Source organism: Berghia stephanieae, chromosome 4 (genome assembly GCF_034508935.2).
Source record: "Berghia stephanieae isolate SIO BIC M18660-M18661 chromosome 4, UCSD_Bste_1.3, whole genome shotgun sequence".
Lineage (NCBI taxonomy): Eukaryota > Metazoa > Mollusca > Gastropoda > Nudibranchia > Aeolidiidae > Berghia > Berghia stephanieae.
The window spans coordinates 5,402,963-5,547,141 of record NC_088363.1 but is presented as its reverse complement, the minus strand read 5'-3'; the positions used below and the strand labels follow the sequence as shown (position 1 = coordinate 5,547,141).

The 144,179-nt window shown below is 35.5% G+C and overlaps 3 protein-coding genes and 1 long non-coding RNA gene across 7 annotated transcripts in view; 1 reads left to right on the top strand and 3 right to left on the bottom strand.

Moving 5' to 3' along the window:
* Positions 1-10,848: 10,848 nt before the first annotated feature.
* Positions 10,849-28,328, bottom strand: LOC144969941 (ubiquitin-conjugating enzyme E2-22 kDa-like). The gene is made up of 6 exons (XM_078909026.1): positions 28,167-28,328; positions 26,564-26,716; positions 25,590-25,672; positions 24,270-24,433; positions 21,094-21,158; positions 10,849-12,267 (listed from the first exon to the last, which is right to left on the bottom strand). The coding sequence occupies exons 1-6, from the start codon at positions 28,227-28,229 to the stop codon at positions 12,196-12,198; spliced, it is 600 nt and encodes a 199-aa protein (XP_078765152.1). The 5' UTR covers positions 28,230-28,328; the 3' UTR covers positions 10,849-12,195.
* A 13,652-nt stretch (positions 28,329-41,980) lies between these two features.
* Positions 41,981-123,326, top strand: LOC144969937 (ribose-phosphate pyrophosphokinase 1). 4 transcript variants are annotated; one of them, XM_078909021.1, is made up of 7 exons: positions 41,981-42,206; positions 45,158-45,341; positions 46,148-46,267; positions 48,966-49,090; positions 51,839-52,012; positions 53,925-54,084; positions 115,578-117,629. In XM_078909021.1, the coding sequence occupies exons 1-7, from the start codon at positions 42,031-42,033 to the stop codon at positions 115,668-115,670; spliced, it is 1,032 nt and encodes a 343-aa protein (XP_078765147.1). In that variant the 5' UTR covers positions 41,981-42,030; the 3' UTR covers positions 115,671-117,629. The 4 variants fall into 4 exon arrangements, with proteins under 4 accessions (XP_078765147.1, XP_078765146.1, XP_078765148.1 ...); XM_078909020.1 differs by lacking the exon at positions 115,578-117,629 and adding an exon at positions 118,891-123,326 and having other exon boundaries at positions 41,982-42,206; XM_078909022.1 differs by lacking the exon at positions 115,578-117,629 and adding an exon at positions 118,891-123,326 and having other exon boundaries at positions 41,984-42,206; positions 46,169-46,267.
* On the bottom strand, positions 83,561-92,094 carry LOC144969940 (uncharacterized). Its single transcript, XR_013644889.1, has 2 exons — positions 91,644-92,094; positions 83,561-88,103 (listed from the first exon to the last, which is right to left on the bottom strand). It is a non-coding gene; the product is annotated as an uncharacterized LOC144969940 (long non-coding RNA).
* A 10,409-nt stretch (positions 123,327-133,735) lies between the features above and the next one.
* The window catches only part of LOC144969936 (caspase-3-like), a 35,860-nt gene continuing 25,416 nt past the window's right edge, over positions 133,736-144,179 (bottom strand). Inside the window, exons 8-9 of the mRNA XM_078909019.1 lie at positions 144,151-144,179; positions 133,736-140,725 (exon numbers count right to left, since the gene is read on the bottom strand). The exon at positions 144,151-144,179 is cut by the window's right edge and continues 81 nt beyond it. Coding sequence (XP_078765145.1) covers positions 140,606-140,725; positions 144,151-144,179 — 149 coding nt within the window. The 3' untranslated portion in view covers positions 133,736-140,605. The remainder of the gene's footprint in view (positions 140,726-144,150) is intronic.

Below are 144,179 nucleotides of genomic sequence, written 5' to 3'. Positions count from 1 at the left end.
AACCCCCACTTTTAGAGCCATTGAGATGATAAACTACTCTAGCTATCTTCTGGATATTGGGGAAGCTGCACCAGTTTGTTCCACTACACATCAAATCTCTCAAAGCCAGAAAATTTGATTGAGGAAAATGTCATTTTTTATAGGAGGAAATTCCTCCTCTGACACAAAAATCGCGGATTTCCGCGGATCCGAGGAAAACCATCAGGACTGATGCATATAATATGTCCCAATAAAGTATAACACAGAGAAGGCCGAAACTGTGTTAAACTGGCCAATTCGGTAACAAACTAAAAATAACACAGAGAAGGCCGAAACTGTTTTTATACAATGTTCCATGTCGGCCCGTTCGGTGACAAATTAAAAAGCGTCGTATAGATAGTATGCAATTGGCTAAGAAGTTCACAACATTGCCATCCGGAAGTAAAACTGGCCAACACACAAAACTGTGTGTAACCTTGAAGGTTAAGAGTCTGGTCAACACAGTTTAGTGAGAAGTACTCATAAACGCGGATGGCAAAAAAAAAAAACAATAACAAAGACATGAGTGACGCCATCTTCGAACTATCTATATGTCGTAATATCATATCTCCATAAAAGAGTGTGATAATAATATAAGTAAGGTGTCCGTTGTAATTCTTGATTTCATTGGTCTGCTGAATTACTTCGCGATTATGTCCCTTAGGCCGTTTTGATAGCTGCATAGATGCGTTCAGAGCTGATTTATTCGTTCCTCAGTAATCCGACCGAACCAACGACAAGCTGAGCTTGAGCTCTTCGGTCTTGTGTCATGACGTAAAAGTCGGATGTCTTTTGCTGTTGTTCCAGGAGACTATTAGGTGAATGCGTTTATCACAGATCACCACAGATGTGGTGTTTCAATCATCCTGTTTTGTTGATAAAGGGGAAACCCGAAACGTTCATTTGATCTGTTTTTGTAATTAAATTGAAGCTTACATTCAACTTCACGTTATTATTTATTTCAATGTAACAAATGATCCATTTGTGCGGTTATGTGGTCTAGTGCTATGACACTCGCTTTCGGATCGGAAGGTGCTGGTTTCGAACCTCGCTCGAGTTGAGTCCTTGGAGAAGGCCCTTTACTCACATTCTCTCACTGTAATCAGGTGTAAAATGAGTACCTGGCCGTTAACAGCGAGGTCTCTGTCAGAAAAAAAATGTGTAATATCACCTGACAGCATGTTGGAAAACAGATACAGGGGCATAGAAGTAGAAGACACAGTAAGTACCTCCCTGTCCACTATGGGAGGTAAGGAACCCCATCCAGGGGAATACACTCAAATGTTTACAAACCAATATATATTTATAACAAAAATATGTTTTGTTTGTTTTTAAGGGTTTTACGGCGCTTGCAACACATTATTGTCATATCAGGGCCAGTAAAAAGGAAGAAAATGGGACAGTAAAAAGTTCTAGAATTACAATTAAAGCACCCAAGAAAAAGTAAGACATAGGGGAACTGGGAACAAATAGGGATCAGATGTAGATTCCAAGAGCATACCACCAATGCACCTAGTTTGAGATCACCTTTAAGTCTCATCCGGACACAAGCACAAAATCCAACAAAGAGGAATACACTCAAATGCCTACATTATACATTAAAATAACAATAATACATTACAGAGAGATGATTTACAAGGAAAAAATATCATCTCTCAAAACAATAACTATGCATTTGACTGTTTCCCTCCCATCTAGGACTCCGGCCAGGGCCAGAACAAAACCAAGTAATCTCATTCCAAGACAAAGACAGAAAGCAAGTTGGAAAACAGACATAAGGGGATAGAAGACACAGTATGTACCCCCCTGCCCACTATGGGAAGTCAGGATCCCCACCCAGTTGCAACACATTAAGGTCATATCAGCGCCAGTAAAAAGGAAGAAAATGGGATAGGAAAAAGTTCTAGAATTACAATGAAAGCACCCAATAAAAGTAAAAGGTAAGAGCAAGGGAATTGGTTCAAATAGGAAACAGATGTATATTCCAAGAGCACAATATCAAAGTACATTACTTAGTTTGAGATCACCTAAAAGTCTCATCCAAACACAAGCATAGGTCCCAACTAAGAGGGATACACTCAAATGTTTACAAATCATATATAATGTGTAAACAAAACAATACAGTGCATAACAATAACAGAGCTAGAGATGATTTACAAGACAAAAAATATAATTTCCCAAAACTCTTTAACTATACATTTGACTGTTTCCCTCCCATCTAAGGTATCCGACCAGGGCCAGGACAAAACCAAGTAATCTCATCCAAGACAAAGACAGAAAGCATGTTGGAAAACACAGTAAGTGCTTCCCTGCCCATTATCGGAGGTCAGGAACCCCATCCAGGCTTACTGTGTCTTCCATCCCCTTATATGTTTTCCAACATGCTTTGTCTTGTTTTTGTTTTTAAGGGTTTTACGGCGCTTGCAACACATTTAGGTTATATCAGCGCCAGTAGAGAGGAAGAAAATGGGATAGTGAAAAAATCTAGAATTACAATTAAAGCACCCAAGAAAAAGTAAGAAATAGAGTTGTTTTGTTTTTAAGGGTTTTACGGCGCTTGCAACACATTTAGGTTATATCAGCGCCAGTAAAAAGGAAGAAAATGGGACAGTAAAAAGTTCTAGAATTACAATTAAAGCATCCAAGAAAAAGTAAGACAAAGGGGAACTGGGAACAAATAGGGATCAGATGTAGATTCCAAGAGCATACCATCAATGTTCTTAGTTTGAGATCACCAATAAGTCTCATCCCGACACAAGCACGGCCCCACTAAGAGGAATACACTCAAATGCTTACAATATAAATTAGAACAAATATAATAATACATAACAGAGAGATGATTTACAAGGAAAAAAATATCATCTCCCAAAACAATAACTATGCATTCGACTGTTTCCCTCCCAGCCAGGACCCCGATCAAGGCCAGGACAAAACCAAGCAATCTCATTCCAAGACAAAGACAGAATGCAAGTTGGAAAACAGATATAGGGGGATAGAAGAGAGAATAAGTACCTCCCTGCCCACTATGGGAGGTAGGAACCCCACCCAGTAAGACATAGAGGTACTGGAAACAAATGGGGATCAGATGTAGATTCCAAGAGCACTCTATCAAAGTGCTTAGTTTGAGATCACTAAATGTCTCATCCAGAAACAAGCACTAAGAGGAATACACTCAAATGTTTTACAAATCATATATACTATAATGAAAACATAATACAGTGCATAACAGAGAGATAATTTACAAGGAAAAAAATATAATCTCCCAAAACTAACTATACATTTGACTGTTTCCCTCCCAGCCAGGGTATCCGACCAGGGCCAGAACAAAACCAAGTATTCTCATTCCAAGACAAAGACAGAAAGCATGTTGGAAAACAGACATAGGGGGATAGAAGACACAGTATGTACCTCCCTGCCCACTATGGGAGGTCGGAACCACACCTAGAGGGGGAACTGGAAACAAATGGGGATCAGATGTAGATTCCAAGAGCACTCTATCAAAGTGCTCAGTTTGAGATCACTAAAAGTCTCATCCAGACACAAGCACAGATCCCCACTAAGAGGAAGGCTAGCACTATTCAGTATCTGATACTGAATAGTGGTTTTGCACTATTCAGTATCTGATACTGAATAGTGCTTTTGTACTATTCAGTATCTGATACTGAATAGTGGTTTTGCACTATTCAGTATCTGACACTGAATAGTGGTTTTTGTACGGTGTTTTTTTTCTTCCGAAACCTGACAAAGTTATGGGAAGAGGACAGCTGTGGGAGTGAATCTGGGACTCAGAAAAGTGTACACCAGTGGGGAGTGAACCTGGGACTGGGTTTCGGCGGGTTTCGTAATAAAAAGCAATTACTTTTTACGAAACGCGACGACACCCGGCAATATCCGACAAAGTTATGGGAGGTAGGCAGCAGCGTGTGTGTGTGTGTGTAGGGGGGGGGGGGGGGGGAGGGGATGAACCTGAGATTCAGGGAAGTGTACACCAGTGAGGAGTGAACCTGGGACTCTGGGTTTTGTAAAAAAGCAATAAAAAATGTGGGGGGGGGGGATTACTTTTTTTTTACGATACCCGACAATATGCGGCAAAGCGTGGGGAGTGAACCTGAGACTCAGTGAAGTATACACCAGTGGGGAGTGAACCTGAGACTACGGTTTTCGGCGGGCTTCAGCTAGTTTCATATAAAAGCAATTACTTTTTTACGAAACCCGACTAATCCTGGCAATATCCGAGAAAGTTATGGGTAGAAGGCAAAAGTGGGGAGTGAACCTGAGATTCGTGGAAGTAAACACCAGTGAGGAGTGAACCTGGGACTGGGTTTCGGCGGGTTTTGTAAAAAAAAAGCAATTACTTTTTGTTTACAAAATGCGCCAAATCCCAACAAAATGGGGCAAAGTTATGGAAAGTAGGCAAATAATGGGGAGTGAACCTGAGACTAAGGGAAGTGTACACCAGTGGGGAGTGAACCTGAGACTCTGGTTTTCAGCGGGTTTCAGCGAGTTTCATATAAAAGCAATTACTCTTTTACGAAACCCGACGAAACCTGGCAATATCTGAGAAAGTTATGGGAAGTAGAGTGGGGAGTGAACCTGAGATTCATGGAAGTGTACACCAGTGGGGAGTGAACCTGAGACTCTGGTTTTCGGCGGGTTTCAACGAGTTTCACATAAGAGCAATTACTTTATTATGAGACCCGGCAATATCCGACAAAGTTGTGGGAAGTAGGCAACAGTGTGGAGTGAACCTGAGACTCAGGGAAGTGTACACCAGTGGGGAGTGAACCTGAAACTATGGTTTTTGGTGGATTTCAGCGAGTTTCACATAAAAGCAATTACTTTTTTTACGAAATCCGGCAATATCCGACAAAGTTGTGAGAAGTAGGCAACAGTGGGGAGTGAACCTGAGACTCAGGGAAGTGTACACCAGTGGGGAGTGAACCTGAGACTATGGTTTTCGGCAGGTTTCAGCGAGTTTCACATAAAAGCAATTACTTTTTTACGAAGCCCGGCAATATTCGACAGTTATGGGAAGTAGGCAACAGTGGGGAGTTAACTTGAGATTCAAGGAAGTGTACACCAGTAGGGAGTGAACCTGAGACTCTGGTTTTCGGCGGGTTTCAGCGAGTTTCATATAAAAGCAATTACTTTTTTTACGAAACCGACAAAACATGGCAATATCCGACAAACTTATTGAAGCAGGCAACAGTGGGGGGTGATCCTGAGATTCAGGGAAGTGTACACTTGTGGGGAGTGAACCTGGGACTCTGGATTTTGTAAAAAAAAGCAATACCAAGGGGGAGGGGGGATTACTTATTTACGAAACCCGCCAAAACCCGACAAAGTTATGGGAAGCAGGCAGCAGTGGGGAGTGAATCTGGGATTTGGACACTGATGAGGATTGAACCTGGGACTGCGAAAGGCTGATTCCAGTTTACAGTGAGCTCAGAATGTACTTTTATTTCGAAACCTACCGAAATTTTCAAAAGTTATGGGAAGTGGGCACCATTGGGCAATGAACCGGGACTCAGGGAAGTGCACACCGGTTGGGAGTGAACCTGGGACTGTGAGAAGAGGATATCAGTGGAAATGAACCTGGGACTAGGGAAGATGGATACCAGTGGGAAATGAAGCCGGACTATGGGAGATGGGTACCAGACGAGAATGAAGCAATTACTTTTTTACGAAATCCGCCAAAAAACCATAGACTTAGGTTTACTCCCCAATAGTGTACACTTCCCTGAATCTCCGGTTCACTCCCCCACTGTTGCCTACTTTCTTTCCATAACTTTGTCGGATATTGTCGGGTTTCGTAAAAAAGTAATTGCTTTTTTTTTTACGAAACCCAGCCCCAGGTTCACTCCCCAACGGTGTACACTTCCCTGAGTCCCAGGTTCACTCCCCACTGCTGCCTACTTCCATAACTTTGTCGGGTATCGGCGTGTTTTGGCAGGTTTCGTAAAAAAAGAAACACCCCTAACAATACCACGTGTATTCAGTAAATAGATGTCAATTGTAGTCTAATATTCAGTATCTATTTAAATGATTATTATTATTATTATTATTATTATTATTATTATTATTATTATTATTATTATTATTATTATTATTATTATTATTATTTATTATTATCACGTAAATTTTAATATAGTACGGCAATTAATTCACGGAAGTACATCGCTCAATTAAAAAATGCAGAAAGTCTGCCCACATATTTATAATGAATCCGTTTTGCCTTAGATGACAAAACAAACAAACAAACAAAAAACAAGAACAACAACAACAACAACAACAACAAATGAGACAAACAGAAAAAAAACAAGATTTTAAAAAATAATGAACAATAGAAGAGCACAATAATGAAAAACAACAACGAGATGATAACACATAAAAGATATTCATAATAAATCGATAACTGATTAAATTACTCCAACTACTTGATTAAAAAAAAATAATCATCATAATCATAATAGTGATGATGACGATTACAACAACAATAATAATAATAATAATAATAATAATAATAATAATAATAATAATAATAAATAATAATAATAATAATAATAAAAGTACAATAGTATAATATCAACATTAAAGTATATTACAAGCAAATAAAATTATAAAAACAAAAGTTTAAAAAATATCAATAGACAGAAGGAATTTAAAAAAATAATGGGAAAAAAAAAGTTACCCCTACCGGGATTTGAACTCTCGAACCTTAAAACTCAGAGTCAAACAGCTTATAGCCACCAAGCCATGGTGTCACTGAACTCTTAGTGACATTTAATCATGTCTATTTAGACATTTAAAAATGGATTTGAATGCCACTCTTATTTTGATATTTTGAACTATTTTAATTGCATAAAAGCAGAAATTTAAAAAAAATTACGATCAAAATATTTTTACAGCTTTGAATCGGGCTGTCAGTGCATGTGTTCAATCTGGAAGTAGGTCAGCAGTTCATTTCCATTCAACCGAGATTGTCGCACTTTTCACTCTCTCTATAAAAAAGAGTTCCTTATGGATACTGAATAGTGGCAAAGCACTATTCAGTATCTGATACTGAATAACCACTTCCTAAGAGGAATACACTCAAATGTTTTACAAATCATATATACAATAAAGAAAACATAATACAGTGCATAACAGAGAGATGATTTACAAGGGAAAAAATAGGAAGTAGGACAACACGACAACAAAAAAAAAGCAAAAAAAATAAATACATGTAAATAAACAAATTAAAAATTTTATAATTTCGTTTTCCTTATTTTATTATTTCATATTTATTTTTTGTTTCAAATCCTCTTGTAATTGTAAGAGTTGCATGGGGGAAAAGGCATAAGAAAGGGCTACACTGACACTTTCGAGAATAAGCTCATTGAAAAAAAACAAAAAAAAAACAAAGTCATAGGAACAAACCGTACACAATGCATCTTGAATTACTCAACATCGTTTTCAAATCAACTGCAGACCTGCCAACCTACCACTACCAACACTGGATCTGTTTGTTTTTGTTTTTAGGTGTTTTACGGCGCTTGAAACACATTTAGGTTATATCAGCGCCAGTAAAAAGGAAGAAAATGTTCTCTTTTTGTATATGAAATTGAAGCTTACATTCAATTTTAATTTATCATTTATTACTTCGAGCTTCGAACAGCAACATTTACATTAAATATATTAAAATCATAGAACATGAGATGAGACAAGCCATTCAGTCGGGGCATCCCGCCTAATCTTGGAGGGAGGTGGGACTGCCCAGTCTCAGTGCTGATGATGACAAAAAGTGAAAAAGTAGGAAAATGTTGAACGATTGCCTTTAAGTTTAAGCCCAATCTTTACTGCACTTAACCCCACTTTTAAAGCAATTGAGATGATAGACTATCATTGATACTCTAGCTAACTATTGGAGAGTGGGAACTGCACCTGTGTGTTCCACCACACATCAACTCTGTCATTGCTCGCACATTGTGTCAAAAAAATGTAATTTTTAAAAGGAGGAAATTCCTCCTCTGGACTCCAAAATCACGGATTTCCGCGGATCCGAGGAAAACCATCAGCACTGCTGTCTCATTACTGTGTTCCGGATTGCTATGATAGAAAGAAATACACAACCAAGCCATCAAAACAGCTGGCTGAGATATCACTTCTAGTTCAAGCTTCATTTCTTTTTTTTTTTTTTAATTCATATTCACGTAAGATATCTCAAATTGCGTGAAATTGCTTATTAATGCTAGGTAAAATACTCAAAACATCCACCAGCCATGTACCCCGTACCAACACGCAAAACGATGTGAAGTAACCTTGACCGTTTATCGTCTGATTGATATAAATTTAGAGAGGATGAATGATTAAAATGGAGGACTAAAAACAAAAACAAAAAGAGCTGCGACAAATATCTATTTTCGTACTATCTTATCTATAAATAGAAATATAAGCATAGCTCATACCTAATTGGATTCAGTAGTCTGATGTCACGCGCCCGGCAACGGCGGCCATCTTGGTTCTAAACAAAGAAAATCTTTCCTTTTTATTCTTCATGCTGGCGAGAACTTTTCATTCCCTTTTCATATGCCTTGTGATCAGAATGTGTAAAAGTCAAAACATGATCAAATTGATGGGTTTTTTTTCCTCTGGATACGCTTTTAAGCTCGCCGGAGAAATGTTTCATACGGCGTCCGCCATTGTTCCGATAGTTTAGAGCCAGTGTTACTAAGTTAACATACGTCATTAGGAAGGAAGTGACGGTACGACTATTTAATCCTATTGGCAAGCCTGATATTTTACATACAAAGGATGAAACAAAAACAAAAATTGAAAAAAAAAAAAATAAATAAATAAAAAAAAGCACACCAGACGTCAGCAGTAAAAGTATAGACTATAAAAAAGTCAGAATTTGAATATTATTATGATAACAAAAGTAGGTTGATATGACACATAACAAAAACAACCAAACAGGGGGGGGGGGGGGGAGTAGTGAGTAAAACAAGTGATAAATATTCAAGTCTTATTTTTTTCATTCTTCAATGTCTAAAACCGTCAGATGAATAATAATAATAATAATAATAATAATAATAATAATAATAATAATAATAATAATAATAATAATAATAATAATAATAATAATAATAATACAATACAATTTTATAACAAAGATTATGAAATTCGTATCCAGTCCAATTCATGGAACTAAAATACTTCTCATAATCATCAGCAACAAACAGAAAGCATTTAACTAAGGGAAGCAACTCTGGAGCTGATAATGACTCGAGACACGATAACATAATAGTGATTTTTTTCGCGGATCCACCACGTGACCTGGCTTTTATCAGAGGAAAATGTCTGAGAAAACCCCCAAATCCCGCGGAAGATAACCATGGCTGTAATATAACTCATACCATTTTCTAAATTTGCTAACATCAAGAATGGCCTTTTGTTGTTTTAGTTGTTATGGAGGGTTTTACGGCGCTTGCAACACATTTAGGTCATATCAGCGCCAGTATAAAGGAAGAAAATTGGATCGTAAAACCATTCTAGATGTACAATTAAAAGGACTTGAGGAAAACGTAAGACAACGGGGGAAAAGTATTCAAATAAGGAACAGGTGTAGATTCCAAGAGCACACCATCAGTGTACTTAGTTTGAGATCACCTAAAAGTCTCACCCAGACACCAGCGCAAGATCCCACTAAGAGGAATACGCTCAAATGTTTACAAATCATATGTTAAAAATAAAAAAATAACAGTACATAGAGAGATGATTTACAAGGAAAAAAATATCATCTCTCAAAACTATAGATTCAACTGTTTCCCTCCCAGCCAAGGACTCCAGCTAGGGTCAGGACAAAACTAAGTAATCTCATTCCAAGACTAAGACGGAAAGAAATTAGGAAAACAGATACAGGGGGATAAAAGACACAGCAAGTACATCCCCGCCAACTACGGGAGATTGGGAACCCCCACCCAGAAGCCGAAAATCTTGCAAACATGTGTATGCTACCTTATCGCATAACCTGCACGTAGAATAATAATAATAATCAAAGCTCGAGTCACAAAGCTAAGTGAAAAAGGAAAACGTCTAAGCAAAATTGCTAACATCATCATGGGGTTCCAATCAAAATTGCTAACATCATCATTGGGTTCCAATCAAAATTGCTAACATCATCATTGGGTTCCAATCAAAATTGCTAACATCATCATTGGGTTCCAATCAAAATTGCTAACATCATCATGGGGTTCCAATCAAAATTGCTAACATCATCATGGGGTTCCAATCAAAATTGCTAACATCATCATTGGGTTCCAATCAAAATTGCTAACATCATCATTGGGTTCCAGTCTAACAATTTTGCTTGTCTTTTTCTTTTTTTTTTTTAACCCCCAGTAAAACAACAGGAAGAGAGAAAACTACTTGGTAATCATTCTATCTCATGGTAATAATAATAATAATAATAATAATAATAATAATAATAATAATTATAACAAGAAGAAGAAGAAGAAGAAGAAGAAGAAGAAGAAGAAAGAAGAAGAAGAAGAAAGAAGAAGAAGAAGAAGAAGAAGAAGAAGAAGAAGAAGAAGAAGAAGAAGAAACACACAGTAGCAACAGAAACAGAAAAAGAAATGTATAAATTATGCCAATCAGTGCACATCATTCTCCCCCTCTCTCAATTTTGAACTACCATATTCGTTTCATTGGCCTCGTGTTGTGTTTATATACAAAATCAAGGTCAGCAAGCCATGAAAAGTCTGCCTGCTTATTTTTTTTATTTTTTTTAAGAAAGAAGGAAGAGAATAAAAAAAAAATTTTAAAAGATGTGCAACTCCACAGAATGGGTTAGGTAAGAAAATTGTGATTATTATTCAAGAACTGTATAGTACAATTGATCCAAACATGTCACACAGACACACACACACACACACACACACACACACACACACACACCCATACACTGAATGAACACACTGCACTCTCTCACTCACGAGACCAATATCTCAGAATTCATTAATTATCAACAACAAATTAGTCGTCTATAGTTTATCAACAACATTATCTCTTCATACGAGTCACAGGCGGGTGGACGAGAGAAACGGAAAATGCTTACGTCTGATAGGAGTAATTTTTGTTGAAGGGTTTTGATGTTCGTTTGGGTTTAATAGTTATAAAAAGAAATCTTCAATATGCTGGAGGGGAAAAATGAAGCTAAAAAAACGTATTAGATTGCCAAAAAAAAAGCTAAAAATGAATAAATGAAATCTTTATTAACATTGAAAAATTCAGCATTTGAAGCTGCTCCTCCAATGCGATTAGGTAATTCCACAAAACTACTCACAACCCCCCAACCCACTCCCTCTTGAAATAGACAGCAAAAATGACTGTCCTCATTGGCTATTGGGTGAAAAGGATAATTAGAGAAGAAACAAGCTGGATAAATCAACTGATCCCAACATAAAAATTCTGGCGAAGAAACGAGTACAGGCTGCTGCACCCCATAATGACACTGTTATGAATAAATTAAAATAAGCATCAATAATACAGTGGAATCCTGTTAGAGCCAACACTTCTGAACAAGAACGATTGGTTTGAATTTATCCATTACAAATGGAACAACTTATGTAAAGAACAGAAAACTTGGAACCAGTATTTTTAAAAGTAAATTATTGATGAAAAATTCATTGAATAACAAGTTATAAGAAGTTAATTCATAATAAAAGTAAGTCCCAAGTCCATTACTATTTTTTTCAAGACATCGTGTCAAAAATGAATATTCACAAAGTGAAAACAGATCCCCTAAAATCCAATGGAACCCAAAAGGGACACGAAAGGTGGGCCGTCCATAACAGACATGGAGGAACTCACTGGCAGATGAAATGAAAATGGCAGGCCTCACCTAGGAGGCTACCAAGAAGATGGCCAAGAGCAGAAGTAGATGGCGGACGCTCATAGAGGCCCTGTGTTCCACAAGGAGTTGAAGTGGATAAGGTCAAGTAAGTCAAAATCCAATGATAAGCTCACTCACTTCTTTCCACCCCCCCCCCCCCTCTCCTAACCTCCAAATAAATTTATTTCTTGATAAAAAAAATAGAAGAAGAAAACCTTCCGAAACAGCGTCCAATTTTTCTCGTCCACACACGCAACGACAACATAATGATAATTACAATACCATCCATAAAATCTATGACGTTAACTGATTAAATATTCGGCTGCCCTTGTCACATCCCAGTCTTTTGTGGACAGTGCAACTCGTGCGTCATTCTGGTAAATAAAAAAAAAAAGAAAGAAAAAAATACATAAACAGTCAGGCGAAGGGCAGCTAAAAATAAAATCTGTAAAGATTTGGGTGGAAAAAAATATAAATTTAAAGAGACAAAATATGGATCAACTCATTTGTGTTTTTTGTTGTTTTTTTAAGGGTTTTACGACGCTTGCAACACATTAGGGTCATATCAGTGCCAGTAAAAAGGAAGAAAATAGGATAGTAAAAAGTTCTAGAATTACAATTAAAGCACCCAATAAAAGGTAAGTCGAAGGGGAACTGGTTCAAATATGAAACATGTAGATTTCAAGGGCACACCATCAAAGTACTGAGTTTGAGATCACTAAAAGTCTCATCCAGATACAAGTACGGGCCCCTACTAAGAAAAATACACTCAAATGTTTACAAATTATAAATAATATGCAAACAAAACATAACACAGTGCATAACAGAGAGATGATTTACAAGACAAAAAATATCATCTCCCAAAACTCTAACTATACATTTAACTGTTTCCCTCTAATCCAGGGTCAGGACAAAACCGAGTAATCTCATTCCAAGACAAAGACAGAAAGCATGTCGGAAAACAGATACAGGGGGATAGAAGATGCAATAAATACCCCCCCCCCCCCTCCCTGCCGACTATGGGAGGTCAGGAACCCCATCCATTGTATCAACTCAACCCAAACTGAAATGTACAAAAATGAAAATAACAGCTTCAGAAAGAATGAAACACAAACCATGAAATGATTTGGGCTCGAAATCCTTCTTTAGCCAATAACTGAAAACACACATTATAACTTTGTTTGTTTTTAAGGGTTTTACGGCGCTTGCAACACATTTAGGTCATATCAGCGCCAGTAAAAAGGAAGAAAATGGGATAGTAAAAAGTTCTAGAATTACAATTAAAGCACCCAAGAGAAAGGAAGACAAAGGGGAACTGGGAACAAATAGGGATCAGATGCAGATTCCAAGAGCAAATCATCAATGTACTTAGTTTGAGATCACCTATAAGTCTCATCCGGACACAAGCACAAAATCCAACAAAGAGGAATACACTCAAATGCTTACATTATACATTAAAAATAACAAACATAATAATACATAACAGAGAGATGATTTACAAGGGAAAAAATATCATCTCCCAAAACAATAACTATGCCGACTGTTTCCCTCCCAGCTAGGACTCCGGCCAGGGCCAGGACAAAACCAAGTAATCTCATTCCAAGACAAAGACAGAAAGCAAGTTGGAAAACAGATATAGGGGACAGAAGACACAGCAAGTACCTCCCTGCCCACTATGGGAGGTCAGGAACCCCACCCAGACATTATAACTTTAAATACAGACAGATGGTAGAAGAGTACAACGTACGTCATTCCGGCAAACATTTTCACTTCTTATTTTCCCATAAAAAATTTTCTCCTCGATAATTCCAATAAGATTTTATTATAATTTGACGCAATGATGCAATTATTGCCACTTGAAGCTAGAAGAAACAAATAATAATAATAAAAGGAAATAGAAGCTGCATTCCAATTTACGAGGACACGACGACTTGGACATTTCGGGCTTCCTAGACATACAAAAACACACTTAGGATGAATGAGAGATGAGAGGGTGGCGATGTTAACAACGAACATCCACACGATCTGTCTTTATAAGTTAACTGCGACGCTTCTATTCCCTTTTGCTATCGCCATTTACACCTATAACTCAGGTTTTCAGTGTCTGATTGGATCACCCGACATAATACTCGATTAAGAACAAATCAAAGATTCCCTGAAAATATTGGACTGAAACCCTCAAGGCAGAAGATCGAAGGGAAAGCCGCAGCGAACATGGAGAAGAATTAAAGAAGCTGGTATACAGAGAGGTGATAAGACATGGAATGAGATTTTAAAAAAGGTTAGCTCAAGATAAAGAGAGATGGAAACTGTTTGTCTGTGGCCTAGGCCCTGACCCAGTATGAAAAAGGCAATGATAATGATGATCTACTTGAAGATAAACATCTATGATAACCCAGTTTCGACAGAAAACTACTTAAAAAGACTGACAAATTGTTTTAAAAAGCTTTTATCAAATTTATTTTCATAATTTTTTAAAATTTATTTTATGTTGCTGCCCCCTTTACCTAATTGTTTTTCTTCCCACTGTTAATGTATATTTTCATGTAAAGACCTTCAAGCATGAATGCTTGGAATTTGTGCGCTATACTAATGGTCCATTGTTATTTTTATTATTATTATTATTATTATTATTATTATTATTATTATTATTATTATTATTATTATTATTATTATTATTATTATTATTACTATAATTAATATTATTACTATTATTATCATTCTCATTACTATCATCATTTATAAAAAGAAAGAAAACATTGGAATGTGGTATTATATCCTCGAAGAGGAAGCTGCAAAATCTCAACCACTCTTCTTATCTCCAACTATTATCTTTTATCAACTGCTGAATATTATTATTATGTGAAACTGACACAGCAGATTTCTAACATAGAGTCTATGCTATCAAGTTGCTCGAAGTGATGGACTGTAAAATGTATTGATTTAAAATGAAAGCAAAGGCTTCCAAAAATATATATTTCAAAACACTGCGATAAAAAACTCAGAACATTTCAAAACTCAGCCCTCTACATTCTACTTGAACTCAATCTGAAATTTAGTAATGTATTTATGTCTTTAATGTATTTTGTTGTTGGCTGAAGAAGGGGTTTGAGCCCAAAACATTCCTTGTTAGGTATTTTGTTCTTTTTCTACAGCTGTTATATTCATTTTTGCACATTCCAGACTTGCCAAATTGAAAACTTCAAATTTAGTAATTTTAATGTCAATTTTTAGTAATTTGACAAGGAAATTCGTAATTTCTGAAAATGTGTATGAACAACTACAATATTATTATTATTATTATCATCATCATTATAGTAGTAGTAGTTGTTCTTCTTCTTCTCATCATCATTATTATTATTTTTATATTTATTATCATATATAAGTATTACTAAGAATTTAAAATTCGTAATTTTCCATAGAATTTCGTATTTGGCCATGAAATTTGTCTAAAATTCCTAAAATTACTAAAAAAATTCGTAAGAAGATTCAGCATGTATGACATTCATTAAGTGTAGGGCATTCTAGGGAAATGTTCCAACATGTCACGGTACTTTAGAGATACGACTGATAAAAGTCAAAAGTGGTCAGGGCCAACCCAATGCATGGGTGCAAGCAACTGGACCTCAAAAAGCCTGCAAGTCTACTTATGACCAGACATATAATCTGAAAAAGCCTACAAGATTCACGGACGCTGTGTTTTTGTCTGGGTCAACTTTCATTTCTTCTCTAATCAACTTCCAGTTCAAACTTAATAATATAACTATCACTTCCGGGTCACAGTAGCATCGTGATTCAAAAGTTTCGCTTAATCACATGGACGTACCCGACACGATTTTTGGGACCTAATGAAAAAAAAAAATTTTTTTTAAATCAATCAAATCCAAATCGCAAAAAGCCGGCGACGTTTTTTTCGGTAATCTAATCGGCCGGTAGGCCGGCTGTAGCCGGCACTCTTGCACCCATGCCAAAGGCAATTGGAATTACTGTCAACTAGGGAAACTTTGCCTCTTGAATTTTGGACCAATTCGAGTATATTTCGTTTTGTGGTCATTATTTCCTTTGATAAAAAGTTCAGTCATTTAACCAGGATAATAACTACAACAAAGCTGAGATGACTCAAAATGCTCCAAAGTTACAGAGGCAAAGTTACCCCTGTTGACGGTACCCACTAATGTGATATTTAGTTCGTCCGATCCTGCAATCTTTCACAAATTATAAAGCAAAAATTTGCTCTTAAAACATCAAAACATAATATTTTTCAAAGGAAATCAAAAAGTTATTAATTCAGCAGACTAGGAGCCCTTTTTGTTCTTAAAAAAACGAAAATTAAAAACCTTACTTTTCAACACATTGTCAAAACAAAAATTAAAAACCTTACTTTTCAACACATTGTCAAAACGAAAATTAAAAACCTTACTTTTCACACATTGTCAAAACAAAATTAAAAACCTTACTTTCAACACATTGTCAAAACAAAAATTAAAAACCTTACTTTTCAGCACATTGTCAAAACAAAAATTAAAAACCTTACTTTTCAGCACATTGTCAAAACAAAAATTAAAAACCTTACTTTTCAGCACATTGTCAAAACAAAAATTAAAAACCTTACTTTTCAGCACATTGTCAAAACAAAATTAAAAACCTTACTTTTCAGCACATTGTCAAAACAAAAATTAAAAACCTTACTTTTCACACATTGTCAAAACAAAAATTAAAAACCTTACTTTTCAACACATTGTCAAAACAAAAATTAAAAACCTTACTTTTCAACACATTGTCAAAACAAAAATTAAAAACCTTACTTTTCAACACATTGTCAAAACAAAATTAAAAACCTTACTTTTCAGCACATTGTCAAAACAAAAATTAAAAACCTTACTTTTCAGACACATTGTCAAAACAAAAATTAAAAACCTTACTTTTCAGCACATTGTCAAAACAAAAATTAAAAACCTTACTTTTCACACATTGTCAAACAAAAATTAAAAACCTTACTTTTCAACACATTGTCAAAACAAAAATAAAAACCTTTACTTTTCAACACATTGTCAAACAAAATTAAAAACCTTACTTTTCAACACATGTCAAACAAAATTAAAAACCTTACTTTTCAACACATTGTCAAAACAAAATTAAAAACCTTACTTTTCAACACATTGTCAAAACAAAAATTAAAAACCTTACTTTCAACACATTGTCAAAACAAAAATTAAAAACCTACTTTTCAACACATTGTCAAAACAAAATTAAAAACCTTACTTTCAACACATTGTCAAAACAAAAATTAAAAACCTTACTTTCAACACATTGTCAAAACAAAATTAAAAACCTTACTTTTCAACACATTGTCAAAACAAAAATTAAAAACCTTACTTTTCAACACATTGTCAAAACAAAAATTAAAAACCTTACTTTCAACACATTGTCAAAACAAAAATTAAAAACCCTTACTTTTCAACACATTGTCAAAACAAAAATTAAAAACCTTTACCTTTCAACACATTGTCAAAACAAAAATTAAAAACCTTACTTTCAACACATTGTCAAACAAAAATTAAAAACCTTACTTTTCACACATTGTCAAAACAAAAATTAAAAACCTTACTTTTCAACACATTGTCAAAACAAAATTAAAAACCTTACTTTTCAGCACATTGTCAAACAAAAATTAAAACCTTACTTTTCAACACATTGTCAAAACAAAATTAAAAACCTTACTTTTCACACATTGTCAAAACAAAAATTAAAAACCTTACTTTCAGCACATTGTCAAAACAAAAATTAAAAACCTTACTTTTCAGCACATTGTCAAAACAAAAATTAAAAACCTTACTTTTCAGCACATTGTCAAAACAAAAATTAAAAACCTTACTTTTCAACACATTGTCAAAACAAAAATTAAAAACCTTACTTTTCAGCACATTGTCAAAACAAAAATTAAAAACCTTACTTTTCAGCACATTGTCAAAACAAAAATTAAAAACCTTACTTTTCAACACATTGTCAAAACAAAATTAAAAACCTTACTTTTCACACATTGTCAAAACAAAAATTAAAAACCTTACTTTTCAACACATTGTCAAACAAAAATTAAAAACCTTACTTTTCAACACATTGTCAAAACAAAAATTAAAAACCTTACTTTTCAACATTGTCAAAACAAAAATTAAAAACCTTACTTTTCAACACATTGTCAAAACAAAATTAAAAACCTTACTTTTCAACACATTGTCAAAACAAAAATTAAAAACCTTACTTTTCAACACATTGTCAAAACAAAAATTAAAAACCTTACTTTTCAACACATTGTCAAACAAAAATTAAAAACCTTACTTTTCAACACATTGTCAAAACAAAATTAAAAACCTTACTTTTCAACACATTGTCAAAAAAAATTAAAAACCTTACTTTTCAACACATTGTCAAAACAAAAATTAAAAACCTTACTTTTCAACACATTGTCAAAAAAAAATTAAAAACCTTACTTTTCAACACATTGTCAAAACAAAAATTAAAAACCTTACTTTTCAACACATTGTCAAAACAAAAATTAAAAACCTTACTTTTCACACATTGTCAAAACAAAAATTAAAAACCTTACTTTTCAACACATTGTCAAAACAAAATTAAAAACCTTACTTTTCAACACATTGTCAAAACAAAATTAAAAACCTTACTTTTCAACACATTGTCAAAACAAAAATTAAAAACCTTACTTTTCAACACATTGTCAAAACAAAAATTAAAAACCTATTTTCAACAATTGTCAAACAAAAATTAAAACCTTATTTTCAACACATTGTCAAAACCAAAATTAAAAACCTACTTTTCACCATTGTCAAACAAAATTAAAACCTTACTTTTCACACATTGTCAAAACAAAATTAAAAACCTTACTTTTCACACATTGTCAAAACAAAAATTAAAAACCTTACTTTTCAACACATTGCAAAACAAAAATTAAAACCTTACTTTTCAACACATTGTCAAAACAAAAATTAAAAACCTTACTTTTTCAACACATTGTCAAAACAAAAATTAAAAACCTTACTTTTCAACACATTGTCAAAACAAAATTTAAAAACCTTACTTTTCAACACATTGTCAAACAAAATAAAAACCTACTTTCAACACATTGTCAAAACAAAAATTAAAAACTTACTTTTCAGCACATTTCAAAACAAAAATTAAAAACCTTATTTTCACACATTGTCAAAACAAAAATTAAAAACCTTACTTTTCACACATGTCAAACAAAATTAAAAACCTTACTTTTCAACACATTGTCAAAACAAAATTAAAACCTATTTTCACACATTGTCAAAACAAAAATTAAAAACCTTACTTTTCAAACATTGTCAAAACAAAAATTAAAAACCTTACTTTTCAACCATTGTCAAAACAAAAATTAAAAACCTACTTATCAGCACATTGTCAAAACAAAATTAAAAACCTTACTTTTCAACCTTGTCAAAACAAAATTAAAAACTATCAAACATTGTCAAAAAATTAAACCTTCTTTTCAACACATGTTCAAAACAAAAATTAAAAACTACTTTTCAAAAACAATTGTCAAAAAACAATTAAAAACTTACTTTTCAACCATGCAAAAAAAATTAAAACCTTACATTTCGCACATTGTCAAACAAAATTAAAAACCTTACTTTTCAACACTTGTCAAACCACAAATCAAACTTATTATCAAACTGTAACCTTTTCAACACATTGTCAAAACAAAATTAAAAACCTACTTTTCAACACATTGTCAAAAAAAATTTAAAAACTTACTTTTCAACAATTGTCAAACAAAAATTAAAAACTTACTTTTCAAAATTGTCAAAACAAAAAAAAAACCTTACTTTTCAACACATTGTCAAAACAAAATTAAAAAAACACCTTAACATTAACTACCCCCCCCCCCCCCCCCCCCCCCCCCCCCCCCAAAAAAAAAAAAAAAAAAAAAAAAAAAAAAAAAAAAAAAAAAAAAAAAAAAAAAAAAAAAAAAAAAAAAAAAAAAAAAAAAAAAAATTTAAAAACCTTACTTTTCAACACATTGTCAAAACAAAAATTAAAAACCTTACTTTCAACACATTGTCAAAACAAAATTAAAAACCTTACTTTTCAACACATTGTCAAAACAAAATTAAAAACCTTACTTTTCAACACATTGTCAAAACAAAAATTAAAAACCTTACTTTTCAACACATTGTCAAAACAAAAATTAAAAACCTTACTTTTCAACACATTGTCAAACAAAATTAAAAACCTTACTTTTCAACACATTGTCAAAACAAAAATTAAAAACCTTACTTTTCAACACATTGTCAAAACGAAAATTAAAAACCTTACTTTTCAAACATTGTCAAACAAAAATAAAAACCTTACTTTTCAACACATTGTCAAAACGAAATTAAAAACCTTACTTTTCAACACATTGTCAAAACAAAAATTAAAAACCTTACTTTTCAACACATTGTCAAAACAAAAATTAAAAACCTTACTTTTCAACACATTGTCAAAACGAAAATTAAAAACCTTACTTTTCAATACATTGTCAACTTCAAATGGCTGTAACTCGGCCAATTTCGAACATTGTTTTCATGAAATAACGACAAAATGTAGAATATTGTCTACTTTTTTACACCATACCAATGAATCAACCAAAAAATGGACAAGTTCAAGCTTTGCTTGGCGCTTAGTTAAGACCTAAGAAAGATTGGAATAACCCAGGCATAAACCGCAGTGCAGTGCCGCAAAGTGAGCCACAGCGAGGTGACTTGCTCAAGACCACACACAGCGCAGCTGCAGGTGATCAAACTCGGTACCTTTTGGCAGACTTGCCAAAAATAAAATTCATAAAATAGTAATTTGGGACAAAAAATAGTAATTTGGGACAAAAAATAGTAATTTGGAACAAAAAATAGTAATTTGATACCAAAAAAAACAAAAAATAGTAATTTGGGACAAAAAATAGTAATCAGTCCAAAAATAAAGAGAAAGTTGCCTTAACATGTTCCGAGTTGTTATTTTTATCTTTTTTTTTTTGTTGTTTTAACGAAATTTCGTAATTACGCAAGTAAAGTCGTAATCACGTAATGGCAGTCTCAATATCGTAAAATTACGATAAAATCGTAATGCTTGTCAAGTCTGTTTTGGGTACAAAGCAAAGTCCATATGCTACAAGAAAAGACACATACCTCACCAAACCCCATCTTTTTCACTTGGTCAACTTTATCTTCTAATTCTTTGTCAGCTTTGGGACCTATAAAATAAATTTTTTTGAAAACAAGAGAGAGAGAGAGAGAGAGAGAAAGCATTTCAGTAAAAACAAAAGGCATAATATGAAATGAAGTAATAAAGTAGGCAGTTTCTAAAGCAGTTAATAGACAAAGATAATTGCTTGTTCACAGTTAATCAGTTGGGGGGAAAAAACTGCTGTGTTGATTAAACAATCTTTATATGTTGAAAGAATGAGAACGTAATGAAACTGTAGGTTTGACACCAAAAGTACAGCAGGAATATCTTCTCAAAGAGGCCAAAAAGTGTGGACAAAGTTGGCACTCGACACCAAAAGTACAGCAGGAATATCTGCTCAAAAGGCCAAAAAGTGTGGACAAAGTTGTTACTTAGTCTACACTTATTTTGTTTCTTCGAGAAATGATACCTACTATTATTAATAAATTCCGTTTTTACATCCCTAAAGGGAAATGTTGCTTTTGGATTTATTCCAAGGGAAGACTGGAATAACCCAGGCATTAGCCGCAGTGCAGCGCTGCAAAGTGAGCTAAGGCTAGATGACTTGCTTGAGGCCACACAACGTGACAGGTAGTATAACTCAGTACCTTTCGGGCACGAAGCAAAGACTGTGCCATTGAGCCATGCTGTACCGAGCTGTGGTAGTCTATGTTTTGTTTTGTACAGTTTATTATCTGTCATTATTTAACCCAGATTATGATCAGGTCTGACACAGTATTTTTTTTACGGGAGGGGGTGGGGGTCCCACATCATTAGATTTTCAACCTCTTTTTGTTTCTATCAGTAACAACAAAAGATGTTGGACAGCTTGAGAAAATGGATGGGGACAGAAAGGAACAACAAATTGTTACATAAGACACAGCAAAGAGCCTTTATCCTTATTGCAGTAAAGTAAGGCACATCATGAATGAATGGACCTTATTTTTATCACACACTCTTTAAAATTGATTTGGTGACGTTCAGTTTTGTAACATCAACCTATGACAAAATAAAAATAAAAATTTTTTATCATTTCTTTTCTGAAATTTCAGGTTTAACAAATCCGAATAAGAAAAAAAGAAATATGGATTCAACCACTTTTCAGTCTTACCAAAGTCTATAGGTACACCAGGCTGTGCCAAAAGATTTATTTCATGGCAACCGACACATAGTGAGGTCAATATTCAATTCTATTTTTTTAAAATAGGAAATGATTTATTTTTCATTAATTTCTCCGAGTTGAATACTGAAAAAAATAATCCAAAAACCAATAGTCTGGCGTATCGAAAGAGAAGCAGAAACTGTTTCCTTTGTGGTCTTGTGGTATGACACTCGACGACGGATGTGTAGCTCCCAGGTTAGAGCCTCCAAAAGGCGCAAAGCTGAATCCCTGGAAAAGGCTTTTTACTCATATTCTCTCATTATTTGATACTCTGCGGCAAAATGAGCTGCTGACCATAAACTGCATTGTCTTTGTCGAAACAAAATTGTAATATCTTTGTACAGACGTAAATGTTTCTTCCTACGCGTTAAGCATTGCTGTTAACAGGCCCATCTGCTTGAAAATTTAAATATTCATAATTTTTATGAGATAAAAAGTGTAGTCACTATAGTTAACTTTAAATATCGACATTTTACCCTCATAAGGACTAATCAACACTTCAAAATCTTTAAAATTATGTAGTCTGGCATCAACTCTTTTTTTCAAAATTAATCTTTAGGGTCTATTTCAAGGGAAGACTGGGATAACCCAGTCATCCGTCGCAGTGCACCACCGCAAATTGAACTAGGGCGAGATGTATTGCTCGAGACGGGTATTCAAACTTTAGACCTGTAAATGAGCTCGATAAAAATTGACTGAGAGTACTGAACCTCACTGAAACTCTTAGTATCAGAAAAATCCAAAGAATCGAGATGAATAGTAAACAGCAAGCTCACTTGAGCAAAACAATGGCAGAAAACTAATTTACGTGGGAATTAATTAGGCTACTTACAATTGTTTCTTACAATTAGGTACCCAATCAGTGAAGAAACGATCAACCAGTTTGTATACAACGCGAGGCAATTGAGATGTGCTTGTAGCAATCATATAACTTTCAATTTGAAGGTGTCTTCATAACGCACTTCCGGCTTTCACATTAATCTTTTAGGTTCCACCAAGTAAATGTGGTCAATTTTGGCTTAGACGAAACAGTGAAATTTATCGCTCGGCAGCTCAGTTAAAATTGGCTACCATTGGGATCAATCCAGTTTTGGAAAGTGAAAAGATAATTCACGAAGGCTGTGTGAAAATACACTGGGATGTGTTCAGACACGGCAATTCTAAGAAGTGTCGCATAGCCTTGGAAATATATCCATCGTAAATATAAACGCCCCTTGAGCTATGCGTAGCGCTGTGGAACATTCCTAATTACTTCACGGTCATTTGACTATGATTCATGAATTCTTTCTTTCTTCATTTCCTTTTTAAAAATATTTGAATTTGACGAATTGACTGAGAATTTACAGGTCTAAAACTTAGTACTTTCCAGGTATGAAGCAAAGGCTGTAAAGGAGAGTCAAGCTGCTCCATAATAAAAAATGCTATTACTGCTATAAAACTGTACACCGGCCAACCTGTCCTAAATTTGGACAGGAACATCGAATCGTCAGGTGATGTGAAAAATAAATCAAACCGGCGCTCCGTCGAATGGCTATACCCAATAAATTATGTTATCGATACTCATAAATCTCTATTTAATCTTACTAATATTTCCTTTCATTTCACTATATATCCGATACTTTTTATGAAAGTTGCCCAGCATCCCTTAATGAGTATTATCTAGTACCACAATATTTGTAAAGGTTGCACTCACCAACTTGAAAAACCAGTTTAACATTAAAAAGTTATTTTTTTTAAATCAAGACATGATGGATGAAAAAAAAAAAAATCTGGGTTTTCCATATTACGGTGGGATGTTCGTTCAAAAAGGAAGAAAAAAATCAGAGTAAATCCGATTTTATCAGGGAACTTGGCCGGTATAATACTGGCAGTTACTCCTCACTCTGCATGATTATTTTTCATCATTCAATCCAGACAAAGTAATGAAAAAAAGAAATCATTCCATAGCTCTTGAAAATAATCTAAATCAGATCTCACCTCCAGCATAGGCTTTAGTCCAGTGTTGGGCCGTCCTTTGAAATATTTCATTATTCTCCTTGTATTGCTGGGCCACCACTGCATCCTGAGGATCATCGGGTTCTGGAGCGGCCAACAGTGCTTGCAGTGACAATAGCACTGTGCGGAGGGTCATAGCAGCAGCCCTAAGGAGTACAAGATAAATATTTATATGACAATAGCACTGTGCTGCAGCCTAAGGGGTACAAGATATATATTTATGTGACAATAGCACTGTGTATATTTATGTGGCAATAGCACTGTGCTGCAGCCCTACAAGATAAATATTCATGTGACATCGCGGCCTAAGTGCTTGCACTGACAATAGCACTGTGCAGAGGGCCATAGCTGCAGCTGTAAGGGGTACACGATAAATATTCATGTGGCAATAGCAATGTACTGCAGCCCTACAGGGTACAAGATAAATATTAATGTGACAATAGCACTGTGCAGAGGGCCATAGCTGCAGCCGTAAGGGGTACAAGATAAATATTAATGTGACAATAGCACTGTGCAGAGGCCTATAGCTGCAGCCGTAAGGGGTATGACAAGATATAAATACATTGGCGATCACCATAGCATCAATCCTTTCATCAAAATAATAGAAATATAAAACCATGAAATGCCGTTTTAACTCACAGATTAACGGGCCTTTGGAAAAATTACATGCATTGAATACTGCAATTTTAGGGGGTATTTTTTTTAAAGCACTGAAAATGTCAGACTCAAAATTATTCGATTATTTTGACCATGTTTGAACATATATATTTATAATTATAAGCAATTGGTTGAAATTAACATATACAGTCAAGAGAACTTGATTCATTGAAATGTACACGAATTTTGATTTTTCAAAGTATGTCTAAAAAAGTGTCTGATAAAATAATATTTGAGATTTTCAACAACAACAACAACAACAAAAAAGAAGCATTATGAGTTCCATTCCTCTTATGTATCCATGGATATTGAGTGTGTCAATGCTAGACATGTCAAAAATCGGGAAGCATTCTATCTGGTCCATTTTATGTTTAATGTCGTTATTTATGTGAACAATGATTTCTGTTCCAAACCAACCACAAAAAAAAAAAAAAAAAAAAAAATTCAAGTTAAGTACCATACTGCCATTTTTATATAGGTAGCAGTATGTGCTATTTGGTTAATATTACACATATTATGTTTTGAAAACAGTCGACCATAAAGTCAAAGAAGACTGTAACTCTTAACACTTATGTAATCAGAACTATTCGGTCTACTCTTTGAATGTAACTAAAATCTCAAGTAGAAAAACATAAGCCATCTTACCATTGATCTTTCAAGATGTCCAGACAAATCGCTCCAGTGACAGAACTTATATTCGGATGCCATAACTTTGTGACAAATTTTACCTGCACGAAAAATGGGGGAGGAAAGAAAAATATATAGAAGTCATCATAAATATTCACCCTTATCCATTTTATAATAACAACAAGCAGTCAAAGAAAAATCATATTCAAGCACCACATACAACATTCATACATTAACTGACAAAATATGCACATTGATTGGATTTACAAAAGAAGAAAAAAAACACACGACTCTAAAATGCAATAAAACATGAGTGCACAAATGCACCAAAAAAAACGTTTGTTCATGGACAAGACACATAATGCTGAAAGGGGGAAAAAAATCGCACACAAGCACCAAGTATAAAAAAATGATAAAGATCTGTGTAGAAAACAGAGCCACAAAAATAGAAGAGAAAAAAAAAAATCCCAGACTGATTGTTTTCGGATTTTTTTCTTACTCACTTTGTTTGGTACCGTTTCATACACATTTTTCAAGATCATTATATTCCGCCATAGCCTGCTCCCTAATTTGTCAAATTGACATTTTCAAAAAGAAAATAAGAATGTAACAGATAACCTTTACAGTGAATGACAGAATCAGTCGGATGGTGACAAAGTTTGAACCGAGATATTGCCGAGTTTAGTTAGAGGGTCAATTTTTATCAAAAATGATCTCTTGTCAATATATGATTAAATCAACCCTTTTTGTACATCTTCGGGAAACATCAAAGCTTTATTTCACTTCTAAATAATTTTTTGCAGCTAGTCAAGTTGAAAAAGTATGAAATTTGAGAAATGTTGCTGGATACCTTTCCCATACCTTGACCATAACTCCATGAAAAATCACCCGATTTACTTCAAATAAAGAAATGCTCTGGGGAGAAAATGCAAATCCAAAATTTTCACCTTCCAACTGATTATGACATGTATTGACACAATTGTCCTACTCACTAGGGGTGGATTAAATGGATATGTTTCTGGTATTTTTATTTCTAGTTTGAATTTCCCTCCTTCATAGGCGGTATCTGGGGGGCCTGCGATTTCGCCCCGTAACTCTGTGAAGGTGTCGTTGACCAGTTCAACCTTGATATTGCATGCTGCCACCTGGGGATACAAGACGTGAAGAAATCAATAACAATACACACAAAAAGTGGTTTACACTTCAGGTTTCCCCTTTACAACAAATATATAAAAACTGGGGTGCAAATAGATATTGAGAAATCTAATCTTTAAAAAATAAAGAGGGTTCTGGATCAAAATTGTTCAGTATAGCCCATATTAAATATTTTGCCAACAAACACAGAATTACTGGCAAATCCAACAATCATAAAAATAATTTTTACAGATTGATATAACGAGTAACTTGCAAATTTTTTTGACCAGGGTAATTTTTTCACACAGACTTTTATGTATTTTTTTAAATTCTAATAATTAGGGGGCTCAGCTGTACGGTTTTCGCTTCATACCCTAAAGATACCGGGTTCAATCACCCACCACTGTGCTGTGTGGCCTTGAGCAAGTCACCTCGCCCTGACAAAAATTTACTGAACTTTTACGCAAATACATAGACCGACCCATTTCTGGGTTCTGATCTCCAATAAAAAGACAGTGTGTACTGACTTTTTTAGGTTTAGTATGGGATTGGAAAATATTCTGAGGGTTTTTATAAAATACTGAATTCCATAAATATCAAATGATCAAATTAAATTTTATTTCAATTTCAAGTCCCATCCATCGGTATCAAATTGGGTTAAATTAAGATTCATGAAAGTGCCAGTTTTGTAATCAGTGTTGTCACTAGCTCTTTCATATAAAATTGGTTTAAGCGCAACAGTCAATTTTTTAAAAGTTTGTGACACTGCATTCTGACTGCAGTTTTACTTATCTCTATAACTAGGTCTATGATAATAATCTGCCCTGGCCACTGTGTAGTAAGTGTAAGAATTAAAAGTACAAATGCACGTAAAATAAAAGTAAAAGTAAAAGTCTCGACAATACTTTACTACTAACTCAAGTTACAATTACAGTTGAAGAGTAGTTTTCCAAAATTCCCTTACTCATATATCATAGGCCTCCTATCCTAATCCTGAGGAACATTTCCCCGTAGTAAAATTAAAAATTTCTCATTCGACCTATTATCATATCATCATATTTAAACTTCAAATTCACACAAATCTAAATCTAATGAAATTCTTGTGTCATTCAATGCTTCAATTAGATTTCAATTTATCTCATGGATGGAAAATCACAAAAAGTAGAAAATCGACTCCAGTTCCAGCCTTCAATTTCAATTTACAAATGGGAAGTGTAAGGTTCTTCTTTTTCCCATAAAATTTAGAACACATGAAAATTTCCCAAGCGACGTTATCTTCTTATAACAAAAATAAATAAAGTAAAAGTGACTGAATTTGGACACGCCAAGTGTAAGTCAGGTTCTAAACTTCTACGAAGAAGGGAACGAGTTGAGAAGAACAACGCACTCCGACTTCGATCGTTGACATTTCGTTGTCCTCTACTCACGATCATAAATTCCTTATCATATATGGATACTTACCTCGTCACTTTTGACAACTTCTCTAAACTCTCGTTTAATTCTCTGCACGGCTATATTAGCCATGGCTTTTTTATTTCTTTTATCACAACGAAACTAACGAAAAACAGTCTCCTCTCTGTTGAGCTTTCCGTAGTGATATTCTGAACCAACAAAATGAAAAGTTACTTCCGTTGCTTTATCGAATCATGCAGACGGTCACTGTCCGTATCTTTTTTGGTAGCTACCTACCCGACGTGAGGCGACACAGATAAGTGAGAGCTCCTAATCCCACTACTGGTCAGTGGTGAGAGGAGGGGGTAGGGGTTGGGGGGTGAGTTGGGGAGCGGAGAGGGGGGGGGGGGGGGGCATATGACTAGGGGGGGGGATATTATCATTTCTTTTACACGCGTTGTATTGGGGGGTTTATTTTGTTTTTTCATTGTTTCTTTTTTTTTAATTCGCTCCCTCGGGGTCCAACAGTTTAGTGATCTATGTATACCCACAGACTACCTGTGTTATCTATGGGTATATACCTAACCATACTTGACCCACCTTGTAAATTTTTAAGTTGGGAGGAATCGGACATTTTTTTTAAAACTTTTTTTTTTTTTTTTTGCGCGCGCGGGGGGGGGGGGGGGGGGGGGGGGTCTAATAGATATTAAGTGTTAGAGTGTAAGTAGATTTCAACATGTTCAAATTCTAGGGAACAAAACTATTTTCTTTAATGAAAACATTTATGTTACCAAAGAAGTAAAGTGTGTGTGTTTGTATGCATTGCTTTGCTATTTTTTATTTTCAATTTTTTTTTTTTAACGTAATTAATACTAATACGGTTTCAAGCCGCCGGGTCGTCTTATTTTATTCAAACCCAGGCCAGCTTATCTAATGACCCTTTTAATTAGTATCAATTGTATAGATAGTATGCGCTTGGCTAAGAGGCTCATAACATTGCCATCCGGAAGTATAACGGACCAACACACAAAACAATGTGTAAACCATGAACTATTATAAGTCTGGTTAATACAGCTTAGTGAGAAGTACTCATAAACGCGGATGGCAAAAAGCAATAACAAAGACATGAGTGACGTCAACTGCATACTATCTATTAGTTACGATTTAATTCCAATGTTTTAGATGTCGTTGGGACGTGGGGTGACATCTGTCAATCCACGCCCCCACAGATTCTATTATTCTTGTTATTTATTCATTATCATTCTTCTTCTTCTAGGTTCCATGCCTGGTCCAGGCTTCGGATACTGCATGAATTATCTCTCTCCATTCCTCCCTGTCTCTTGCTTTTTCAAACAGCTCTTGGATTGTTAGGTTGGTGAAGCCCTTCAGTTGGTCTATGAGTGTTTTTCTTTGTCTCCCCCGGGCGCGTTTACCAGGTATTTTTCCACAACTTGCCAGGTATTCATTCTTATCTTTCCTTACTATGTGTCCGAAAAAGGATAGTTGTCGATCCACTATTAAGGGCATTAGTTTCCTTTGTTGGTATGTTTGTTTTAGCACTTCTTCGTTCGTTTTGTAAGCGGTATACGATATTCTCTGCATCCTTCTCAAGCACCACATTTCAAAAGCTTCAATGTTCTTTTGTGTTTCTGCATTTGTAGTCCAGCTTTCGCATCCGTAGAACAAGATTGGCCACACGTAGCACTTCAAGACTCGGAATCTAATCCCGAACGACATCTGTTTGTTTTTCAAAATGTTTCCCAGGTCCATGAAGGCCTGTTTGGCTTGAGTTATTCTTGCTCGTATGTCTCGGTTACATCTTCCATCTGTTGTCACTATTGAACCTAGGTATTTAAAACTTTCTACGTTGGTAAGTTGCTCGCCGTGAATCGTTATATTGCAGGTGTTGTTGTTTTCGGGGTTTTTCTGTATTACCATGCATTCCGTTTTGGTGATATTCACTTCCATTCCCTTGGCTTCACTATCTACTACCACTTTGTCAACAATCTTTTGAAGTTGGATTTCTGATGTTGCAATGAGTACCGTATCGTCTGCGTATCTTAAATTATTTATGTTGTGACCTCCTACTTTTATTCCCTCCATATTATTTATGCCCCTCATGATTGTTTCTTGATATAGATTAAACAGATCTGGTGAGGCAACACACCCTTGGCGGACTCCTTTCTTAATAGGAATGGAATTTCCTGTAGAGTTTCCGATTTTAATAGATGCCTGCTGGGTGTAGTATAATGTTTGCATGAGTCTGAGGTCTTTCTCATCAGCGCCAATGGAGTGCAGTTGTTTTAGTATTTCTTCGTGGCGTACTCTATCAAAAGCTTTTTTGTAGTCGACAAAACAGAGGTATAGTGGGGTCTGAACCTGTATAGCTCTTTCACTTAAAACACGGAGGAGGTATATTGCGTTCCTTGTCCCTCTGTCAGGTTGGAATCCATATTGTTCTTCTGCGATTTCGGGGTTAATCTTATTCCTTAGCCTGTTGATAATTATATGCAACAGTATTTTGTTGATGTGACTTATTAAACTTATAGTTCTAAAATTTTCGCATCTGACTGCACCTGCTTTCTTTGGTATTGCTATGAAAATAGAGTTACAGAGATCTTCTGGAATTTTCCCAGTATTGTATATATTGTTGAATAATATATGAAGTTCATCAATTGCTAGATCTCCTAGGCTTTTTAATACCTCTACAGATATTTCATCAGGGCCTGTTGCTTTACCATCCTTCATTCGTTCCATGGCATGTTCAATTTCACTTTTGGTGATGTTTGGTCCGCTTAATGGTTCTTTGAATTTCAGTGGTGGTTCATTTCTATTTGGATCATTGTACAGTTCGCCTATGTATTCTACCCATCGGCTTTCTATATGTTGTTCTTCAAATAGCAGTTCCCCTTTTTTGTTTTGGATACAACTTCCTGCTGCTTTGCTTTTCCTTTTCCCTGATAGTTCTTTTATTCTTTGGTGAGCTTGTTGGGGGTTGGGTTTGTATTCTCTTTCGATTTCGCAGCATTTCCAGTCTAGATAGTTCTCGTGTGCCTCGATGCATTTGGATTTAATGTGGTTGTTCAATGTTTGGTATTCTGCAGACCCTCTGTTGCATTTTCGTCTTTCTTCAAATAGGTTTAGAATTTCATTTGTCATCCATTCCTTTTTGCTGTTTGTTTGAGCTATTGGTAAATGCTTTTCTGTAGTTGCTTTGACACACTTTTGGAATATTATCAAATTGTTTTTCACATTTTTCGTTATCAGGTTCACTTTGGCTTTGTATCATGAGTGCATTTTCAAATTCTTCTCTCATTTTTGTTTGTATGCCATTGTCTTTGCATAACCTGTAATCCCTCTTTATTCTACCAGCTGTTCTCTGAATAGCTTTAAACTTTATCCTTACTGTACAAACAACTGGGACATGGTCACTGTCTACATCGGCGCCTGGGTAGGTTTTGCAATTTAATATGCCATTTCTGAATCTTGATGATACTGCTATAAAGTCTATCTGGTTCCTTGCTCTGTCCCCTGGTGATTGCCATTATCTCTCAGTTGTTGTGTATACATACACACGTGCGTCTGCATACATAATAATATACGTACATATTACATGCAAATCTTTTTGTTAATTTTTTTTTTTTTTTTTTATTGGGTGGTCAAATCTGAGGGGACGGGGAAGGGGGGGGGGGGGGGTTAATGACGACATGGATAGCCGCGGGGTCATAATTGAGCTTTATATATATATAGCGCAATATCCACTAAATGTGCTCAAAGCGCTTTACAAGGGGTCCCTGGCCAACAGCAACACGTAACATTTAGAACGGAACATGACGCCTGTTAGGCGATATTACAAATTTTTGTTTGGACAAAGACAACGCTGTTAACGGCCAGGTACCCGTTTTACACCTGAGTACGGTGAGAGAATGTGAGTAAAGAGCCTTTTCCAAGGACTCAACTATGCGCCGAGCGCGAGGCTCGAACCCAGGACCTTCCGATCCGCAAGCGAGTGTCATACCACTAGACCACATAGCCGCACAAATGGGATTAGTCAGCAAAATTGAAAGTAATAAATAATTATGTGTGAATGCTATGCACCCACGTGCAAATCTTTTTGTTAATTTTTTTTTTTTTTATTTATTGGGTGGTCAAATCTGAGGGGACGGGAAGGGGGGGGGGGGAGGGTACTAGGTGGAAGTTTTGATGACGGCATGGATAGCCGCGGGGTCATAATGGGCGGATTCGTCAGCAAATTTGAAAGTAATAGATAATTATGTGTGAATTCTATGCACCCACGCGCTTTGGCTTTCTTTGTCATGAAAGCAGTGACATCTAGCATGTAAGTCATTCATTAATGAACTTGTATAAAGTCCCCCCCCCCCCACACACACCCTGTTTTCCTCAGGATTATGTCCGTCAGCCCGCCTTGGAGCAAATTTTGACCACACAAAGAAAACAAAGGGTTTTTTGGGGGGAGACTCTCAGAAGAGACACGTGCTTTCTTCAACTATCCATGGTTTTTTTATTTTCTTTTTTGTTTTTTGTTTTTTTTGTTTTGTTTTTTTTTTGTTGTTTTTTTTTTTTTTGTTTTTTTTTTTCTTGTTTTGATTTTTCTTTGGCGGAGGGGGGGGGGGGGGGGGGGGGGGTTGGTTTTTTGGGGTGTTTTTTTTTTTTTTTTTTTTTTTTTTTTTTTTTTTTTTGGATTGATTGATTTTGTTTTTTTTTTTGGAAGGGGGAATGAAGTGCTTTTTCGTTTGTTTGTTTGTTGGGTTTTGTTTTGTTATTTTTCTTTTTCTATTAATAAAAACATGTTTGTATTACGATTAATGTAAGAGCATTTTACAATAATAACAGATGTGTATTTATTTTCAATATTGATAATAACTAGTGACTTAAAATATAATGCTTAGATTAGTTTCAGAACATTTGTGGACATTGAAAGTCTCGCTAAATTGTACGTATTTCGTCAACCCAGCTTCTAAAGTCTTCCCCCGCCCTAAGGACGGTTTCGTAGCCACCTTCAAGTTTAGTGTCTGGACAGTGGAGGACGATGTGATCGCTCGTCTCTGGGGTTGCCTGACATTTCTGGCAGGTATCACTGTTTCCAGTGATCCAAACCGGCGTCCAGACAAGGTTCTTACTTCTCCTGGACCCACACCTCCAACTCAATGAAAACAAACAAATGAAAACAGGCAACATCAACAACAAATATTTTTAAAAAACAATCCTTGAAATTACAGGCATAATAACTTGAGCTTGTGCTTAAAAAAAGTTTTTTTTTAAATTGGAGCTTTTATATAGCGCGATAGATATCCACTAAACGTGCTATGTGGTCTAGTGGTATGACACTCGCTTTCGGATCGGAAGGTCCTGAGTTCGAGCCTCGTTCGGCGCATAGTTGAGTCCTTGGAAAAGATGTTTTACTCACATTCTCTCACCGTACTCAGGTGTAAAATGAGTACCTGACCGTTTAACAGAGTTGTCTTTGTCCGAAAAATTGTAATATCGCCTAACAGGCGGCATGTCCCGTCCTAAACATGTTAAATGTTGCTGTTGACCAGGGACCCCTTGTAAAGCGCTTTGAGCACATTTAGAGGATATTGCGCTATATAAAAGCTCAATATCAAAGCGCTTTACAAAGGGTCCCTGACCAACAGCAAAACATAATATGAAGAAAGAGACATGATGATGCCCGCCATGCAATAATTACTTTTTTTTTCTCGATGGAGACAATGAAAACACGCCCAGGTACTCATTATATAGCTTAATACGGTGAGAAAATGTGAGTAAATGAGTAAAACAAACAGACAAACAAACAGAAAAATAAAATGTGAGTATTTATATAGCGCAATATCCACTAACCCTGCTCAGAGCGCTTTATAAGTAAGGGGTCCCTTGTTCCTAAAACCAAAACTTAACACGGTCTCAATGTTATGTAGGACGAGACATATCGCCTGTTAGGCGATATTACATTTTATTTTTCGGACAGAGACAACGTTGTTAACGACCAGGTACTCATTTTATACATGGATACGATGAGAGAATGTGAGCAAAGAGCCATTTCCAAGGGCTCAACTATGCGCTGCTCAGAGTCGGACTCGAACCCTGGACCTCCCGATCCGAGGGCGAGTGTCATAATATAACTAGGCCACATAGCCGTAACCAAGGACCCAGCCTTTTCCACGGACTCAACCTTGCATCGCTCAGAACGAGACTCGAACTCGGGATCTGCACACCCGAAGGCGAGTTTTATTCCACTAGACTCCAAGCTGCACAATAATATAAATAATCCTTGGTCTTAAGAGTATTGGCAATTTTTATAATGGTCCTGAGTTCGAGCCTCGCTAGGCGCATAATTGACTCCTTGGAAAAGGCTCTTTACTCATATTCTCTCACCGTACTCCGGTGTAAAAATGAGTGCCTGGACATTAACAGCGTTATCTCTGACAAATAATAAAATTGTAATAATAGCGCCTAACAGGCGTTATGTCTTGTCTTACATGTTACGTGTTGCTGTTGGTCTTACTGCGCTATATAAAAGCTCGAGTTAACAAAAAAAAAGAACTTAAAGTTGAGCTTTTATATAGCGCAATATCCACTAAACGTGCTCAAAGCGCTTTACAGGGGGTCCCTGACCAACAGCAACACTTGACACGTAGGACAAGACATGACGCCTATTAGGCGATATTACTTTTTTTTTTTCCCTGACAGATACAACGCTGTTAACGAACAGATACTCAGTTTACACATGAGTACGGTGAGAGAATGTGAGTGAAGAGCCTTTTCCAAGACTCAACTATGCGCCGAGCGAGGCTCGAACTCAGGACCTTCCGATCCGAAAGCGAGTGTCATACCACAAGACCACTTAGCCGCACTTGATTCAAGAGTAATACTAGAAAGTCTAAACTGCCAGAAACTGTCGACTGTAAATAGTTATTACAAATACTCTTCAACAGTTTTAACGTCACTTCCTTCCTAATGACGCATGGTAACTTAGTAACACTGGCTCTAAACTATCGGAACAATGGCGGACGCCCTTATGAAATATTTCTCCGGCGAGCATAAAGGCGTATCCAGAGGGAAAAAAACATAAATTTGACCATGTTTTGACTTTTACACATTCTGATCACAAGGCATATGAAAAGTTCTAGCCAGCATGAAGAATAAAAAGCAATGATTTTCTTTGTTTAGAGCCAAGATGGCCGCCGTTGCCAGGCGGCGTGACATCAGCCTATTGAATCGTATTAATTAGCATTTTGACCAGAAAACTCGTCCTTCGAATATTACTGTATTAAAATGACTCTCATCTTAGCAAAAATCTCAAATCTGGGATATCCATTTTTGTGTGTTTTATTCATTGTTTTGTTGACAAAGGGAAAACCCAAAAAACGTCCACATCATCCGTCATTGTTCATCAAATCTAATCTTCCATTCTATTTAACTATAGTTATTTGTTTTGTGTATGGCGCTCGGGACTTGTCGGTCTCTAGCTTGAGCACCGTTATGACGTCGCAAAATTGAATCCTTGGAAAAGGCACTTTATTCTTTACTCATATTCTCTCATTGTATTCAGGTGTAAAATGAGTATCTGGTTGGGAACAACGTTGTCTCGGTTGAAAAAAAAAGAAAAAGAAAATGTCTCACTTGGTGTGCTCAGTGCGACGTGCTCTTACAGATAGTATGCGCTTGGCTAAGATGCTCATAACATTGCCATCCGGAAGTATAACGGACCAACACACAAAACTGTGTGTATCCATGAACGTTTATAGTCAGGTTAATACAGTTCAGTGAGCATTACTCATAAACGCGGATGGCAAAAAACAATAACAAAGACCTAAGTGACGTCATCTTCGAACTATCTATAGATAGTATGCAGATGACGTCACTCATGCCTTTGTTATTGTTTTTGCCATCCGCGTTTGTGAGTTGTTCTCACTAAACTGTATTAACCAGACTATAAAAGTTCATGGTTACACAGAGTTTGTGTGTTGGTCCGTTATACTTCCGGATGGCAATGTTGTGAACTCCTTGGCCAAGCGCATTCTATCTATAACGGACCAACACACAAAACTGTGTGTATCCATGAACGTTTATAGTCAGGTTAATACAGTTCAGTGAGCATTACTCATAAACGCGGATGGCAAAAAAACAATAACAAAGACCTGAGTGACGTCATCTTCGAACTATCTATATGTAAGTCTGATAACCCAATTCCTTATGGGGTCATTGTTGTAATGGAAATCTCAAAAAATGACGCAAAAATCATTGTCCGTTACAACAATGTTAAACTGGGCCCATAAATGTCAGACCTGCATATATGTACACTTTAGTGTGAATGTAGGCTTGATACCAGTTTGAAAGCACTTAGATGTGTTTTCCATTTTCATTTTTGTTTTTATCTATTTCTTATTTACATTTTGGTATATTAGTTTTGTTGGATTCTCTATTATTTTTTTTTTATTTTAGAGGAAAAGAGGTGTACAATTATTCACAAATTATTATTATTATTATTATTATTATTATTATTATTATTATTATTATTATTATTATTATTATTATTATTATTTATTATTATTATTATTATTATTATTATTATATTTATTATTATTATTATATGCATCATAATATTGTTCTTCTTATTCTTATTATCTATTATATTTATTATTATTATTATTATTATTATTATTATTATTATTATTATTATTATTATTATTATTATTATCATCATCACCATCATCATCATCATTTATTATTAATGCGTTGCTCCATGTGCTATTTTATGGTATGAAAAGAATACCAGAACACAGTACGACAAATCACATGAAAGTTTAAAAAAAAAAAATTAACGGATGTCGTTTATAGGTGTGCCATCGTTGCTTTATTATTATTATTATTATTTTTATAGTCTTCCCTTATCTATTATCTTCTCTTTTTTTTTAATTAGCTGATCATCAGTGATCGCATGTGTGTCGTCAGCTGAGATGTGACCTCAATTTCCCGCGACGATTTGCACCTTGCGAGGTTGGTGTGGGCACAATGATAAACGAATTCGATATTTCTCACGATATCTCTTGATTAGACATGGGTGTTAACCAATATCAGTATTCGGTACTTACTAAGATGTTAAGCTGTTGTTCAAAAGTACACCTGTTAAAATAACAATTTCCCCTAAATCGCTTAATTTATTGGTACTGAAAATATGTTATACCCCGCGTCTTTTAGCATATTTTCTTTATTTTTATCCCACATAGAACTAAATATCTTTAAAAACTGAACTGAAAGGGTAATGGTGTCGAGGTGCATATAATAGCATTTCATGCTCTTGATTTAATATTGCTGCAATGAACAATATTTTACGTTGATTAACAGCTTCCAAAAAAAAAAATTAAAAAAAAAAGAACAAAATACCAAACACTGAAGGTTTCGACTCAAAATCCTTCTTCAGCCAAAAACAAAATACAACAAAAGCATAAATACATTAAATGATACATGATTAATAATATTAATAAGCATAAATTTGCCATCTATCTTTAGTCTAAAAGCTCTATACAGAGGTATCCAGGTTGAGGATGAAGACAATGAATATCATAGTAATTCACACTTCCATCTGGGCCGTCTGTCTGCTTGTGATACACTCTATTACAGCATTGACAACCATCTTGACCTGCATCGGATGCTGTATCCAGGTATCTATTATTTTAAAACTAATGCATTTTTTTTTTCATTGTTTGTTGACACGGTTCACTGAAATTTTGCTGTCCAATTTTCATGTCATGTCGAAATCAAATAATCAGAATTAAAGAAAGGTTTTGTTTTTTAAAAGTTTGAGACAGTATTTCACCCCATTGAATGTACTAATTTATCTCAGCTCGTATGTTATAATTTAAACTAAATAAATGAGTAAAAAAATACATATATTATACGTCCGTCTGCGTGACATCGTCAGACGCTGTCGCCTAGGGATTCAATGAAGGAATTTAGATAATCCATCGAACAAATGTCTGATATTAACAGGAACTACCACTGTTGTCCAAAGTAATCAAATTGGCTGGATAATAATCTTGAACACACACACAAACACACACACGCGCGCGCGCGCGCGCACGCACACAAAAAGCAGAAGTGTCATGGAGAAGCTCCAATCCAGGACCTCCCGGGTCACAGTGCAATGCATTTAACCGCGACCACCGTATCCTTATCTATATTCTAACAGGCGTCATGTCCAGTCCTACATGTTAAATGTTTCTGTTGACCAGGGACCCCTTGTAAAGCGCTTTGAGCACGTTTAGTAGATATTGCTCTATATAAAAGCTCGTTTCTTTTAAAATGCAGACCTGCCAACTATTACGAGAATTTTTTAGAATTACGAAATTTTTGTTCCAATTTCACAACTTGATGAGCATCTCTAAGTCATGAAAACTTATTGAAAATAACCGTTGACGCCAGGCTACATAATTTTGAAGACTTTTGAAGTGTTATTTACTTTTTTGTGAATGTAGATTGTTGATCTATAAAGTTAACGAGAGTGACTACAATTTCTATCTTATCAAAACTACAAATTTTTAATATTTTATGGAGGCAGGTCTCAAGAAGGCAGAAAGGAATAAATAAATAAAATGATAATCCCTTTATTTATCCCATTGGGGAAATTTGTCTCTAGGGTCTATTTCAAGGGAAGACTGGAATAATCCAGGCGTCAGCCGCAGTGCAGCGCCGCAAACTGAGCTAGGGCGAGGTGATTTGCTCATGGCCACACAGCGCAGCGGCGGGTGATCGAACTCGGTACCTTTCGGGTACGAGCAAAGACCGTACTGCTGAGCCACGCTGCTCTTGGCACTGATGGCGATATGAGGTGACTTTATGGTGTTGAAGTTTGCCACGTGACTTCCTCTTCGACGCAATGCAATAACTAAATTAAATACTATCTTTTAAATATACACACACACAAGTTCGGACTAAAGGCCAGAGGTATGGCCTATCTCAATTTATCAAATTAATATATTATAAAGTGTTGCTATTGGTTCTTGGTTGTATATTTTTACATTTTTGTGCATTTGCATATATATATATATATATATATATATATATATATATATATTATAATATATATATATATATATATATATATATAATATATTATATATACATTGTCGCCATAGATTCTCAACTTTGTGTTTATACATTTTCATGCATGCCACGTCTGTAAACGAATTTCCATTTTTTTGTATGAATAAAGTATTATTATTATTATTATTATTATTATTATTATTATTATTATTATTATTATTATTATTATTATTATTATTATTATTATTATTATTATTATTATTATTATTATTATTATTATTATTATTATTATTTTATTATTATTATTATTATTATTTTATTATTTTATTATTATTATTATTATTATTATTTTATTATTATTATTATTATTATTATTATTATTATTATTATTATTATTATTATTATTATTATTATTATTATTATTATTATTATTATTATTATTATTATTATTTATTATTATTATTATTATTATTATTATTATTATTAAAAATTAATTAATTAAATTAATTATTATGGCTTAAAAAGAATTGCGCCCGTTAGACCTTTCCTAACAAGAGAAGTAACATGCAAACTAATAACATCTTTCTTACTATCTAAAATAGATTACTGTAACTCGTTAATCTCGAATGTAAGCAACGATAAAATATCACGCCTTCAAAGTATCCAGAATGCGGCTGCTAAATTGATTTTAAGAAAGAAGAGAACATCCTACTCGTTGCCACTTTTGTATGAGCTGCATTGGTTACCAGTTAAAGTGAGAATCGAATTCAAACTAGCAGTATTGTGCTATAAGTGCCTTAATGATCAAGCACCATTGTATATTACTGATTTTTTAGAAACTTATAAGCCAACGAGGAGTCTACGTTCTGCACTAGATTCTACAAAATTAATTGTTTCAAATAAATATAAATATAAATTTTACGGCGGTAGATCGTTCAGTCACGTCGGACCTTCCAACTGGAACTCTCTTCCTCAAAGAATAAGAGAAGCGACGTCCTTATCAATATTTAAATCAAAGTTAAAACACCATCTCTTTGTTAAAACACATCTTGATTAATGCATCTTTGTAATTTGACCCCAATATGAATGTTAATTTAGTTTATGTTATTATATCATTATTTTATATTATTTCCGTATTTGACATAGCATGTGGATGTATTATAACATATCTTGTATTAATGACTTTATGTTTAGTTATTACATTGTTGTAATATGATAATATTATGTTGATGTAGTATGTATAATGTTTCATTTGAATAATAATGTCACTATATTATTGTTTCGCGCATTGAGCATCACCCAGTGATGAAAATGCTCGTTATAAATGTCATGTATTATTATTATTATTATTATTATTATTATATATTATTATTATTATTATTATTATTATTATTATTATTATTATTATTATTATTATTATTATTATTATTATTATTATTATTATTATTATTATTAATATTATTATCGTTGTCGGCTCTGTGTGGATGGGAACGATGACAGTGACGAAATTTAAAACAATAAACGGAAATGACATAAACTAAGCTTTGTTTTGAAGCCATTTTCAATTTTACATCTACCTTCTTCTTGGCTTTCCTCAGCTCCGTTTGACCTCAAGGGCACCCTCCATACACTCTACATACATTACCCCATTCGTCTCAGGTGTGAATGAGTACTTGGCTACAGGCAGCGACGGATATTGTAAAAATTCAGTACAAAAAGAAAACCTATCAGGCGACTGGAACTGCATGAAATCGAGATATGGTTCCATGTGGTCTGCTGGAGAGATGAATGAAACATTGCCCAGTGAGTATTGTTAATCGGTGGAGATGAGCTATATAAATGTTCATGATTGTTTTTTGTTTTTTTCTAGGACCATTCGGTAGCATGCATATATTAGTTATTTGAGTAATTAAAATGCTACATGAAAACGACATTAGAAAAACAGGCTTCAAAATTATGAATTACGAAATCTTAAATCATTTCTCGTTCTACATCATACATGTTGTTGTTGGTCAGGGACTCCTTGTTAAGCGCTTTGAGCACATTAAGTGGATACCACGCAATTTAAAAGCTCAAGTTGTTTTTGTTTGTGAGCGTGTGTGTGTGTGTGTGTGTGTGTGTGTGTGAGTGTGTATTTTTTTTTAAGCTGAAAGGACTGATTTGCTTTTTAAATGGACTCACGCACAACATCATTCAAAATAGTATCTGCATTCAAATGTTCGAATTTTTTAAAATGTCAGGCAAAGAGCCTTAAAGATAAAGTGTTCTCGCGTTCCAGTGCTTTCTCCTTTGTTGTTGTATGAGTATTATCAAAAGTAGATCATACCGTTATGTGCGGCTATGTGGTCTTATGGTATGACACTCGCTTTCGGATCGAAATATCCTGGGTTTGAGCCTCACTCGGTGCATAGTTTAGTCCTTGGAAAAGACTCTTTACTCACATTCTATCACCGTACTCAGGTGTAAAATGAGTACCTGTCCGTCAACAGCGTTGTTGGAAAATTTGTAATATCGCCTAAAAGGCGTCATGCCCCGTTCTACATGTTACCTGTTACTGTTGGTCAGGGACCCTTTGTAAAGCGCTTTGAGCACATTTTGTGGATATTGCGCGATATAAAGCTCTAGTTAGATCATTCCGTTAAACCCAGCAATAAGTACGGATTGTTGATCATTAATAAACTGATCAATCGATGCCTGAGTCGAAACTCCCGATATCAGTTAGTGTCTATTTTAATCCTCTAAAACATCGAAAATCTGGAACCGATATTGATATCAATTTTTCGCTTTGCACAACCTGTAGCTAAGTATCTCGGTGCATGCAGCAAAATGAGCTAGCAAAGGGCGATAAGTATCAATTATAATACACATGTTTAACGCGACTCGTTTGCAAGGTTCAGGACCTTTGAGTGATTTTGGAAAAATGCCCAACATAAAAGTGTTTGCTGGTACTTCTCATCCTGATTTGGTTCAGAAAATTTGCGATAGGCTTGGAATTGAGCCGGGAAAAGTAGTTACGAAGAAATTCAGCAATGGAGAATGTTCGTAAGTAATACGCACGTGCATCCTTTGTTTGTTTACCAATCGACATCATGGTCGTTATTCTCCCTCACTCTGCTCTCATTCTGATCTCCCAATTCCCCACTCTCTACTAACTCTAACGCTGAAAATATCATTCTGAGTGAAGAAATTTGTTTCTTGTTTTGATGAATAGTTTAATTGGCCTTTTTTTGTTCTTTATGTTAAGATTCGTTTTGAAAGTTTTAAAATTGGATGAATTAGAGTGAATTTATTGATGTCTGATGACAGTGGTGAGTGAAAGTACGTTCCATCGTCAACAAACTCCTTGTATTTCACAAAGCACAAAACGGAAAACTTGTCATTTGAAACGGAACAACAACAAAACAGGAAACTCAGCATTTAATTTTGAAATCCCATCCCTCACACTCACTAACAAACCATCATCTTTACTCTTTCTTCCCCTCCACCATCCGACTTTGGAACTCCCTACGCTAATACTAATTCTAATAGTCTAATGGCTGTCATTATTCCCAGACGCCTGTCTGGGGATAATGAAAATTCGTTATCCTCAGACAGGTGTCTGGGGATAACAAATTTTTGTTATCCCCAGACACCTGCCGTCTGGGGATAGTTATCCCCAGACGCATGTAGCAAGTGGGCAGAAAGATTTTATGCAAAATGCCAAACTAGGCGTGAAAAATATCAAATATTCTGGCTCTGGAAAATATACTAGTGGTTGTGTCCCAAAACAGTTAATATATCAAGTGATATTTAACACAAGATGAAAGTAAATAGTGATCAAATGTCAAATCCAGCTCTTTTAAAAAAAATATTTTAAAGCAAATGGATCAATGAAATTTCTTTTGTTACTTTGATCTGAAAACGTCAAACTGGCAATTCGACTTTTTATTTTCAACCAGGAAGAAAGTTGTTAATCATCAAATCTGTTCATAGTCTACCAACCATTTAAATTTTCATTACCTACCTACCTGTTAACTTTATTGATCATCTCTTGTTTCTATAATTTGCTCATTCTGGCCACAATTTTGGGGACGACCGGGAATAATTTTTATTTCGCGGACGAATTCCTAGGCCATGGTGTTGTTCGCCCCAAAGCCCAAAACCGACACCTGTTATTTTCCTGTCTGCTTCGCATAAGACAATACAATTTAGTATCACACGTCCACAAAACTAGATCCAACAACATATTTTTATTCGAATCAGAGATGAAAATAACTACCAAAACAAGGAAGCAAAAAATGGTGGAAATATGTTTAGCTCATATATGAATTTAAGATATTCCGATAGCGGTGTGGATAGGCAGCTCAGTGGGTTAGGCCACCTTTCATTTTACTCCTTTTAGCTGCACAGATTCGAACCAGTCGCGACTGCCCCCCCCCACGCACATTTTTTTGTTTTTTTTTTTTACTTTTTCTTTCTTTCTTCCCAATTGATTTTCATTGTTTTCACTTTTGTTCCGAGTTCCGAGCAAGAGTTTTTTTAATCAGTTGAATTTTTTATTTCTCCGATAATATTATTTCATTATTTAATTTGCTCTAGATCTATTATTGTTTTTTTTTTGTTTTGGTCAAATGATAATAATAATAACAATAATAATACTAATAATAATAATAATTGTAATATTTGTTATTATTATTATTACTATTACCATCATAATCATTATTATATTATTATCAATAATATTATTATTTTTATTATTAATACTCTTATTATCATACTATTACTATATTATTTTTATTTATTATTATTATTATTATTATTTATTATTATTATTATTATTATTATTATTATTATTATTATTATTATTATTATTATTATTATTATTATCATTATTATTATTATTATTATTATTATTATTATTAACACTATTCCCTGCTCCGAGGGAAATCTCTCTTTTTCTTTTTTTTTATATTTTGACCTAAACCTAGAGTTTTTTGTTTGCTAAACCTTTATGTAAATGTTCAGTTTCTGAGCATGAATTTCTTAAATTGTTTTTATTTTTAAAACAATTATTGTTTTTTTTTTCTCCTCTATCTGACCATTTGGTCGCTCTCTGAATATTTCTGTTTGTTTGCTTTTTAATTATTATTTGAGATCGGAGTGGGGACGAATATATTTACTAGAAACTAGAAAAAAAAAAACAAGAGAGAGAGTTTAATAAAAAAAAAAAAAGAGGTGGGGGGAGGATGGATGGGACATTTATCCCTTTCAAGGTTCTGTAAAAAGAAGACGGAATTAAAAAAAAAAAAGATAAAAAAATAAAAGTGACGTTACCAGGATTCGAACCCACAATGTCGATTATGGTCAAACTTCCAGGGCAGACGACTAAACCATTCGGTCATGACACCCACTTTGAAGTCGACGCATATTGTGTATATGTAGTAACAACTGATTTTAATGTTGGTTAATTTTATGTTTTTATAGATATTTTATTAACTTTCCTTATTTCTATATGCATCTGGAAACATTCCATATTCTGGAATGTGGATAATTGTTTAAAAGAGCGGAGTTTCAAATATGCGTCTGGGGATAATGAAAATTCGTTATCCCCGTCTGGGGATAACGAATTTTTATTATCCCCAGACAGGTGTCTGGGGATAATCACAGCGTAGTCTAATACACTACACCAACCACTTGTAAACAAGCCCTTTTCGACTGATGATTTCCAAAAACCGCTCCCTGCTTCCCTCTAACTCTAAAACCCATGTTACTGAAAAGACGGCCATACAATATTCAGCTTCAGCCTGAAGCTTTGGCCTAATGGAAGAAGAAGATGTTTAAGTTTCTCAGTAAAAAAATCAAACGAAGTGGTTGGTCTTTCCAACTGTCTACTGCTCACAACCACAATCCTCTACATCCAAATGGCAATGCGACATTAAAATTTAAAAAAAAAATTTAATAAACACACTGTGCATTGTTTCAATGTTTCAATATTTTTTAAATTTCTAATCCAGAGTTGAAATTGGAGAGTCTGTCAGAGGGGAAGATGTCTTCATTGTCCAGAGTGGTTGCAAGGAGGTCAATGATATGTTGATGGAGTTACTTATTATGATAAACGCATGTAAAATTGCATCTGCCAGCCGCGTCACAGCTGTGATACCTTGCTTTCCTTATGCCAGACAGGACAAAAAAGACAAGGTGTGTATCTTTATACTATCAACTAGCCAGCAATGACTCCAGTTCATTAGTTTTAGATTTTTACTCTGTACTGTATTTAAAAACAAATAAAACCCCCAGACTTTTATAAATTATATATAGATATTAATATTATAGTACAGAACAATATCCGCCAAATGTGCCCAAAGTCAAAGTGCTGTAATAAGGGTCCCAAGCCAATAGCAACATACAACGTGTAAAAGACGGGACAGCTATATTATAATTTTTTTCTTGACTGAGCCAATGCTGTTACTGGAAAGGTACTCATTTTAATGTTAGCTTTCCAAGGAATCGACTTTGTGCTGCTAAAATTGGAACTCGAACCAGGCACCTACTGGTCTGAAGGTGAGTGTCAAACTCATACATCACAATAATACAAAGTCATGAATTGAGAATCAACCTCAACATCACATCCAGGGAAGTCAGAATTTAGTCTCAGTTTTGATCGATGGTCGTATAAAAAGTCGGTGGACCTAATTCTGAAATTTTGGACAAATTGCTGTAGGTAGATTTTATTCTCCTTTTTGTTTGGGATTCTCTCAAAGTTCTTTGACAGACCTAAAGAGGAAGATCATGATACTCAATTGATTATATTTCTTAGGGATTCAGGCAGTCTTGCATATCTCAAATTATGTCATCAAGACTGGTGACGATTTTCACAATTTTTTATGACTCTTTGCAAAATCATTTCTAGTGTAGTTCTTTGACTGTGTGAAGAACTGTACAAAAATGGTTTAGTTTCTAAATTATAATTTGTTTTTAATCTTTTTTTTTTTTTAAAAACAAAGTGTTCTTCTCTAAATTCTCAGAGTCGAGCTCCAATTTCTGCCAAACTTGTGGCCAACATGCTCTCAGTGGCCGGGGCCGATCACATCATCACCATGGACTTACATGCTTCACAAATACAGGTTTGTTACCAGTAAATTACAAACTGCCATGGTTGATTGTATTATTACAATGTGCATTCCAATTTGCACTCTCCTCGGGAGAAGGCTGTTTGATTATTTATTTTAGAGTCTACGGTCAACGATGAGATATGTAAATGTCCAGATCGGCCACTAATAATGGAGGTTGAGTCTGTTTGACAGATTTTGGGGGAAATCAAATTTGACAAGATTCAGGGGGTTTTTTCACCAAATCCGTTCTGAATTTAAAGTTAAATTATAGATTTTTTAAAAACAAAACAATTTAGATGTTTTAGCCTTCAATGATATCGCATTTTAAAGCGAGAATTTCTAAATAACAAGGGTGAAAATTATAAATTTTAGGATTTTAAAAATTTATATTTATCATTTTCACAGGATTTCCCCCATAGCCATAGTTATTAACTGTCAGTGGCTTGTATTGGGGAGCTGTGTGGCACAACATTATAGTTATAGTCTTTGCTGTGTAACTACGAAGTGTGGCCTTGAGGAGGTCACCTCACCCTAGCTAACTTTGTGGTGCCGCACTGTGTCGGATGCCTAGGTTATTCCAGTCTTCCCTTGGAATAGACCATAAGGACAAATTGCTCTCTTGTGGATGAATAAAGAGAATTTTAGTATTTTGTTTTTAATTGATGATTTATTGTCTAGTATAATCATTTGATTTGATTTTTCTTGAAATATGAAATGCTTGTGTTATAGTTATATATGTTGGCCACTTAGTCAAGTGAGGGTTTTTTAAAATTAATTAATGTATGAATTTATTTATTTTATTTTCGTCCATATTTTTTTTGTTTGCTTTGCTCTATTTATTAGTGTTATCTGTTTTGGTTAATTGTAAATTCTATCTATATTCATGTATGAATTATACAGGGCTGAGAATCTTCCGCCTAAAGGCGGATTTCCGCCTAAATGGTAGTTTATCTCCGCCCATCCCATCACATTTCCTCCTTTTTCAAATTTGCCTTGTCAAACATTTACCTCAAAACCACAAAATCACCATGTCATATGTCATATTTTGACACCTGTGCTCAGTCTCGTGAAATTTAGTGACGGTCCCGTTTTTATGACGTTGGGCCAGACAGTATGGCACCAGATGTCACAATTGACACAGAAGACCAGTAGTGTTCTTTGATTAGTTAGTTGATGGTTGGAAGGGAAGGGGAGGGACAAATGGGTCTGGATTTTTTTCCCCTGTTGTAGGTACCCATTGCCTTTTAAATCTCTCTGCTTTAAATTTGAGAGATTCTTGGGTTGTATTTATAAGCTGACTAACTACTAGGTTTCTTTGCTTGTGTTTAATCGATAGACCGAGAAATGTTCCTCCTTTTTGACAATTGCTATTATCATCACTGAATAAAAAAACACTCACCAAAACCACTACATCAACATCTCTACCACCACTACTATGACAATCACCACCACATCATCATCCCTACCACCACTACTACTACAAATAGCACCACATCATCCCTACCACCACTACTACTACAACTACCACCACATCATCAACCCTACTACCACTACTACAACCACCATCATATCATCATCCCCACCACCACTACTACTTCAACCACCACTACATCATCATCCCTACCACCACTACTACTACAACCACCAAACCATCATCCCTACAACCACTACTACTACAACCACCACAACATCATCCCTACCACCACTACTACTACAACCACCAAACCATCATCCCTACCACCACTACTACTACAACCACCACAACATCATCCCTACCACCACTACTACTACAACCACCAAACCATCATCCCTACCACCACTACTACTACAACCACCACAACATCATCCCTACCACCACCACTTACTACAACCACCACATCATCATTCCTACGACCACTACTACTACAACCACCAAACCATCATCCCTACTACCACTACTACTACAACCACCACAACATCATCCCTACCACCACTACTACTACAACCACAACAACATCATCCCCACCACCACTACTACTACAACCACCAAACCATCATCCCTACCACCACTACTACTACAACCACCACAACATCATCCCTACCACCACTACTACTACAACCACCACAACATCATCCCTACCACCACCACTACTACAACCACCACCAAACCATCATCCCTACCAACACTGCTACTACAACCACCACAACATCATCCCTACCACCACTACTACTACAACTACCACCACATCATCATTCCCACCACAGCTACTACAACCACCACCACACAATCATCCATACTACAACTACAATCACTACCATATCATCCCTACCACTGCTATTACTACAACCGCCACCACATCATTATCCCTACTACAACCACCAAATGTTGTAAGTACACTTTCAACTTTTGAAATTCCACCGAGTCATGTTAGAACTTGCTGCAAGACAAATTTTGGATCGCATCTCAGTAAATTTGAGTGAAATTCAAATTTATAGGTTATGGTCGCATGGATGGGTCATGATCTTCACGATGAAAAATTTCCTCCTTTTTTGTGACCAGTCATTCTCACCCCTGATTATATTGACAATTGCCTAAAAATAAACCTTTGAACAATGAAGATTTATTATTATTATTATTATTATTATTATTATTATTATTATTATTATTATTAAGTTTTGTCATTTATTTTCTCATCATTAATTCCATTGTTTTCATTTCACCTCAATCCAGGGATTCTTTGATATCCCAGTCGACAACTTGTATGCAGAGCCAGCTGTCTTGAAGTGGATCAAAGAAAACATTCAAGACTGGAGAAATTGCACGATTGTGTCGCCCGATGCAGGTGGAGCCAAAAGGTATAATAATAATAATATATCTTTATTGTCCTAAAAAAAGTGGCAATTTATCATTTGGTTACACATTTATAACAATACAATATTGACATAGACACACTCACACAGATGCACACCAGTAACATTGTAGTCATCGGAAAAAAAAATATTGATGGTTCTTTGTTGTTTTTTTTTACAAAAATCAAATACTGACAGTTCTATTATTTAATATGTGACATGTGTAAAGATTTAACAGTAAAAATATGCTTTTTGTTTGCGTGTTTCGTTTTTTTGGGTTTTTTTTACTTTGATTTTTTTTTTGTTTTTTTTTTTGATCTTGTGAAAAAAAATATAGTGTATTAGAAAAAAATAAAACTTTGCTAGTTTTACAAACTGTCAAGGCAAATATTTTTTTCACAGCTTTTTGACAGACACTGATGTCTAGTTATATTTGTGCGGCTAGGTGGTCTAGTGGTATGACTCTTACTTTTGGATCAGAAGGTCCTGGGTTCGAGCCTCGCTCTGCGCATAGTTGAGTCCTTGAAAAAGGCTTTTTACTTTCATTTTCTCACCGTATGGTAAAACGAGTACCTGGCCATTAACTGCGTTGTTTGTCTGAAAAAATTGTAATATCCGCCTAACAGTCATGTCTCATCCTACATGTTAAGTGTTGCTGTTGGTCAGGGATTCCTTGTAAAGCACTTTGAGCATGTTTAGTGGATATTGCGCTATATATAAAAGCTCAATTTTTTAAATTTATTTATTTTTCTGACTGTATTTAATGTATCATGGTGTCCAGCAAGATCGTAAAAAAGTCGTAAATTTGACCTCTTGGTCATGAAGGTAATAAATACTCGTAAATTTGCATCCATGGTCGTAAAAAAAGTTGTAAATTGAAGGTTCAATAAAGTTACGAATGCAAAAAAAATGACATTGCCACGACGGGTTTTCATCCAGGGGCTGCCATTTTGAGAATCCTAGGCACCTGTCAGACATACAGTCTGACCATTGTAATATCCTTTTGTGGTCATTTTGCCTCCACACTGTGTTGGGAGACTCCTCTGATAAATTCCTTGGGGTGCTCTGACCCCATGTCAAGTCACCACAAGATTAGACCATCATTAACATCAACATGGACAGCCTCTCTCCCACTCTCTCTCTCTCTCTCTCTCTCTCTCTCTCTCTCTCTCTCTCTCTCTCTCTCTCTCTCTCTCTCTCTCTCTCTCTCTCTTTCTCTTTCTCTCTCTCTTCTCTTTGTTTTTTACATGCTGTGACTCCATGTCAATACCACAACTATTACTCTACTACTATCTCTACTCTCACTACTATACTACTACTACTACTACTCTCACTACTCTACTACTACTACTACTACTACTCTACTCTATTACTCTACATACTTTACTACAACTACTCTTACTCTACACTAACTACTACTACTACTACTACTACTTACTACTACTACTACTACTATACTACTACTACTACTACTACTACTACTACTACTACTACTACTCTACTACTACTACTACTACTACTACTACTACTACAACTCTAATACTATACTATTACTACAACTACTATTACTACACTACTACACTACTACTACTACTATCTACTACTACTACTACTACTACTCTACTATCTATTTACTACTACTACTAACTACTATTACTATTATTACTACTACTACTACTACTACTACTACTACTACTACTACTACTATACTCTATTTACTATACTACATACTATACTATCTATTACTATTACTATATACTACAACTAATTACTACATACTACTACTACTCTACTACTACTACTACTACTACTACTACTACTATTACTATTACTACTACTACTACTATACTATACTACTACTACTACTACTACAAACTACTACCTACTATACTATCACTACTACTACTACTACTACTATTACTATTACTATCTCAACTACTACTACTACAAACTACTACTTACTACTACTACTACTACTATTACTACAACTACCTACTACTACTACTACTACTACTACTACTACTACTACTACTACTACTACTACTATATAGCGCAATATCCACTAAACGTGCTCAAATTGCTTTACAAGGGGTCCAACAGCAACACTTAACATGTAGGACGTGATACAATTTTTTTTTGGACAGAGACAACGCTGTTAACGACCATGTACTCGGTGAGAGAATGTGAGTAAAGAGCTTTTTCCAAGGACTCAACTATCCGCTGAGCGAGGGTCGAATCCTGGAGCTTCTGATCTGAAAGCGAGTGTCATATCACTAGACCACATCGCTGCACATAGGAAGGGGGAGGAGGGGGTGTGTTCAGGGAATTTAATTGACCTTTGCTTTTACCACAGTGGTTTTCAGGGAAATTGATTGAAATTGTGCGGCTATGTGGTCTAGTGGTATGACGCTGGCTTTCGGATCGGAAGGTCCTGGGTCCGAGCCTCGCTCGGCGCATAGTTGAGTCCTTGGAAAAGGCTCTTTACTCACATTCTCTCACCGTACTCGGGTGTAAAATTAGTACCTTGTCGCTAACAGCGTTGTCTCTGTCCTAAAAATTGTAATATCGCCTAACGGGCGCCATGTCCCGTCCTACATGTTAAATGTTGCTTTTGACCAGGGACCTCCTTGTAAAGCGCTTTGAGCACATTAAGTGGATATTGCGCTATATAAAAGTTCAATTTTTTATTTATTTATTTTTAAAAAATTGAAATTACCCCTGGTATAATATTTAATTTTACATATTTTAATACAGGGTAACAGCCATTGCTGACCGTCTGAACGTGGACTTTGCCCTCATTCACAAAGAGAGGAAAAAAGCCAATGAAGTGGCGTCTATGGTTTTGGTGGGAGATGTAAAGGAAAAGATAGCCATTCTGGTAGATGACATGGCCGACACGTGTGGCACCATTTGCCATGCTGCTGAGAAGTAAGTTTATATTCTATTCATTTGGACCACGCTTCAAAGTTCTCAAATTAAGAGATTAAGGAGCAGGCACCAGTGTAAGGTAAAGAACGGAAAGAGTGTGTATGAACGGGTGCCAGACAAAGCAAGAAAAAAAATCTGTCCCAAAATATTAGTCGATCTCGACTGGGGATCGAACCTCAGACCTTCTGATTACTTGTCAGACGTGCTACCGTTAATCATCATCATCATCATCATCATCATTATTATTATTATTATTATTATCATTATTATTATTATTATTATTATTATTATTATTATCATCATCATTATAAGGATTATTATTATTATTATTATTATTATTTTGACTGAAAATATTTCAAAATGGATAAATGCAGGCCAGCCGATTTGAAAATAAAAAAAAAATATAATAATTTTTAGGAGATAAAAATAGAAGTTGCTATATAGTTAACTGTATAGATCAACAATTTACCCCCACAATGCTTAAATAACACTTCAAAATCCTTAAAATAATATACACTGGACTGGCTTCAACTTTTATTTTCAATGAGTTTTAATCGTCTCGGAGATGCTCGTGGAGTTCTTTAATTGGAGACTAAATTTCTTAATTTTACTTATTTTTGGTAGTAAATAATAATGTGAAGTTGAATGTAAGCTTCAATTTAATTACAAAAACAGATCAAATGAACATTTTGGGTTTCCCCTTTATCAACAAAACAGGATGATTGAAACACCACATCTATTTTTTTTTTCCTCTACTGACAATGAAAATAGCATCTATCTTGTAAAAAAAACCCAGATTTTTAGTCATTTTCTACAGAGAGCTTGTCTTGGAACATGAATTAGCCTTTTACATTCTTTTTTAGGTAATTAAATAGCGTGACATGGAAATAGTAAATGACGTAACCAGGAATAAGTGACATCGAACAAACATATATTGTCTGTATAAGTAAAAAAAAAAATAGAACATATTTTCTTGCTTATGTAGATTGCTTGTAAAAATACAAACAAGAAAAAAGCATCACATTGGAAAAAGAATAGAATGAAAAATATCAGTTTAAATATTTTAGATTTGCAATTTTTTGCATTTTCTGAAAGAATATGCTTCCCAGAGCATTTAAAATTTTATTTGAAGTAAATCGAGTGATTTTTCAGGAAGTTATGGTCAGATGTATGGAAAAGGTATCCAGCAACTTTTCTCAAATTTCATACTTTTTCAGCTTGACTGTCTGTAAAAAATATTTAGAAATGAAATTAAGCTTTGATATTTCCCCGAAGATATACAAAAAGAGTTGATTTATTCTTTTATGATAAGAAATCATTTTTGATCAAGATTGACCTCCTAACTAAACTTATTAATAATTCGGTTCAAACTTTTTCACCATCCGACTGATTATATAATTCATGGTATCATATTTTGATTTTGCTATTTCGTTATGGTATGTAGAATCCGTCATAATGGATTTATATTGATGTTTCATAGGCAGATCACAAGACACATGATAATGGCATTGTAAGTGCTTTGCATTTTATCTATCACAGATCTGTGCGGCTATGTGGTCTAGTGGTATGACACTCGCTTTCGGATTCGAAGGTCCTGGGTTCGAGTCTCGCGCTCGGCGCATAATTGAGTCCTTGGAAAAGGCTCTTTACTCACATTCTCTCACCGTACTCAGGTGTAAAATGAGTACCTGACCGTTAACAGCATTGTCTTTGTCCGAATTATTGTAATATCGCCTAACAGGCATCGTGTCCGTCCTACATGTTAAATGTTGCTGTTGACCAGGGACCCCTTGTAAAGCGCTTTGAGCACATTTAGTGGATATTTCGCTATATACAGCTCAATTATCTTTCATATCTTGTTTCATTGAAATTGTTTTTCCACTAATTTATTCCTTTTGTTTTTCCTGTCCAGACTTTTAGAAGCAGGTGCTATCAAGGTCTATGCCATCTGTACTCACGGTATCTTCTCGGGACCTGCCGTTACCAGAATCAACAATTCCATGTTTGAGGCAGTCGTCGTCACCAACACAATACCCCAAGGACAGAAAATGAAAGAAGCCCCAAAGATACAGGTACCTGTTTCTTATTTGAACCAATTCCCCTTTGTCTTCCCTTTTCTTGGATGCTTTATTGTAATTCTAGAACTTTTTACTATCCCATTTTCTTCCTTTTTACTGGCGCTGATATGACCTTAATGTGTTGCAAGCGCCGTAAAACCCTTAAAAACAAACAAAACAAAGATACAGGTAAGAGGGTTTTCACCAAAATAATTTATTCAATGCTTTCACAGCTAAATCCTCATTTTAATTTTGAGTGCGGTGAAAGAATGTGAGTAAAGAGCCTTTTCCAGTGGCTTAATTATGTGTCGCCAATAGTGGGACTTGATCCCAGGACCTTCTGATCTGAAGGCGAGTGTCATATCACAAGACCACATAGGGCACTTAATTTAGTATTAAAAATTTAGAGTTTCGAAAAATGATGGGAAACCAACATTTCTTTTACACTAACTATGTTATGACACTTCAAAGATGAACTCGTTTGAATTTCCTTTTTATAAGTCGTGCTTTGAGCAATTGGATTTTTATGTATTAACAATGGAGATATAACTGGAAGCATAAATCTTTCTCAGGGATAGAAATAGATATAAAATACAAGATGCTCCCAGGGCATTATTTGTTAGAGTGAATGCCATAATCAGTCGGATGGTGAAAAGGTTTGAACTGAGATATTGCCCAGTTTAGTTAGGTCAGTTTTTATCAAAAATGAGTTCTTGTCATAAATGATTAAATCAACTGTTTTTGTACACCTTCGGGAAATATCAAAGCTTAATTTCACTTCTAAATATTTTTTTACAGCTAGTCAATTTAAAAAGTATGAATTTGAGATAAGTTGCTGGATACCTTTCCCATACATCTGGCCATAACTTCATTAAAAAATAACCTATTTACTTCAGATAAAGGTTAAAATGCTCTGGTGAGCATATTCTTTCAGAAAATGCAAGCAAATACAAATCCAAAATTTTCACCTTCCGACTGATTTTGTCATGCACTGTGACACATTTTCTTTATTGAAGGCTGCCTTTTGGTGTCAGTAACGCATTGTGCACGCAAGAGTGCGGCCATTATAAGAAAGGAAAGAATCAATTGATCACATTGACACAACTTGAGTTGCCACAAAACTGTCGTGACTTAAAGAGGAACTTATGGTCCTCATTTGCTCGTGCAAAATAAAAAAAGATGTTCGTTTAACGTCTTGTTGGAATATAACTCTATAGGGATGAATAGGACACAAACACTCTTAATCCTCAGTCTCGGGATTGAGACAGAATAAGACATTTTGTTTTGTTTTTGTTTTCTTTTCTTTTCTTTAATCTTGTTTTGTTTTTGTTTTTTTTAATTTAAAAAAAGAATGGTATGCACCTCTATTAGGTTCTTTTATTTATTCATCACACATTTTCAGCACAGTGCATTGCATTTTAAAATTGTCGTTGTTCCCGGCTTCTTTCTTTGCTGCCATAATTGTTTCCATTTCTATCAGTTAAATAACAATACATGGGTGCAAGAGTGCTGGCTACAGCCGGCCTGCGGGCCGATTGGATTACCGAAAAAAAACGTCGCCGGCTTTTTGCGATTTGGATTTGATTGATTTTTTAAAAAAATTTTGTGACAAACTATACAAATTACTCCATTACAACCTTTGGATTAAACATACAACAATTGTGGACTACTATTATGAAGACTAGATGCTTGAGAACAAGACTTCAAATGACGAGGTGAAGTCCGTGAATCTTGCAGGCTTTTTCAGATTATATGTCTGGTCATAAGTAGACTTGCAGGCTTTTTGAGGTCCAGTTGCTTGCACCCATGGTTAAATAAAAATATATACATTAAACTCTTCTTCTTCTTCTTCTTCTTCTTCTTCTTCTTCTTCTTCTTCTTCTTCTTCTTCTTCTTCTTCTTCTTCTTCTTCTTCTTCTTCTTCTTCTTCTTCGTTCCCGTTAAACTCTTCTAACCCTGAACTCTTCTCCTCTGAATGTTTTATTGTTTAACTCATAAAAAAAAAAAAAAAAACCCAAACAAATCTTACTCATAATGTAAATTGGTGTATGAGAGTAACAACAATCTCTGCTTTTAATCCAAGCATGTGAAAATGACGTGACGCAAGGGTGGCAAGTTTTATATTTATATATTTATGTATCTGTATGTCTATGCTTTATGATACAATTCCTTCGCTCAAATTTAACAATATTATTTAAACTGGCTTAATGGCAAAATCCGTATGCCTCCTTTTCCTTTTTGTTTGTGTGTTGAATTGTTTGTTGTCTCTAAAGCTTGTTTTAATTTGTACTGTTAAATTCAAGACTTTGAATTTTTGTTTCCTGTTTGATAATCTTTTTTTTAAAAATGCTGTCCAGGAAAAGACTTTTGTCATCACTTTTGTCAAATTTTGTGAAAGAAATGACAGCAGCCAGGGAAGCATTACTCCCTCCTTCCCCCCTGGCCTCTTTCTGGGCTGGTCTGGTTCCGTTGAGACCTCAGGGAAGTCTTGAGACTTAGAATTTAAAATGCAACATCTTGACCTGCCATTTCTACTGATGGAATCGGAAATTTGTACAAATTTGTGCAAAACACTTTGCCTTCTGTTATTTACTTTTGAGGTGCTGTGATGCATCAGACCTCTGGGTTACACACATCTTCTGTTGTAATGGACCTCAAAGACAAGACGAGGGGAATTTCCTCTGATTTTATTTTTTAACATTTTTGTTTACAATGTTTCTCACGACTGGTCAATGAAATGATAAGATGTAGAATATTGTATATATTTAAATTAATTATTTATATATGATTCCATATATTTATATGTATACATACATGCCAAATCTTACGAATTTTTCATAATTTTACTAATTTTAGACAAATTTCATGGCCAAATACGAAATTTTATGGAAAATTACGAATTTTTAATTCTTAATAATGCTTAAATGATAATAAAAATAATAATAATAATGATAAGAAGAATAACAACTACTACTACTACTACTACTACCTACTACTACTACACTACTACTACTACTACTACTACTACTACTACTACTACTACTACTACTACTACTACTACTACTACTACTACTACACTACTACTACATGGGTGGGGATCCTGACCTCCCATAGTGGGCAGGGAGGTACATGCTGTGTCTTCTATCCCCCCATACCCGTTTTCCAATTGTTTCCTGTCTTTGTCTTAGTATAAGATCACTTAGTTTTGTCCTGACCCTGGCCGGAGTCCTTGGCTGGGAGGGAAACAGTTGAATGTATAGTTATAGTTTTGGGAGATGATATTTTTTTCTTTGTAAATCATCTCTCTGTTATGCATTGTATTATGTTTAGTTTTCATATTATATTATATGATTTGTAAACATTTGAGTGTATTCCTCTTAGTTGTGACCTGTGCTTGTGTCTGGATGAGACTTTTAGGTGATCTCAAACTAAGTACCTACTTTGACGGTGTGCTCTTGGAATCTACATCTGATCCCTATTTGAACCAATTCCCCTTTGTCCTACTTTTTCTTGGGTGCTTTAATTGTAATTCTAGAACTTTTTACTATCCCATTTTCTTCCTTTTTACTGCCGCTGATATGACCTTAATGTGGTGCAAGCTCCGTAAAACCCTTAAAAACTAAAAATATACTATTATACTACTACTATACTACTACTACTACTACTACTAACTACTACTACTATACTATACTACTACTACTACTATATATAATGATAATAAAATTGTGGTTGTTCATACACAATTTCAAAAATTACGAATTTCCTTGTCAAATTACTAAAAATTGACATTAAAATTACTAAATTTGAAGTTTTCAATTTGGCATGTCTGATATGTATATATTTACGCTGTATTACGCAGTATATCTATATAAACCTTTCCCTTCCTATGCTAAATTAACCTCTTTTGTTCCAGGCGTGGCAAATATTTCATTTGCTGGCGGTTTTTCAAACCAAATCTTTCCGATGGTTCATTGTCATCGCATCGCATGCCCTTTTTTTGTAGTACCAGCTCTCTCTTTTTTTCGTAGTTCAGACTGACCCGTAGTCTGCCAAAACTTTTCCCAACTGCCTGGCACCCCTGCTGTCTGATTGGTTGTATAGGTGGGTATCATCATCATCATCTCATCATCATCATCATCATCATCATCTTTCCAGCATGTTGTCTAGCTTTTAACATAACATTACAGTGATGGGTGATTTGGAGAGAATAAATCTGCTAGTAGTGAATGGTTCTTCATTGCATTTTCTGGTACATTTTGTCTCGTCTCACAATTTTGAGAACGTCTCACAATTTTGGGAACGTCAGCGTCTGAGTGGAAAGTGGTGATTGCAAAACTGTAGCCCTGGGATTGTGACTTTGGGTAAAGCACTTAAACTCACACAACCATCCCTCTTGACACAAGTGCGAATGAGTAGGTACCTACCGAAAGGCCTGATGGGTGTTGTAAGAGCGCCAGATTAGAAATGGATGTCTAAAAGTGTAAGATATGAAATATAAAATTTGTTCATTTGGCCTATATGGCAAATTGAATTTAGCATTGGGAAGTGCATTGAGGATGGTGACACTACATGATATGTGGTCCTTTGGAGCCATGAGACTCATTGCTGAAATATCAAGCGTGCTAGCTGACCAATTTTAGCAAGGGAACTAACCAGTGATACAGATGTAATCTGTATGAAGATTTCATTTAAATTAAACCACGTTTTTTTGCTGTTTTATTGGGGGTTTTTTATTTAAAAAAAAAAATAAAAAAATTTAGTTCTATTTAAATTAGTATGAAAAAATTGTCTCCTGTCAAAAGATTGCCTTAAGATGATAGTGGATGATTGTGGGAAGTGCCTTAAGATGAAGTGGGTGATTGTGGAAGTCCCCTTAAGAGATATAGGATGGTTGTGGAAGTACCTTAAGATGATAGTGGTGATTTGGGAAGTGCCTTAAGATGATAGTGGGTGAATGTGGGAAGTTGCCTTAAGATGATAGTGGGTGAATGTGGGAAGTGCCATAAGATGATAGTGGGTGAATGTGGGAAGTGCCTTTTAAGATGATAGTGGGTGATTGTGGGAAGTGCCTTAAGATGATAGTGGATGATTGTGGGAAGTGCCTTAAGATGATAGTGGATGATTGTGGGAAGTGCCTTAAGATGATAGTGGGTGATTGGGGAAGTGCCATAAGATGATAGTGGGTGATTGTGGGAAGTGCCTTAAGAAGATAGTGGGTGAATGTGGGAAGTGCCTTAAGATGATAGTGGGTGAATGTGGGAAGTGCCTTAAGATGATAGTGGTGAATGTGGGAAAGTGCCTTAAGATGATAGTGGGTGAATGTGGGAAGTGCCTTAAGATGATAGTGGGTGAATGTGGGAAGTGCCTTAAGATATAGTGGATGATTGGGGGAAGTGCCTTAAGATATAGTGGGAAGTGCTTAAGATGATAGTGGATGATTGTGGGAAGTGCCTTAAGATGATAGTGGATGATTGTGGGGAAGTGCTAAGATGATAGTGGGTGATTGTGGGAAGTGCCTTAAGATGATAGTGGGTGATTGTGGGAAGTGCCTTAAGAAGATAGTGGGTGAATGTGGGAAGTGCCTTAAGATGATAGTGGGTGATTGTGGGAAGTGCCTTAAGAAGATAGTGGGTGAATGTGGGAAGTGCCTAAGATTGATAGTGGGTGAATGTGGGAAGTGCCTTAAGATGATAGTGGGTGGAATGTGGGAAGTGCCTTAAGATGATAGTGGGTGAAGTGGGAAGTGCCTTAAAGATGATAGTGGGTGAATGTGGGAAGTGCCTTAAGATGATAGTGGATGATTGTGGGAAGTGCCTTAAGATGATAGTGGATGATTGTGGGAAGTGCCTTAAGATGATAGTGGATGATTTGTGGGAAGTGCCTTAAGATGATAGTGGGTGATTGTGGGAAGTGCCTTAAGATGATAGTGGGTGATTGTGGGAAGTGCCTTAAGAAGATAGTGGGTGAATGTGGGAGTGCCTTAAGATGATAGTGGAATGATTGTGGGAAGTGCCTTAAGATGATAGTGGGTGAATGTGGGAAGTGCCTTAAGATGATAGTGGGTGAATGTGGGAAGTGCCTTAAGATGATAGTGGGTGAATGGGGGAAGTGCCTTAAGATGATAGTGGGTGATTGTGGGAAGTGCCTTAAGAAGATAGTGGGTGAATGTGGGAAGTGCCTTAAGATGATAGTGGGTGAATGTGGGAAGTGCCTTAAGTGATAGTGGGTGAATGTGGGAAGTGCCTTAAGATGATAGTGGATGATTGTGGGAAGTGCCTTAAGATGATAGTGGGAAGTGCCTTAAGATGATAGTGGATGATTGTGGGAAGTGCCTTAGAAGATAGTGGGTGAATGTGGGAAGTGCCTTAAGATGATAGTGGGTGATTGTGGGAAGTGCCTTAAGATGATAGTGGGTGATTGTGGGGAAGCGTTTTTTGTCAACGTATGTGTTGAAAGCCTCGCTGAGCACTTATGAAGAAGTTGAGTGCTATATATGTAAACTTAATATTTTTATTATAATACTGGGAATTCCCAGTACCGGTATCAGTAACTGAGAAAAACTGTCGTCACCGGGACTAGACTTCAATGACAGTTTACAGTCCTGGTATGTTATTGGACAATAGTTTAACTGAAATGATTGGTGAACCAGGTGTTCTCTCTAACAGACGATATGACCTGTTGGGCTTTACGTCCCTGCTTGTGAGTTGTAACATTTGTTGTTCGCCAGCTGGGTTTAGGCAGTGTTTTTATCCACACCCAAACCATCAGTATGGGATACAATGAATAAGATCATGCAAGCCTATGTGTAAAGTTTATTGCTTGATATCGATCTTTAGGTAGACAGTAAAATGATCATGTCTCTGGCTGTTTAAAAAAAAAACAACACCAAAAAGATGCAGAATAGAAGTATGAAGGCAACAACCACCATTTCATTCAATGAGGATTTTAACAAAACAAATTCACTGAAACTAGATGTCGACGCTGATTCATGTAGCCATTGTTTTGGAAATGATCACACTTTTTTTATTATTATTATTATTATTATTTTATTAGTAATATCACCATTATATTTTGCATTATTTATTTATATTTTTGTGTGTTGTTTTCTTACTTTTTTAATTCCATTTAATTTGTGTGTTTTTTGTGTTTTTTTTTTTTTTTGTTTTGTTTTTTTTTTTTCTTTTGGGGTTTGCATCGTCCCCTATCAGTCTTTCACTTTGAGACAAATTTAGGTTAATCCTTTCTAAAAAAATTTTTAAATACGCTTTATGTGTAGCTACGCCCCCGTTTTTGTTTATTTTTCTTTTTTTAAAAACAACTAAAACTACAATTTTCCCCCCCTCTCCTCCCTTTTTGTACTGACTCCCCCCTTTTTTTTTTTTTTTTTTTTTTCCCCCCGTTTAATTTTAAAGCAAATAGAAAATTAGGGGTAAAGCGGGGGGGGATTTCCGATGTTTCGTCGCGTTTTGCTTGGTAAAATTTGTGGAACCCAAAAAAAAGGGTGGGGGTCATTTTGGGAAAATTTTTGGCAAAAGTTGGTTTTTAATATTTTTAAGAAGTTTTTTTTTTTGGGGGGGGGGGGGGGGGGGGGGGGGGGTTTGGGGCTTTTTGGTGTTTTAAAATGATGCCCCAAAAACAATGTTTTTGGGGCATTGAATAAAAACCCCAAAGGGGAAAAATTAACATTTTTTGTTTTCCCCCTGGATTTACCAGCCAATTGGTTTTTTTCCCCCCAGCAGAGCCCTTGCTTGGGGTTTTTTGGAGACATGCTTTGGGGATTTTAAAAATCCCCAGTTTGAGCTCCTTGCCATTTTTGATCCTTTGGGAAAAAAATTTTTTTGTTTTTTTTTCAGGAACGCAGAAAAAAATTTTTTAAAAAAACCCAAAACCCTTTAGTTTTTTTTCAGTGAAATTATAAAAATTCAAAGCACTTGAAAAGGGTCCCGAAAACAGCAAACCTTAACACGCAAAAGAAAATGAGCTGTTAGCGTAATACAATTTGTTAAAAAAAAGAAAATGTGTTAAGGGGGCCAGGTACTAAAATTTTAACCCCAGTAGGGAAAATGTAGAAAGAGCCTTTTCCCCGGGTTCGGTCCCCCGGCACACATTGAGTCCTTGGGAAAAGGGTCTTTATCTCATTCTTCATTTTTCGGGCAACAAAAGCCTGGCCTTTTAATAATTTTTCTTGTCAAAATAAAATTTTAAAAATTTGCCAACGGGGCTTTCCGTTCTAATTTACCTTTTTTGTTGGTCAGGCCCCCCCAAAAACGTTTTAGCACATTTAGGGGGTATTCCTATAAGAAGTAAATTTCCCCTTTTTCCCCTTTTTGACTTCCAAAACCCTGGGGGGCGTTTTGTAAGTCTTCAATATCCTCACGCCTAAACCCGGTTCTCATTAAAAAAGGTATGGGGGTTGTGGAAAGTCCCCTTTCCCAAGGATGAACAGTTGAAATTAGCCCCTTTCATTTTTTTAAATTCATTTTTCCCGGGATTTGTGGCTTACAATTGCTTGCTCCCTATTTAAATTGGCGTTTTTTTGCAGTTTTTTTGCGCCCCGTCTAAATTGGGAACCACTGGGAATGCTCCATGAAAAACTTTGAAAAACCAATTTTTTCCCAATTTTTTCGTCATCCCCCAAAAAAAGGCCAAGGGGACAATTAAATTTTTGTTTTTTATTTTTTTAAAATTATTTTTTCAAATTTTACCTATTTTTAAACGGGTTTTTAAAAATTCCTTTTTTTTTTGGGAACCCTTAATATAAAAAAAAGTTTTTTTCTTTTCCAAAGGTTTGGTCATTTATTTGGAGGGATTCCTCGAAAAAAAAAAATTTGGGAATTATGGGGAGCTTTTCTCCATTTTTATTCTGGTTTGTTGGGTTTGTTTTGTGGAATGGGGGAAAATTTAAAAATTTTTTTTCCCCCCCAAAAATTTAAAAAAAAGAAAATATTTTGAAAATCCAGAAAAATTTTTCCCTTTTATTTTTTGTTTGTATAAAAAAAAAAAGGGTTTTTTTTTTTTTTTTTTGTTTTTTTTTTTAATTTTTTTATTTTTTTTTTTTTTTTTTTTAATTTTTTTTCTAAAATACTTTTTTTTTGGAAAAAAAATTTTTTAATTTTTTTTTTAAAATTTTTTTTTTTTTTTTTTTTTTTTTGAATTTTTTTTTTTTTTTTTTTTTTTTTTAAAAAAAATTAAGAAATTTTTTTTTAATTTTTATTATTTTTTTTTTTTTTTTTTTTTTTTTTTTAAAAATTTTTTTTTAATTTTTTTAAAAGGTTTTTTTTTTTTTTCCCCTTTTTTTACCCAAAAAAATTTTTTTTTTTAAATTTTTTTTTTGTTTTTTTTTTTGGAAAATTTTTATTTTTTTAAATTTTTTTTTTGTTTTTTTTAAAATTTTTATTTTTTTTTTTTTTTTATTTTTTTAATTTTTTATTAATTTTTTTTTTTTAAAATTTTTTTTTTTTTTTTTTTTTTTTAAGTTTAAATTTTAAAAAATTAAAAATTTTTTTTTTTTACCCTTTTTTTTTTTTTTTATTTTTTAAATTTTTTTAAAAATTTTTTTTTAGTTTTTTTTTTATTTTTTTTTTTTTTTATTTTTTTTTTTTTTTTGGGTAAAATTTTTTTATTTTATAATTTTTTTTAAATTTTTTTTTTTTTTTAAATTTTTTTTAAAATTTTTTTTTATTTTTTTTTTTTTTTTTCCAAAAATTTTTAAATTTTAAATTTTTTTTTTTTTTTTTTTTTTTTAATTTTTTTTTAAATTTTTTTTATAAAAAATAATTTTTTTTTTCAAAAAAATTTTTTTTTTTTTTTTTTTTATTTTAAAAATCTTTTTTTAAACCCTTTCTGGTAATCGTACAAAGTTGTGTCCCCTTGACATAACCCTTAAAATGCCCTTTCTTTTCTGTGTGCCAACTTTCATTTCAAATTAAACGAAAAAAAACAGCTTCGTAATTTTTTTTTTTAAATAGCATGTACGGAACGGTTTTGGGTCCTTTATTTTTTTCGCGAATTTGAGCACTTGTGAGCAAAAAAGGAGGCCCAAAGTTTTTGTGGGGATAGTCATTGCTACAAAACACTAGGAATGGGAAAGAACGAAATATTTTTAAAATTTTCAAATATCACACAGGTTGTAGTTTTTAAAATTAAAGAAACAAGAAAAAAGTTTCTTTCTTTAATTTAATTTTTTGGAATTTTAAAAAAACATTACTTGTCCCTTTAAAAAAATTTTTTAAAAATTTATGCGGGGAAGCCACAGTTTTGCAAAAATTTGCTCCCACAACAAGGAAAAAAAGTGGATCTACGGAATGCAACAATTTGGGGGTTTTAAAAGCGGTTTTTTACGCAGTTAAAAAGGGGGGATTTGCGCTTTTTTTAAAATGGGTTTTACGCATTTTAAATGGGGGTAACCCGGGTTTTTAAAAATGGGGTTTATGGAAAATTGTTCAAAGTTTTATTTTTTTTCACCTTTTGTCACCATCAGCATTTTTTCTATTTGCTAGAATTTGGGGGTTATCGTCGTAAAATCATTTCCCCTGTAATGACGATAAAAACTGGTCCTAAAACTATCGGAACAATTTGGACTTGTGTAGATGTAGGGGTCCTTTTCCAAAAGGGTTTAGAAAGGGAAATTTGGGTTTAATTGTCTTTTTCCCCAAGCTATAGAAACTGGGATAGACATGGGCCTTATGGCTCTGAAGGACTACTTTTTTCCTTTTTCAGTCACTCCGGATAATCGAATTTGGTTTAAATTTTGGCAATTTTTCCCCCAAAAAATTTGGGAAATTTAAATTTTTTAAAAAAGTCACTGGTTAATTGCAAAAAATTTTGGGTTTAAACCCGCAAAAAATTTTCGACCCCCAAAAAGAGGAAAATTCAAAAAAATTTAAACAAAATTCCATTATTAAACTTCACCCTAAAATGGTTCATGTAAAAATGGTTAAAGAATCGAGAGTGGGCGGGGTTTAATGTCCCGTGTGGGCCCGCTCTATTAGAAAAAAAAATAGGGTAGGGCTTTGCAATATGGTTTGTGCGTCATCAGTGAGTATTAGATAGGGGGCGGGGGGGGGGGGGGGGGCAGGCATAGTTTTACACAACAGGTAGAAAATGACTTTTGGGGGGAGAGAGTGATTGTGATACCCTTTTTTTGGTTTTGCCCAATCTGTGCTTGTAAACCAGTGGGTTTGGTGAGAGCTTATGTATTGTCCATCATGGGGGCCCAAAATTCTCTTTTAAATCTTTAAAAAATGTTGGGAACAAAATATTTAAAAAGGAAACCCAAATCTGAAATAAGATGCGGCTTTTCTAAAAAGCTGCTTTTCCCTTGAAAAAAAATCTATTCAAGGCTGCCTTTTAGGGTTTTTTTTTTAAATTCAATTTGCCCCATTGGGTGGTTGACAAAGACTAAAAACGAGGGGTTCAAAAACAACGGGTTTTTGATTTTTCCCCTGGTTTGTGAAAAAGTTTTGAAATTGTGGGCAGGAAAGTAAACTTGGGTTTAAATTTGGAAAATTTTTTTTGTTTAAAACCCAGGGGGTTGCGTTATCGGAGTGAACTGAAATTTTTTTTTTTGTTCTGCCGTGGGGAAGGTTGAAGATATAAAAAATTTGGACTAAAAAAAAAATAAAAAAATTTAAAATTGAGGTTTTTATATAGCGCAATATCCACTAAAGGGTGTCAAAGCGCTTTAAAGGGGCCCCCTGGGCCCAACCCCAACATTTAACATGTAGGGGGGGTCATGCCCCCCCTTGTGAGCGATATGACAATTTTTCTGAAAAAAGGACATTTGCTGTTAACGGCCAGGTATTTCATTTTACACCGGGGGAACGGTGGGGAGAATGTGAGTAAAGACCCTTTTTCCCAAAAGGACTCAACATGGCGGCGCGAGGCTCAAGCCCAGGCCCTTTCCCGGATCGAAAGGGAGTTTTAAATTACCCACTGACCACATACCCGAACAAATTTAATACAATTTTTATTGATTTTTTTTTCGTTTGAAAAAAATTGATACTTTTTTTTTTTTTTCCTTTTCCCCAGGGCAGGGGACTTTCAATGATACTGGTGAGGCAGTCAGGAGGAGCACAATGGAGAATCTTTTTCTTTTCTTTTTGTTCATGTGCCCAGGGTAAAAGAAAAAAAAAATCAAACGATTAAAAAACAAAAAAAAAACTTGAATGGATAGCAAAAACTTTGGGACGGGGACAAAAAAGTTTTTCTAACGTTTTTTAGATCTGGGCCACTTCTTGGGCTTTATCAGCAAAACAAAAAAAAACTTCTTGGAAATTTGATTATTTAAATTATTTGTAAAAAAAACTCAGGGAAAAAAAATTTTTTTTCATCTGTTTCTTTTACTTGGGGTAATTGAAAAAAACCATTTTTAGTGGGAAGGGACCCTAACATGACTTTTAGTGGGAAGGGAAAAAACCCGGGCTTGTAATGGGAAGGGACATAACATGTTTTTTTAGTGAAAAAGGGGCATAATCATGAATTGTTATTTGGGGAAAGGGGAAAAAATAACCTGGGCTTGTAGTGAAAAGGGACATAAACCCCTGACTGGGAGTGGGGAAAAGGGGAAAAACCTTGTTTTAGTGAGAAGGGGTTTAAACCTGACATGTAGTGAGAAGGGACATAACCATGACTTGTTTGTGTAGTGGGAAGGGACAAACTATGACTTTTAGTGCGAAGGGGCATAACCCTAAATTGGTTTGTGGGAAGGGGGCATAAGCAGGGCTTGTGTGAAAAGGGACATGACCCTTTAATTGTAGTGGGAAGGGAAATAACAATGACTTGTTTTTTTGGGGAAGGGGTTTTAAACCCTGATTGTAGTGAAAAAGGGACATAAAACCCTGATTGTTGTGGGAAAAGACAAAACCGGATTGTAAGTGAAAAGGGAAAATAACCTGATTGTGTGAGGAAAAAGGGCATAATTTATACTTGTAGTGGGAAAAATTGGCTATGTTTTCTGAGGGACTTTTGAGTGTCTTTAAACCCATGTTTTTTATTGGTCAAAAAATTTAAAATTTTTAAAAAAGCAGGGTTTTTTAAAAGGGTGAAACATCAAATTTGTATCCATTCAGTTATCCAAATAGTAATTGTAATTTTTTTGCTACCCTCCCGTGAATGAACCAACACGCTTGGAAAAGTTCGTTTGAAATTTGGGTTTTTAAAAACTCAAAAGTTTCTGGACATGGGGCAGGCTTGCCCTGGTGGGAATTTCCCGGCCCCCCCATAGTGGGCCGGAAAGGTTTCATGCTATGTCTTCTATCCCCCTTTCCCGTTTTCCAATTGTTTCCTGGGCTTTTTTTCGTGGAATGGGGATTACTTAGTTTTGTCCTGATCCTTGCCGGGGGGTCCTTGGCTGGAGAGGGAAAAAGTCGAATGTATTAGTTTTGGGGAGATGATTTTTTTTTTTTTTGGTAAAAAATCTCTCTGTTTTGCCCTTGTATTTTTTTAGTTTACAAAAAATTTTATTAATGATTGGTTAAAAATTTTGAGTGTTTCCTTTAGTTGGGCCCGTTTTTGTGTTGGGGTGGACTTTTAGGTGATCTCAAACAAGTCCTTGGTGGTGGGCTCTTTGGGAATTTTTCATTTTGATCCCCATTTGGGGTTTCCCCGGTTCCCCCATGTCTTTTCTTTTTTTTTTGGGTGGTTTAATTTTAAAATTTTTGATATTTTTTTTCTATCCCCTTTTTTTTTTCCCTTTTTTTTTTGGGGCTGATATAACCTAAATGTGTTTTCAAGCACGTAAAACCCTTTAAAAAACAAAAACAAACAAACAGAGGGTTGCCCTTTATATTTTTTTTTGGTATTTTTTGTGGATCCAATTACTTCCATCAATTTTGTTTTTATTTTTATTTTGTTATTTTTTATTAATATTATTTTTCATTATTATTATTATTTTTATTATTTTTTATTATTATTTTATTGTTGTTTTTGTTTTTTTGTTGTTGTTGTGTTGTTTGTTGGGTTGGGTTTTTTGTTGTTTGTTGTTGTTTTTTTGTTGGTTTTTTGTTTTTGTTGTTGTTGGGTTTTTGTTGTTTTTATTATTTTCACCCCATCCTACCAATTGCAAATTTATTTATTTTTTTTTATCTAAAGTTTTTTCAGTTTCATAAAGTTAATTATTTTTTTTTGATAATATTTTTTAAAAAAATTTTTTTGTTTTTTTGGGGCCATAATTACACAATCTTTTTTTCAATAAAAATTTTGTTTGTGGGCATGGATAAATATTTGTGAGGGGTGTTTTTTTTTACTTAAAACAGTCAAAACTGTTTAAATTTGGGGTAACGGGTTAATTGGGAAAAATGTGTGTTTGGGGAGATTTTTTTTTCTTGGGATTTTTTTACCGGTTACTGGGTGGGGGGTTCCCCCTCCCTAATGGGCAGGGAGGGGCTTTCTGTCTCTTCTATGCCCCTATATCTGTTTTCCCAAATAGCTTTTGTCTTTTGGGTTTTGGGAAAGAGATTTCTTGGTTTTGTCCTGGCCTGACCGGGGTCCCCCTTTGGGGAATTTGGGGAAAAAGTCAAAAGGTAGGGTTTTTTTTTTGGAGATGATTTTTTTTCCTTGTAAATAAACTCTTTGGAAAGTAATGTTTAGTTTTGTTTGCTTTTTTATATGATTTTGGGAAAAATTTTTAGTGTATTCCTCTTTGGGGGGGGCCTGTGCTTTGATGGTTTAAAACTTGTAGGTGATCTAAAATCAGTTCTTTTTTATTGCTTTTGGAAACTACATCTGTTCCTATTTTTTTCCCCGTTCCCCCTTTGTCTTACTTTTTTCTTGGGTACTTTAATTGTAGTTTATTTAAAATTTCAAACATCCCATTTTTTCCTTTTTTTAAAGGCGCCTGTTTGACCTTAAAATTGGGTTTCAAGCACTGTTAAAAACCCTTTTAAAAAAAAAAAAAACTTTGGGAAAGGATTACTTGGTTTTTTTTCCCGGCCCCGGCCGAGGGGGGGAAACGTCAAAAAGTGGGTTTTTGTTTTGGGAGATGGTTTTTTTTCCTTGTAAAACATCTCTTTTTTTATGTAATTTTTTATTTGTTGTTTTTGGGAAAGTATTTAAAGAAACATTTTTAGTGTATTCCCCTTAGCAGAGACCTGTGCTTGTTTGGATGGACTTTTAGGTGGGTTTTCAAACTAAGTACATTTTTGGTATTTTCCCTTTGGGAAACTATCCAAATTTCCCTTTTTTGTACCATTCCTTTTCCTTACCTTTTCTTGGGGGGTTTTTATTTTAATTTTTAAAAATTTTTCTATCCCATTTTCTTCCTTTTTTCTGGCGCCGAAAAAACTAAATTGTTGTAAATGCCCTTTAAAAAACCCTTTTTAAAAAAAACAAACAAAAAAATCCCCTTTTTTTCCTTTTTCTGGCGCTGATATGACCCAAAAAATTTTGCAAGCCCTTTTAAAAACCCCTTTAAAAAAACAAAAAAATTTTCCACTTCATTTTAGCTGTTGTTCTATCAACACCATCTCGTTGAAATATTTTTTCTTTTTTTTTTTTCCCCCTTTCCTTTTCCAAGATAACTTTCCCTATCCTGGCTGAGGCGATACGACGTACGCATAAGGGAGTCTGTGTCCCACCTCTTCAGAAAAGGGTTCCCCTTTTAGTTTCCCGGTTTAAAAAGGTTTACTGGATTCTTCTCCCCGATTCTTCATGTCACTTTTTATACTATAATATTTTGTCATAATCCTACATGAATTTGGGGCTGATCTGTTGTTTCTTTTTTTTTCCCACTTTGAATTAAAAAAAAACATTGAAAAAATAGAATAAAACTCGTACTGTTTCCTAAATGCATTGAAATTTTCGCAGGTTTTACCCCAATTTCCCAGGAAAATACAGTTTCCTCAAATTTTTTTTTTTTCAAGTTCTGCAGCGTTGAGAGGAAACTGCTCGGGGTGTAGGTAGGGCTTCAAATTTTATTTACAAAGGGCAAATAATGTTGGGTTTTTTGGGTTTTTTCCCTTTTTCAACATAAAAGGGTGAATAAGACAACTAATGATGAATATGAGTTGGAAAAGGGAAAGTCAAATGTGGAGATCGTTTGTCTTAGGGGAAAATTTAGTTGGAACTTCTAAATTTAAAAATTTTAAAGGTTATTTTCACATCAATGAAATTTTTTTTTCTTTTTTTGGGGCTTGTGATTACCTGAATCCCTAGCTTGATCAAGCAAAAATTTCAATGGTGATTTGAAGTTTAAACGGCCCTTTTGGGAAAAAAAAAAAAAAAGCACGGCAAGACGAGCTTTTTTTTTTTTGAAAACCCTGTTTTTCCCCGCCCTTTTTTTTCTATTTTTTTAAAAAAAGGGCCCGTTGTAACGATTTTTTGGTGATTCTAGAAACCTGGAAAGGGGCAAGGAAACCCATCTGAAAAAAGAAGTTATAAAATTTGTATGTGGCTGATTTTTGAAATTGAGTCCCCTTTGGAAAAAAACTTTTTACTCGCATTATCTCATGTACTCAAAGTGTAAAATGAATACCCGGCCAAAGTGCTGCTCTGTCGAGAAATTTTAAAAAAAAGGGGTTTTTAGGGCATTCATAGGTGTTATTCTTCGTTGGGAAAAATCTTGTAAAGCTTCTTTAGGACATGCAGGGAAAATTGCAATATACGCTCATAATTTAAAAAAAAATTGGGTTTCTATACACATTTTTAAAAAAGTATGATATATAATTTGAAAACATAGATTAAAAACTCATTTGGGGTATGTAGATTTTGGTGTTTTGAACCGTTTTGTAAAATTTTTTCAAGTTCAAAAATTTTTTTTTTTTTATTTTAACTTCCCCACTCCATGATATTGCACGGCTGTTTTTCACTTTTGAAAAACCAAAATGTGAGCGGGGTTTCAGGGCAAATTTAAATTTACATTTGTTGTTTTGCGGACTTCTTTCAACTCAGAAAAACAACTTAGAGATAAAATTTTTTTTTGAGGGACCCCAAAAATTTTTGACAATAGACAGGTAGATAACCCGCCTCTGGATTTAAATTTTAAAAAAATGGCAGTGATTGGTGACACATCAATTTCAACTATCGTTTGGGTTTTTGGGTTTTAAATAAATACCCACTGTTTAAAAGCTTGATTTTAAAAAGAAATTTAAAACATAAAAAATATGTTTAAATTTAAACCTTTTAATCTGATCGAGAAAATTTGTTTTTGGTAAAATAGTAACCCTTTTGGGGTTTTTAAAAACAATAAAAAATGATCAGAGAGAGGTTTTAAATTTTATTTTTACGTTACTGTTTATAAACCCAAACCAAAATATGTTTGTTCCCCAGCCAGTGTGAAAGGGGGTTTTGGGCACAAATTTTATCTTTTTATTGGTTTAAAAATTTATTTGTTAAGGCCAAGACTAATTTTGGGAAACTCATGGGAGTGGGTTGAAACAGGCGCCTCTTTTTTGAAGGGGCGGGCTGTTTAATTTTGCCTTAATTTTAAAAGTTGGATAGTTTAATCATTCATTTTTGCTGTCTGAGGACTTGGGGGACGTTTTCAAAAATTTAATTATCCCTTTTTGGAAAAATTTTATTGTATTGCTACTTTTTGTAGCTTCAAAGTACGCAAAACCCCCGACCCCCCACGGGTTTTTGAAAATTAAAGGGCTTTTTCCCTTTTTCAATTTTTTGTTGGAAACAAAGACAAAAAAAAGGGTTTTGGTTTTTGTTTGTTTTTTTGTTTGGGAATGGTCGAGAAAAAAAGAAAAAGTAAGATTTTTGCCCCTTTTTGCTTCCTTTAAAATAATTTGGGGCAAAAAAAAAAAGGGTTAAAAAAGCACTTGTTATCGTGGGGCCCGTTTAGAAAAACAAAAATCAAGAAGATGATGACCGTTTTATTAAAAATAATATTTTTCCCCCACCTCCCCAAATGGGAGGGAGGTTCTTTTCATGTTTTCTAAACCCCTTTTTGGGTTTTCCAATTTGCTTTTGGGGGTTTTTCCTTTTGTTTGGGATTGTTTGGTTTTGTCCTGCCCTGGTCCCCGGGTCCTTTGGGGAGGGGGAAAAAGTTTAAAAACCAAAGGGTTTTTTTTTTGGGAGGGGGTTTTTTTTTTTTTTAAAAAAAATTTTTTCTGTTTTGTTTTATTATATTTGTTATTTTTAATTTTTAAAAAAAATTTTAAACATTTTTTTTGGGATTTCCCCTTTTTTTGGGGGGTTTTTGCTTGTGTCCGGAAAAAAAACTTTAAAAGGGGGTTTTTAAAATAAGTACATTGGTGGTATGCTTGGAAATTCTTTGATCCCTATTTGTTTTGTTCCCCCCTTTTTCTTATTTTTTTTTTGGGTGCTTTTTTTAAATTTTTTAATTTGAATTTTTACTATCTATTTTTTTCCCTTTTTTCCCGGCGGGTGAAAATTTTAAATTTAAAAGTGTTGCAAAACCCCCGTTAAAAACCCCCAAAAAATCAAAAAAAAACAAAAAACTCTTAAAAATTTCCCTTTTTTTAAAAATGAAAAAGATAAAGGTTTAAAAAAAAAAAGGAAAAATGGGGAAAGGGGGGGGGGGGGGGCCCCGATTTTTAAATTTTTTTTTTTTAAAAATCGCCCAAAAAGGGGGGGGGGGGGCTTTTAAATTTTGGAAAAAATTTTTTTTCACTCTTTTCCCCCCTTTTTTCCTTTTTTTACCCAAAAACAAAGTGCTGGGGGGGTTTTTCCCGCTGTGCCAAAAACCCATCTTTTTGTGGAAAGTTTTTGGGGGGTCATTTTTTTGATTCAGAATTATTTTCCCTTGTTAAGAAAAGTCTATTTTTTTTTTTTTCCAAATTTTCCCCCTTTTTTGGGTTTTTGATTTTTCCCCCTTTTTTGGGAAAAAGAGGGGTTTTGGGGGGGTTTGGGGTTTTTACTTAATTTTTAAAAGTATCTGTTTTTCCAAATTTTTTTTGAAAGCTCAAATTTTTCATTATTGTTTTAGGTTTTTATTTAAAAAAAAAAAAAAACCTTTTGTGGGTTTTTTTTAAAAAAAAAAGGCAGGAAAAAACTGTTTTAAAAAAATAGTCCCTTCATTTGGGTTTTTTTTTTTTTTTTTTATTGTCAATGTTTTTTTGACCCAAAAAAAAATTTTTTTAGGAAAAAATGTTTTTTAAACCCCCCTTGATATAAATTTTTGGGGGAAAACATAGTTTTTTTTGTGTTTGTGTCACAGTTCCCCCCCCCAATCCCATTTTTTTTTTTCTATGAAAAAAACCCCCTTGAAAAAATTTTTTTTGGGAAAAATTTTTTTTTTTTTTGTTTTGGTCCCCGTTCCCCCCCTCCCAAAACCCATTTTTTATTTTTGAAATGTAAAAGAATTAAATAAAAAAAAAATTTTTTGGGGTTTTTTCCTGCTATTTTTAAATTTAGATGCCAAAAAATTTTGGAAAAAATTTAAATTTTTTTTCCCCCAAAAAAGTACCCCAAAAAGAAAAATTTTTTAAAAATTTCCCCTTTTTTTTTCCCCCCAAAAACTATTTTCCTTGTATTTGCAGGGGGTTTTTTACAGTATTTTTACAAAGTCATGACAAAGGGAAAAAAGGCGGTGGTGGTCCCCCGGTTTTTTAAGGGGGTTTTTAAAAGGTAGGGGGGCCCCCCCCCCTGAAGCCCGTGATCTTGAAAAAAAATAACATGGAAATTTTTTTTTTTTTTATTTGGGTTTTTCCCCATTTAAAAATTTTTTTATTGTTTGTTGAAAAGGGGTTTTTAAACCCAAACGCCCCCCTTGTCCCCCTTTTTTCTTATTGAAAGGGCCCCTCCCTTTTCCCCTCTTTCGTTTTGGGTTTTTTTTTTAAAGGTGACTGCGCTGGGGTTAGATTACTTTTTGGGGAAATTAATTGTTTGTTTTCTATCAATTTTTAAAAATTTTGGGGGTTTTTAAAAAAGGGGGGCTCTTTTGTTTATCCCCCCGTATTTTTACTATAAAGAGAAAAAATAACAATGTTGGGGAAAAATTGGGGAAAAAAACCCTTTAATTTTTAATTTTAAAAAAAAAGATAATGAGGTGTTTTTTTTTTACCCCCTTTTTTAGGGGGAAAAAGGGATTTTATCCCCCCGTAATTTTACTATAAAAGGGGGAAAAAAATTTTAAAAAAGTTTTAAAATTTTTTGTAAACTTTTAATTTTTAAAAAATGAAAAAAAAATAATTTTTGGGGTTTTTGGGGGTTTCCCCCCTTTTTTGCCCCAAAAAAAGGGTGAAAGGAAACACCCGGGGAATGGATAATTTGTCATTTGGAAAATTTTTTAATTTTTTTTTGACATTAAAATTTTTTTGAGCTTTTTTAAACAGGCCCCCAAAATTTTTTAAAATACCTTTTGGGGAAAAAAAATTTTTTTAGGAAAAATTTTTATTTAAAAGACATTTTTTCTTTGGGAAGGGCATTTTATTTTGGGTGGGGTTTCCACCTCCACATGGGCGGGGAGGTATTCCCCTTTTTTTTTCCCCCTATATTTTTTTCCCAATTGTTTTCTGTTTTGTTTGGTGTAGATTGTCGTTTTGTCCCGCCCCCCGGGGGATCCTTGACGGGGAGGGAAAAATAAATATGTTTTTTTTTTTGGGAGATGTATTTTATTCCTTTTAAATACTTCGTTATCTTTATTTTTAAGTTAATGCAAGCATTTAGTTATTCCTTTTTTGGTTTTTTGGTTGGTTGGTGGAAAAAAAGGGTTTCCAAAATAAGTGCTTTGGGGGTGTTTTGGGAAATTTCATTGACCCCTATTTTTTCCCCAGTTCCCCTATGTTTACTTTTTTTTGGGCTTTAATTGAAATTTGAACTTTTTTACCCCTTTTTTTCCTTTTTACGGCGTGTTTTCCCCTTAAAATTTTTGAAAAACGCCGAAAAAAACCTTAAAAAAAAAACAAAAAAATTTTAGTTTTGTCAGGGTTTGATTTTTTGACTTACCCTCTATAAAAAATTTTTTTTTGTCAATTAAATAGCTGGGAACTTTGTATTGGGGGCAGGGGGGACTTGCTGTGTTTTCTCCCCCCCTTGTATTTTTTTTTAATTCTTTTTTTTTTGTCTTTGGAAGAATTCAAAGTTTTGCCTGATCGTGGCCGGAGTCCTTGGTTGGGGAGGAAACAGTTGAATGTATGGTTATAGTTTTGGGAGATGATAATATGTATAGTATTGAACTATTTTTTCTTTTTTTTTTTTTTTTTCGAAAATATGATTTGTAAAACATTTGAGTGTTTTTCTTCATTGTGTTTGTGTCAGGATGAGACTTTTAGGTGATCTCAAACCATGCACAATGATAGTGTGCTCTTGGAATCTGCATCTGTTCCCCATTTGTGCCATTTCCTTTGTCTTAATTTTCTTGTGTGCTTTTAATTGTTAGTCTATGACTTTTTACTGTCCCATCTTCTTTCTTTTTACTGGCGCTGAAATGACCTAAACGTGTCGCAAGTGCTGCAAAACCCTTAAATACAAACAAAAACTGTCCTGATAAAAATCGGGAATGTCTCTATTGTCACACTGGAGAACAAATTTTTAAGAATAAAAGTTGGGTTTTTATTGGTATAGAAATGACCCTCGCATGTCCCACGATTATGACTTTGTTACTAGCGAATTACAAGAAGGAACAGAGAAATCTCTTAATCTAGATTATATTATATAATAGTCCAAACACACTGCTGTTTTGGGTCATGGCAGTGTTGTGCATAGGAGTATCCTGGGTGGGATCCGACCTCCCATAGCGGGCAGGGGGTACATTACTGTGTCTTCTATCCCTTATATCTGTTTTCTATTATTATTATTAGTTAATATTATTATTATTATTTTATTATTATTTTATTATTATTACTATACTACTATTATTATTTCTAATACAAAATGATAAATATATACTTGTGTGGGTGTGCAGTGTTCATTATCCAAATTCATCGTTAGCCATTCCGTGATGTATCGTTCGTCGTTTCCACATCTTCGACCTGAAATCTGTGGTCTGTCATTTACACGAAGTTTATATTGTGCATTTCCGCATCTACATAACAAAACATGTTCCTGTTTGAAAAAAGATTTATAATAAAATAAATACATGAAAATGTGTCTACAACAAATTCAATGAGCCTTCTTAGAATATTTAAAATACCTTTTTTTTTAATTTAAAAAAAAAATTGGCTTTATATGCACAATATCCACTAAACGTGTTCATAGCGCTTTACAAGGGGTCCCTGGGTGGGGATCCTGACCTCCCATAGCGGGCAGGGAGGTACATACTGTGTCTTCTATCCCCTTATATCTGTTTCCAACATGCTTTCTGTCTTTGTCTTGGAATGAGATTACTTGGTTTTGTCCTGGCTCTGGCCGGAGTCCTAGCTGGGAGGGAACAGTCAAATGCATAGTTATTGTTTGGGAGATGATATTTTTTTCTTGTAAAATTCATCTCTCTGTTATGTATTATTATTTTTATTTTGAATGTATAATGTAAGCATTTGAGTGTATTCCTCTTTGTTGGATTGTGTGCTTGTGTCTGGATGAGACTTCTAGGTGATTTCAAACTAAGTACATTGGTGGTATGCTCTTGGAATCTACATCTGATCCCTATTTGTTCTCAGTTCCCCTTTGTCTTACTTTTTCTTGGGTGCTTTAATGTTAATTCTATAACTTTTTACTATCCCATTTTCTTCCTTTTTACTGGCGCTGATATAACCTAAAATGTGTTGCAAGCGCTGTAAAACCCTTAAAAACAAAACAAACAAACAAACAAGGGGTCCCTGGCCAAGAGCAACATTTAACATGTAGGACGGGACATGTCGCCTGTTGGGTGATATTACAATTTTTTCAGACAGAGACAACTCTGGTAACGGCCAGGTACTTATTTTTACACCGAGTCGGTGAGAGAATGTGAGTAAAGAGCCTTCTCCAAGGCTGAACTTTGCACTGAGCGATGCTCGAACCGGAGGCTTCCCAATCCAAAAGAGTGTCATACTAGACCACATAGCTGCACCTTTGAATGAGGTAAACAGGGTGGAATCTTTTGACTTCCCAAATGGGTGGAGTTCCTGACCTCCCTAATGGACATGGAGGCACTTATTGTGTCTTCTATCTCCTTAACTTAAAATAATATGTTTTTCCAAACATGCTTTCCGTCTTTGTCTTGGAATGTCTTGGTTTTGTCCAGGCCCTGGCCGGATACCCAAGCGGGGAGGGAAACAGTCAAATGTATAGTTAAGAGTTTTGGGAGATGATTTTTTTTTTCGTAAATCATCTCTCTGTATGTTATGTATTATGTTTTGTTTACATGTTATCTATATATGTAAACATTTGAGTGTATCCCTCTTAGTTGGGACCTGTGTTTGTGACTGGATGAGACTTTTAGTGATCTCAAACTAAGAAACTTTGATGGTGTGCTTTAATTGTAACTCTGGAACATTTTACTATCCCATTTACTTTCCTTTTAACTGGCGCTGATATGAACTAAATGTGTTGCAAGCGCCGTAAAACCCTTACAAACAAATTGACCTCCCAAGGTGAGAGGAGAAGGTCTCTGTCTGTGTTTGAGTGGGGTCTTTTGACCTTCCAAGTTGGGTGGAGAGGAGAGGTCTCTTTCTGTGTTTGGATGGGGTCTTTTGACCTTCCAAGATGGGTGGAGAGGAGAGGTCTCTTTCTATGTTTGGGTGGGGTCTTTTGACCTTCCAAGGTGGTGTGAGAGGAGAGGTCTCTGTGTTTGGATGGGGTCTTTTGACCTTCCAAGATGGGTGAACAGGAGAGGTCTGTCTCTGTTGGGGTCTTTTTGACCTTCCAAGGTGGTCACCATTGCTATGTCTTCCACCCGCCTTTATCTGTTTTCCCTCTCCACATTGCTCTCCTCTTTGCTCTGCCTGATTTGGTGTTGACCAGGTTTTTTTCCTGGTCCCCTAGCAGGGATACTTAGCTGAGAGGGACGCAGTTGAATGTATGGTTCCTTTTTTTTTTTGGTTTGAGAGATGATTTTTTTTTCCGTGTGTATTTTTATTAGGTATCCCAAACTAAATTTCTTCATACAAATAGCAAAAATTAAATTACAAAGCCACATGTGACTTCCCAAAACCATGGAAAATATCAATTTATTTATCAAAATTGGAAAATAAATTTTTATCAGTTATGGGTTTTTAAAGTTTCATTTTTTGATGATTTGTGAAGAAAAATAAATCTTGGTTAGAGAAAGAAGAAAAATAATAATAATAATAATAATAATAGATCTTTATTGTCCATAAATATGGCAATTTGTCATTTAGTTACACTTGTTATAACGTTAAACGATAACTGTAACATTGAACAGATATTTCACTCCTACTTATTTTCTCTCTCTCTCTCTCTCTCTCTCTCTCTCTCTCTCTCTCATAATAGGCTTTGCTGACATAGACTGGCGGTTTTTTTTTTTTTTTTGTTGCTTTGTAATCTTCAAAGACTGCTGATTTTAATGGTCGGTATAAAGCATACGTTTTTCACAAATAACTTAAATTCAAGAGGAAGAGAGACTGTTCAAAGAGACCTAATTTTTTAATGACTTGTGAAGAAAAACAGCAGTAATTCCGGAGACCTAATTTTATTTTTCAGTTTTGGATTTAGGTTTTAAGGGTTTTACGGCGCTTGCAACACATTAAGGTCATATCAGCGCCAGTAAGCAGGAAGAAAATGGGATAGTAAATAAAAAGTTTTAGAATTACAATTAAAGCAACCAAGAAAAGGTAAGACAAAGGGGAATTGGATTCAGTAGTCTGATGTCACGCGCCCGGCAACGGCGGCCATCTTGGTTCTAAACAAAGAAAATCATTACTTTTTATTCTTCATGCTGGCGAGAACTTTTCATTCCCTTTTCATATGCCTTGTGATCAGAATGTGTAAAAGTCAAAGCATGATCAAATTGATGGGTTTTTTTTCCTCTGGATACGCTTTTAAGCTCGCCGGAGAAATATTTCATATGGCATCCGCCATTGTTCCGATAGTTTAGAGCCAGTGTTACTAAGTTACCATACGTCATTAGGAAGGAAGTGACGGTACGACTATTGAATCCTATTGGTTCAAATAGGAAACAGATGTCCAAGAGCACACCATCAAAGTACTTAGATTGAGATCACCTAAAAGTCTCATCCAGTCACAAGCACAGGTCCCAACTAAGAGGGATGCTCTCATATGTTTACAAATCATATATAGATAGAATGCGCTTGGCCAAGGAGTTCACAACATTGCCATCCGGAAGTATAACGGACCAACACACAAACTCTGTGTAACCATGAACTTTTATAGTCTGGTTAATACAGTTTAGTGAGAACAACTCACAAACGCGGATGGCAAAAAACAATAACAAAGGCCTGAGTGACGTCATCTGCATACTATCTATAGATAATATATAAACAAAACATAATATAATACATAACAGAGAGATGATTTACGAAACAAAAAATATCATCTCCGAAAAGTCTTAACTATATATTTGACTGTTTCCCTCCCAGCTAGGGTATCCGGCCAGGGCCAGGACAAAACCAAGTAATCTCATTCCAAGACAAAGACAGAAAGCAAGCTGGAAAACAGATAAAGGAAGGTAGAAGACACAGTAAGTGCCTCCCTGCCCACTATGGGAGGTCAGGAACCCCACCCAGTTTTTCAGTTTTGGATCTATACTGTGTAAACATTTGAGTATATCCTCCACAGCGGGGACCCTTTGCTTGTACCTGGATGGGACTTGGAGGTCAAGGTCATGTCAAAACAGGATCATGGATAGATTGGTCGCGGAATCTTCCGTTCACTCTTTGAACCAGTTCCCCTTTGTCTTGCTCCTTCTTCGCTGATTTTAACTTCAAATCTTTGAAATGTCCTCAATCATCTTTTTACTGACGATTGAATGATCTCATAATGTCTGCCACAAAAGCTGTAAAACCCGAAAATTGTTTGTTTGATTTTAAGGGTTTTACGGTGCTAGAAACACGTTTTTTTTTTTTTTGTTTGTTTGTTGCTTTAGGTCTCTTCCAACACAATTGAGGTTATATGAGAGACCGCTGAAACAAAAAAACAAGCAATCTAACAAAAATAGTACAAATGTAAATCAAAATCATAACCTAAAGATATAAGCTAAATTATAAATAACCAAGAACAAACAGGCAGAAGATTTACAGAAAAAAAATATCCCCTGTCAAAATACAATCACAACCCAAAGAAGCAGGATAGGCTAGTAAAGAGAAGAAGAAACGACATCACTATCGGATCGTACACCCATGCGAACATCATAGGTATATGATTCAAGGGTGATGCTCCCATCCAACCACCCGCAGAAACACGTTTAGGTCATATCAGCGTGAGTAAAAAGGAAGAAGATTGGATAGTCAAAACATTCTAGATGTGCGATTAAAAGGACTTAAGGAAAAAGTAAGACAGGGGGAAATGGTTCAAATAGGGAAGAGATGTAGATTCCAACAGAACACTATCAGTATCATCAGTGTACTTAGTTTGAGATCACCTAAGACTCTCATCCAGACACTAGCACAATATCCCACTAAGAGGAATACACTCAAATGTTTACAAATCATATGTTAAAAATAAATAAAATAACAGTACATAACAGAGAGATGATTTACAAGTAAAAAAAATATAATCTCCCAAATCTATAACTTTACATTTGACTGTCTCCCTCCCAGCCAATGACTCTGGCCAGCGAAAAACTAAGTCTGTCCCCGCGGTTTTTTGCCATTTCAAAAGCCAAAATTTGCCATAAAAAATGGTAAAATTTGCCATCAAAATAGCAAAATTTGTCAAGAATTTGCCGCTAGTTTTACAAAAATCAAACAATTAAAACAACATGTATGGTAAAAAATTGACACAAATAGGGCATTTTGTAGAATATTTATTTACATTTTGAATGGTTTGAAATAATAATATAATAATAATAATAATAATAATAATAATAATAATAATAATAATAATAATAATAATAATAATAGCCATCGTAAGTAAGTAAGTAAAAAAAAGGAAGTAATCAAAATATTTTATAAACTATTTAGCTTCTTAAAATTTGGGAAATCGAAGTGAACAATGGCATAAAAAAATTCAAAATTTCAAAAACTAATTAAGGAGAGGAAAAAAATAACTATTCACAAGGAAAGAGAAACAAAATCTATTTTCCAATGGGGGCACATTAAATTTGTATTCTCTACTTACTATCCAATTTTGAGCATTATTATTATTGCTTTATATTTCAATATAGGCCAAATGGGTTTTTGAATGTTTGTTTTTGTTTTGTTTTTAAGGGTTTTACGGCGCTTGCAACACATTTAGGTTATATCAGCGCCAGTAAAAAGGAAGAAAATGGGACAGTAAAAAGTTCTGGAATTACAGTTAAAGCACCCAAGAAAAAGTAAGACAAAAGGGGAACTAGAAACAAATAGGGATCAGATGTAGAATCCAAGAGCATACCACCAATGTACTTAGTTTGAGATCACCTATAAGTCTCATCCGGACCCAAGCACAAAATCCAACAAGAGGAATACACTCAAATGCTTACATTATACATTAAAAATAAATATAATAATACATAACAGAGAGATGATTTACAAGGAAAAAAATATCATCTCCCAAAACAATAACTATGCATTTGACTGTTTCCCTCCCAGCCAGGACTCCGAACAGGGCCAAGTAATCTCATTCCAAGACAAAGACAGAAAGCATGTTGGAAAATAGATATAAGGGGATAGAAGACACAGTATGTACCTCCCTGCCCACTATGGGAGGTCAGGATCCCCACCCAGGGTTTTTGAATGAAAAACATGGAAAAAATCATGCAAAATCATAATCATATCATGAAAACTAAGTGCAACTTGTGGCTAAAAATGAAATTGCATTTTATGAAAAATATTTTAATAGAACACATTTTGTTTACATAAATGATAAATGTGATAAATTTCTTAGGAAAAGAATTAAACTTTGAAAAGTAAAATTTTTGAATGCAATAAAATAAAAATAGGAATTTCCTAGTGAAATATCAAATCGTTTGTCAGTTAGTTAGCATTAATTGACTCGATTGTAGATTCTTGAAACTAGATAATTCTATTTTCTGTAGTAGTTATAGACAATCATAATAAATAATAATTTATTACTTACTTAATAAGTAGGTAATGATTCAGAGAAATCATGTTATAAGAAACAAAAGTGTTTGCAGCATAAAAGGATATAAATGTAAAGTATATTTAAAATTATTATCTTATATTATAAATATTAACCTTTTACTATATAAAAAAGACAAAATCATATGAATACTTAAAATATTTCATTGATAAAAATCTTGCCTGGATCTAGGTCTAGACTTATCATCACATATATGTGACAATTTTGCTAGGCTAGGCCATAGAGGTGGGAGGCTAGGCCTAGACATGTTTGTCCGTTATTTAGTGCCAATTTTGGATGCCAGCATTGAAAGTCGCCATCTTTTCACAATTTTTCATAGCTTTTGTTTTTTTTTTAAACAAAAAATCGTCAATTTAGCCTAAAAACGGCGAAATTTGCGGCTTTTTGCTGCCAAATAAAAATTTGCAGCTTTTTGCGGTCAAGGGTGAAATTTGCGGCCGCGAAATACTGCGGGGACAGCTAAGTAATCTCGTTCCAAGACAAAGACAGAAAGCAATTGGAAAACAGATACAGGGGGATAGAAGAGACAGCAAGTACCTCCTCGCCCACTATTGGAGGTCAGCAACCACACCAGAATGTAAGCTTCAATTTAATAACGAAAACAGATAATGTGCATGTTTCAGGTTTTCCCTTTATCAACAAAACAGGATGAATGGAACACTATAGACGAATGGAATAATGTGAATGTTCTTAAGATGAATAAACAAAAACCTTGACAGAGCAGGAAATAGTATGCTTCTTTGTCAGGAAGCACGAATTAAAATAGAACAATAGATATATATATAAAAGTTGTGCAATACTCTTCAATAGTCGTAACGTCACTTCCTTCCTAATGACGCATGGTAACTTAGTAACACTGGCTCTAAACTATCGGAACAATGGCGGACGCCCGTATGAAATAATTCTCCGGCGAGCATAAAAGCGTATCCAGAGGGGGGGGGGGGGGGGGGGGGGAAACATAAATTTGATCACGTTTTGACTTTTACACATTCTGATCACAAGGCATATGAAAAGTTCTAGCCAGCACGAAGAATAAAAAGTAATGATTTTCTTTGTTTAGAACCAAGATGGCCGCCGTTGCAGGGCGGCGTGACATCCGACTACTGAATCCAATTAATTAAGTCAAACAAGGGGAGGCGGGGAGGAAACGTGTGGTGCAGTATAGAAAGTGAAATATAAAAACGTGTAGACTATTGTTGGAAAATAAATACTATGGAATAGGAAATAAATATGAAAGGGATGTAGGTATAAGTATAAGCATTAGTGGTAGTAGCAGCAACAGTAGTACTTTTTGTAGTAGTAGTAGCAGTAGTGGTAGTAGTAGTAGTGGTAGTAGTAGTAGTAGTAGTAGTAGTAGTAGTAGTAGTAGTAGTAGTAGTAGTAGTAGTAGTAGTAGTAATAGTAGTAGAAGTAGTATTAGTAGTAGTAATAGTTGTACTAGTAGTAGTAATAGTGGTAGTAGTAGTAAAAGAAGTAGTAAAAGTAGTAGTAGTAGTAATAGTAGAAGTATGAGGGGTAGTAGTAGAAGTAGTAGTAGTAGTAGTAGTTACATTCAATTTCACATAGTTATTTATAAAAACAAACCAAGGAGGCAGAAAAGTAACGTTAAAATGATCACTGTATAAGACTTTAATTCCTCACATATCAAGAAACTTTAACCAGCCTCCTTCATAAAACATATCCACATACATGGAGGGCTACATATTCTGACATATGAAGGTAACAAGAGATGAAGTGAGTAGGAAAGTGTCAGAAGACGAGAGAGAATTTAAAAATTACGCGGCGGTGATGGGGGTTTGAACCCGCGACCTTACTGGTACAACAATTCTGCCTGGCCGGTGAGAGTGTGACTCTACCGTATGAGCTATCCGCAATCCCAAAAAAAGATCGCCTCTAACTCAGGTCATTATTAGAGCTCTCTCTCTCACCGACTACTTGAGATCGCGGGTCCAACACACACAACCTCTGCGAAGTTAGTTGGCCAGCAATTAAGCTTAATAGCCAATATTCTCAACACAAACATATAACATAGAAACAATTGAGACATTGAGTATGCTCCGGTATTTGGGGTGAGTTTTTAATTCAGAAAAGTGAGTGGAGCAGGCACTTATGTTGGTAACAACAAGAGATGAAGTGAGTATGAAAGTGCCAAAAGACAATAAAGAATTTTTTTAAATTTTCGCGGTAGTGATGGGGTTTGAACCCGTGACCTTATTGGTACGACCAAACTCCGCCTGACCAGTGAGAGTGTGACTCTACCATATGAGCTATCCACGATCCCAAAAAAAAATCGCCTCTAACTCAGGTCATCAGTAGAGCTCTCTCTCATGGACTACTTGAGATCGTGGGTCCAACACACACAACCTCCGCGAAGTTAGTTGGCCAGCAATTAAGCTTAATGGCCAATATTCTCAACACAAACATATAACATAGAAACAATAGAGACTTTGAGCATTCTGAAATATGCCAATTAGCATACATACATTCCAAGACACGATTGTGAATTTTTTAAAAACATTGCTTAGTCTTTGTTTTGGTTTTAAAGGTTTTTACAGCACTTGCAACACATTTAGGTTATATCAGCACCAGTAAAAGGAAGAAAATTGGATAACAAAAGCATTATAGATGTACAAAGAAAAAAGGAAGACAAGGGGAATGATTCAAGTAGGGAACTGATGTAGATTCCAAGAGCATACTATCAGTGTACTTAGTTTGAGATCACCTAAAAGTCTCACCCAGACAACAGCACAAGTCCCAACTCAGAGGAATACACTCAAATGTTTACAAATCTTATGTTAAGAATAAAAATAAATAACAGTACATAACAGAGATATGATTTACAAGGAAAAAACATAATCTCCCAAAACTATAACTATAAATTTGACTGTTTCCCTCCCAGCTAAGGACTCCAGCCAGGGTCAGGATAAAACTAAGTAATCTCATTTCAAGACAAAGACAGAAAGCAATTGGAAAACTAGTACAGGGGGATAGAAGACATAGCAAGTACCTCCCGGCCCACTATGGGAGGTCAGGAACCCCACCCACCCATAACTCGTAATAACCTGATCACACCAACATTTCTGAGAATCAACAAAGAAGACAGAAACAACAAGAGAAGTGCATACCTGCCTACTTGAAAATTTCAAATTAATTAAGAAATACAAAATTCATCAGTAATTAATGGTCAAATTTCAGTAATACTAAAGAAAACAAAAATAATGATAGATACACACTTTTATATATGTAAAATAAACTTACCATATAGGCTTACTATTGCCAATGACCCCCGCGAGAATAATATGCTTACTGATGACCTACTTTCGACACTGCACTGTGTCTACTGATGAGGGTAAAGTTTCCGTGTCGAGTCGATGACGTCACTCATCGCCAGCCAATGAGGCATTGATATTTTTTATTGTAGCATGCAGTAAATAATGAAAAAAAAAAAATTATTTTTTAATTTAACGTTGCAACCATTTGTATCAGTAATATTTCTTCTATTTCCGTAAGTCCGTAATTGTCCTTACACTTACACTTCCGTAACAATTACGGACGTTCCCTAATAATAGGCAGGTATGGAAGTGATGATATCAGATCAAAAGTTTGGATCCAAACAGGTGAAAGCCGTAAAAAAATGAGGTGAGAAAATATATACATTAATAATAATAATAATAATAATAATAATAATAATAATAATAATAATAATAATAATAATAATAATAATAATAATAATAATAATATCTTTATTTCCGTTTTGGAAAATTTGATGCGTAGTATCAAAGCTAATGTTTGTAGTTTTTTCATGCTAATGATAGTCGAATAAAACTATGCACACAAGATTCATTTTTAATACATTTTTTTTTTCAATTTTGAAAAGTAGCAAAAATTTCTAGGATTGAGTGAGTTAAAGTCAGATTCTGCTTAAAGTCGGCCCCAAATTTTCTGTTCAAAGTGTGTTACCATTGATAATGGAATACATAACAAACAATGTGAAATTGAATGTAAGCTTCAATTTGATATACGAAAACAGATAATATGGACTTTTCGGGTTTTTTCCACTTTATCAACAAAACATGTGAATGAAAGAAACACGACAGACGAATCAGATAAAGTTAGAGTCACATGACTGCCATGTGTTGCATTCATCTTGCTTTGTTGATAAAGGGGAAACCCGAAACATCAATATTATGTTTTCGTATATTAAATATCAAATCGTGCGGCTATGTGGTCTAGTGGTATGACACTCGCTTTCGGATCGGAAGGTCCTGGGTTCGAGCCTCGCTCGGCGCATAGATGAGTCCTTGGAGAAGTCTCTTTACATTCTCTCACCGTACTCAGGTGTAAAATGAGTACCTGGCCGTTAACAGCATTGTCTCTGTCCCAAAAATTTGTAATATCGCCTAACAGGCGTCATGTCTCGTCCTACATGTTATGTGTAGCTGTTGGCCAGGGACCCCTTGTAAAGCACTTTGAGCACGTTTAGTGGATAAAAAAAGCTCAAGTTTTTTTTGGGTTTGTTTTTTTGTTTTGTTTTTTTAAATTGAAGCTTACATTCAATTTCACATTGTTATTTATTTCTTCGAGCTTTGAGCAGCAACGTTTCCATTAATAATGGGTCAGGTCAACCTTGTTTACAATCAAAAATCAACTACCACTACTACTATGTCTTTTATCTTCCATTATTTTCTGGAAGGTTCTGTTCCCTGATGCTGACCTTTTCTTATCAATTTGATCACCCCCCCCCCTTTTTTTTTTCATTATATTTTATTTGTTTTCCACGTTTATTTGTGTACTGTTGTGCTGACGAAGGGTTTGTACCTGAAACGTCCATTGTCTGTTTTGTTCCCATACGAAGCCTCTCCATTTTCGCTCTTTCGTTAGTATTTTAAATTCAAACTAATCTTAGGGCGTAATACAGTGGAACCTCCCGATTACGACACCTCCGAATAACGACAACCTCCTGATACCGACATTGACCCGTGGTCCCGATTTTTTTTCTATATCAGATCAGTAAAAATAACCTCCAAATAACGACGCACTTTTTGATAAAACCTCCGAATAACGACATCATTTTGGCGATTTTCGGCAGTTTTCGTAGATATCTGATACTAAAAATACCGAGTATGAGTACTCAAAAGTTTATAAAAACGATTCCTGCTTGAACCAATACCAACCATGAGAACACAGCTTTTTTTTTGTTTTGACGAATCTTGGCTGATATGCATTAACAAGGTATAAATGTAAGTGTAAGCAAGTAAACACAAAATCTTGGAAAATGTGATATTATGTGGTGATAGAAGTAGTAGTAGTAGTAGTAGTAGTAGTAGTAGTAGTAGTAGTAGTAGTAGTAGTAGTAGTAGTAGTAGTAGTAGTAGTAGTGTAGTAGTGTTTTTGTGGGAGGAAGGGGAGGAATTTTGTTTGTTTTAAAGTGTTTTACAGCGCCTGTGACACATCTATGTCATATCAGCGCCAGTAAAAGGGAAGAAAATTGGATAGTAAAAAACATTCTAGATTTACAATTGAAATGACATAAGAAAAAGTAAGACAAAGGGGAATGGTTTAAATAGGGAACAGATGTAGATTCCAGGAGCACACTATCAGTGTATTCAGTTCAGATCACCTAAAAGTCTCATCCAGACACACGCACAAGAAGCCTCTAAGAGGAATACACTACAATGTTTTGTTTGTTTTGTCAATGTTAATAAAAACTGGTCCCGCGGGCCTTACCACGCCCACTTTGTCCGCCATCTTGGAAACCTCTAAATAACGACACCTCCGGATAACGACATAAAAACTCGGTCCCGTGGCATGTCGTTATCGGGAGGTTCCACTGTACGTCGTTTTTCGTCGGAGAAGGGTGTAATATGTCATTTTTCATCATAGCAGCCAGGGAAGAAATACATCTTTTTCCCAGGGACGTATAGTACTTCACTGACCATTTGCGGCTGTCCCCTGATTATTTCGGCAGTGGATAACAAGGCATTCACCTGTAATAAGAAGACAACACAATTATTGAGCTTTAAAAAATTTTTTAAAATTTAGCTTTTATATAGAGCAATATCCACTAAACGTGCTCAAAGTGCTTCACAAGGGGTCCCTGGTCAACAGCAACATTTAACATGTAGGACGGGACATAACGCCTGTCAGGCGATATTACATTTTTTTCGGACAAAGACAATGCTGTTAATGGTCAGGTACTCATTTTACACCCGAGTATGGTGAGAGAATGTGAGTAAAGAGCCTTTTCCAACAACTCAACTATGCGCAGAGTGAGGCTCGAACCCAGGATCATCCGAAAGCGAGTGTTATACCACTAGACCACATAGCCACAAAAAAGAAGTAACCTACCAGGTTACCCTCAAACTCAAACCACCAGCAGTTCAAATCTAGTTTCTGTCAGTCAGTCTGTTTTATTTTCGAAATTCAATAATATTTCAACACTTCTTCCTTCTTCTTCTTTCAGCTTACCCCACATTTTGCAGGGCTGCCATAATGAATGCCACATCTCCATGCATCTCGGTTCAGAGCATCATCTTCATCCAGGCCCAGTTCTTTCATATCGTCCTTTACCTTATCCAACCATCTAGTCTTTGGGCGTCCCATTTTCCTCTTTCCCGCTAATTGTAAGTCCAATACTTTCCTTCCCACGTACTCCCTCTCTCAGGGATAAAATGAGTACCTGGCCATTAAACATGTCTTTGCCCCCCCCCCCCCCCCCCAAAAAAAAATTGTAATATTGCCTCAAGGACGTCATGCCTTCCCCTGCATATTGAATGTTACTGCTGACTAGGGACCCCTTATTAAGCGGTTTGAGCACGTTTTGTGGATATTGCACTTGATAAAAGCTCAATTTTAAAAAAAAAGTTTTAGGGGGTGGGGGGGGGGGGGTATTGTTTTTCCTTTTAGCCGTAAAATTTAGTTCAATGAAAAATTAATAAATTAAAAAAAAAAAAAAAAAACAGTGGATCTATTAAAGAAAGCTGACTGCACTAGCATTGAAAGCCAAATAAAAAGAAGAAGATGGCGTTGGCTGGGTCATGTGGCCAGAATGGAAAAAGGGTCACTTCCCAAGACAGCCCTGTACTGGACAGCAGATGGGAAGAGAAAGCGGGGAAGACCCAAAGAAACCTGGCAAAGGACCATGGAGAAAGAATTAAAGGAAGCAGGCCTGTCCTGGAATACAGCCCCCGCAAAAGCAGCCGATCGCAAAAAATGGAGATGTCTGGTGGATGCCCTATGTGCCTCAAGGCCCGAAGAGGATTGAGTAGTAGTAAGTAGTAAGGTCAGACGCAGAAAGTGGAGATGGATTGGCCATACCCTGCAGAAAGAGCCCTGCAATATAACCAAGCAGGCTCTCGAATGGAACCCACAGGGCAAGAGGAAACGGGGTCGTCCAAAACAGACGTGGAGGAGAAGCCGTCACCAAGATTTGATCGTCTCCAATCTTACCTGGAGTGAGGCAAAGGTCTGTGCCAAGGACAGAAGAAGATGGAAGAGTGCTGTTGAGGCCCTATGGTCCGCCAGAAGCCAAGAGGCATAAGTCAAGTCAAGTAGTAAATAGAATGACATTTTCCCCTCTTTTTTTCTTCTCTCTCCGCCATACATCTTGAACATAAAAGCAAAAGACTGTTGACAATTTTATGAAATCTGATTGGTTGTTAACTAAATTTCATTGACTCATTGTACTTTGGCACTTACAGACCTGCCAAGTATTACAAAAAATTCGTAGAAATACGAATTTCTGGCTCCAGCTACAGAACTGCATTCTCCTATTTGACTCAATAAATCTTGTTTTGTTTGTTTTTAAGGGTTTTACGGCGCTTGCAACACATTAAGGTCATATCAGGAAGAAAATGGGATAGTAAAAAGTTCTAGAATGACAATTAAAGCACTTGAGAAAAGGTAAGACAAAGGGGAATTGGTTCAAATAGGAAACAGATGTAGATTCCAAAAGCACACTGTCGAAGTACTTAGTTTGAGATCACCTAAAGTCTCATCCAGACACGAGCACAGGTCTCCGCCAAGAGGAATACACTCAAATAATTACAAATCATATATAACATGTAAACAAAAATAATACAGTGCATAACAGAGAGATGATTTACAAGGAAAAAAATATCTTCCCCCAAAATTCTAACTATATATTTGACTGTTTCCCTCTCAGCCAGGGTATCTGGCCAGCGCCAGGACAAAACCAAGTAATCTCATTCCAAGACAAAGACAGAAAGCAAGTTGGAAAACAGATATAGGGGGATAGAAGACACAGTAAGTACCTCCCTGCCCTCTATGGGAGGTCAGGAACCCCACCCAGTAATAAATCTTCTTGAAAAGGAAAGGTTGGCTCCTTAGAACCGATATTCAGGACTTTGGAGTATTTTCGGATCATGCTGAGGGTAAATTATTTATTTCTTAAGCTGTTTAAAGTCAATTTTTCTTATCTTCCCTTGGAAACTACGAATTGTTGACATTTCAAGTTGGCAGCTCTGCACTTATAGCTTATTGAGAAACTGAGAAAAAGCAACAAACGTCCTGGAAATACCAAGTAGAAGGCACTTTTATTGTGATTAATAAAATTAGTCATGGGGGTCTGATAGCTCAGTTGGTAGAGCATTCACTTCACACACAAAGGGACTGAGATCGATCCGGGAGTAGTCGATATTTTTTTCTGACCTCCCTTGTCCGTCCACCCAGCAGTGACTGGGTAGCTGAGTATGTTAGATTTGGTGGAAAGCACTTTGCGAGACTAGCATCCTATCCAAAGGATAGCAAGCAATTGCTATTGTCAGTTTCACACTATAAAAAACCGGGATAAACTCCGGCTCCATGGGCCGTATGACTCTTAAGGACTACCATTAGTCATGAATTCCATTAAAACTACTTTATATTAGTCATGAATTCCATTAAAACTACTTTATATTAGTCATGAATTCCATTAAAACTACTTTATATTAGTCATGAATTCCATTAAAACTACTTTATATTAGTCATGAATTCCATTAAAACTACTTTATATTAGTCATGAATTCCATTAAAACTACTTTATATTAGTCATGAATTCCATTAAAACTACTTTATATTAGTCATGAATTCCATTAAAACTACTTTATATTAGTCATGAATTCCATTAAAACTACTTTATATTAGTCATGAATTCCATTAAAACTACTTTATAATAGTCATGAATTCCATTAAAACTGCTTTATATTAGTTATGAATTCCATTAAAACTGCTTTATATTAGTCATGAATTCCATTAAAACTACTTTATATTAGTCATGAATTCCATTAAAACTACTTTATATTAGTCATGAATTCCATTAAAACTACTTTATATTAGTCATGAATTCCATTAAAACTACTTTATATTAGTCATGAATTCCATTAAAACTACTTTATATTAGTCATGAATTCCATTAAAACTACTTTATATTAGTTATGAATTCCATTAAAACTACTTTATATTAGTCATGAATTCCATTAAAACTACTTTATATTAGTCATGAATTCCATTAAAAAATAATCCCAAACCTTTCTATGGAGATCAAGAAGTTCACAGCTGTAGGCATATTCGGAGAAAATGAAGGTCACAGCTTGGGTGAAATAGCTGCCGTAGTCTGTGTGACGGACTGAGCTGGTACCTGTAGACATAGGGCAATAGGATTCAATAGACCAGTAAAATGCATGACATCGAAACAATGTAAAATCATAATTTATCAGAGACTAATGTATGATTATTATCGTTGTTGATTTCATGATTATTTTTGTCATTAATATTTCATTGAACTAGGAACTTTGTACATTTATGATTCATTCGATCTTGACCAGTTTTTAATTACCAGTATTCTATGATTGTATTTTTCGATTGATACATTTTTCCTGACATTCAAAGTTGTGTAAAACTGTCTGTAAATGATACAATACAAGCTATATGAGATTCTGTAATTATAAACTATTGTATAAGGCATTTAAAGGATAATTCCTATTAAGCCTTTAGTAAGATAAGATAAGAATAGTCTGATGTCACGTCCACCCAGCAATGAGCAGTTTGGTTCTAAACAAAGAAAATCTGTACTTTTTATTCTTCATGCTGGCTAGAACTTTTTCACATGTCATGTGATCAGAACGTATAAAAGTCAATGCATGATCAGATTTATGTTTTTCTCTTCTGGATACACTTTTATGCTCGTCTGAGAAGTATTTCATAAGGGCATCCGCTATTGTTCCAATAGTTTAGAGAACCAGTTACTAAGTTGCCATTACGAGGGAAGTGACGTCACAACTGTTGAACCCTATTGAAGAAGGTTAAAAAAAAATCGAAACATTTCTTTTACAACCAGAGCCTTTATTTATATGGAGGTTATGTGGTCTAGTGGTATGAATCGCCCGTGATTTGGAAGGTCTTGGGTTCGAGTTCCGCTCTGAGCAGCGCATAGTGGAATCCTTGAAAAAGGCTCTTTAATCACATTCTCTCACCGTACTCGGTGTAAAATGGGTACCTGGCTGTTAACAACATTGACTATGTTGGAAAATAATTGTCAAGTCTCGTCCTATATGTTAAATAAATAAATAAAAATAAAATTCCCTTTATTCATCCCATAGGGGAAATTTTTCTCTAGGGTCTATTCCGAGGGATGACTGGTATAACCCAGGCGTCAGTCACAGTACAGCGCCGCAAATTGAACTAGGGCTATGTGGTCTAGTGGTATGACACTTTCTTTTGGATCAGAAAGTCCTGGGTTCGAGCCTCTCTTGGCGCATAGTTGAGTCCTTGGAAAAGGCTCTTTACTCACAATCTCTCACCATACTCAGGTGTAAAATGAGTACCTGGCTGTTAACAGCGTTGTCTATGTCTATGTCGGAAAATTTTTTAAAAATCGCCTAAAAGGTTTCATGTCTCGTTCTACTACATGTTACAAGTTACTGTTGGTCAGGGAACCCTTGTAAAGCGCTTTGAGCACATTTAGTGGATATCGCGCTATACAAAAGCTCGTTTAAAGCTCAAGATACTTTCGATCATGGAAAGTAATCCCGTTTTCCATGTAGATGATACACACACACACACATACACGCATAGGCACAAACGGTTTAACGCTTTTATAAAATAACAATAATAATACTAATAATAATAATAATAATTGTAATATTTGTTATTATTATTATTACTATTACCATCATAATCATTATTATATTATTATCAATAATAATTATTATTTTTATTATTAATACTCTTATTATCATACTATTACTATTATTTTTATTTTTATTATTATTATTATTATTATTATTATTATTATTATTATTATTATTATTATTATTATTATTATTATTATTATTATTATTATTATTATTATTATATTATTATTATTATTATTATTATTATATTATTATTATTATTATTATTTATTATTATTATCATTATTATTATTATTATTATTGTTATTATCATTATTATTATTATTATTATTATTATTATTATTATTATTATTATTATTATTATTATTAACACTATTCCCTGCTCTGAGGGAAATCTCTCTTTTTCTTTTTTTTTTATATTTTGACCTAAACCTTAGAGTTTTTTGTTTGCTAAACCTTTATGTAAATGTTCAGTTTCTGAGCATGAATTTCTTAAATTGTTTTTATTTTTAAAACAATTATTGTTTTTTTTTTTCTCCTCTATCTGACCATTTGGTCGCTCTCTGAATATTTCTGTTTGTTTGCTTTTTAATTATTATTTGAGATCGGAGTGGGGACGAATATATTTACTAGAAACTAGAAAAAAAAAAAAACAAGAGAGAGAGTTTAATAAAAAAAAAAAAAAGAGGTGGGGGGAGGATGGATGGGACATTTATCCCTTTCAAGGTTCTGTAAAAAGAAGACGGAATTAAAAAAAAAAAAAGATAAAAAAATAAAAGTGACGTTACCAGGATTCGAACCCACAACGTCGATTATGGTCAAACTTCCAGGGCAGACGACTAAACCATTCGGTCATGACACCCACTTTGAAGTCGACGCATATTGTGTATATGTAGTAACAACTGATTTTAATGTTGGTTAATTTTATGTTTTTATAGATATTTTATTAACTTTCCTTATTTCTATATGCATCTGGAAACATTCCATATTCTGGAATGTGGATAATTGTTTAAAAGAGCGGAGTTTCAAATATGCGTCTGGGGATAATGAAAATTCGTTATCCCCGTCTGGGGATAACGAATTTTTATTATCCCCAGACAGGTGTCTGGGGATAATCACAGCGTAGTCTAATACACTACACCAACCACTTGTAAACAAGCCCTTTTCGACTGATGATTTCCAAAAACCGCTCCCTGCTTCCCTCTAACTCTAAAACCCATGTTACTGAAAAGACGGCCATACAATATTCAGCTTCAGCCTGAAGCTTTGGCCTAATGGAAGAAGAAGATGTTTAAGTTTCTCAGTAAAAAAATCAAACGAAGTGGTTGGTCTTTCCAACTGTCTACTGCTCACAACCACAATCCTCTACATCCAAATGGCAATGCGACATTAAAATTTAAAAAAAAATTTAATAAACACACTGTGCATTGTTTCAATGTTTCAATATTTTAAAATTTCTAATCCAGAGTTGAAATTGGAGAGTCTGTCAGAGGGGAAGATGTCTTCATTGTCCAGAGTGGTTGCAAGGAGGTCAATGATATGTTGATGGAGTTACTTATTATGATAAACGCATGTAAAATTGCATCTGCCAGCCGCGTCACAGCTGTGATACCTTGCTTTCCTTATGCCAGACAGGACAAAAAAGACAAGGTGTGTATCTTTATACTATCAACTAGCCAGCAATGACTCCAGTTCATTAGTTTTAGATTTTTACTCTGTACTGTATTTAAAAACAAATAAAACCCCAGACTTTTATAAATTATATATAGATATTAATATTATAGTACAGAACAATATCCGCCAAATGTGCCCAAAGTCAAAGTGCTGTAATAAGGGTCCCAAGCCAATAGCAACATACAACGTGTAAAAGACGGGACAGCTATATTATAATTTTTTTCTTGACTGAGCCAATGCTGTTACTGGAAAGGTACTCATTTTAATGTTAGCTTTCCAAGGAATCGACTTTGTGCTGCTAAAATTGGAACTCGAACCAGGCACCTACTGGTCTGAAGGTGAGTGTCAAACTCATACATCACAATAATACAAAGTCATGAATTGAGAATCAACCTCAACATCACATCCAGGGAAGTCAGAATTTAGTCTCAGTTTTGATCGATGGTCGTATAAAAAGTCGGTGGACCTAATTCTGAAATTTTGGACAAATTGCTGTAGGTAGATTTTATTCTCCTTTTTGTTTGGGATTCTCTCAAAGTTCTTTGACAGACCTAAAGAGGAAGATCATGATACTCAATTGATTATATTTCTTAGGGATTCAGGCAGTCTTGCATATCTCAAATTATGTCATCAAGACTGGTGACGATTTTCACAATTTTTTATGACTCTTTGCAAAATCATTTCTAGTGTAGTTCTTTGACTGTGTGAAGAACTGTACAAAAATGGTTTAGTTTCTAAATTATAATTTGTTTTTAATCTTTTTTTTTTTTTTAAAAAACAAAGTGTTCTTCTCTAAATTCTCAGAGTCGAGCTCCAATTTCTGCCAAACTTGTGGCCAACATGCTCTCAGTTGCCGGGGCCGATCACATCATCACCATGGACTTACATGCTTCACAAATACAGGTTTGTTACCAGTAAATTACAAACTGCCATGGTTGATTGTATTATTACAATGTGCATTCCAATTTGCACTCTCCTCGGGAGAAGGCTGTTTGATTATTTATTTTAGAGTCTACGGTCAACGATGAGATATGTAAATGTCCAGATCGGCCACTAATAATGGAGGTTGAGTCTGTTTGACAGATTTTGGGGGAAATCAAATTTGACAAGATTCAGGGGGGTTTTTCACCAAAGCCGTTCTGAATTTAAAGTTAAATTATAGATTTTTTAAAAACAAAACAATTTAGATGTTTTAGCCTTCAATGATATCGCATTTTAAAGCGAGAATTTCTAAATAACAAGGGTGAAAATTATAAATTTTAGGATTTTAAAAATTTATATTTATCATTTTCACAGGATTTCCCCCACCCCCCATAGCCATACATGTACAGATTGTTATTAACTGTCAGTGGCTTGTCGTATTGGGGAGCTGTGTGGCACAACATTAAAGTTATAGTCTTTGCTTTGTAACTACGAAGTGTGGCCTTGAGGAGGTCACCTCACCCTAGCTAACTTTGTGGTGCCGCACTGTGTCGGTGCCTAGGTTATTCCAGTCTTCCCTTGGAATAGACCATAAAAGGACAAATTGCTCTCTTGTGGATGAATAGAGAGAATTTTAGTATATTGTTTTTAATTGATGATTTATTGTCTAGTATAATCATTTGATTTGATTTTTCTTGAAATATGAAATGCTTGTGTTATAGTTATATATGTTGGCCACTTAGTCAAGTGAGTGTTTTTAAAAATTAATTAATGTATGAATTTATTTATTTTATTTTCTTCCTTTTTTTTTTTTTTTTGTTTGCTTTGCTCTATTATTAGTGTTATCTGTTTTGGTTAATTGTAAATTCTATCTATATTCATGTATGAATTATATTGACAATTGCCTAAAAATAAACCTTTGAACAATGAAGATTTATTATTATTATTATTATTATTATTATTATTATTATTATTATTATTATTATTATTATTATTATTATTATTATTATTATTATTATTATTATTATTAAGTTTTGTCATTTATTTTCTCATCATTTATTCCATTGTTTTCATTTCACCTCAATCCAGGGATTCTTTGATATCCCAGTCGACAACTTGTATGCAGAGCCAGCTGTCTTGAAGTGGATCAAAGAAAACATTCAAGACTGGAGAAATTGCACGATTGTGTCGCCCGATGCAGGTGGAGCCAAAAGGTATAATAATAATAATAATAATAATATATCTTTATTGTCCTCAAAAAAGTGGCAATTTATCATTTGGCTACACATTTATAACAATACAATATTGACATAGACACACTCACACAAGATGCGCAATAGTAACATAGTAGTCATCGTAAAAAAAATTATTGATCGTTCTTTGTTGTTTTTTTTTTTTACAAAAATCAAATACCGACAGTTCTATTATTTAATATGTGACATGTGTAAAGATTTAACAGTAAAAATATGCTTTTTGTTTGCGTGTTTCAGCGTTTTTGTTGGGTTTTTTTTTTTACTTTGAATTTTATTTTTTTTTTTTTGATCTTGTGAAAAAAAATATAGTGTATTAAAAAAAAATAAAACTTTGCTAGTTTTACAAACTGTCAAGGCAAATATTTTTTTCACAGCTTTTTGACAGACACTGATGTCTAGTTATATTTGTGCGGCTAGGTGGTCTAGTGGTATGACTCTTACTTTTGGATCAGAAGGTCCTGGGTTCGAGCCTCGCTCTGCGCATAGTTGAGTCCTTGGAAAAGGCTCTTTACTCATATTTTCTCACCGTATGGTAAAACGAGTACCTGGCCATTAACTGCGTTGTCTGTCTGAAAAAATTGTAACATCCACCTAACAATCGTCATGTCTCGTCCTACATGTTAAATGTTGCTGTTGGTCAAGGATTCCTTGTAAAGTGCTTTGAGCACGTTTAGTGGATATTGTGCTATATAAAAGCTCAATTTTTAAAATTTATTTATTTTTCTGACTGTATTTAATGTATCATGGTGGTGTCCAGCAAGATCGTAAAAAAGTCGTAAATTTGACCTCTTGGTCATGAAGGTAATAAATGCTCGTAAATTTGCATCCACGGTCGTAAAAAAAGTTGTAAATTGAAGGTTCAATAAAATTACGAATGCAAAAAATATGACATTGACATGACAGGTTTTGTTCCAGGGGCTGCCATTTTGAGAATCCTAGGCACCTGTCAAGACATACAGTCTGACCATTGTAATATCCTTTTGTGGTCATTTTGCCTCCCCACTGTGTTGGGAGACTCCTCTGATAAATTCCTTGGGGTGCTCTGACCCCATGTCAAGTCACCTCAAGATTAGACCATCACTAACACCAACATGGACAGCCTCTCTCCCACTCTCCGGGCACACAACCCCCCCCCCCTCTCTCTCTCTCTCTCTCTCTCTCTCTCTCTCTCTCTCTCTCTCTCTCTCTCTCTCTCTCTCTCTCTCTCTCTCTCTCTCTCTCTCTCTCTCTCTCTCTCTCTCTCTCTCTCTTTCTCTTTCTCTCTCTCTCTCTCTTTGTTTTTTACATCTGCTGTGACTTAATCTCTGGAGATGTCAATACCACAACTATTACTCCTACTACTACTACTACTACTACTACTACTACTACTACTACTACTACTACTACTACTACTACTACTACTACTACTACTACTACTACTACTACTACTACTACTACTACTACTACTACTACTCCTACTACTACTACTATATAGCGCATTATCCACTAAACGTGCTCAAATTGCTTTACAAGGGGTCCAACAGCAACACTTAACATGTAGGACGTGACATGAAGCCTATTAGGCGATATTACAATTTTTTTTGGACAGAGACAACGCTGTTAACGACCATGTACTCGGTGAGAGAATGTGAGTAAAGAGCTTTTTCCAAGGACTCAACTATCCGCTGAGCGAGGGTCGAATCCTGGAGCTTCTGATCTGAAAGCGAGTGTCATATCACTAGACCACATCACTGCACATAGGAAGGGGGAGGAGGGGGTGTGTTCAGGGAATTTAATTGACCTTTGCTTTTACTATAGTGGTTTTCAGGGAAATTGATTGAAATTGTGCGGCTATGTGGTCTAGTGGTATGACGCTGGCTTTCGGATCGGAAGGTCCTGGGTCTGAGCCTCGCTCGGCGCATAGTTGAGTCCTTGGAAAATGCTCTTTACTCACATTCTCTCACCGTACTCAGGTGTAAAATTAGTACCTTGTCGCTAACAGCGTTGTCTCTCCGAAAAATTGTAATATCGCCTAACAGGCGCCATGTCCCGTCCTACATGTTAAATGTTGCTTTTGACCAGGGACCTCCTTGTAAAGCGCTTTGAGCACATTTAGTGGATATTGCGCTATTTAAAAGTTCAATTTTTTATTTATTTATTTTTTTAACATTGAAATTACCCCTGGTATAATTTTTAATTTTACATATTTTAAATCAGGGTGACAGCCATTGCTGACCGTCTGAACGTGGACTTCGCCCTCATTCACAAAGAGAGGAAGAAAGCCAATGAAGTGGCGTCTATGGTTTTGGTGGGAGATGTGAAGGAAAAGATAGCCATTCTGGTAGATGACATGGCCGACACGTGTGGCACCATTTGCCATGCTGCTGAGAAGTAAGTTTATATTCTATTCCTTTGGACCACGCTTCAAAGTTCTCAAATTAAGAGATTAAGGAGCAGGCACCAGTGTAAGGTAAAGAACTGAAAGAGTGTGTATGAACGGTTGCCAGACAAAGCAAGAAAAAAAATCTGTCCCAAAATATTAGTCGATCTCGACTGGGGATCGAACCTCAGACCTTCTGATTACTTGTCAGCAGGCCTCGAAGTGGGCCGGGAAAACCGGGAAAAGCCGGGAACTTTATTTTGAAATTTCCCGACCGGGAAAAGCCGGGAAAATCGGTGAAAATTGTCTGGGGCCGGGAAAAAGCCGTGAGAAAAATTTAGGTGAACAACAACCCAACATGTATTCTTCCGCGTAATCATTACCCAACCTGCGAACGATCGGCTTAGAGCATGGCAGCAGCCTCTTATGGTTTCCTCACACTACTAGGCCCTATGTTATGACGATCGACCCAATCAGCAAAGTCCGGTCCGCATTCATAGAGTACACAGACTATTACCATGTTTCCTGTGCATGACGTAATTATAGTGGTTTAGAGTCATCGCTGAAACACTGGAAGACGGCAATGGGATAGTTGCGTCAGTTGTTGAATAAATTATCCAGGCACGGTTGATAAGTAAAAAAAAACAAATTATGCTGTGGTTACATTTGAAACAAACAAAGTATATCACTGATCTCGTCTCATTGAGATATAAAGAATGATATAAAAATCAAGAAAATCGGCCGATAAATAAAAAAGTTGCTAAAAAAATTGAAAATAAACAAAAGCAATTTTTTAAATCGAATTTATTCGTAAAACAGTTGGTTTTCAACCGATTTTTCTGAAACAAGGACCAATGTTCTTATTTTTTCAAGCCGATTTCAACAATGTGACTTTCAAATTCCTCAGAATTATATTTTTTACGTTTAGATTTTAGATTTTAGGCCTACTCAAAAAGGTGTTATATTCCTTGCCACTTGCACAACAATAGCGTAATACATCGACGGCGAGAAGCGTCTTTGTTTCGACCAGCCGGTTGGGTTAGATAGCCTGTGATTGGTCGAAGACTTAAAGACGCTTGATTCACTCAGTCGACTCATCGTTGTCGACAAGACAAGAGTGCTAGAAACACACATCCCTCCCCTCATCTTAGTAGTAGTGTGTGTGTGTGAGTGTGTGTTTTGTTTTTTTTTGTTGTGTTTTTGACTTGGTCATGAATGCGATTGTTAGCTAAGCTAAGAAAGACGGTCGACGTCCTTGGGCTACTTTAATTAATTTTCGTGACTTGTTATTCAATTATTTGGAGATGGCAGATTAAGGTCGTTTACTCATTGTAATTTTTACTAAGTTTGTTTTGTCTGTCTCTAGATTAACTAGCTTTATTTCATTCATGTGCAATTCAATAAGTAGGCCACAAGTCTTTGGACGCTACTTGCTCTCTCATAGTAATATTCAAATGTCTTTTTCTCTCTATTGATTTTCTTTTCTTTTGTCTCTTTTCTCCCTATTTCTCTCTCTCTCTCTCTCTCTCTCTCTCTCTCTCTCTCTCTCTCTCTCTCTCTCTCTCTTTTTTTTTTTAATATTTTTTTTTGCATGTTGTAGGAGGCCTAGACTTTACAGGAATACGTCCAAGTATTAATAGCCAGAGTCAATATCTTTCTCTCAGTCTCATCCACTCTCTTTTTCACTCACATCTCTCTCTCTCTCTCTCTCTCTCTCTCTCTCTCTCTCTCTCTCTCTCTCTCTCTCTCTCTCTCTCTCTCTCTCTCTCTCTTTTTTTTTTTTTTTCTTTTTTTTTCCCCACGGATGGTGTAGGCTTAGATACTGGATGGCTTGTTATATTAATATGTACTACGAGTCAATAATTTCCCCCTCTTTTCTGATTCTCTCTATCTCTCTCTCTCTCTCTCTCTCTCTCTCTCTCTCTCTCTATATATATATATATATATATATATATATATATATATATATATATATATATATATATATATATATATATTATATAGGTAGTGGTAACTGGTCTAGAATTGATGAATATCCTTGAAAATTACTACATTAAAATTTTCCCTAGAGCCTGGAAAAAACTAGGAAAAAACCGGGAAAAAGCAGGGAAAAATATTTTCCTGAATCACTTCTAGGCCTGTGTCAGACGTGCTACCGTTAATCATCATCATCATCATCATCATCTTATTATTATTATTATTATTATTATTATTATTATTATTATTATTATTATTATTATTATTATTATTATTATTATCATCATCATTATAAGTATTATTATTATTATTATTATTATTATTATTATTATTATTATTTTGACTGAAAATATTTCAAAATGGATAAATGCAGGCCTGCCGATTTGAAAATAAAAAAAAAATTAATAATTTTTAGGAGATAAAAATAGAAGTCGCTATATAGTTAACTGTATAGATCAACAATTTACCCCCACAATGCTTAAATAACTCTTCAAAATCCTTAAAATAATATACACTGGACTGGCTTCAACTTTTATTTTCAATGAGTTTTAATCGTCTCGGAGATGCTCGTGGAGTTCTTTAATTGGAGACTAAATTTCGTAATTTTACTTATTTATTGTAGTAAATAATAACGTGAAGTTGAATGTAAGCTTCAATTTAATTACAAAAACAGATCAAATGAACATTTTGGGTTTCCCCTTTATCAACAAAACAGGATGATTGAAACACCACATCTATTTTTTTTTTTTCCTCTACTGACAATGAAAACAGCTTCTATCTTTGTAAAAAAAAAACAGATTTTTAGTCATTTTCTACAGAGAGCTTGTCTTGGAACATGAATTAGCGTTTTACATTCTTTTTTAGGTAAATTAAATAGCGTGACATGGAAATAGTAAATGACGTAACCAGGAATAAGTGACATCGAACAAACATATATTGTCTGTATAAGTAAAAATAAAATAGAACATCTTTTCTTGCTTATGTAGATTGCTTGTAATAATACAAACAAGAAAAAAGCATCACATTGGAAACAGAATAGAATGAAAAATATCAGTTTAAATATTTTAGATTTGCAATTTTTTTGCATTTTCTGAAAGAATATGCTTCCCAGAGCATTGAAAATTTTATTTGAAGTAAATCGAGTGATTTTTCAGGAAGTTATGGTCAGATGTATGGAAAAGGTATCCAGCAACTTTTCTCAAATTTCATACTTTTTCAACTTGACTATCTGTAAAAAATATTTAGAAATGAAATTAAGCTTTGATATTTCCCCGAAGATATACAAAAAGAGTTGATTTATTCTTTTATGATAAGAAATCATTTTTGATCAAAATTGACCTCCTAACTAAACTTATTAATAACTCGGTTCAAACTTTTTCACCATCCGACTGATTATATACTTCATGGTATCATATTTTGTTTTTGCTATTTCGTTATGGTATGTAGAATCCGCCATATTGGATTTATATTGATGTTTCATAGGCAGATCACAAGACACATGATAATGGCATTGTAAGTGCTTTGCATTTTATCTATCACAGATCTGTGCGGCTATGTGGTCTAGTGGTATGACACTCGCTTTCGGATCGAATGTCCTGGGTTCGAGTCTCGCGCTCGGCGCATAGTTGAGTCCTTGGAAAAGGCTCTTTACTCACATTCTCTCACCGTACTCAGGTGTAAAATGAGTACCTGACCGTTAACAGCATTGTCTTTTCCGAATTATTGTAATATCGTCTAACAGGCGTCATGTCCGTCCTACATGTTAAATGTTGCTGTTGACCAGGGACCCCTTGTAAAGCGCTTTGAGCACATTTAGTGGATATTGCGCTATATAAAGCTCAATTATCTTTCATATCTTGTTTCATTGAAATTGTTTTTCCACTAATTTATTCCTTTTGTTTTTCCTGTCCAGACTTTTAGAAGCAGGTGCGATCAAGGTCTACGCCATCTGTACTCACGGTATCTTCTCGGGACCTGCCGTTACCAGAATCAACAATTCCATGTTTGAGGCAGTCGTCGTCACCAACACAATACCCCAAGGACAAAAAATGAAAGAGGCCCCAAAGATACAGGTAAGAGGGTTTTCACCAACATAATTTATTCAATGCTTTCACAGCTAAATCCTCATTTTAATTTTGAGTGCGGTTAAAGAATGTGAGTAAAGAGCCTTTTCCAGTGGCTTAATTATGTGTCACCAATAGGGGGACTTGATCCCAGGACCTTCTGATCTGAAGGCGAGTGTCATATCACAAGACCAAATAGGACACTTAATTTAGTATTAAAAATTTAGAGTTTCGAAAGATGATGGGAAACCAACATTTCTTTTACACTAACTATGTTATGACACTTCAAAGAGGAACTCGTTTGAATTTCCTTTTTACAAGTCGTGCTTTGAGCAATTGGATTTTTGTTTATTAACAATGGAGATATAACTGGAAGCATAAATCTTTCTCAGGGATAGAAATAGATATAAAATACAAGATGCTCCCAGGGCATTAATTGTTAGAGTGAATGACAGAATCAGTCGGATGGTGAAAAGGTTTGAACTGAGATATTGCCCAGTTTAGTTAGAAGGTCAGTTTTTATCAAAAATGAGTTCTTGTCATAAATGATTAAATCAACCGTTTTTGTACACCTTCGGGAAATATCAAAGCTTAATTTCACTTCTAAATATTTTTTTTACAGCTAGTCAATTTTAAAAAGTATGAATTTTGAGAAAAGTTGCTGGATACCTTTCCCATACATCTGGCCATAACTTCATTAAAAAATAACCTATTTACTTCAGATAAAGGTTAAAATGCTCTGGTGAGCATATTCTTTCAGAAAATGCAAGTAAATACAAATCCAAAATTTTCACCTTCCGACTGATTTTGTCATGCACTGTGACACATTTTCTTTATTGAAGGCTGCCTTTTGGTGTCAGTAACGCATTGTGCACGCAAGAGTGCGGCCATTATAAGAAAGGAAAGAATCAATTGATCACATTGACACAACTTGAGTTGCCACAAAACTGTCGTGACTTAAAGAGGAACTTATGGTCCTCATTTGCTCGTGCAAAATAAAAAAAGATGTTCGTTTAACGTCTTGTTGGAATATAACTCTATAGGGATGAATAGGACACAAACACTCTTAATCCTCAGTCTCGGGATTGAGACAGAATAAGACATTTTGTTTTGTTTTTGTTTTCTTTTCTTTTCTTTAATCTTGTTTTGTTTTTGTTTTTTTTAATTTAAAAAAAGAATGGTATGCACCTCTATTAGGTTCTTTTATTTATTCATCACACATTTTCAGCACAGTGCATTGCATTTTAAAATTGTCGTTGTTCCCGGCTTCTTTCTTTGCTGCCATAATTGTTTCCATTTCTATCAGTTAAATAACAATACATGGGTGCAAGAGTGCTGGCTACAGCCGGCCTGCGGGCCGATTGGATTACCGAAAAAAACGTCGCCGGCTTTTTGCGATTTGGATTTGATTGATTTTTTAAAAAAAATTTTGTGACAAACTATACAAATTACTCCATTACAACCTTTGGATTAAACATACAACAATTGTGGACTACTATTATGAAGACTAGATGCTTGAGAACAAGACTTCAAATGACGAGGTGAAGTCCGTGAATCTTGCAGGCTTTTTCAGATTATATGTCTGGTCATAAGTAGACTTGCAGGCTTTTTGAGGTCCAGTTGCTTGCACCCATGGTTAAATAAAAATATATACATTAAACTCTTCTTCTTCTTCTTCTTCTTCTTCTTCTTCTTCTTCTTCTTCTTCTTCTTCTTCTTCTTCTTCTTCTTCTTCTTCTTCTTCGTTCCCGTTAAACTCTTCTAACCCTGAACTCTTCTCCTCTGAATGTTTTATTGTTTAACTCATAAAAAAAAAAAAAAAACCCAAACAAATCTTACTCATAATGTAAATTGGTGTATGAGAGTAACAACAATCTCTGCTTTTAATCCAAGCATGTGAAAATGACGTGACGCAAGGGTGGCAAGTTTTATATTTATATATTTATGTATCTGTATGTCTATGCTTTATGATACAATTCCTTCGCTCAAATTTAACAATATTATTTAAACTGGCTTAATGGCAAAATCCGTATGCCTCCTTTTCCTTTTTGTTTGTGTGTTGAATTGTTTGTTGTCTCTAAAGCTTGTTTTAATTTGTACTGTTAAATTCAAGACTTTGAATTTTTGTTTCCTGTTTGATAATCTTTTTTTTAAAAATGCTGTCCAGGAAAAGACTTTTGTCATCACTTTTGTCAAATTTTGTGAAAGAAATGACAGCAGCCAGGGAAGCATTACTCCCTCCTTCCCCCCTGGCCTCTTTCTGGGCTGGTCTGGTTCCGTTGAGACCTCAGGGAAGTCTTGAGACTTAGAATTTAAAATGCAACATCTTGACCTGCCATTTCTACTGATGGAATCGGAAATTTGTACAAATTTGTGCAAAACACTTTGCCTTCTGTTATTTACTTTTGAGGTGCTGTGATGCATCAGACCTCTGGGTTACACACATCTTCTGTTGTAATGGACCTCAAAGACAAGACGAGGGGAATTTCCTCTGATTTTATTTTTTAACATTTTTGTTTACAATGTTTCTCACGACTGGTCAATGAAATGATAAGATGTAGAATATTGTATATATTTAAATTAATTATTTATATATGATTCCATATATTTATATGTATACATACATGCCAAATCTTACGAATTTTTCATAATTTTACTAATTTTAGACAAATTTCATGGCCAAATACGAAATTTTATGGAAAATTACGAATTTTTAATTCTTAATAATGCTTAAATGATAATAAAAATAATAATAATAATGATAAGAAGAATAACAACTACTACTACTACTACTACTACTACTACTACTACTACTACTACTACTACTACTACTACTACTACTACTACTACTACTACTACTACTACTACTACTACTACTACTACTACTACTACTACTACATGGGTGGGGATCCTGACCTCCCATAGTGGGCAGGGAGGTACATGCTGTGTCTTCTATCCCCCCATACCCGTTTTCCAATTGTTTCCTGTCTTTGTCTTAGTATAAGATCACTTAGTTTTGTCCTGACCCTGGCCGGAGTCCTTGGCTGGGAGGGAAACAGTTGAATGTATAGTTATAGTTTTGGGAGATGATATTTTTTTCTTTGTAAATCATCTCTCTGTTATGCATTGTATTATGTTTAGTTTTCATATTATATTATATGATTTGTAAACATTTGAGTGTATTCCTCTTAGTTGTGACCTGTGCTTGTGTCTGGATGAGACTTTTAGGTGATCTCAAACTAAGTACCTACTTTGACGGTGTGCTCTTGGAATCTACATCTGATCCCTATTTGAACCAATTCCCCTTTGTCTTACCTTTTCTTGGGTGCTTTAATTGTAATTCTAGAACTTTTTACTATCCCATTTTCTTCCTTTTTACTGGCGCTGATATGACTTTAATGTGTTGCAAGCGCCGTAAAACCCTTAAAAACTAAAAACTATTACTACTACTACTACTACTACTACTACTACTACTACTACTACTACTACTACTACTACTACTACTACTACTACTACTACTACTACTACTATAATAATGATAATAAAATTGTGGTTGTTCATACACAATTTCAAAAATTACGAATTTCCTTGTCAAATTACTAAAAATTGACATTAAAATTACTAAATTTGAAGTTTTCAATTTGGCATGTCTGATATGTATATATTTACGCTGTATTACGCAGTATATCTATATAAACCTTTCCCTTCCTATGCTAAATTAACCTCTTTTGTTCCAGGCGTGGCAAATATTTCATTTGCTGGCGGTTTTTCAAACCAAATCTTTCCGATGGTTCATTGTCATCGCATCGCATGCCCTTTTTTTGTAGTACCAGCTCTCTCTTTTTTTCGTAGTTCAGACTGACCCGTAGTCTGCCAAAACTTTTCCCAACTGCCTGGCACCCCTGCTGTCTGATTGGTTGTATAGGTGGGTATCATCATCATCATCATCATCATCATCATCATCATCATCATCTTTCCAGCATGTTGTCTAGCTTTTAACATAACATTACAGTGATGGGTGATTTGGAGAGAATAAATCTGCTAGTAGTGAATGGTTCTTCATTGCATTTTCTGGTACATTTTGTCTCGTCTCACAATTTTGAGAACGTCTCACAATTTTGGGAACGTCAGCGTCTGAGTGGAAAGTGGTGATTGCAAAACTGTAGCCCTGGGATTGTGACTTTGGGTAAAGCACTTAAACTCACACAACCATCCCTCTTGACACAAGTGCGAATGAGTAGGTACCTACCGAAAGGCCTGATGGGTGTTGTAAGAGCGCCAGATTAGAAATGGATGTCTAAAAGTGTAAGATATGAAATATAAAATTTGTTCATTTGGCCTATATGGCAAATTGAATTTAGCATTGGGAAGTGCATTGAGGATGGTGACACTACATGATATGTGGTCCTTTGGAGCCATGAGACTCATTGCTGAAATATCAAGCGCTGCTAGCTGACCAATTTTAGCAAGGGAACTAACCAGTGATACAGATGTAATCTGTATGAAGATTTCATTTAAATTAAACCACGTTTTTTTGCTGTTTTATTGGGGGGTTTTTTATTTAAAAAAAAAAATAAAAAAATTTAGTTCTATTTAAATTAGTATGAAAAAAATTGTCTCCTGTCAAAAGATTGCCTTAAGATGATAGTGGATGATTGTGGGAAGTGCCTTAAGATGATAGTGGGTGATTGTGGGAAGTGCCTTAAGATGATAGTGGATGGTTGTGGGAAGTACCTTAAGATGATAGTGGGTGATTGTGGGAAGTGCCTTAAGATGATAGTGGGTGAATGTGGGAAGTGCCTTAAGATGATAGTGGGTGAATGTGGGAAGTGCCATAAGATGATAGTGGGTGAATGTGGGAAGTGCCTTAAGATGATAGTGGGTGATTGTGGGAAGTGCCTTAAGATGATAGTGGATGATTGTGGGAAGTGCCTTAAGATGATAGTGGATGATTGTGGGAAGTGCCTTAAGATGATAGCGGGTGATTGTGGGAAGTGCCATAAGATGATAGTGGGTGATTGTGGGAAGTGCCTTAAGAAGATAGTGGGTGAATGTGGGAAGTGCCTTAAGATGATAGTGGGTGAATGTGGGAAGTGCCTTAAGATGATAGTGGGTGAATGTGGGAAGTGCCTTAAGATGATAGTGGGTGAATGTGGGAAGTGCCTTAAGATGATAGTGGGTGAATGTGGGAAGTGCCTTAAGATGATAGTGGATGATTGTGGGAAGTGCCTTAAGATGATAGTGGGAAGTGCCTTAAGATGATAGTGGATGATTGTGGGAAGTGCCTTAAGATGATAGTGGATGATTGTGGGAAGTGCCTTAAGATGATAGTGGGTGATTGTGGGAAGTGCCTTAAGATGATAGTGGGTGATTGTGGGAAGTGCCTTAAGAAGATAGTGGGTGAATGTGGGAAGTGCCTTAAGATGATAGTGGATGATTGTGGGAAGTGCCTTAAGAGATAGTGGGTGAATGTGGGAAGTGCCTTAAGATGATAGTGGGTGAATGTGGGAAGTGCCTTAAGATGATAGTGGTGATGTGGGAAGTGCCTTAAGATGATAGTGGGTGAATGTGGGAAGTGCCTTAAGATGATAGTGGGTGAATGTGGGAAGTGCCTTAAGATGATAGTGGATGATTGTGGGAAGTGCCTTAAGATGATAGTGGTGAATGTGGGAAGTGCCTTAAGATGATAGTGGGTGATTGTGGGAAGTGCCTTAAGATGATAGTGGGTGATTGTGGGAAGTGCCTTAAGATGATATGGTGATGTGTGGAAGTGCTTAGAGATAGTGGGTGAATGTGGGAAGTGCCTTAAGATGATAGTGGATGATTGTGGGAAGTGCCTTAAGATGATAGTGGGTGAATGTGGGAAGTGCCTTAAGATGATAGTGGGTGAATGTGGGAAGTGCCTTAAGATGATAGTGGGTGAATGGGGGAAGTGCCTTAAGATGATAGTGGGTGATTGTGGGAAGTGCCTTAAGAAGATAGTGGGTGAATGTGGGAAGTGCCTTAAGATGATAGTGGGTGAATGTGGGAAGTGCCTTAAGATGATAGTGGGTGAATGTGGGAAGTGCCTTAAGATGATAGTGGTGAATGTGGGAAGTGCCTTAAGATGATAGTGGGAAGTGCCTTAAGATGATAGTGGATGATTGTGGGAAGTGCCTTAAGATGATAGTGGGTGAATGTGGGAAGTGCCTTAAGATGATAGTGGGTGATTGTGGGAAGTGCCTTAAGATGATAGTGGGTGATTGTGGGAAGCGTTTTATGTCAACGTATGTGTTGAAAGCCTCGCTGAGCACTTATGTAGAAGTTGAGTGCTATATATGTAACTTAATATTTTTATTATAATACTGGGAATTCCCAGTACCGGTATCAGTACTGAGAAAAACTGTCGTCACCGGGACTAGACTTCATTGACAGTTTACAGTCCTGGTATGTTATTGGACAATAATTTAACTGAAATGATTGGTGAACCAGGTGTTCTCTCTAACAGACTATATGACCTGTTGGGCTTTACGTCCTGCTTGTGAGTTGGTAACATTTGTTGTTCGCCAGCTGGGTTAGGCAGTGTTTTATCCACACCCAAACCATCAGTATGGGATACAATGAATAAGATCATGCAAGCCTATGTGTAAAGTTTATTGCTTGATATCGATCTTTAGGTAGACAGTAAATAATGATCATGTCTCTGGCTGTTTAAAAAAAAATCAACACCAAAAAGATGCAGAATAGAAGTATGAAGGCAACAACCACCATTTCATTCAATGAGGATTTTAACAAAACGAATTCACTGAAACTAGATATCGATGCTGATTCATGTAGCCATTGTTTTGGAAATGATCACACTTTTATTATTATTATTATTATTATTATTTTATTAGTAATATCACCATTATATTTTGCATTATTTATTTATATTTTTGTGTGTTGTTTTCTTACTTTTTTAATTCCATTTAATTTGTGTGTCTTGTCAGTGTTTTTTTGTTGTTGTTGTTGTTTTTGTTTTTCTGTTGGTTTGCATCGTATCCTCATCACGTCTTGTCACTCTTGAGACATATTTAGGTTATTCCTTTCTAACAAATCTTTGAATACTGCTTTATGTGTAGCTATCGCTGCCGCTTCTTTGTTTATTTTTCTTTCTTTAATATAACAACTACAACTACAACTTTTCACCCCTCTCCTGCACCTTTGCTACTGACTCCACCCTTCTTTTTTTTTTCTTTTTTTTTCCCCGTTTAATTTGTAAAGCAACATAGAAATTACGGGTCAAAGCGGGCTGGGGATTTCCGATAGTTCTCGTCGTCGTCTTTGCTTGTGTACAAGTTTGTGGAACAGCCAAATAAATGGGCTGGGTGGTCAGTGTTGGAGTAATGTGCAAAAGTTGAGTTGTTGAATATTTCTTAAGAAGTTTTTTTATATTTGGGGGGGGGGGGGGGGGGTATGCTTTACATTGGTGATTTTACACAAGTGATGTCAAAATCAATGATTTGTGAGCATTGAATAGAAACAAAGGGAATGAATATGAACATTTGTGTAGTCTATTCCCATGGATTTACCACGCTCAATGTTGGTTTTTACTCACCCCAGCAGAGCACCTTCGGCTGTGTGGTCTTGTGGTATGACACTCGCTTTGGGATCTGAAGGTCCCGAGTTCGAGCCTCGCTCTGCCCATAGTTGAGTCCTTGGAAAAGGCTATTAACTCGTGTTTGTTTATTCAGAGAACGACAGAATACATTTTTTAAAAACCCCAAACCTTGAGCTTTTCTACAGTGAAATATCCACTAAACGTGCTCAAAGCACATTGCAAAGGGTCCCAGAATAACAGCAACACTTAACACGCAGAAAGAGACGTGACGCCTGTTAGGCGATAATACAATTTGTTAAAGAACAAAGACAATGCTGTTAACGGCGGCCAGGTACTCAATTTACACCTGAGTACGGTGAGAGAATGTGAGTAAAGAGCCTTTTCCTGGGTTCGAGTCTCGCTCGGCACACAGTTGAGTCCTTGGAAGAGGCTCTTTACTCTCATTCTCTCACTGTACTCAGGTGCAACATAAGTACCTGGCCGTTAATAGCATTGTCTCTGTCAGAAATAAATTGTAATATCGCCTAACGGGTGGCATTTCTCGTTCTACATGTTACCTGTTGCTGTTGGTCAGAGACCCCGTAAAGCGCTTTGAGCACATTTAGTGGGTATTGCGCTATATAGAAGCTCAAGTTTACCCTATTTCCATTTTAGACTGTACCAATCACCTGTGGGGCGTTTATGTACAGTCTTACAATATCCATCACTGCCTATAACCAGGTACTCATTCAAACCAGAGTCAGGTGGGATAATGTGTGGAAAGTGCCTTACCCAAGGATGCAACAGTTGCAAAATTAGACCTTTACATACTTTTATTAAACTTGCATTTATCCTGGATTTGTGGCTTACAATTGCTTGCTACCCTATTTAAATTGGCTGCTGATTTTTTGCAGTTTACTTGCGTCCCAGTCTAAATTGGGCAACCACTCGGAATGCTCCGACATTTTATTTTGAATGGGAAGAGGTGTGTTGGTTAATTATTGTTATAACGCATATTCGCATAGTCAAGTAATTAAGGCATTGCACTGTGACCTGGAAGGTCCCGGGTTCGATCCCCGCTTCAGGCACTTTCATTTTTTCCTTGGGCAAGATAATTAACCCCCAATTTGCTCACTTTGGACAACATAGGTGATTCCTGTTGACATCAAACATCTTGTTTTAATGAATTATCTATATTCCTTCGTGTATTGACTAGGTGATGATACGATATCTTTTGATGTCATGGCAGAAAGGCATAATATAAAAAAAAATTATTATTCTATTTTGCAGTGGCTTACGGCGGAAACAGGCTAGATCTGTAATCATGTACTTTGAGAAACCGATTTTCATCATTTTCATCATACACTAGCAATGACTATGAAAATTTTTGTTTTCTATTTTTGTAGGAAATACTCCTTAAATCAAAGCGCTATCTCCACTGAGTAAAAATCTTTTTGAATTTTGGAAATCCATTAATATATAACAAAGTTATGCAGTTTCAAAGGTGTCATTTATTTGGATGACTCACAAAGAGAAAAAAATACGGAAATATGGGACGCTTTTTCTGCATTTTATTCTGGTTTGTGGCTGTATCTCGCTTAATACGTGGAATAAGATATTAAAACTTGGCAGTTTTATGGCAAATTTATCAGAAAATATGATGAAGACATCAGAAAAGTTCTAACTTGTATAGTTTTAGAGCTGTATGGCGAGGGTCAACTATAATTTTGTTTTAAAATATACATAATATTGATCATTTGGAACTTTTCCGAAGTGTAATTTTGTGTCTACAACCCATACAAATGACACAAAAAAAGCCTGCTAAATTATTATCAATCAGTCCCGTGAGACCATGGCTTATGTTATTTCTAGTATTTATTAGAGAGAGAGAGAGAGAGAGAGAGAGTTAATCTACTATCCCTATGACATAACAATGAAACAATGCCTTAATTTTTTTAAAGCGCGCGAGGATTTGTGTCGTCAGTCACCGCGAACAAGTTGCCAGATGGCCACACACGTATATATAATTTTGCTTCTTTTATTAAATTCTATTCATCTATTTTTGTCTCATTGACATTTATCCTAGTCTATTCAATTTTCTGTTTGTTAAAATTTAGTTCATTTTAAGTGGGCCAGTCTTAATAGTGAAAGCCATGTGATTTTCTATTTAGCCACTTTTGAAGTCGAATTTGGTCAGGTTAAATTCTGGCCACCTGGCAGCCTTGCCTCGCTCACGTCATTTTCGTATTGCGCGATGGTGGAGCAAAATGGCCGTCTCCATATTTTCACTCATGGAAATGCAAATTGGGTTGATGTTTTGTGAGAATACGGGAAAAGTACTTATCATAATCCAATGAAATTTGAAATATAAATAGAAGAAATGTGCATATATAACCTTATGAGCGACAAAATCTCTCCTCTTTGTAGTTTTAGAAATATTGTACTCCAAAGAGTAAAAATCTATTTTTAACTCTTCTGGTAATCGTACGAGTTGTGTCGCTTGACATAATCTAAAATGACCTCTTTTCTGTGTGCCAACTTTCAGTCATATTCAACGATAAACAGCTTCGTAATTAATTTTTTTAAATAGCATGTACGGAACGGCTTTGTCCCATATTTTGTCGCGAATTTGAGCACTTCGTGAGCGAAAAAGAGGCCCAAAGATTTGTGCGGGATAGTCATTGCTACATACACTAGGAATAGTAAAGAACGAAATAGTTTTAACATTTTCAAATATCACACAGGTTGTAGTTATTACATCTAACAGAAACAAGAAAAAAAGAATCTTTCATAATAATTGTTGACTACAAAACATTACTTGTACATTAAAAGAAATTTTAATTATGCAGGGAAGCCACAGTTTTGCAAAAATTTGCTACCACAACATCAGGAAAAGTGGATCTACGGAATGCAACAACTTGGGGGTTAAAGCGGTTTACGCAGTTAAAATGGGGATTTGCGCTGTTAAAATGGGTTTTACGCAGTTAAAATGGGGGCTAATGCCGTTAAAATGGGGCTTTATGGCAAATGTTCAAAGTTTTACTTTTTTCACCTTTTGTCACCATCAGCATTGTTCTATGTCTGCTAGAATTGGGTTCATCAGTCGTGACATCACTTCCCTCGTAATGACGCATAGTAACTGGTCCTAAACTATCGGAACAATGGACTTGTGATAGATGTAGCGTCCTATCAAAATGGTAGCAAGCAATTGCTATTGTCTATTTCAAGCTATAGAAACTGGGATAGACATGGGCCTTATGGCTCTGAAGGACTACTTTTTTCCTTATACAGTCCACTCCGGATAATCGCAACTTGGTTAATGGCAACATTTCCCAAGAATTGGAATTAATTCTATATAAAAGTCACTGGTTAATTGCAACAAATTTTGGTTAGCCGCAACAAATTTTCGACCTCAAAAAGAGGAAAATTCAAGAAATTAAACAAAATCTCATTATTAAACTTCATCCTAGATGAGTTCATGTAATGATAGGTTAAAGAATCGAGAGTGGGCAGGGTTTAATGCTACAGTAGTGGGTCACCGCTCTATTAGAGACAAAATAGGGTAGGGCTTTGCAATATGGCTTGTGCTGTCATCAGTGAGTATTAGATAGGAGCCGAGGGGGGGGGGGGGGCAGGCATAGTCTACACAACAGGTAGAAAATGACTTTTGAGAGGAGAGAGTGATTGATGATATCCTTTGTTTGGTTTTGACATCTGTGCATTGTGACCAGTGGGTTTGGTGAGAGCTTATGTATTGTCCATCATCACGGCCAATCTCTTTTGACTCATACAAATGTTGGGAACAAAATAGTGAAAGGAAATCCAATCTGAATAAGATGCCGGCTTTTCTCAAAGCTGCTTTTGCTTGTCGAAATCTATTCAAGGCTGCCATATGGTTTTTATTTCAATCAATTTGCTCACTTGGTGGTTGACTAAGACTAAGAACGATGTTCACAACAACTGGTTTGAGTTTACCATGGTTTGTGTAAAGTGTTGCAATAGTAGACAGGAAAGTCAACTTCGGTAAATTGCAACATTTTTGCTTATCCCAGGGTGTTGCGATTATCCGGAGTGAACTGTATTTATTTTTTGTTCCTGCCAGTGGAGAGTTGTAGATATCAAATTTGACTAAAAAATAAAATAATAAACTAAAATTGAGCTTTATATAGCGCAATATCCACTAAATGTGCTCAAAGCGCTTTACAAGGGGTCCCTGGTCAACAGCAACATTTAACATGTAGGACGGGTCATGCCGCCTGTGAGCCGATATGACAATTTTTCTGACAAAGACACTGCTGTTAACGGCCAGGTACTCATTTTACACCTGAGTACGGTGAGAGAATGTGAGTAAAGAGCCTTTTCCAAGGACTCAACTATGCGCTGAGCGCGAGGCTCAAGCCCAGGACCTTCCGATCCGAAAGCGAGTGTTATACCACTAGACCACATAGCCGCACAATACTAATACAATTTTTATTGATTGCTTGATTGATAAATTGATACTTTTTTTTTTCTTCCTTTTTCCAGAGCATGGACATTTCAATGATACTGGCTGAGGCAGTCAGGAGGACGCACAATGGAGAATCTGTTTCTTTTCTGTTTGCTCATGTGCCCATGTGAAGAAAAAAAACAACAAACGATTAAAAAACAAAACAAACTTGAATGGATAGCAAAGCTTTGGGACTGTGACAAAATGTTTTTCTAACGTTTGTAGATCTGTCCACTTCTTGGGCTTTATCAGCAAAACAAAATAAACTTCTTGGACTTCGATATATCAAATTATTTGTAAAAAAAACTCAGGAAAATATTCTTTTTTCATCTGTTTCTTTCACTTGGATAATGTGAAATAAACCATTGTAGTGGGAAGGGACATAACCATGACTTGTAGTGGGAAGGGACATAACCATGACTTGTAATGGGAAGGGACATAACCATGATTTGTAGTGAAAAGGGACATAATCATGACTTGTAGTGGGAAGGGACATAACCATGACTTGTAGTGAAAAGGGACATATCCATGACTTGTAGTGGGAAGGGACATAACCATGAATTGTAGTGAGAAGGGATATAACCATGACATGTAGTGAGAAGGGACATAACCATGACTTGTAGTGTAGTGGGAAGGGACATAACTATGACTTGTAGTGCGAAGGGACATAACCATGACTTGTAGTGGGAAGGGACATAAGCATGACTTGTAGTGAAAAGGGACATGACCATGACTTGTAGTGGGAAGGGACATAACAATGACTTGTAGTGGGAAGGGATATAACCATGACTTGTAGTGAGAAGGGACATAACCATGACTTGTAGTGGGAAGAGACATAACCATGACTTGTAGTGAAAAGGGACATAACCATGACTTGTAGTGAGAAGGGACATAATCATGACTTGTAGTGGGAAACTTGGCTATGTTTGTCTGAGTGGACTTTAGAGTGTCTAATCCTATGTTTTGATTGGTCAAAAATCTAATATTAAATTAGCAGTGATTTGAAATGGATGAAACATCAAATTTGTATCCATCTCATCGTTATCCAAATAGTAATTGTAATTTCTTTGCTACCGTCAGTGAATGAACCAACACGCTATGAATGTTCAGTAGAAATTGGTTTTAAATACTCAAATGTGCTGGACATGACAGAGCTTGCCCTGGATGGGTATCCTGGCCTCCCATAGTGGGCACGGAGGTACATGCTATGTCTTCTATCCCCCATACCCGTTTTCCAATTGTTTCCTGTCTTTGTCGTGGAATGAGATTACTTAGTTTTGTCCTGATCCTTGCCGGAGCTCCTTGGCTGGGAGGGAAACAGTCGAATGTATATAGTTTTGGGAGATGATTTTTTTTTTCTTGTAAATCATCTCTCTGTTATGCATTGTATTATGTTTAGTTTACAAATTATATTATATGATTGGTAAACATTTGAGTGTATTCCTCTTAGTTGGGACCTGTGCTTGTGTCTGGATGAGACTTTTAGGTGATCTCAAACTAAGTACATTGGTGGTGTGCTCTTGGAATCTACATCTGATCCCTATTTGTTCCCAGTTCCCCTATGTCTTACTTTTTTTTGGGTGGTTTAATTGTAATTCTAGAACTTTTTACTATCCCATTTTCTTCCTTTTTACTGGCGCTGATATAACCTAAATGTGTTGCAAGCGCCGTAAAACCCTTAAAAACAAAAACAAACAAACAGAGCTTGCCGATCATATTGTTTTTGGTATTTTCGTGGATCCACTTACTTCCATCAATTAGTATTATTGTTATTGTTGTTATTATTATTAATATTATTTATCATTATTATTATTATTATTATTATTATTATTATTATTATTATTGTTGTTGTTGTTGTTGTTGTTGTTGTTGTTGTTGTTGTTGTTGTTGTTGTTGTTGTTGTTGTTGTTGTTGTTATTGTTGTTGTTATTATTATTATCACCACCATCATCACCACTATGCAATATTTATTATATTTTATTTTATCTAATGATGTTCAGTTCATAATGTTAATTATTTTCTTTTGATATATATTTTTAAAACAATTTTTTAGTTTTTTGGTGCCATAATTACACAATCTAATTTTCAATAAAGTTCGTTTGTGACATGGATAAATATATTGTGAGAGTGTTTATTTTTACTTAAATACAGTCAAATCTAGTAATTGGAGTAACTGCTTAATTGGAACAATGTGATGGTGAGATTTTTTATCTTCGCATTTTCTACCGGTTACTGGGTGGGGTTCCTACCTCCCATAATGGGCAGGGAGGTACTTTCTGTCTCTTCTATGCCCCTATATCTGTTTTCCAACTAGCTTTCTGTCTTTGTCTTGGAATGAGATTACTTGGTTTTGTCCTGGCCCTGACCGGATACCCTTGGTGAATGGGAAACAGTCAAATGTGTAGTTAGTTTTAGGAGATGATATTTTTTTCCTTGTAAATCATCTCTCTGTTATGTAATGTATTATGTTTTGTTTGCATATTATATATGATTTGTAAATATTTGAGTGTATTCCTCTTAGTGGGGACCTGTGCTTGTGACTGGTTAAGACTTGTAGGTGATCTCAAACTCAGTACTTCTATAGTGTGCTTTTGGAATCTACATCTGTTCCCTATTTGATCCAGTTCTCCTTTGTCTTACTTTTTTCTTGGGTACTTTAATTGTAGTTCTATAAATTACAACTATCCCATTTTCTTCCTTTTTACTGGCGCTGATATGACCTTAACTTGTTGCAAGCACTGTAAATCCCTTAAAAACAACAAAACTTGGAATGAGATTACTTGGTTTTTTTCCTGGCCCTGGCCGAGAGGGAAACAGTCAAATGCCTAGTTATTGTTTTGGGAGATGATATTTTTTTCCTTGTAAATCATCTCTCTGTTATGTATTATTATATTTGTTGTTTTGAATGTATAATGTAAGCATTTGAGTGTATTCCTCTTAGCAGAGACCTGTGCTTGTGTCTGGATGTGACTTTTAGGTGTTCTCAAACTAAGTACATTGATGGTATGCTCTTGGAATCTACTCCAATTCCTTATTTGTACCATTCCCTTTTCCTTACCTTTTCTTGGGTGTTTTTATTTTAATTCTAAAACATTTTACTATCCCATATTCTTCCTTTTTACTGGCGCTGAAATAACCTAAATGTGTTGTAAGTGCGTAAAACCCTTAAAAACAAACAAACAAAACTATCCCATTTTCTTCCTTTTTACTGGCGCTGATATGACCTTAAAATGTTGCAAGCGCCATAAAACCCTTAAAAACAAACAAAAACATTTTCCACTTCATTCAGCTGTTGTTCTATCAACACCATCTCAGTTGAAATATTTTCTTCTTTTTTTTTTCCCCTTCCAGTGCCAAGATATCTCCATCATCCTGGCTGAGGCGATACGACGTACGCATAACGGAGAGTCTGTGTCCTACCTCTTCAGCAACGTTCCCATGTAGTCCAGGTGAAGGTCACTGGATTCTTCTCACGATTCATTCATGTCACTTTTCTATACTATAATATTTTGTCATAATCCTACATGAATGGAGCTGATCTGTTGTTTCTTTTCTTTCCTACTTTGAATTAAATAATAACATTGAAAAACTAGAATACACTCGTACTGTTTCCTCAAATGCATTGAAATATCGCAGTGTACACAATTTCCCAGAACTACAGTTTCCTCAAACTTTTTTTTTGCAAAGTTCTGCAGCGTTGAGAGGAAACTGCTCGAGTGTAGGTAGGAGCTTCAATTTCATTCACAAAGACAAATAATGTTGGTTTTATGGGTTTTCCCTTTGTCAACAAAATGGGATGAATAAGACAACTAATGATGAATATGAGTTGAGAGAATGTCAAATTGTGCAGATCGTTTGTCTTAGTGAATTGAGTTGGAACTTCTAATCTAATTTTTTAATGGTTATTTCACATCAATGAATTTTTTATCTTTTTTAGGTCTTGTGATTACCTGAATCATAGCTTGTATCAAGCAAACATTACAATGGTGATTTGAAGTTTAACGGCTTTGGAAAAAAAATAAAGCACGGCAATGACGAGACTTTTTTTTTTCGAATACCTGTTTTTCCCAGCCATTATTTTTCTATTGTAAATAGACCTGTTGTAACGATATTGAGTGATTCTAGACACCTGGAAGGACAAGAACTCGATCTGAAATAAGAAGTTATAAATTTGTATGTGGCTGATGTGAAGTTGAGTCCTTGGAAAAAGCTTTTTACTCGCATTATCTCACTGTACTCAAAGTGTAAAATGAATACCTGGCCAAAGTGCTGTCTCTGTCGAGAGAATTTTAAAAAATGGTGAGAGCACTTCATAGGTGTTATTCTTCGTTGGAACATCTTGTAAAGCTCTCTCAGGACATGCAGGGAATATTGCAATATACGCTCATAATAAAAAATAATTGTTACTATACACATTTAAAATCGTATGCATATATACTTTGAAACATAGCATAAAGCTCATTGGCTATGTAGATTTTGGTGATATGAACCGTGTAATTATCTTCAAGTTCAAGATTTTTGTTTTTATTTCAACTTCCCTACTCCATGATATGCACGTGCTGTTGTCACTTTTGAAACCAACTGTGAGCGAGATACAGGGCAAATAATTCACATTTGTTGTTTTGCTGGACTTCTTTCAACTCAGAAAAACAACTTAGAGATAAATTATTTATGAGGTACCAAAATTCATTGACAATAGACAGGTAGATAACCACGCCTCTCGGATAATGTAAATAATGGCAGTGATTGGTAGACACATCAAACTACAACTATCGATGGTTTGTGTTTAAGTAAAATACCCACTGTTCTACAGCTTGATAAATAGAACTAACACATAAAACTATGTCTAAATTTAAACCTTTATAATCTGATCGAGAAAATCGTGTGGTAACTAGTCACCCATTTGGCGGTATAAAAACAATAACAATGATCAGAGAGAGGTCTATTTCATTCACGTTACTGTTTATAAACAACCAACTATGTTTGTCCGAGCACGTGTGAGGGTGTGTCACAAATTTTATCTTTTGATTGGTCAAAAATCTACTAGTTAAGGCCAAGATCTAATTTAGAATCTCATGGTCGTGTGGTTGAAGCAGGCGCCTCTTATTGAAGTGGCAGACTGTTTAATTTTGCCTTAATTTTAACAGATGGATAGTTTAATCATTCATTTCTAGCTGTCTGAGTGACTTGGTGACGTTTCATCAATAAATGAATTATCCGTTTGGTAAAATTTGATTGTATTGCTACTTTAGTAGCTTCAAAGTACGCAACCACACGACCACCCACGTGTTTCTGAATTAGGTCTTTGCATTGTCAATATTTGTTGGAACAACCGACAAAAGACAGGTTTGGTTCTGTTTTGTTTTTTTAGTTGGAATGAGTCGAGAAAGACAGAAAATGTAAGATTTTTGCCCTTTGTGCTTCTTGAAAATAATGGGGCAAAAAAAAGGTTAAAAGAGCACTTGTGTATCGTGGAGGACAGTTGAGATATAAACAAAAAATCAAGAAGATGATGACACAGTTCATAATAATAATATTTATAAAATACTTAACCAATCCGTCTTATGTTACCTTTCCAAATAAAAAGTTGATGACTATTTTAAATGTGTATACATATCTGCCAACCTTTTCGCTTTTGGGCGAAATCATTCCTATTTTCACTGTACCTTCCCACTATTCTGCCATTGTCTCTAAAATTCCACTGGGTGGGGTTCCCTACCTCCACAGTGGGCAGGGAGGTACTTATCATGTCTTCTATCCCCTTACAGCTGTTTTCCAATTTGCTTTCTGTCTTTGTCTTAGTTTGGGATTGTTTGGTTTTGTCCTGACCCTGGTCGGAGTCCTTGGCAGGGAGGGAAACAGTCAAATGCAGAGTTATTGTTTTGGGAGATATTTTTTTCCTTCTAAATCATCTCTCTGTTATGTATTATTATATTTGTTATTTTGAATTTATAATGAAATGTAAGCATTTGAGTGTATTCCTCTTTGTTGGATTTTGTGCTTGTGTCCGGATGAGACTTATAGGTGATTTCAAACTAAGTACATTGGTGGTATGCTCTTGGAATCTACATCTGATCCCTATTTGTTCTTAGTTCCCCTTTGTCTTACTTTTTCTTGGGTGCTTTAATTGTAATTCTAGAACTTTTTACTATCTCATTTTCTTCCTTTTTACTGGCGCTGATATAACCTAAATGTGTTGCAAGCGCCGTAAAGCCCTCAAAAATCAAAATAAAAACAAAAACATCTCTAAAATTCCGATTTTAAATAATGATGATAATGGTAAGAAGAAAAGGAAAAATGGAGGGGGGGGGGGAGGGCTGATTTTTAAATATTTTTTTTAATGATCGCCAAAAGGGAGCTAGGGAGCTAAGTAGGAAAATTACTTGCACTCTTTTCCCCCTTCCCCATTTCATTACCTAACACATGTGACATGTAGTTTTGCCAGCTGTGCCAAATACTATCTTTGTGTGGCAAAGTTGGTGGTCATTATTTTGATACAGAATTATCCATTGTTAAGAAACGTCTATTTTTTTTTTTGGTCTCAAATTCCTATTTTCTGAGCTTCTGATTCCACGTTTGGAATATGAGGGGTTGGCAGGTCTGGTGTGTACTTAATTTTGATCGTATCTGTAGCCTACTCTATAATGAAAGCTCAACTATTTCATTATTGTTTTAGTTATTATTTAAAAAAAAAAAAAACCTGTGTACTGTTTTAAAATCAAACAGGCAGGAAAGAACTGTAAATATATAGATCAGCTTCATTGGTTTCTTTTTTTTTTGTTATTGTCAATGTTTTATTTGACCAATCAAATTACAGTAGAACACTGATTACAAACACACTTGAAATAAATTGATGGAAATCATAGATGCTGTGTGTTTGTGTCACAGTTCCCCCACTCCCAATCCCATTTTATATTTCTATGAAATACACACTTGAAATAAATTGATGGAAATCATAGATGCTGTGTGTTTGTGTCACAGTTCCCCCACTCCCAATCCCATTTTATATTTCTATGAAATGTAGAAGAATTTAAATAAAAAACTATATTGTTTCTGCCTGCTATTCTTTATATTTGAGATGCCAACTATTAGGAAAATTTTAATTTTTTTACCCAATAATCGTACCAATGCGAAAAATCTTTTAAATTTCCTTTTTTATACCAAGTGCTATTTTCCTTGTATTAGCACGGGGTTAGCACAGTATTTATACAATGTCATGACACTAGGAATGGACGGTGGTGGTCAGTGTTATTCATGAAGTGGTGAAAACGGTAGGAGCCGCCGCCTGAAGCCTGTGATCTTGAAAATACTAACATGCATTGCATTTTATTTTATTTGTTTTCCACATTAATTTGTGTATTGTTGTGTTGACAAAGGGTTTGTACCAAAACGCCCATTGTCCGTTTTGTTCTTATACGAAGCCTCTCCATTTTCACTCTTTCGTTTGTATTTTCATGAAATGGTGACTGCGCTGGATTAGATAATACTTTTGGGAGCAAATTAATTGTTTGTTTTCTATCAATGTACACATTTCTGATTTTTTAAAGTTGGCATCTCTCTTATGTTATATCCATTGTATTGTACTATAAATGAGAAATAAATAACAATGTGAAATTGAATGTAAGCTTCAATTTAATAAATGAAAACAGATAATGAGGATGTTTTAGGTTTACCCTTTATCAGCAAAACAGGATGTTATATCCATTGTATTGTACTATAAATGAGAAATAAATAACAATGTGAAATTGAATGTAAGCTTCAATTTAATAAATGAAAACAAATAATGAGGATGTTTTGGGTTTCCCCTTTATCAGCAAAACAGGATGAATGGAACACTACAGACGAATGAGATAATCTGTCATGTGGCATTGTTAACATTCAGTTTGACATTAATTTCTTCGAGCTTCGAGCAGCAAAATTTACATATACCTGAGAATGAGATTTTGTAGAAAACTTTTTACTTTAAACACGACATTCATTATCTTCTGGAATGACATTTTAGTTTCTGGGTGGGGTTCCCTACCTCCACAGTGGGCAGGGAGGTACTTACCTTGTCTTCTATCCCCGTATATCTGTTTTCCAACTTGCTTTCTGTCTTTGTCTTGGTGTGAGATTGCTCGGTTTTGTCCCGACCCTGGCCGGAGTCCTTGACTGGGAGGGAAACAGTCAAATGCATAGTTATTGTTTTGGGAGATGATATTTTATTCCTTGTAAATCATCTCTCTGTTATCTGTTATTTTTAATGTATAATGCAAGCATTTGAGTGTATTCCTCTTTGTTGGATTTTGTGCTTGTGTCTGGATGAGACTTATAGGTGATCTCAAATTAAGTACATTGGTGGTTTGCTCTTGGATTCTACTTCTGATCCCTATTTGTTCCCAGTTCCCTATGTCTTACTTTTTCTTGGATGCTTTAATTGTAATTCTAGAACTTTTTACTATCCCATTTTTTTCCTTTTTACTGGCGCTGATATGACCTTAATGTGTTGCAAGCGCCGTAAAAACCTTAAAAACAAAAACAAAACATTTTAGTTTTGTCAGTGTTTGATTTTGTGACTTACCCATCTATAAAAAGTTTTTATTTGTCAACTTAATATAGCATAGCGGCCAACTGTCCTGATACTTGGTGGGCAGGGAGGTACTTGCTGTGTCTTCTACCCCCTTGTATCTGTTTTTCAATTGCTTTCTGTCTTTGTCTTGGAATGAGATTACTAAGTTTTGTCCTGATCGTGGCCGGAGTCCTTGGTTGGGAGGGAAACAGTTGAATGTATGGTTATAGTTTTGGGAGATGATAATATGTATAGTATTGAACTATTTTTTCTTTTTTTTTTTTTTCGAAAATATGATTTGTAAACATTTGAGTGTTTTCTTCATTGTGTTTGTGTCAGGATGAGACTTTTAGGTGATCTCAAACCATGCACAATGATAGTGTGCTCTTGGAATCTGCATCTGTTCCCTATTTGTGCCATTTCCCTTTGTCTTAATTTTCTTGTGTGCTTTTAATTGTTAGTCTATGACTTTTTTACTGTCCCATCTTCTTTCTTTTTACTGGCGCTGAAATGACCTAAACGTGTCGCAAGTGCTGCAAAACCCTTAAATACAAACAAAAACTGTCCTGATAAAATCGGGAATGTCTCTATTTGTCAACCTGGAGAACAAATTTTTAAGAATAAAATTGGAGTTTTTATGTGTATAGAAATGACCCTCGCATGTCCCACGATTATGACTTTGTTACTAGCGAATTACAAGAAGGAACAGAGAAGGCTCTTAATCTAGATTATATTATATAATAGTCCAAACACACTGCTGTTTTGGGTCATGGCAGTGTTGTGCATAGGAGTATCCTGGGTGGGGATCCGACCTCCCATAGCGGGCAGGGGGGTACATACTGTGTCTTCTATCCCCTTATATCTGTTTTCTATTATTATTATTAGTTAATATTATTATTATTATTATTATTATTACTACTACTACTATTATTATTTCTAATACAAAATGATAAATATATACTTGTGTGGGTGTGCAGTGTTCATTATCCAAATTCATCGTTAGCCATCCGTGATGTATCGTTCGTCGTTTCCACATCTTCGACCTGAAATCTGTGGTCTGTCATTTACACGAAGTTTATATTGTGCATTTCCGCATCTACATAACAAAACATGTTCCTGTTTGAAAAAAGATTTATAATAAAATAAATACATGAAAATGTGTCTACAACAAATTCAATGAGCCTTCTTAGAATATTTAAAATACCTTTTTTTTTAAATTTAAAAAAAAAATTGAGCTTTATATAGCACAATATCCTCTAAACGTGTTCATAGCGCTTTACAAGGGGTCCCTGGGTGGGGATCCTGACCTCCCATAGCGGGCAGGGAGGTACATACTGTGTCTTCTATCCCCTTATATCTGTTTTCCAACATGCTTTCTGTCTTTGTCTTGGAATGAGATTACTTGGTTTTGTCCTGGCTCTGGCCGGAGTCCTAGCTGGGAGGGAAACAGTCAAATGCATAGTTATTGTTTTGGGAGATGATATTTTTTTCCTTGTAAATCATCTCTCTGTTATGTATTATTATTTTTATTTTGAATGTATAATGTAAGCATTTGAGTGTATTCCTCTTTGTTGGATTGTGTGCTTGTGTCTGGATGAGACTTCTAGGTGATTTCAAACTAAGTACATTGGTGGTATGCTCTTGGAATCTACATCTGATCCCTATTTGTTCTCAGTTCCCCTTTGTCTTACTTTTTCTTGGGTGCTTTAATTGTAATTCTATAACTTTTTACTATCCCATTTTCTTCCTTTTTACTGGCGCTGATATAACCTAAATGTGTTGCAAGCGCTGTAAAACCCTTAAAAACAAACAAACAAACAAACAAGGGGTCCCTGGCCAAGAGCAACATTTAACATGTAGGACGGGACATGTCGCCTGTTGGGTGATATTACAATTTTTTCAGACAGAGACAACTCTGGTAACGGCCAGGTACTTATTTTACACCGAGTACGGTGAGAGAATGTGAGTAAAGAGCCTTCTCCAAGGACTGAACTTTGCACTGAGCGATGCTCGAACCGGAGGCTTCCCAATCCAAAAGAGTGTCATACTAGACCACATAGCTGCACCTTTGAATGAGGTAAACAGGGTGGAATCTTTTGACTTCCCAACTGGGTGGAGTTCCTGACCTCCCATAATGGACATGGAGGCACTTATTGTGTCTTCTATCTCCTTATACTTAAATATATATGTTTTTCCAACATGCTTTCCGTCTTTGTCTTGGAATGTCTTGGTTTTGTCCAGGCCCTGGCCGGATACCCTAGCTGGGAGGGAAACAGTCAAATGTATAGTTAAGAGTTTTGGGAGATGATATTTTTTTCGTAAATCATCTCTCTGTTATGTTATGTATTATGTTTTGTTTACATGTTATCTATATATGTAAACATTTGAGTGTATCCCTCTTAGTTGGGACCTGTGTTTGTGACTGGATGAGACTTTTAGTGATCTCAAACTAAGTACTTTGATGGTGTGCTTTAATTGTAACTCTGGAACATTTTACTATCCCATTTACTTCCTTTTAACTGGCGCTGATATGAACTAAATGTGTTGCAAGCGCCGTAAAACCCTTACAAACAAATTGACCTCCCAAGGTGAGAGGAGAGGTCTCTGTCTGTGTTTGAGTGGGGTCTTTTGACCTTCCAAGTTGGGTGGAGAGGAGAGGTCTCTTTCTGTGTTTGGATGGGGTCTTTTGACCTTCCAAGATGGGTGGAGAGGAGAGGTCTCTTTCTATGTTTGGGTGGGGTCTTTTGACCTTCCAAGGTGGGTGAAGAGGAGAGGTCTCTGTGTTTGGATGGGGTCTTTTGACCTTCCAAGATGGGTGAACAGGAGAGGTCTGTCTCTGTTGGGGTCTTTTGACCTTCCAAGGTGGGTCACCATTGCTATGTCTTCCACCCGCCTTTATCTGTTTTCCCTCTCCACATTGCTCTCCTCTTTGCTCTGCCTGATTTGGTGTTGACCAGGTTTTTTTCCTGGTCCCAAGCAGGGATACTTAGCTGAGAGGGACGCAGTTGAATGTATGGTTCCTTTTTTTTTTTGGTTTGAGAGATGATTTTTTTTCCGTGTGTATTTTATTAGGTATCCCAAACTAAATTTCTTCATACAAATAGCAAAAATTAAATTACAAAGCCACATGTGACTTCCCAAACCATGGAAAATATCAATTTATTTATCAAAATTGGAAAATAAATTTTTATCAGTTATGGGTTTTTAAAGTTTCATTTTTTGATGATTTGTGAAGAAAAATAAATCTTGGCTAGAGAAAGAAGAAAAATAATAATAATAATAATAATAATAATAATAGATCTTTATTGTCCATAAATATGGCAATTTGTCATTTAGTTACACTTGTTATAACGTTAAACGATAACTGTAACATTGAACAGATATTTCACTCCTACTTATTTTCTCTCTCTCTCTCTCTCTCTCTCTCTCTCTCTCTCATAATAGGCTTTGCTGACATAGATTGGCGGGTTTTTTTTTGGTTTTTTTTTTTTTTGTTGCTTTGTAATCTTCAAAGACTGCTGATTTTAATGGTCGGTATAAAGCATACGTTTTTCACAAATAACTTAAATTCAAGAGGAAGAGAGACTGTTCAAAGAGACCTAATTTTTTAATGACTTGTGAAGAAACATTCACCTGTTAACAGCAGTAATTCCGGAGACCTAATTTTATTTTTCAGTTTTGGATTTAGGTTTTAAGGGTTTTACGGCGCTTGCAACACATTAAGGTCATATCAGCGCCAGTAAAAAGGAAGAAAATGGGATAGTAAATAAAAAGTTTTAGAATTACAGTTAAAGCAACCAAGAAAAGGTAAGACAAAGGGGAATTGGATTCAGTAGTCTGATGTCACGCGCCCGGCAACGGCGGCCATCTTGGTTCTAAACAAAGAAAATCATTACTTTTTATTCTTCATGCTGGCGAGAACTTTTCATTCCCTTTTCATATGCCTTGTGATCAGAATGTGTAAAAGTCAAAACATGATCAAATTGATGGGGTTTTTATCCTCTGGATACGCTTTTAAGCTCGCCGGAGAAATATTTCATATGGCGTCCGCCATTGTTCCGATAGTTTAGAGCCAGTGTTACTAAGTTACCATACGTCATTAGGAAGGAAGTGACAGTACGACTATTGAATCCTATTGGTTCAAATAGGAAAAAGATGTCCAAGAGCACACCATCAAAGTACTTAGATTGAGATCATCTAAAAGTCTCATCCAGTCACAAGCACAGGTCCCAACTAAGAGGGATGCACTCATATGTTTACAAATCATATATAGATAGAATGCGCTTGGCCAAGGAGTTCACAACATTGCCATCCGGAAGTATAACGGACCAACACACAAACTCTGTGTAACCATGAACTTTTATAGTCTGGTTAATACAGTTTAGTGAGAACAACTCACAAACGCGGATGGCAAAAACAATAACAAAGGCCTGAGTGACGTCATCTGCATACTATCTATAGATAATATATAAACAAAACATAATACATAAGAGAGAGATGATTTACGAAACAAAAAATATCATCTCCGAAAAGTCTTAACTATATATTTGACTGTTTCCCTCCCAGCTAGGGTATCCGGCCAGGGCCAGGACAAAACCAAGTAATCTCATTCCAAGACAAAGACAGAAAGCAAGCTGGAAAACAGATAAAGGAAGGTAGAAGACACAGTAAGTGCCTCCCTGCCCACTATGGGAGGTCAGGAACCCCACCCAGTTTTTCAGTTTTGGATCTATACTGTGTAAACATTTGAGTATATCCTCCACAGCGGGGACCCTTTGCTTGTACCTGGATGGGACTTGGAGGTCAAGGTCATGTCAAAACAGGATCATGGATAGATTGGTCGCGGAATCTTCCGTTCACTCTTTGAACCAGTTCCCCTTTGTCTTGCTCCTTCTTCGCTGATTTTAACTTCAAATCTTTGAAATGTCCTCAATCATCTTTTTACTGACGATTGAATGATCTCATAATGTCTGCCACAAAAGCTGTAAAACCCGAAAATTGTTTGTTTGATTTTAAGGGTTTTACGGTGCTAGAAACACGTTTTTTTTTTTGTTTGTTTGTTTGTTGCTTTAGGTCTCTTCCAACACAATTGAGGTTATATGAGAGACCGCTGAAACAAAAAAACAAGCAATCTAACAAAAATAGTACAAATGTAAATCAAAATCATAACCTAAAGATATAAGCTAAATTATAAATAACCAAGAACAAACAGGCAGAAGATTTACAGAAAAAAAAATATCCCCTGTCAAAAATACAATCACAACCCAAAGAAGCAGGATAGGCTAGTAAAGAGAAGAAGAAACGATATCACTATCGGATCGTACACCCATGCGAACATCATAGGTATATGATTCAAGGGTGATGCTCCATCCAACCACCCGCAGAAACACGTTTAGGTCATATCAGCGTGAGTAAAAAGGAAGAAGATTGGATAGTCAAAATATTCTAGATGTGCGATTAAAAGGACTTAAGGAAAAAGTAAGACAGGGGGAAATGGTTCAAATAGGGAACAGATGTAGATTCCAACAGAACACTATCAGTATCATCAGTGTACTTAGTTTGAGATCACCTAAGACTCTCATCCAGACACTAGCACAATATCCCACTAAGAGGAATACACTCAAATGTTTACAAATCATATGTTAAAAATAAATAAAATAACAGTACATAACAGAGAGATGATTTACAAGTAAAAAAAATATAATCTCCCAAATCTATAACTTTACATTTGATTGTCTCCCTCCCAGCCAATGACTCCGGCCAGCGAAAAACTAAGTCTGTCCCCGCGGTTTTTTGCCATTTCAAAAGCCAAAATTTGCCATAAAAAATGGTAAAATTTGCCATCAAAATAGCAAAATTTGTCAAGAATTTGAGGCTATTTTTACAAAAATCAAACAATTAAAACAACATGTATGGTAAAAAATTGACACAAATAGGGCATTTTGTAGAATATTTATTTACATTTTGAATGGTTTGAAATAAATAATATAAATAATAATAATAATAATAATAATAATAATAATAATAATAATAATAATAGCCATCGTAAGTAAGTAAGTAAAAAAAAGGAAGTAATCAAAATATTTTATAAACTATTTAGCTTCTTAAAATTTGGGAAATCGAAGTGAACAATGGCATAAAAAAATTCAAAATTTCAAAAACTAATTAAGGAGAGGAAAAAAATAACTATTCACAAGGAAAGAGAAACAAAATCTATTTTCCAATGGGGGCACATTAAATTTGTATTCTCTACTTACTATCCAATTTTGAGCATTATTATTATTGCTTTATATTTCAATATAGGCCAAATGGGTTTTTGAATGTTTGTTTTTGTTTTGTTTTTAAGGGTTTTACGGCGCTTGCAACACATTTAGGTTATATCAGCGCCAGTGAAAAGGAAGAAAATGGGACAGTAAAAAGTTCTGGAATTACAGTTAAAGCACCTAAGAAAAAGTAAGACAAAAGGGGAACTAGAAACAAATAGGGATCAGATGTAGAATCCAAGAGCATACCACCAATGTACTTAGTTTGAGATCACCTATAAGTCTCATCCGGACCCAAGCACAAAATCCAACAAGAGGAATACACTCAAATGCTTACATTATACATTAAAAATAAATATAATAATACATAACAGAGAGATGATTTACAAGGAAAAAAATATCATCTCCCAAAACAATAACTATGCATTTGACTGTTTCCCTCCCAGCCAGGACTCCGAACAGGGCCAAGTAATCTCATTCCAAGACAAAGACAGAAAGCATGTTGGAAAATAGATATAAGGGGATAGAAGACACAGTATGTACCTCCCTGCCCACTATGGGAGGTCAGGATCCCCACCCAGGGTTTTTGAATGAAAAACATGGAAAAAATCATGCAAAATCATAATCATATCATGAAAACTAAGTGCAACTTGTGGCTAAAAATGAAATTGCATTTTATGAAAAATATTTTAATAGAACACATTTTGTTTACATAAATGATAAATGTGATAAATTTCTAAGGAAAAGAATTAAACTTTGAAAAGTAACATTTTTGAATGCAATAAAATAAAAATAGGAATTTCCTAGTGAAATATCAAATCGTTTGTCAGTTAGTTAGCATTAATTGACTCGATTGTAGATTCTTGAAACTAGATAATTCTATTTTCTGTAGTAGTTATAGACAATCATAATAAATAATAATTTATTACTTACTTAATAAGTAGGTAATGATTCAGAGAAATCATGTTATAAGAAACAAAAGTGTTTGCAGCATAAAAGGATATAAATGTAAAGTATATTTAAAATTATTATCTTATATTATAAATATTAACCTTTTACTATATAAAAAAGACAAAATCATATGAATACTTAAAATATTTCATTGATAAAAATCTTGCCTGGATCTAGGTCTAGACTTATCATCACATATATGTGACAATTTTGCTAGGCTAGGCCATAGAGGTGGGAGGCTAGGCCTAGACATGTTTGTCCGTTATTTAGTGCCAATTTTGGATGCCAGCATTGAAAGTCGCCATCTTTTCACAATTTTTCATAGCTTTTGTTTTTTTTTTAAACAAAAAATCGTCAATTTAGCCTAAAAACGGCGAAATTTGCGGCTTTTTGCTGCCAAATAAAAATTTGCAGCTTTTTGCGGTCAAGGGTGAAATTTGCGGCCGCGAAATACTGCGGGGACAGCTAAGTAATCTCGTTCCAAGACAAAGACAGAAAGCAATTGGAAAACAGATACAGGGGGATAGAAGAGACAGCAAGTACCTCCTCGCCCACTATTGGAGGTCAGCAACCACACCAGAATGTAAGCTTCAATTTAATAACGAAAACAGATAATGTGCATGTTTCAGGTTTTCCCTTTATCAACAAAACAGGATGAATGGAACACTATAGACGAATGGAATAATGTGAATGTTCTTAAGATGAATAAACAAAAACCTTGACAGAGCAGGAAATAGTATGCTTCTTTGTCAGGAAGCACGAATTAAAATAGAACAATAGATATATATATAAAAGTTGTGCAATACTCTTCAATAGTCGTAACGTCACTTCCTTCCTAATGACGCATGGTAACTTAGTAACAATTGCTCTAAACTATCGGAACACTGGCGGACGCTCGTATGAAATATTTCTCCGGCGAGCATAAAAGCGTATCCAGAGGGGGGGGGGGGGAAAACAAAAATTCGATCACGTTTTGACTTTTACACATTCTGATCACAAGGCATATGAAAAGTTCTAGCCAGCATGAAGAATAAAAGTAATGATTTTCTTTGTTTAGAACCAAGATGGCCGCCGTTGCAGGGCGGCGTGACATCCGACTACTGAATCCAATTAATTAAGTCAAACAAGGGGAGGCGGGGAGGAAACGTGTGGTGCAGTATAGAAAGTGAAATATAAAAACGTGTAGACTATTGTTGGAAAATAAATACTATGGAATAGGAAATAAATGAAAGGGATGTAGGTATAAGTATAAGCATTAGTGGTAGTAGCAGCAACAGTAGTACTTTTTGTAGTAGTAGTAGCAGTAGTGGTAGTAGTAGTAGTAGTAGTAGTAGTAGTAATAGTAGTAGAAGTAGTATTAGTAGTAGTAATAGTTGTACTAGTAGTAGTAATAGTGGTAGTAGTAGTAAAAGTAGTAGTAGTAGTAATAGTAGAAGTATGAGGGGTAGTAGTAGAAGTAGTAGTAGTAGTAGTAGTTACATTCAATTTCACATAGTTATTTATAAAAACAAACCAAGGAGGCAGAAAAGTAACGTTAAAATGATCACTGTATAAGACTTTAATTCCTCACATATCAAGAAACTTTAACCAGCCTCCTTCATAAAACATATCCACATACATGGAGGGCTACATATTCTGACATATGAAGGTAACAAGAGATGAAGTGAGTAGGAAAGTGTCAGAAGACGAGAGAGAATTAAAACAATTACGCGGCGTGATGGGGGTTTGAACCCGCGACCTTACTGGTACAACAATTCTGCCTGGCCGGTGAGAGTGTGACTCTACCGTATGAGCTATCCACAATCCCAAAAAAGATCGCCTCTAACTCAGGTCATTATTAGAGCTCTCTCTCTCACCGACTACTTGAGATCGCGGGTCCAACACACACAACCTCTGCGAAGTTAGTTGGCCAGCAATTAAGCTTAATAGCCAATATTCTCAACACAAACATATAACATAGAAACAATTGAGACATTGAGTATGCTCCGGTATTTGGGGTGAGTTTTTAATTCAGAAAAGTGAGTGGAGCAGGCACTTATGTTGGTAACAACAAGAGATGAAGTGAGTATGAAAGTGCCAAAAGACAATAAAGAATTTTTTAAATTTTCGCGGTAGTGATGGGGTTTGAACCCGTGACCTTATTGGTACGACCAAACTCCGCCTGACCAGTGAGAGCGTGACTCTACCATATGAGCTATCCACGATCCCAAAAAAAATCGCCTCTAACTCAGGTCATCAGTAGAGCTCTCTCTCATGGACTACTTGAGATCGTGGGTCCAACACACACAACCTCTGCGAAGTTAGTTGGCCAGCAATTAAGCTTAATGGCCAATATTCTCAACACAAACATATAACATAGAAACATGAAATATGCCAATTAGCATACATACATTCCAAGAGACGATTGTGAATTTTTAAAAAACATTGCTTGGTCTTTGTTTTGGTTTTTAAGGTTTTTACAGCACTTGCAACACATTTAGGTCATATCAGCACCAGTAAAAGGAAGAAAATTGGATAACAAAAGCATTTTAGATGTACAAAGAAAAAAGGAAGACAAGGGGAAATGATTCAAGTAGGGAACTGATGTAGATTCCAAGAGCACACTATCAGTGTACTTAGTTTGAGATCACCTAAAAGTCTCACCCAGACACAAGCACAAGTCCCAACTCAGAGGAATACACTCAAATGTTTACAAATCTTATGTTAAGAATAAAAAAAAATAACAGTACATAACAGAGATATGATTTACAAGGAAAAAACATCATCTCCCAAAACTATAACTATAAATTTGACTGTTTCCCTCCCAGCCAGGGTCAGGATAAAACTAAGTAATCTCATTCCAAGACAAAGACAGAAAAGACTGGAAAACTAGTACAGGGGGATAGAAGACATAGCAAGTACCACCCGGCCCACTATGGGAGGTCAGGAACCCCACCCACCCATAACTCGTAATAACCTGATCACACCAACATTTCTGAGAATGAGAATCAACAAAGAAGACTGAAACAACAAGAGAAGTGCATACCTGCCTACTTGAAAATTTCAAATTAAGTAAGAAATACAAAATTCATCAGTAATTAATGGTCAAATTTCAGTAATACTAAAGAAAACAAAAATAATGATAGATACACACTTTTATATATGTAAATTAAAAAAAACAAGATGGCCGCCATGGATGGGAGCTGTGTCTGAATGCTCTACAAACAGTTATAATAATTGATTTCTGAGACTGGATATCTGTGTTTTTGTATTGAAATTCAAGCCCATGTGTTGATCAATATCTGGGGCTATTCCATTGTGCGCTTTTGGAAGTACCATTGGTGGATAGAATCTTAGTAGTGAGACTTGGACTGAGTGTAAACAAGATAGATTTGAATTTTCAAAATGGCTGACTTAAACATTCAACTGTGAAAGCGTATAGTACACAAGACTTCAAACTCATTAGTGATTTTAGGAACTGTGTGGGCTTTTGAAAGGAATTTATTTTGAGAATACTGTGAGTACATTTGGACTTGTGCATCAGATTGACCAGCGGACTGCCTGTACTCCAAGTCCAAGATGAGTGCTATCCCTAAGACAAGAAGTGGAAGCAGAAGCGGCAGTGAAAATCGCAATCACATTAAACCTTCCAAGGACAGCAATGGAGTTGATTTGAAAGTGGAACCTGTCAAAAGTAAACAAGCTTCTGACAATGAGACCGATTTTCATATATGTATCCTGTGCGATAAAAAATTTACAGAGCAATCTGATAGCCTTTTGCAGTGTGATAGATGTGATGGCTGGGCATGTACTGGCTGTCTGAACATGTCGCCCGAGATGTACTGTGCCATTGCAAGGCCAGACCTTCGATGGTTCTGTGAATATTGTGTGCAACCAGCGCTGCGCTCAGTAAAAACAGATAAAGCCATTGAGGATAAGTGCAGTGAATTTCTTGGAGCTGTAGAAGCTAGAATTTCAAATATTGAATCTGAACTCACACACAAAGCTTCAATAGTGGATCTCAAAAAGTTGGAAAATAATGTGAAGTCACTGGAGGAGAAAATAGGCAAGCTATCAAGCACGCAAAATGAGGTTGAAACAAAGATTGGTGAAGCCACTGCAAATTTAGCATCTGACGGTGTCAAAGAGATGGCTGAATGTGAAGCACGAAAAAACAATCTAATTGTGTTCAATGTTCCGGTTCACAAATGTGATGATCCTGAAGCTCGCAAGGAGGCGGATGCCAAATATTTTCAGAAGCTTTGTAGACAGGGTCTAGAGATTGAGGCAGGAGTTGAGTACAGGAAGATTGTCAGATTAGGGAAAAAGAATGACGATAATAGACCTATGAAGATCATATTAATTAACAGTGATCAAGTATCACAAATCCTAAAAGCAGCGAAGAACCTTGGATCAAAGCCTGAGTTTAAACAAATTAGTATTGGACGTGATCGTACCCCTTTAGAAAGAGAAGAATCGCGAGCTCTTGTCAAGCTAAAACAACAGAAGCAAGCCGAATCAGACAGAAACGGGGAGAAGGCCAGATGGGTCATAAGACATATGAGAATAGTAAACGCCTTCAGGGATACACCAACAGCGGTTATCCTCAACCCGGGCAAGGACAGGATGGAATAGGACGTCCAAAAGCAATGCTAAAATGCATGTGTACAAATGTAGATACTTTGTTAAACAAGCGTTTAGAGTTGTCTCATTTTCTTTTACATGAGCAGCCAGATATTTTCTTTGTATCAGAAGTCTTACCAAAACATTTTAAGTGGGCTGTACAGAAAGCTGAAGTTGACATGGATGGTTATTGTTCATTTTCTAATTGTTTTGACAACCAAATTAACGGCCACAGGGGTATCATCATTTATGTGAAAGAGGAGATCGGTGCACAAGAAATCACCCTGACACCTGACCAAAAGTTAGCTAATGAGAGTTTTTAGATCGAAGTGAAAGTGAGGGATGGTGAAAAATTACTAGCTGGATGTGCGTATAGGTCTCCAACTAGTTCCCCAGAGAACACCAATAAGTTGTATCAGACTATGCTGGACCTTACTAAGGATAGGGCATATGTATTAATCACCGGTGACTTCAATCAACCAGATGTTGATTGGGTAAATGAGCATTAGAATTCTTAGAGTTCTATAGAGACTCTTTCCTCTATCAGCATGTTAAGTCGCCAATGCATTTTCGAGGGGATCAGAAACCAACACTCATAGACCGAGTTTTATCATCTGAAGAGAGCATGGTGAAAAATTTGACTCATAACGCTCCCCTTGGCAAAAGTCATCATCATGTGTTAGCTTTTAACTTTGTGTGTAGCACAAAAATTGAAGTAAAGAAAGAAAGACGGTGTAACTACAAAAAAGCTGACTTTGATAAACTGAGAAAGTGTGTGAATGACAGCAATTTACTTGCCAAAATTCAGGATAAGGATGCAAATGATACATGGAACTGCATCAAAAAGACTGTAGAAACTGCAACTGAGGAATGTATTCCTAAAAGTGGATCAGGGCCTGCAGGCAAACGCAAGACACCTGTCTGGTGGAGTGAGAAGGCTATGTCTAAGTTACGTAATAAGAAACAGACATACAAGAAATACTTGGGAACACTAGACCAGAGAGACTGGCTAGCCTACACAAGAGCCAGGAACCAAGCAAAAGCGGCGTGCCGGAAAGCAGTTCTCGACTATGAAAAGTCTATAGCGCAAGATGCGAAAAATAATCCAAAGGCATTCTTCTCCTATGCTAAGAGTAAGATGAAAGTGCAAGAAGGCCTAGTCGACTTCAAGGACAGTGATGGTAAACTTGTGTCAGCTGACAAAGATAAGGCAAACCTCCTCAATACATTTTTCTGTAGTGTATTCACAAACGAGAGAGTGGGGGATATTCCTAATAGTGAAAAATCTGAAGTTGACTCTTCTCTTAGTGACATTATATTCACTGGTAAAGATGTGTGGAATAAGCTTAAAAATTTAGGCTCCTCGAAATCCTCTGGCCCAGATGGGATACACCCATGTGTACTAAAAGAACTGGCAGAACAGCTAGCAGAACCGTTAGCAGAGTTGTTCAACAAGTCACATAGGGAAGGGAAGCTGCCCAGCATCTGGAAAGATGCAAATGTAACTCCACTTTTTAAAAAGGGTGAGAAGAGCAAAGCAAGTAACTATCGTCCGGTATCATTAACGTGTGTGATTTGCAAAATAATGGAATCCGTGATTAGGGACAAAGTAGTCAAATATTTAATGGAACAAAAGTTGCTGTCTGAGTATCAACACGGTTTTATATCAAAACGCTCATGTACCACTAATTTGTTAGCTGCTCTCGACTCTTGGACTAGGTATTTGGACAGTGGCATACCTGTTGATGCAGTGTACCTTGATTTCGCCAAAGCATTTGACAGTGTTCCACATCAACGCCTTATTAAGAAACTTGGATCATATGGCATCAGTTCATGTTTGCTAGCTTGGATCTCAGATTTCCTGATTGGGAGAATACAGCGTGTTAGGGTGAACGGCAGTTTTTCGGACTGGGCACCAGTATCGAGTGGTGTTCCTCAGGGAAGCTGCCTTGGTCCAGTTTTGTTTGTAATATTTATTAACGATCTTCCAGACGTTGTGGACTCTCTGTGCCAAATGTATGCAGATGACACTAAGGTGTTCACGAGAGTAGACAAGGAAGAGTTCATAACTCAGCTCCAAAGTGATCTTGACAGCTTGGTACAGTGGGCTGATAAATGGCAGCTTAGGTTTAATGCAGACAAGTGCCATGCCTTGCACTTGGGATATAGAAACCCCACCATCAGTACATAATGAGAAAACATGACTCTAGCGAGACTGTCATACTTCAGCCTACTGAAGAGGAAAAAGATTTAGGTGTGTTAGTAGATCAGGAACTGAAGTTCTCTAAGCACATAGAAACCCAAGTAAATAAAGCAAACAGAATCGTTGGCCTCATTAGGAGGTTGTTCACTCATCTTGATAGAGATAACATGAGACAATTGTTCACTGCACTTGTACGTCCCCACTTGGAATTTGGCAATGTAGCATGGGCACCACGACTACAGAAAAACAAAGACCTCATAGAAAGTGTTCTAAGACGCGCAACTCGGGTCATTCCGGGATTCAAAGATCTAGAATACACAGAAAGACTGAAAAAGATAAGAATACCTAGCATGCAGTATAGGAGAGACAGAGGAGACCTAATTGAAGCGTACAAATACACCCATAATTTATACTATGTTAGCATGAGCCCTCTAAATCTTGATTCCACCAGCACCACCAGAGGACACAGATTCAAACTCTCCAAAGAAAGGTGTTCTCTAAACCTTAGGCAGAACTTTTTCTCAGTTAGGGTAGTCGACAAATGGAACTGCCTGCCTGCAACAGTTGTCGACGCCCCTTCATTGCAGGCATTCAAGTGCCGTCTTGATGCTCATTGTGAAACAGAAAAATACTGTTTGTAAAGTTAAATTCAGACACCTCCTTCCACTATGTGGCATGCCCAGTTTTGAGAGACTTGAATTATATACGTTCACGAATGCACAAGAGCAGATAAAAGGCTGTAAAAGCCTACATAAATCTGGACTTATATCATATCATATCATATAAAATAAACTTACCATATAGGCCTACTATTGCCAATGACCCCCGCGATATTAATATGCTTACTGATGACCTAATTTCAACACTGCACTGTGTCTACTGATGAGGGTAAAGTTTCCGTGTCGAGTCGATGACGTCACTCATCGCCAGCCAATGAGGCATTGATATTTTTTATTGTAGCATGCAGTAAATAATGAAAAAAAAATTATTATTTTTTAATTTAACGTTGCAACCATTTGTATCAGTAATATTTCCTCTATTTCCGTAAGTCCGTAATTGTCCTTACACTTCCGTAACAATTACGGACGTTCCCTAATAATAGGCAGGTATGGAAGTGATTATATCAGATCAAAAGTTTGGATCCAAACAGATGAAAGCCATAAAAAAATGAGGTGAGAAAATATATACATTAATAATAATAATAAAAATAATAATAATAATAATAATAATAATAATAATAATAATAATAATATATAATAATAATAATATCTTTATTTCCGTTTTGGAAAATTTGATGCGTAGTATCAAAGCTAATGTTTGTAGTTTTTTCATGCTAATGATAGTCGAATAAAACTATGCACACAAGATTCATTTTTAATACATTTTTTTTTTTTCAATTTTGAAAAGTAGCAAAAATTTTTTAGGATTGAGTGAGTTAAAGTCAGATTCTGCTTAAAGTCGGCCCCAAATTTTCTGTTCAAAGTGTGTTACCATTGATAATGGAATACATAACAAACAATGTGAAATTGAATGTAAGCTTCAATTTGATATACGAAAATAGATAATATGGACTTTTCGGGTTTTTTCCACTTTATCAACAAAACATGTGAATGAAAGAAACACGACAGACGAATCAGATAAAGTTAGAGTCACATGACTGCCATTTGTTGCATTCATCTTGCTTTATTGATAAAGGGGAAACCCGAAACATCCATATTATGTTTTCGTATATTAAATTTTCGTATATTAAATATCAAATCGTGCGGCTATGTGGTCTAGTGGTATGACACTCGCTTTCGGATCGGAAGGTCCTGGGTTCGAGCCTCGCTCGGCGCATAGTTGAGTCCTTGGAGAAGTCTCTTTACTCACATTCTCTCACCGTACTCAGGTGTAAAATGAGTACCTGGCCGTTAACAGCATTGTCTCTGTCCCAAAAATTTGTAATATCGCCTAACAGGCGTCATGTCTCGTCCTACATGTTATGTGTAGCTGTTGGCCAGGGACCCCTTGTAAAGCACTTTGAGCACGTTTAGTGGATAAAAAAAGCTCAAGTTTTTTTGGATTTTTTTTTTTGTTTTGTTTTTTTAAATTGAAGCTTACATTCAATTTCACATTGTTATTCATTTCTTCGAGCTTTGAGCAGCAACGTTTCCATTAATAATGGGTCAGGTCAACCTTGTTTACAATCAAAAATCAACTACCACTACTAATATGTCTTTTATCTTCCATTATTTTCTGGAAGGTTCTGTTCCCTGATGCTGACCTTTTCTTATCAATTTGATCACCCCCCCCCCCCCCTTTTTTTTTCATTATATTTTATTTGTTTTCCACGTTTATTTGTGTACTGTTGTGCTGACGAAGGGTTTGTACCTGAAACGTCCATTGTCTGTTTTGTTCCCATACGAAGCCTCTCCATTTTCACTCTTTCGTTAGTATTTTAAATTCAAACTAATCTTAGGGCGTAATACGTCGTCTTTCGTCGGAGAAGGGTGTATTATTTCATTTTTCATCATAGCAGCCAGGGAAGAAATACATCTTTTTCCCAGGGACGTATAGTACTTCACTGACCATTTGCGGCTGTCCCCTGATTATTTCGGCAGTGGATAACAAGGCATTCACCTGTAATAAGAAGACAAAACAATTATTGAGCTTTAAAATTTTTTTTAAAATTGAGCTTTTATATAGAGCAATATCCACTAAACGTGCTCAAAGTGCTTCACAAGGGGTCCCTGGTCAACAGCAACATTTAACATGTAGGACGGGACATAACGCCTGTCAGGCGATATTACATTTTTTTCGGACAAAGACAATGCTGTTAATGGTCAGGTACTCATTTTACACCCGAGTATGGTGAGAGAATGTGAGTAAAGAGCCTTTTCCAACAACTCAACTATGCGCAGAGTGAGGCTCGAACCCAGGATCATCCGAAAGCGACTGTTATACCACTAGACCACATAGCCACAAAAAAGAAGTAACCTACCAGGTTACCCTCAAACTCAAACCACCAGCAGTTCAAATCTAGTTTCTGTCAGTCAGTCTGTTTTATATTGGAAATTCAATAATATTTCAACACTTCTTCCTTCTTCTTCTTTCAGCTTACCCCACATTTTGCAGGGCTGCCATAATGAATGCCACATCTCCATGCATCTCGGTTCAGAGCATCATCTTCATCCAGGCCCAGTTCTTTCATATCGTCCTTTACCTTATCCAACCATCTAGTCTTTGGGCTCCCATTTTCCTCTTTCCCGCTAATTGTAAGTCCAATACTTTCCTTCCCACGTACTCCCTCTCTCAGGGATAAAATGAGTACCTGGCCATTAAACATGTCTTTGCCCCCCCCCCCCCCCCCCCAAAAAAAAAAATTTGTAATATTGCCTTAAGGACGTCATGCCTTCCCCTGCATATTGAATGTTACTGCTGACTAGGGACCCCTTATTAAGCGGTTTGAGCACGTTTTGTGGATATTGCACTTGATAAAAGCTCAATTTTTTAAAAAAAGTTTTAGGGGGTGGGGGGGGGGGGTATTGTTTTTCCTTATAGCCGTAAATTTAGTTCAATGAAAAATTAATAAAAAAATTTTTTTAAAACAGTGGATCTATTAAAGAAAGCTGACTGCACTAGCATTGAAAGCCAAATAAAAAGAAGAAGATGGCGTTGGCCGGGTCATGTGGCCAGAATGGAAAAAGGGTCACTTCCCAAGACAGCCCTGTACTGGACAGCAGATGGGAAGAGAAAGCGGGGAAGACCCAAAGAAACCTGGCAAAGGACCGTGGAGAAAGAATTAAAGGAAGCAGGCCTGTCCTGGAATACAGCCCCCGCAAAAGCAGCCGATCGCAAAAAATGGAGATGTCTGGTGGATGCCCTATGTGCCTCAAGGCCCGAAGAGGATTGAGTAGTAGTAAGGTCAGACGCAGAAAGTGGAGATGGGTTGGCCATACCCTGCAGAAAGAGCCCTGCAATATAACCAAGCAGGCTCTCGAATGGAACCCACAGGGCAAGAGGAAACGGGGTCGTCCAAAACAGACGTGGAGGAGAAGCCGTCACCAAGATTTGATCGTCTCCAATCTTACCTGGAGTGAGGCAAAGGTCTGTGCCAAGGACAGAAGAAGATGGAAGAGTGCTGTTGAGGCCCTATGGTCCGCCAGAAGCCAAGAGGCATAAGTCAAGTCAAGTAGTAAATAGAATGACATTTTCCCCCTCTTTTTTTCTTCTCTCTCCGCCATACATCTTGAACATAAAAGCAAAAGACTGTTGACAATTTTATGAAATCTGATTGGTTGTTAACTAACTTTCAATGACTCATTGTACTTTGGCACTTACAGACCTGCCTAGTATTACAAAAAATTCGTAGAAATACGAATTTCTGGCTCCAGCTACAGAACTGCATTCTCCTATTTGACTCAATAAATCTTGTTTTGTTTGTTTTTAAGGATTTTACGGCGCTTGCAACACATTAAGGTCATATCAGGAAGAAAATGGGATAGTAAAAAGTTCTAGAATGACAATTAAAGCACTTGAGAAAAGGTAAGACAAAGGGAATTGGTTCAAATAGGAAACAGATGTAGATTCCAAAAGCACACTGTCGAAGTACTTAGTTTGAGATCACCTAAAGTCTCATCCAGACACGAGCACAGGTCTCCGCCAAGAGGAATACACTCAAATAATTACAAACATATAAACATTAAATCAAAATACAGTGCATAACAGAGAGATGATTTACAAGGAAAAAAATATCTTCCCCCAAAATTCTAACTATATATTTGACTGTTTCCCTCTCAGCCAGGGTATCTGGCCAGCGCCAGGACAAAACCAAGTAATCTCATTCCAAGACAAAGACAGAAAGCAAGTTGGAAAACAGATATAGGGGGATAGAAGACACAGTAAGTACCTCCCTGCCCTCTATGGGAGGTCAGGAACCCCACCCAGTAATAAATCTTCTTGAAAAGGAAAGGTTGGCTCCTTAGAACCGATATTCAGGACTGGAGTATTTTCGGACCATGCTGAGGGTAAATTATTTATTTCTAAAGCTGTTTAAAGTCAATTTTTCTTATCTTCCCTTGGAAACTACGAATTTTTGACATTTCAAGTTGGCAGCTCTGCACTTATAGCTTATTGAGAAACTGAGAAAAAGCAACAAACGTCCTGGAAATACCAAGTAGAAGGCACTTTTATTGTGATTAATAAAATTAGTCATGGGGGTCTGATAGCTCAGTTGGTAGAGCATTCACTTCACACACAAAGGGACTGAGATCGATCCCGGGAGTAGTCGATATTTTTTTCTGACCTCCCTTGTCCGTCCACCCAGCAGTGACTGGGTAGCTGAGTATGTTAGATTTGGTGGAAAGCACTTCGCGAGACTAGCATCCTATCCAAAGGATAGCAAGCAATTGCTATTGTCAGTTTCACACTATAAAAACCGGGATAAACTCCGGCTCCATGGGCCGTATGGCTCTTAAGGACTACCATTAGTCATGAATTCCATTAAAACTACTTTATATTAGTCATGAATTCCATTAAAACTACTTTATATTAGTCATGAATTCCATTAAAACTACTTTATATTAGTCATGAATTCCATTAAAACTACTTTATATTAGTCATGAATTCCATTAAAACTACTTTATATTAGTCATGAATTCCATTAAAACTACTTTATATTAGTCATGAATTCCATTAAAACTACTTTATATTAGTCATGAATTCCATTAAAACTACTTTATATTAGTCATGAATTCCATTAAAACTACTTTATACTAGTCATAAATTCCATTAAAACTACTTTATATTCGTCATGAATTCCATTAAAACTACTTTATATTCGTCATGAATTCCATTAAAACTACTTTATATTAGTCATGAATTCCATTAAAACTACTTTATATTAGTCATGAATTCCATTAAAACTACTTTATATTAGTCATGAATTCCATTAAAACTACTTTATATTAGTCATGAATTCCATTAAAACTACTTTATATTAGTCATGAATTCCATTAAAACTACTTTATACTAGTCATGAATTCCATTAAAAAATAATCCCAAACCTTTCTATGGAGATCAAGAAGTTCACAGC

Coding starts and splice junctions, on each gene's coding strand:
- LOC144969937 (XM_078909020.1), top strand. CDS start 42,031: ATGTTTAACGCGACTCGTTTGCAAGGTTCAGGACCTTTGAGTGATTTT. Junction 42,207..45,157: donor TTCAGCAATGGAGAATGTTC/GTAAGTAATACG, acceptor TTTCTAATCCAG/AGTTGAAATTGGAGAGTCTG. Junction 45,342..46,147: donor GACAGGACAAAAAAGACAAG/GTGTGTATCTTT, acceptor TTAAAAACAAAG/TGTTCTTCTCTAAATTCTCA.
- LOC144969941 (XM_078909026.1), bottom strand. CDS start 28,229: ATGGCTAATATAGCCGTGCAGAGAATTAAACGAGAGTTTAGAGAAGTT. Junction 24,434..25,589: donor GACATCTTGAAAGATCAATG/GTAAGATGGCTT, acceptor TGTACTCCTTAG/GGCTGCTGCTATGACCCTCC. Junction 21,159..24,269: donor GACTAAAGCCTATGCTGGAG/GTGAGATCTGAT, acceptor TTTATTTTATAG/GTCCCAAAGCTGACAAAGAA.